This window comes from Schistocerca nitens, chromosome 6, assembly GCF_023898315.1.
Source record: "Schistocerca nitens isolate TAMUIC-IGC-003100 chromosome 6, iqSchNite1.1, whole genome shotgun sequence".
Lineage (NCBI taxonomy): Eukaryota > Metazoa > Arthropoda > Insecta > Orthoptera > Acrididae > Schistocerca > Schistocerca nitens.
The window spans coordinates 127,299,387-127,443,565 of NC_064619.1; the positions used below are offsets into that span (position 1 = coordinate 127,299,387).

At 44.5% G+C, this 144,179-nt stretch overlaps 1 protein-coding gene and 1 pseudogene across 1 annotated transcript; one reads left to right on the forward strand and one right to left on the reverse strand.

The window, feature by feature from the left end:
- Positions 1-4,883: 4,883 nt before the first annotated feature.
- On the reverse strand, positions 4,884-87,548 carry LOC126263017 (probable nuclear hormone receptor HR38). The gene is made up of 9 exons (XM_049959983.1): positions 86,938-87,548; positions 47,869-48,020; positions 29,206-29,514; positions 25,131-25,411; positions 21,816-21,913; positions 21,292-21,692; positions 16,141-16,343; positions 13,776-13,954; positions 4,884-8,880 (listed from the first exon to the last, which is right to left on the reverse strand). The coding sequence occupies exons 1-9, from the start codon at positions 87,032-87,034 to the stop codon at positions 8,624-8,626; spliced, it is 1,977 nt and encodes a 658-aa protein (XP_049815940.1). The 5' UTR covers positions 87,035-87,548; the 3' UTR covers positions 4,884-8,623.
- On the forward strand, positions 70,112-70,229 carry LOC126263815 (5S ribosomal RNA; annotated as a pseudogene).
- Positions 87,549-144,179: the final 56,631 nt, after the last annotated feature.

Genomic DNA, 144,179 nt, shown 5'->3' on the forward strand with positions numbered 1-144,179 from the left:
TTGTGCAGTCATGGATGCTTATCTATTGTGAAATGAACTTACACTTTTTTCAGTTAATAAAAAAATGTGTAGTACGCTGCAAGGAGAATTATTCTAGGAAACAGAAAAAGAATACAGTTCTGGAGAAAAGTATCAAAGTTAGAGTAACATAACCATGGAATAAATAGTGTCTACATTGAAAGTTAAATGGGGTCTGTGATTATACTTAATAAAACAAAATATTTTTGTTGTCGTTGATTTTGTGATGATTTCATAACAGATTACGGCAGCAACACTAAATGCCAAGTCGTGAAGAGCTGTCACAGCCATAAGATTCCTCTGGTTTGCACATCTTTTACTAGAATCGAATCAGACTACAGGCAATCATAGCTTTTGCTTCATATGTAGACAATGCACATGAAGCACCGGATAGTGCCTGCACTATCAATAGCAAGATGGTTGTGCTCATGTGAGCATGATGAAAGCTAAAGAAAATGTATGGTGTTTTTGTGATCCTCTAAAGGGCAGAAGTCCATATTCAACATCTTAAAATACACACACCAAAAAAAGTATTGCATCACCCCGGATCCCAGAACTCCTGAAGACAGATGTTGACTGTGGATATTGTATCACAGACACAGTCCCTTTGCCTGTTCAGAGATGTCACTAAACCCATCCAAAGATGTAAACAACCATGCGTGAGCAGCACCTATTAGATGGAGGGGGTCTGACAGCTGATCAGTTCCAGTCATTTCACCAAGGAAGGAGGTACATGCAGCGCAGTACACATGGGCCCAACAACATGCTGAATGGACAGCACAGGTTTGGCATCAAGTTCTCTTCACCGATGTCGCATATGCCTTCAACCAGACAATTGTCGGAGACGTGTTTGGAGGCAACCTGGTCAGGCTGAATGCCTTAGACACATTGTCCAGTGAGTGCAGCAAGGTGGAGGTTTCCTTATGTTTTGGAGTGGTATTATGTGGGGCTGACATATACCACTGATAGTCATTGAAGGTACTGTAACAGCTGTACGATACGTGAATGCCATCCTCTGATCGATAGTACAACCATATTGGTGAGGCATTCATCTTCATGGACGACAATTTGCACTCCCACCGTGCACATCTTGTGAATGACTTCCTTTGGGATAATGACATCGCTTGACTAAAGTGGCCAGCATGTCCCCAGACATGAACCCTATCGAACAAGCCTAGGATAGATTGAAAAGGGCTGTTTACGGACGATGTGATGCACCAACCATTCTGAGGGATCTATACTGAATCGCTGTTGAGGAGTGGAGGTACCAGTGTGTACAACAATCTGGACCACCACCTCTGAAGGTCTTGCTATATGGTGGTACAACATGCAATGTGTGGTTTTCATGAGCAATAAAAAGGGAAGGGCAGAAATGATGTTTATGTTGATTTTTATTCCAGTTTTCTGTGCAGGTTATGGAACTCTCAGAACCAACGTGATGCAAAACTTTTTTTGATGTGTGTACATTGTGTTAACATTATGAACACAGGTGTCAGTTTAGTGTAGACAGTTCAATAGCAGCAGGATAAAAATAAATGATGAGCAGTAATGTTTGTTGGTGCAAATAACCTAGTTAACATGGACCAGAAAAGGTCAGATGGAGGGAAAAATTGTGTAGTCACCAATTTTTGTACAGTGGTAGAAATGAGTGTCATGAACAACATACTAAAAATCCTCACTAGTGGGGAATGAGCATGGAGGCTTTAGTGAAAATGTTTCCTAGTGCAGATTTAAACTACATTCAATTTCCTACCAAAAAACATTCTGTTCACTTTTTCTCCAGAACTAGGAGACATTCCAGGTGAAGGGAAAATCACAATTATTATAAATAGTGTTTTAATGGTATAAAATTACTGTTAATCAAAGTGGATTAAGAACAAATACTCAATGTGTGCACCATGTCTAAGTGCAGCAGGAACAAAAAAACTCCACTATATAAACATGAGCTCAATAAGAGAGCTGGACAAGAAATATTGGGGAGGTATAGCCTGTCAGCAAATTGCAAAGCAAGCAGTACTCGTGGTGGTGGGGGGGGGGGGGGGGGGAGATAGCTTATCCCAGAAGAATGCTAAAGTTGCCATACAGGATGAGGAAGGATCAGTTTCCTCTTTTGCAGAGATTTACATAGATTCTATCCATATGAGTTACAATTATTAGTAACTTAAATCTGTATTCCTTATAGTGTTAATGGACTTTGTAGAAAACAAACATCCACTGGGCATATCTGTGCACTACATCACCAATAACTCAGGAGACATACTGTGGACAGTTGGTATCACTTCGTCAAACACACTGTAGGTTGCCCCTTGTGACACAGGGCAGATCAAGTGGGAAACTACCAGCTCACTGTTCAGTTTGCAGACTAATGAAGGAGAGAAGTGCATGACCACAATTTGGTCATCTACCTTCTCTCATAGTTTAAGTCTCTGTCCCACTCCTCACATCCTGTTACAAACCAAGAACACAATCTATCCCTTAATAAAGATCTACTGCACTTAGATGTGGCACTCATATTTACTATTTATTCATCGCCACTTTATTTAACAGTAATTTTATACCATTAAACCATTATTTTTAATAATTTACAGTTTTTCCAACATTTGTCCTAGAGAAAAACTGAATATAACCTTTTTTGTATGAAATTTAATGAAGTTTAAATTCACACTGGGAAATATTTTCACCAGAGGCCATAGTTTTCAAGATACTCAAGACAAACAAAAGTCACTTTTAAATGTCCCTCTCACCCATGTTCGTGTCACACAGATGGTTATTTTTAGTATGTTGTTCATGACACTCCCTCCTACCACTGTATACAAATTTGTGACTACATGGTTTTTTCCCTAGTTTTCCTTCTTTGACTGGGCTAAAATGTGCTGTATATAAGTGTGAATTTCATATGGACACATCACTTGCCCTAAAAATATCTCTTTGGTGCCAAGTTCGTCTGAGCAGTGTGCAGATACCATCTTGGCTGCTGGAAGTCATGTTCATGCTGCTTACCATGGCAACTCACAAAACATCAGAGGCTCAAGCTTTGATTAGATATCAAGCACTTGATGCAGTTTCACGAGAAATGAGCAATGTTACTGAAATGCATCATTACATGCATTTAAATGTAGCCTGACCATGTATCACCACCGACAAATCCTAATAAACATAGCTATCCATCCCCAAACCCTCCTCCTCTTTCCAGTCTCTGCCCACTCCACCTGACACAACCATCCCATTCCACCAACCAAACTGCAATTTCAGCATGAAGTGTCCAGCTGGCACAATGTAGGTTTACAGGTGTGTGTGTATTTCTGCTGTTGTTCATGAAAGGGTTTCTTCCAAAAGCTACCCCAGTCTTCATTGTTTTTTGTCTGCCTGTTTATGAAACAACTCTTCTGCTATTCGGCTAGTGGTCTGCTTTACTTGTAAATCATTACAAAGACAAATCTTATGTATGTGATTTGGAAACGAATTTTCTCCCCAAAGGAATATAGCAACAAAGAAATGCTTCTGCTCTATTTCTTCACAACAAGTGAAAATGGACCGTATATTATTGGGACAGACTGACCCAGTTATGGGAGGTAATCCGCAGAGGTTTGTCTGCATTTCTCTCAACAGGTGTCGCATTACTGAATATATCAAACATAGGAGTCATCTGGACCTTTGAATGGGAGGTTCTAGACCATCCTGTCTCAAACTCCAACGTGCCACACAATGAAACTTCCTGGTAGATTTAAACTTTGTACCAGAATGGGACTCAAACTGGAGGTCCTTCCTTCCAGGAGTGTTAGTCCTGAAAGTTATGCTGAAGAACTTCTGTGAAGTTCGGAAATTAGGAGATGAGCTACTGGCACAAATCCAGCCATGAGAACGGTTCACGAGTTGTACTTTACTATCTCATTTGGTACAGCACTTACCTGCACACAGTTTTAATCTTCCAAGAAGTTTCATAGCAGTGCACACTCCTCTGCAGAGTGAAAAATCAGTTTGGATGTTACTCAGTATTTAGTTGTCTTCACACCTGCAAAGTGTGTGATGGGAGGTAATTTACAACTTGAGTTTTCTGACTATGTGCATTTGGATAGCTATTTTTCTCTCATTACATTTATGTAGTTGACAGGGAATGGCAAAAAAATTGTGACAAGCCAAGCCATAACTGTGCTCAGACATTGTACTTTCATCGGAAAGTAGGGAGCCAGGTCTGAGGCTTGAAAAGTCACTCAACTTTTAACTTGTTATGTATAAATAAATGATTACAACCTGAGCAGATATTCTGAATATTGTGGCTTAATGTTGATATCTTTTAGGTACATGTGGATACTTTGTACACTGATGGTACAAATTTTATGAATATGTTGCAACTTCATGATTACCAGAATTATACTACAATTCTTCAGTACAAGTGGCTTCCCCATGGAAGCTTATTTATCAAATAACCGTTCTACATATATTACCGAAAGTGCTGAACATAGCATTAATATGCAGAAACTTAAGTACACTGTAATATTACCCACTCAAAGAGCTCATATAAATTTTGTAGTGTGTTGAATAAAATGTTTCATTGTGTTGTACTAACTTCACAGTAACTGATAAGTAGTATGTGAATTTTGTCCCAACATTACATGACTGCTTGCATGTACTAACTATGGGGGCAGTCAATCTTCTTTGTAGTTTTCACACTGACGTTTCCTGTTGTGCTGTTCACTAAAATAGTTTTAAATGTTTCACCCACCATTTCAAAAAGTACTGTCAGAAATTGGTTACTCATTTAATTGTTGGGAAGGGTACTAAGTTAGTTTTGCTGGAGAATGGTTCCAGATTAACGTAGCATAAAGCTCTTTATTATTTTTAACAATAATTAAAACATTCAAGGAGTAATCTGTGTCTGGAAGAACACTTTCCATTAATTAAAGTGTTGGCTCTCACATGTAATATCATATATTTTAACATTAAGTATTAGAATTAAAATTGTTTGATAAAAGAGATTTTCAAATCACGTCATTAACACATTGTTATGGCAAGTGGATGTTGGTGGATTCCTTTGGAGCAAATGGCATCACAGCACCCACAAATAAGACATATTTTAACTAAAAATACTTTTGCTTCAATGTTTAACTAAAAATAAACAGCGATAATCGCTGTTACATTGAATCAATAAAAATAATCTGTTACATATTCATATGTATATATCTTTGGTATCATATTCACTTGCATCAGACACACAATGCACTGTGTAGAGATATCACAAAAGCACACAGCTACCATTTAACTATGCAACAGGGACTAAGAGTAGTGTGTAGTTCCTTACTGCTGCTGATAAAGCTTGGGCTTCTCTCCAGATGTGTAGAAAATGCAAGATATAAAACAATTTGTTTAATGCAGTATGAAATTTCTGTAAACAAACATTATGACAATGTTTCTGTCTCATCAAGATTTATATATAAGGTTCAAGAAGTCACAAAAATATAATATTTACACATGCTTAAAGTGAATGATATGTGTCATATTTAGATCAGTAACACTCATTACACATCTGAAATGTATTGCTTTACGGAAGCTTTGTATACAATCAAATAACAGCAAAAATGTAATTGAAGTTTGTATAATAAAGTGCACTTGGAAAGAAAACATCCATTTCATTCAGAGATATATTTATAACATAAACACTGCAAATAATAATAATGATAATAATAATTACAATGTATTGCTGTTAATTTAAATTATGGTAACTTGTTTTACTGACTATCTCATTCGATGCAGCACTATGGAGAAAGACATCTTATCAAAACGTTTCTCTGCTTTTATGGATCATATTCTTTGACTAACAGCACATTCACATATACATTTATTACAGCTACTATAAATAATTGTATCAGCCCTTATAATTAAGGTTAGATCATACAGAAATGCAATGTGATTTAAATATTACAGGTCTGGGAAAATGCCTACTTTAAAACCAAGTACTTCATTGTTTTGGCAAGAACTATAACAGAAGAAAGGATCCTCTACAAAAGTGATAAAAAGAAAACAGCTTCAAAAGACATCAAATCTTCTGCAGAAGCATATAGTTACTGTACCATACACTACGTCTAGATATAACAGTGAACTCTTGAAAGGCAGTATTTCTCCAAGGCAGTACAAAAGATCCAATAACCTCTGAAGCTTCACTTTCATTTTAACAGTTTTCGGTATATATTGTGTGATGAAAATATGGAAAATCTGTTAATACTTTGAAACTCTCACTCTCACGAGCGTAGCACTCAACAACACTACGGCACAGCATAATCACACTTGTTATAGTTCCACCTCAACTAGTCTGCAGTTTCATGACAAACTGAAATTCCAAAGAAAAAATTTAAATTTTGAAAAAAGTGCATTTCTTGAACTAAATGATATCAGTCAAGTGCCATATAATTGTTTCAGCCAACGAAAAAACAATGGACTTACTGAAACTTCCTTTCTTATGAATCCAACATGTAAACAATAATTCTGATATAAATGCACTAGGATTGCAACGGGCAATTCTGATTACATAGTGGTGCTGTCATGAAATAACAGACTGTCTGCTCTGATACCGTGATTTGTTTCTGAAAATACATTCATTTAATGCTTTGTACCTCAAAATATATCATATATGAGAATAGAGTGTGTATTTATCCTATATGGCCATGTAAAATAATTTAAGACATCTATTAGTAAGTCCACAGAATATACATGTTATTAAACATCTTGTTATGAATGACAGATAACAATTACAGTAATATGTCTTAAATACACTTATAGCATCCAGTGAATTTATGATAATGTGAAGTAATATTAATGATATGTAACATTCAAGAAACATCATAAAAAAGTGTTTGAAAGAGATTAAACTTTATAATTGAAGGTAATATGGATCATCTGGGATCAGTATTGTACACAAAAATATGAAAGTAAGACATTAACATTCATATTCAGTAATGCAATGCCATGAATGTTATTTTATGCCCCTCTTTCATGGGCTGTTTGATGAAAAAACGTGAAAATGAAATGCACTATTAATCTTAGGGTATGGTTGAAGATATTGTCTATTCCACACTCACTGGGCAGTTCATTAAACTTTGAAAGAAAACATTATGTTGAAAATGATATTATTTTCTGTCCCTTTCGAGCATTTCTGAAATGTAATAGTCAACGGGAAACAACTCGTCATGTGACTTCAGTCTGAGATGAGGATGATGATGACAATAATAATAATGATAATAACATTAATACAAAAATAATGGTGATACTAATAATAACAGTAATAATAATAATGGTAATAATAATAATGGTGGTAGTGGTAGTAATAGTAATTTCTGGCATAACTAGGTAACTTCCATTTTCAATAAATGTAAATTCAATCACAAACAAAAATATTGCATTTTCACAAAACATTTACATTGTGCGTGAAGTCCAACTCGTCGATAGTATGTGCACAAATATTATACTCTTACTCGTTTAAATATATTTAGAATGTTAAAATTTGTGTTGTTGACATACTAAAAGGTTTAACATCATATCATTTCAGATCATATCACAATGCAGTACTGTCTCATCAAAGGTACTCAGGACGTCACATTCACAAGATGAATGAAACAGTTTTCATCACAGTCCACTAACAAAAGAGTTTTTTACTGTCCACAAAGTTAGCGCAGTAGCTGCACATGGCATCATGTATATGAGGCAGAACAATGTTCTCTTAATCACAATTCTTCAAACACTGTAAGAAAGATGCACACATATCTTATGATGTGTGGCAGAAGGCATAAACATCTTCCATTACACAAAATGCTAAAAATCTGCACACATATATTTACAAACACAGATACTTTGATTCTTCTGACAGAACCAAAACCGTCATTTCTTTCCCTCTCATATCATATATCAGCTCCTGTTCATGCTAATCTACTCTTCTTTCAGTCTCATCAGCAGCATCTATTCATAATTTCCTGTACACTGATCATGTATGCACGCACGCACGCACACACACACACACACACACACACACACACACACACACACACACACACACACACACACACAGGTTGCTCATACATGTGCACTCGCACACAGTCAACACAAATTGGCAAACATGTTCTTGTATTAACACATGACCTATGCATACATGATTATATCCTTTTATGCGTGAGTGCAAACACATGTACATGTGAATGCAATAAGACACACACACACACACACACGTGTGTGTTTGTATGTGTGTATGTACAGATAATTGTTGCTGCAGATTGTTTCACTTTGTAAGAATCTTAGCTGGAGGCAAAAATGAAATCCATATGCACCAGACCAGCTGGATTGCCACAGAATCTATAATGTAACTGGAGATTCCTTTGTTATCTATGTATCACACAAAATATTCACATCCAGAACAAGAAAAGAACATGAATGTGCCACTCTGAACTCATGAGCAACATGAAGGCAGGTGCTCAAATTGTACAGCATTTCTCTTGCATGGAATCTCCAAGCAAATTCTTTCACATAATACACTTGCTTTAGACAACACAATAGGTTTGTTGCTAGAAGCAGTGCTGAGTTCTGACAACATTTGAGATGCAATAAAATGTCACTATTCAGTTCAAAATGGCAGGCTTGCCACAAACATATTTTCAATCAGTGGTGGAGCAGGAACAAGATCTTCCAGCTTCAGATAGAAAATCCTCTGGAGCCCCTGTACACTCAGTGATCGAAGCTCAGGAAGTTTCCCAAGCAAGCGGGAGAAGTAATGTGGCTTGCGTTGAGCTTCAGCATTGTATGTGACATGGTCCCTGAGTGAGCTTATAATCTTCATTTGCAGTTGCTCTACTTTATGTGGTTCTTTCAGACCATGCCGTTCTGTAAACAAAAAGAACGAAATGTTTACATTTCATCTTTTTTTACAACAAGACTATTAATACATATGGGAAAACAAACTAGAAAAAAATTTCTGCAGTTAGAGTAGATGTGCTTCTTCCCATAGCTGTTTGTCCTACAGCAAAATAGAGCAATCAGTCTTACTAAAATACCTGTACTTACATAAATTTTGCAGTATATAAAGATTTTCAGCTTTCATTCACTTGCCTCAAATGATTTGGTAATTTAGATAAACTACTCTGCTGAAGTCCATGCACATATATAAATGAACAAACAGCCCTCACCAGTGCAATTTGACCTGGCATGCAATGTGTTTAATATCACGGCCTGTGGTGTCCCTTGTGCATGTATTCCAATGACTTGAGTTTGGAGGTTAGGGACCGAGATGGGATTGGTAGCAGGACATTTCTCCTGTTCAGAGCACTGGAGCAATGTTCCACCTGATATCCAACAGAAGTCTCTACTCTTCCTCCTGCTGCTGAACTTTACCAACAAGGCAATTGTTCTTTGCTGACTTATGTCATACCTAATTGTACCTTTCACAAAAAATGTTCCGAAAGAACTCATAAAGTAACGTACAACATTTTAAAATCTTCTATCAGTTATTGCTCCAACGTGACTCACAGATTTCTAAACAGATGTATACAAATACGATCATGTAACTGTCTTCGTGAACCTAAAAGAAAACAAGAGGCAGGTAACCATCAATGATAGACAAAAGTTTGTCATTTCATATTCATTGCAAATATTGTATGAATACTTAGACCAGCTTTCTTTTTTTTTATATGTGGATGCCGCATCACAAGAGCTTCTTTAAATTACATGATATTCTTTATTACCTTGATTTGGTGCAGTAATTAGTTGTACAATTTTTCCTGTTAGTAATGGCATGACTGCCTGTGGTTGCTTGTGTATACTCACTATGCAGCTCGCTGTTTTCCTCGTATTATATGTAGGCCTATGTATGTAAACATTGGCTGGTTTTGCATATAAGTAAAATTCTTTGTGAAAGATGTAACCCTAAGTATACAAACACATGTTATTGGGAAACAATGTCTTGTACACATTTGAATCATCCTTTAATTCATTTCTTGACTATTATACCCCCAGGCAGGCTAGATTCCTCAATTAATAACATGACAACTTAACAGTGATTCTATTTGTGTATATGAGACCTGTGCTTCCCCTAACGTAACTGCTGTGTTGCGGTCCTGGTAGGTATTTTGACACAAATTGATTGAGGAAGCTTGTAACTTATCCCATTTTACAGGTGATGTGAAATTTAGTGATATTGCAACTTCGGATCTTTACCAGATAATGTTATGACAGGACTTAAAGAATGTGTTCACTTCCAACATATTTAGATACACAGTGATTGCATTTTCTGTGTTTATGGCGAGACTGTTGGAGAACCTTTATGCAGTATATGATTCACATTCTCATTATCGAAGTCCTCAACAATTTCTCCTGATCACTATGTTGGTGTCATCTGCAATTTGAAAGCATTTTTGGAATGATGTGGAGGATTCAGAGTCATTTGTAAAAAGTTGCAAGAACAGATCATAAATTCAACCTTATTGAATACCATTTTGTTTAGTGGTACAGGTGTGCATTCCTTCCCTAAAAGTGACTTCCACTATTTGTTGTCTGATCTATAGTTAACAATGTTCATTTTCATACTTGGAAATGGAATTAAGTCCCATGCTTCTTGACAGAGCATAGGGGAACGATGCAGGAGACCCACACCGCTGTACTAGGCAAGATCCTAATAGAGGTGGTTTGCCGTTGCCTTCCTCCAACTGTAATGGGGATGAATCATAATAATGATGATGATCATGATGATGATGACACAACAACACCCAGTCATGTCGGGGCAGTCCGACCCCGGTAGCTGAATGGTCAGCGTGACAGAATGTCAATCCTGAGGGCCAGGGTTCAATTCCCGGCTGGGACAGAGATTTTCTCTGCTCAGGGACTGGGTGTTGTGTTGTCCTAATCATCATCATTTCATCCCCATCGACGCGCAATACTGTGTACCACTCTTGTCGTCCAACAGAAAAACACTGGGCCACAACAAGTTTCCGTACCTCCATTGCACTGCACCCATACAGATGACTTTTCCGACTTTTCAAGTCGCCGAAGTGGCGTCAAATCGAAAGACTTGCACCAGACGAACAGTCTACCCGATGGGAGGCCCTAGTCACACGACATTATTATTATGTCAGGGCAGGTGAAAATCCCTCATCCCGCTGGGAATCAAACCCGGGACCCCGTGCTCGGACTGCAAGAATGCTACTGCAAGACCACGAGCTGCGGATATTTTCATACTTACTCATTCTTATTCTGAAAGTGACAGATTATGGTTTATAGCATAAAAAAGCCTGTGTGACATCCAAAAATATAACCCTAACTGCGATTTTCGGTCAAAATCCACTTTTTTGTGTCAGTTCAGTCATTTCTCTTCATAGCCTTTTAGTATCCTTATTACTCAACACTTACATTTTAAATTGTTTTTGAAACACTATAGAATTCTTTCTTCTTTTATATTGTCATGAAAAGCAATGAATTTATGCAGCTCCACAAACCAAATACAGATAATATTCTTCTGGTTGTTGATAATTTCCGTACAGTCTACGCATCTCCTAAGGATTCAAAATGGAGTTTGATATTCTGGGACAAAAGTCTAAAACAGGTTAGCAGTGGACATCAGGCAGGAAATTGGAAACCTACATCTTCTTCCAATCTTGGAGTATGCGGCAAAAAATATATCTCCTTTTACCAGTTTTCCAGTTCCATTCACAAACAGAGTTTGGGAAGAAGGACTGCTTAAACACCTCAATGTGTGCTATAATTAGACTAATATTGTATTCGAAATACCTATGGGAGTGATACATAGGGGACTGTTGGATATTCCTAGATTCATGACTTGAAGTTTGTTTTAGAAACTTTCAAAGTTGGCCTTCATGGGATATTGTCTATCTTCATGTGTCTGCCAATCCAGCTCTTTCAGCATTTTCGTGACACTCTCCCACGGATCAATAAATCCCGTGAACATTTTCGCTGCCTTTCTTTGTATCTGTTCGATATCCTCCATTAGTTCTATTTGATATGGGCCCTGTATCAATATTCTGCCACCTGGTTTATCTGTGACTGAGAACGTTCCATTTCATATCTCTATGAAACATTATACCCATGTATTTCTATCTGAACAGTCAAAGCGAGTTGCTAGTCTTTGCATTGCTTTAAAATAAATCTTATTAAAATATGACCATATTTGTGAAGCTTTTTTCAGACAATACTTCACTATTGATAACTGCATCATCAGTGACTAGTCTGGCTACTCCTTCTGCAATACATCTCTGTACTTGGACTCAGGAATTACCTGTTTTTCTCTTAGTGAGCATATACAAAGTACCCTAGAAACATTTACCATAATTATCAGTTTCAGTAGATCAGCGAGTCATAATTTGTTATTAGTAGTGTATATTTTGCAGCAGTGGCCAGCAGAGGTTACTTAAAAGTGTAATCACCACACTGCCAGTTATTTTTAGGCAATATGAAATATCACAAATCTATACATCAACAGTAACACTTTCAAGCAGGTAGATGTCATTGGCAAATAACGAAATACTCATTTGTCAGTATTATCACTGTACATAGAGTAGGATAGTTTTCTTCACTGACAGCCGGAGCAAGCCAGCACTGACACTAATGGATATATACCGATGCAGTAGGTACAACTATTTTGCTGATGAATTCTTGTCGGGTTATCAGCCGAGTGGTGGTGTTGTCTTGTTTGCAATGTTTCAATGAGTTTTGTACCCATCATCTTCTGACCAGAAGATGACGGGTACGAAACTTATTGAAGCATTGCAACAAGGTGACGCCACCTCTCTGCTGATAACCCGAGAATTCATCAGTGGAATACGCCGAGAAAGACTGAAATCGCATGTACAACTATTTAATCTAATAGTTTCTTTCATATTCTAGTAGTACACGATGACAGATATCTGCAGTGTCGATGAAAACAACTGAGTAAAATGAAACTTGACATATGCTCATAAGAGATGCAATGTGGGAAAGTGGCTCATCTACTTCAGATAGCCTATGAACTTAATGAAAGGACTCAAGCTTGGTGTTTTTTGTGCTGTTCCTATCCTCTGACATTGGGTACTCTTCAAAACTTTAAAAAAATATGATAATATGAGGAAATGCAGATACATGTGTATTATGATCTGCTGACAAAGACAATGGAAGGATTCGGAATGAAAGTTCTCTATATACAGTGCAACCAGTCCTTAGATTATTGTTATGCCATACGCCAAACTTATTCTTTCTGAGCACCAGTCTTACAAGCTCGATGTTGTGTCTCTACTGTGTGTGTGCAAAGGGCGAAAATGAACATACGTTTCTGGCTGAGACACGCTGCTTGTCAACCTGTGGCATGTTCCCAAATAAATCGGTTTTTACAGTACTACCCATGAGAGGTAAAACAAAATGATAAATGTGAAGCGTAGCCCTACTATTAGAAATGGAAGCGTGTGAATTTTACGATTGGAATCATGATTTTTTGAGAAGTGGTAAATGAAAAAACTGTGTTAAGTCAGTTGTAATGATCGAGACGTGGCAAGTTTAAACAAAAAACCATCTACCATTTCGTGCCAGACTTGACTGTTAAGTTTCAGAACGAGAATTCGAAAATACTAAATCCTTTTTCACTCAAAGTTAATCAATTCAAAGTACAAATTTTTAAGGATATCTGTGCTTATTTGCCAGCACGAGCTCTGTGGAGTCGAATGACGTACGCGGTGATGATGATAATAATAATAATAATAATAATAATAATAATAATAACAATTAATAGCACATCAACTCACCTGTGACCAAAGTGAGTGCACAAAGGCAAGCAAAAGCAGAGATGTCAATATCCATAGCATGTAAGGACTGACAGAACTCCATAATTGCATGCAGCCAGTCGCCGAAACTTCGCTGGCATTGTTGCTTGTCAAGCACAACTCCATTGCAAAAAGTCAGCTTCGTGTCATCTGGCCGTGTTCTACAAAACATACGAATTAATTAGTATCATTCGATAATTTCCACACAACAGTCGCATTCAATAGTTTTAAGAGGCATCTCATCACTTGTGATATCTTACAATACACGGCGGAGTTTTTAAAACATAGTCCAGAGAATATACAAGACTGCGAGAGGTATGTCAGTTTTTCCTGATATAAAAATTGATGTAAGTGATACAAATTTATTATATTAAAACCATATTCGCAAAGCGTACTTCGGTGTAACTGCTTTGTGAACAGGCTTCACTGTGGAAACCGCAGAACAGATATGGTAAAATAAAATAAGTTTTTGATGCATCGAATGAACCGCACTCTTAAAAATTTATGTTTTGTGATTACTTGTCTTATTTCTGTAGTTAGGACACTAAGAAGTTTGTATTTTATTGCAGCTGTATATGAAGACTGGTGGAAGTCTTCCGTGTTGCGGAAATTATTAATTCGGTCTCACGGATTCATTTACTCGCGCATTAAGTTTGAACAAGCGAGGGAATATTGCAACATAGCGTGTGTCATAAAATACTCAAGGTATGTACATAAAATAATTGGAAAAAGGAAGAGAGATTAATGTACCATCGACAATGAGGCCATTAGAGACACTCAGATTGGGGAACGTCGGGGAAATCTCCAGTGCCTGTTTTGAAAGGCACCATCCCGGCATTTGCCTTAAGCTATTCAGGAAAGTTGCAGAAAACCCACATCCTTATGGCCGTAAGGAGATTTGAGCCGTTGATCTCCCGAACGCGAGTAAAATAACTGGACGAACATCCGAATGAGTATCATGTTTTGCATTGTAAATAATGAGTTTTCCTGCACGTGGCGTTCGACAGTATTGATTATAAAATGATTGATATCAGTTTTGTGAATAGCTGAACCTTAAAAAATCTTTGAGTATCTCTTACTGATGCAATAAGAATGTTATTAATCCCATTGTTGAGAGTATTTTTATTGTATTTGCTGGCTTAGAGTTGATTGAAGAATAACGTACCAGTTCTACAGCTGACGTATCAATACAATACTGTAGAAGGACGGTGGGTAAGCTTGTGCCATCCCCCCACACTACTACTGAACAGCAGTAGCCCGCGTGCTCGGTGGCTTTTGAATGCGGCTCACAGCATGCCCAAAAAAAGTGCTAAAGTATGCGTGTTGGATAGACTTAAGTGGAGAGCTGCGTTAAACCATCTTTGGACTGAAGACTCTTCAACAACAGCATGATGTTGTCAAGTCATATTAGTTTTAATGCAGAAAATTAGCACATCTATTTGAACTTGGTGCTCAGGTTTGTGAAGATCGCGGTTTGATATATTCGGCAATAAATCTAACGCATTTAGACCCCATTGCTATTGCATATTTCACTGTGTGTTCTTTTCTTCTGCCGTACAAATTGTTAGGATTGTCTTTCGATCCTCAACAACTATTACGCAGTCTGATTGGCAAAAAAAAGAAGTGAAGTGCCATGCAGCCACAAAGATCTTTGACTGTTTCTGCAATGAACATACAATAAAATAATTGCCAAAATTACGGCTGTCTGTATTTATTTTCTTCAAGTCGCCATATATTTTAGCGCTTGTTCAATTCAAGCACACTGTATAACTATATTACCACAGGGACAAATAGAAACCATAGGAAAACTGAAACTTAGCACATGTATTTTAAGTAAATATTCACCGGAGAAAGTAGAAACCACCTTAATTTTTCACACGCAATTGTTTATTTGGAAGCGATGGAAAAGGCTGGTCTCCAATGGTGTAGTTCTACGAATGAACAATACGGACAAAAGTAACTAATATTGGAATATATTGTCGACCAATATTTGCACAGATGATATGAGAAAATCCGATGCTTGTTAGACCGTAACACGGCTAGCGGCAGGTATGCCAAAACGCACTAAATTCAAATAGTTTAATTGGCTCTGAGCACTATGGGACTTAACATCTGAGGTCATCAGACCCCTACAACTTCGAACTACTTAAACCTAACTAACCTAAGGACATCACACACATCCATGCCCGAGGCAGGATTCAAACCTACGACCGTAGCAGTCGCGCCAAGAACCGCTCGGCTACCGCGGCCGGCCGCGCACGAAATCAGTGATTTTGCTTTTACAGCGGGTTAGGAACGAAGGAATGCCACGAAGCGGTAGTCCCACAGAACATTTGCTAATGTTTACCTGTGTGCTAGCCGTAGAACGAAGAGCTCTAAGGAAGCGGACTGGAAGAGCAGTTCCTGGTCCTCGCGGCACAGGTCCGTGAAGCCGGGGATTTTATCTGCGAAGGCGCGTATCACGTCGACGGACGTCGTCAATAGGTTGTAGAACTGCTGCACCTTCTCTGCCTCGCTGATCACTGGTTCCGTCGGCGACGGTTCACGGTACTGTAAAACAAACGGCGGACGTTGTTACGGTACTCTTTGAGGAAAGCAGCGAGCATCTGACAAATACATAGGACACTGTTTTAATTCTGGAATCTTCCACAAGGATTGTCTCATAATTTTAGAAGGCATCAATGTGTAATTAAAACACTAAGTTACTTGCAGAAGTGTTGTTGCTATACTGGAGTCATGATCGCACGAGTAGGTGCAAATTTCCGCCCACCACCCTGCTTTACACTTTCTGTGACTTCCTGGAGTCACATCCTTTAATGTGGCCGCTAACTATTGCCTTACCCGTTTCGTTCTTGTCAGTAAATGTCTTGAAGAAGGTAAAAAAATAATTAGTTGCAATTATGTTCGTTAGTAATAATGAAAGGATTGTCACTAGATGTCTGAGGCCTCCTTCGTGTACAAAGTTTACCCACTTGCGGCCATAACGCCACCGACAATCAGACGAAGCGTAGTCAGTGAAACAGATAGGAAAAAAGAGCAGACTGACCCACGGCAGTTAATATACAACAACAAACAGTTCCAACTTGTCTTAAGTCAAGGGAGAGAGTACAGTACCACTATAAGGCCGGCCTGAGACCCATCGGGTATCTTCATGATTAAATTCTTTGCAAAATACGAATCTGCAGCGCAAAGAGCAAATTGCACAAGAGCATCAACTACAATGTAGCACGTGGGGAGCAGTGAATAAATTAAGAACAGGAGTCATAAAATGCAAAGTAAACATGGTTAAGTGGGGCTACTCTGAAGATGACCACAGACGATCGGACATTTGCTCTTGTGCCCAAGGATGGAGTTTCTTTTCAAAGCGGAAGATCTTTATTTTTTTCCAACGAGAAGGCCGTTAAAGCTGTTGAGTTTTGTATGAAGAACTTCGACCTGTATCTACCGTTGCCTTCAGTATTGTTGACAAGCCAACGGAAAACCGCTTGCAGCAATAGTCGATCATTGTCTAGTCGAAACTGGTGACGGCATTGAAAAACGCTCTTAAGTGTTTCGAAAAATATAAAAATAAAAGAACGTAAGTCTATCAGTTCATTTCCAAACATGTCCCTTTTTACAAACGTCGGTAATAAAACGTTGGTATTTCATACTGAAGACAGAGGTAACTCATAACCACCGATTCGCAGTTATTACGCAAACGGCTCTTTTACGGACCTATGTTTACTGGAACGTTTTTCCTTTTGTTACCGTATATTTTCGCCCTCATTAATCAAGATAGATTCTATGCTGGGGAAAGGCCGTAGATGAACCATAGAGTATATACAGAGTGAATCGCCTAAAACTTGCACCACACATATTGCGGAAATGGAAAGTGCTATTGATGTGCGGTTTTCAAGGAACGAATTGGTAGTCAGGGACGCGTGTTGTTAGCCAGTCAACAGATTCTAATAATACTTAGAAAGTGTATTTTTGTGCAAACATACACTCTTGGAGCCGGCCGAAGTGGCCGTGCGGTTAAAGGCGCTGCAGTCTGGAACCGCAAGACCGCTACGGTCGCAGGTTCGAATCCTGCCTCGGGCATGGATGTTTGTGATGTCCTTAGGTTAGTTAGGTTTAACTAGTTCTAAGTTCTAGGGGACTAATAACCTCAGCAGTTGAGTCCCATAGTGCTCAGAGCCATTTGAACCATTTTTACACTCTTGGATGGTATAATACCTATTGACAGTAACAAACTAAAAGTGGGGTAAATTTGGATGTCATTGTTATTTGCTGCAGGATTCTAGTGGGAGTGCTTTGCAAGATATCGTATTTTGGAAAGTTCCCACACTGGCACATAATATCTGTGGTAGCACATACTAAAGAACAACACAGACTCATACACTAGTTATGTGCCTTGACAAGTAACGAGACAATTGACCATCAGAGGTTGTGTTCAAAATGACCAGCAGCTGCAGTACGCGCTTCCAATCTGGCGTTGAACGACTGCTGTACACGTGCTACCATTTCAGCGGAGATCACCGTGTAGGCTGCCGTAATACGTCGCTGCGTATCATCGGGTGTTGTTGGTATGCCCTTCTAGGCAGCATCATTTAGCTTTACCCACAGAGAAAAGGTTACAGGCGTCAAATCCGGGGAACAGGCAGGCCATGGTACAGGTTCTCTGCGTCCAGTCCAACAATTTGGAAACAATTCGTGAAGACATGCTGTAGTACTTCGTGCTCCACGGGCTGCACAGCCGTCGTGATACCACACGTTTCTCCGTCTGCAGAGTCTTTTAGCATCCGTGGAAGATGATCTCTTAGGAGGCAGCAATACTTGTGCACGTTCAGTGTTCGTCTACGAAATACGGGCCTATGAGCTGATGTTTCACTATCCCACACCACACGTCTGCACACCACGAACGCTGATGTTCCACCCCACAAAGCCAACGGGGATTGTCAACAGAATAGTAGTGCATGTTTGGGCGGTTTACCTGGTCATGATTGGTAAATGTGGCTTGCCCACTGAACAAGATACATGATACACTTGGAGTAGCCTGTCTAATGCCAATGTGGAGTTAACACGATTCTCATAATCGTTTCCGTGCAGCTCTCAATGAAGAGAGATGTGACACGGATGGAACCTGTATCGATGGAGTATGTGTGGGACACTTGGCCTCACTCATGCCACTTCCTCGTGCAATTGCGCGGGTGCTAACGTGCGGGTCAACCGTAACAGCAGAAAGAAGATTAATTTCCACTACCATTTTCACGTAAATTGTTGAGGTGGTTGGTAAATAACTTCCGAGACGGTCGACGTCTGTTGGGATATATTGCCACTTGCACCGTCAGAGAACAAACTGCATTCTTCCTACACCCTCCACCCGTACACCATGACCATGTAGGCTTTTTCTGCATTGGTAAATGTCATCGTCCACTCACAACCTATTGCTTGCGTTGTCGAACACTAACTGACTGGCAAGTCGCAGTGCACTCAAGGAACATACAAGCACTCTGTAAGCAATCACAACAACATCGTACCTAGTAACTAAGCAGGCTGAATGACAGAATAAAGTGTCGGGGTGGAAACTTTGCACAATTCGATATCTCGTAAACGACTCGCACTTGAGTCCTGCAAAAAACACCACTGATATTGTGACTTACCCTAGTTATAGTCTGTTAATCTCAAGAGGCATTATTCTATTTTAAAAACTATATGTAAAAATATAGTTTCTAAGTATTATTAAAATCTGTTTATTGGCTGACAAAAATGGCTCTGAGCACTATGCGACTTAACTTCTGAGGTCAGCAGTCGCCTAGAACTTAGAACTAATTAAACCTAACTAACCTAAGGACATCACACACATCCATGCCCGAGGCAGGATTCGAACCTGCGACCGTTATTGACTGACAATACGAGCCCCTGACCACTAATTCGTTCTGTGAAAACCGCACATCAATAGCTCTTTCCATTTCCGTAATATTTGCGGTGCGAGTTATAGGTGATTCACCCAGCATATTTATGGAGTGAGCATAGCCTACTGCGCATGTCCTGAACACCAAACCCGCCTAGTCACGTGATTCTGTGGCGACGCTGCTTGACTACAATCTGCGGTAATAGGGAAACTTGAATATTACGCGTATTCTCCATCTTTTACATACGTTTCTGCACGTTTGAGTTTTAGTGACAGCTACGGTGCAGTATCGCCGTTGCTTTCAGTAAAGAGAAGTACGTGAAAGGAGGACTAGTTACTTTTCATAGGTATGTTCAACAAATGTACAACTGTAAATGTCATATTAATATGAGGCACTTGATACGTATCAAAATATCGAGACATGGGTTTATAAAGTCTTCTGTTGTAGAGATAATGGTTCAAATGGCTCTGAGCACTATTGGACTTAACATCTGAGGTCATCAGTGTCCTACAACTTAGAACAACTTCAACCTACCTAACCTAAGGACATCACACACACCCATGCCCGACGCAGGATTCGAACCTGCGACCGTAGCGGTAGCACAGTTCCAGACTGAAGCGCCTGGAACCGACCGGTCACACCGGCCGGCTGTTGTAGAGATAACTTCTGCGATTTGAAGGCCAGGTGTTTATGAGCCAAGACTAGATAAATTCGCATGTCTGTTTGAGTAAACTGCCAGTCAGTGTTTATATATCGATGCTACGTTGATACATAGACAGCCTGATTAATTTCCTCCTGTTTATGCAGGTTCTCAAGCACTTGTGTGTATCGAAGTTATTCCGCATGAAATAGTTTCCTATACTGTGCCAATATAACATAGTTAAACAGAACAGATTCGGCAATAGAAAACGTAAAAAAAAGGAAAAAAAATGGCTGTCACTTCTTTTATTACTCCAGAATCTGAGGAATGATCTTGTATTTTTTATTTATTTTGTATTTAGTGTAGGGTTTTCCTTTTCTGATGACATAGCCAAAATTCATAGATATTTTAATTGACCATAAAAAGAGAAAGGTAAATAAATAATGGACAAGCAGGTGGTGCAAATCGCTTACCGTATGTACTGTAACATTTTCACAGCACCAAGTACGTTTTTTTTCATAATCAGTTATAACAGAGATTCGACAATATGAATAAAATGGTTCAAATGACTGTGAGCACTATGGGACTTAACTTCCGAGGTCGCGCGGTTGCAAACTGAAGCGCCTAGAACCTCTCGGCCACGCCGGCCGGCAATATGAATAAGTGGAATAGAAAACATCGCAAAAAAACGTAAATAACGTGGAATCTTATACCGTGACGAAAAGCGCTATTCAGTTCCCGGTAGTAAGTTATCAGCATGTCTGTAAAACGGTTATAGAAAGTTTCACTGCAGTACTGAAGGTGATCTATCAGTAGCAGCGAAGTAATAACACCAAAACTTCACTAAGCGCTATACGGGTTACGATGCCGTCCCAAACCACGTGACAGGTGCAACAGATGACAGAATTCTCGCGCGGTCATCCAATTGTTCACTTCGTAGCCAGTCATACGTTGCGAGACGAACCTGCGAGTAGTCGAGGCTGGCGAGGTCGGGCGACGTGTCGACGTGCGCGCGCACCAGCGCCGTGATGAGCGAGACGGGCGGCGACGGCGGCGACTCCTGCGGCGACTTGGGCTTGGACGGCAGGCGGCCGCGCCGGCCCTTGAGCGAGTCGGTGCGCACCACCTCCTTCACCATGCCGACGGCGAGGCACTTCTGGAAGCGGCAGAACTGGCAGCGGTTGCGCCGCCGCTTGTCCACGGGGCACGCCTTGTCGGCGAGGCAGACGTACTTGGAGCCCTTCTGCACGGTGCGCTTGAAGAAGCCCTTGCAGCCCTCGCAGGTGCGCACGCCGTAATGCTGGCAGGCGGCCGTGTCGCCGCAGACGGCGCACAGCTGGGACGGGCTGGGCGGCGCGGCCGAGCCTGCGGGCCCCGCACGGCTGCCGGACGGCCCGGGGGCGGCGGGCGGCGGCGGCGGCTGCGCGCTGGCGGCGGCGACGGCGGCGGCGGCCACGCTCGCCGGGGGCGGCACCAGCGCCTCCGGGCCCGGCCCGGCGCCGGGCGAGCTGGAGGCGGACGACGAAGCGGAGGGCGGCGGGCCCGCGGCAGTGAGCACGCGCAGCTTCGGCGACTCGCTGCTGCTGCTGTGGGCAGTCCGTCACAAATGTCGCAATAAGCATCGAAAACGCACATGCGTTAGCGCTCTCGGCCACTACACTGAGGAGACAAAAGTTGTGGGGCAGCTATATGCGCATAGGAAGGTGGCGGTAGTATCGCGTACACCAGGTATGAGAGGGCAGTGCATTGGCGGAGGTAGCTCTCATTCGTGTGAGAGGTGTCCGACGTCTTGGAACCCGGAATGGCAATTGAAGCTAGACGCATGGGACATTCCATTTCGGAAATCGTTAGGGAATCCAATATTACACGATCCACAGTGTCAAGAGTGTGCCGAGAATACCACATTTCAACAACGGGCAACACAGTGGCCGACTGTCTGCACACAATAACTGAGAGCAGCAGCGTTTGCACAGAATTGTCAGTGTTAACAGACATGCAACACTGCGTGAAATAACGGCAGAATTCAATGTGAGACGTATGACACTGTGGCGAAATTGGCGTTAGACAGTATTATGGGTGGTATTCGTGGATAATAAGAGTTTATTGTTTTCCGAGGTTCAAATTGGAGACGGAAATGTGTAAAAACGTACGATGAGGTAGAATGGAAGAATACGTATAAAGTTCCAGTATGAAAGTTCTGACAATAATCTTTAGCACATGGTGGGGTGTTGCATGCGATGAGTTTGGCGTACTCAGTTTTGGAGGAATCAATAATCAGTTTTTTACGTTTATTGTGGTTGAACATTACCGAGCAGAATATTTTTTAAGTAAATTCCTATTAAGCCATTCATAAGGAAAGAAAGAGTGTGGCTGACGAAAAGAAAACAATGGTTAATCAGTAGAACAAATTCGTAGCAATAATCGAAATCAGTCATGTGAGGCGTGACTAGGAAATATGATAACAGACCAGTCAACATACAGGAGAGGTTACGACACCATATAATCTGACGTTGGCGGTACAAAGTCGCGCGGCTCCCTGCGGCGATTTAGATCTCTACAGTGTCTATAAGGATGTTGGGAAACATGTTATTAATTTTCATTACCCTCTGGAGCCATGTAAAATTTTTTGAGCCCACTAAAATTTTCTAGTCTGAGAAAGAGCTTCTAACTTGTCATACCTCGAAAAATATTGAACTCGCTGAAGTCCTTTTTTTTGGCTCTGAGCACTATGGGACTTAACTTCTGAGGTCATCAGTCCCCTAGAACTTAGAACTACTTGAATCTAACTAACCTAAGGACATCACATACATCCATGCCCGAGGCAGGATTCGAACCTGCGACCGTAACCTAGCGAGGTGGCGCAGTGGTTAGACACTGGACTCGCATTCGGGAGGACGACGGTTCAATCCCGCGTCCGGCCATCCTGATTTAGGTTTTCCGTGATTTCCCTAAATCGCTCCAGGCAAATGCCGGGATGGTTCCTTTGAACGGGCACGGCCGACTTCCTTCCCCATCCTTCCCTAATCCGATGAGACCGATGACCTCGCTGTCTGGTCTCCTTCCCCAAACAACCCAACCCTGCGACCGCAGCGGTCGCGCGGCTCCAGACTGTAGCGCCTGGAACCGCTCGGCCACTCCGGCCGGCTGTTTTCTTTTTTTTTTTTTTTACTTCTAAAATACCTCTCTCTCCAACAGATCTTTCCAAAATTCCATGTCGCACTACTTTTGCCATACATAAGGTCCGGAAAACGGCGTTTTTTTGTCCCTCAAAATTTAACTCGTAACAAATACGATGTATTAAAGTGTCTATCTCCCAATTCTGAAATTCACCTATGGTAGATATCTCCACAGTGTCTATGAAGATATCGAGTATTTGCTGTTAATATTAATTGGAGTAGATGTTTCATTATCTTTTTAAAAAAAGAATACGCGATATTTACGCGTCCGGGAACGTTTTCACTTGAGAATCGTTTGACTGGTTTCTGGGACAGGAGCGACAAGGAGGCAATCGAGATAAGAGTGTCGACGAATCTTGTTAATCGAGATACGGGTTTTGCCCTCAGTGGAGCTCGGCGGCCAGCGTTTGGAGCAGTAAGACGGGAGAGCAGCAGTCTGCATCGCGTGGGGCAAAGGTGGACGACGGACGGGCTGTGTGGGTTGCGAGCAGCGTAAACAAACACTCGGGCCGCTGTTACACTATTGTGGAGCCTTTATAAGGAGATGGTCTGTGACACCAAAAGATGGAAAGAGAGAGTAAGCTTTCCGAAACGGGTGACTGGCACTGAGGCAAGAAACGCGTGAAGGTTTTATTGCGGTGAGACGCCGCAAAAACGCTCGTAGACGGAAAAATCAAACCAACAAGGGAACCTCCCCATCGCACCCCCCTCAGATTTAGTTATAAGTTGGCACAGTGGATAGGCCTTGAAAAACTGAACACAGATCAATCGAGAAAACAGGAAGGAGTTGTGTGGAACTATGAAAAAAATAAGCAAAATATACAAACTGAATAGTCCATGCGCAAGGTAAGCAACATGAAGGATGGTGTGTGGTCCCGTGGTTAGCGTGAGCAGCTGCGGAATGAGAGGTCCTTGGTTCAAGTCTTCCTTCGACTGAAAAGTTTAACTTTTTATTTTCAGACAATTATTATCTGTCCATCCGTCCATCCGATGCGAGGTAACTGCGCTGTAGTATGGGGACGCTACACCTAAACAAACATCGAAACACATGACGTCAGTCGACTACAGCGCACGGAAGAGAGAGTATTTCTGCTAACGAGGCTCCCTGGCTGGCAGTTGACTGTTCGCTACTTTGTACGAGAGTGCATTAAATACGTGAGATGTATTCCGTGGGCAATATGAATCCAGCAAATATAGCTCGCGGTCGCAAAACACAGACACTAAACTTATTACAGTGAACAGAGACATTAATGAACGAACGGACAGATCATAACTTTGCGAAAATAAAGAAAGTAAACTTTTCACTCGAGGGAAGACTTGAACCAAGGACCTCTCGTTCCGCAGCTGCTCACGCTAACCACGGGACCACGGCGCTTCTGAGCTCAAATTATCCTTGATGTTGCCTATCTTGCGCATGGACTGCTTCGTTTGTATATTTTGCTTATTTTTTAATAGTTCCATACAACTTCTTCCTGTTTTCTCGATTGATCTGTGTTCAGTTTTTCAAGGCCTATCCACTGTGCCAACTTATAACTAAATCTGAGAGGGGTGCGATGGGGAGGTTCCCTTGTAAGTAAGCGTAATAAATGCAGAGAAGTCGGAGTTGTCGGAAGGGAGGCTGGCTCACCTGGTGGTGGACTCTGAGCGCTGCAGGGGCAGCGAGGCCCTCCGCTGGCGCGGGCTGAGCGCGGTGGCGGCGACGTGCAGCTCGCTGGGGAAGTGCGGCAGGGAGTAGGACTCGTGGCAGACGAGGGGGTCGAAGCCGGCGGCGGCGGCGGCGGCCCCGGGGCTGGGCTGCGGCGGCTGCTGCGGCGGCGGCGGCGCGCCCGCCGGCGGGAAGTAGGGCGCGAAGGGCGCGTGCTGCGGGTGCGGCGACGGCGCGAACTCGTACGGCGACGCGCCCGCCACCTGCCGCAACATGGCCGTCACCAGCGGCTGCCGGCAGACCAGACAGTCCCCTCCCAGCACGTTCTCTTTTGCATTCGGTACTCTTCCCGTACCACAGGTCATCTTAATACCTATAACTATTCCCCACCTATCCCACTCCACATCTGGGCTCCCCTTTCCCTCTTCCTTTTCTATCTTTCCCCATCCCTCCAACTCTTGAAATTATGGCCGTGCCCACACTCCTCCTCACTCTCTGTCTTCCCACTGTCTTCATCACCATATTCACAGATACTACCAAACGGGGCCCCCTACATTGACGCCTCTCAATCCTTCATGACATTTTCCTCTTCCCGTTTCCCTTTTTCCCTAGTGTAGGTCCCACCGCCTTTTAAGCAATGTTTTGCTATTTTACTTCATTGTTTCTGATAGTGTTCCAAATATATATTTTTCCTTTATCTTCACCCGTTAATCCTTATTTTTCCTTTATCTTCATCTTTTAATCCTTCGATTTTAATGTAAACAACAAATAAAATCAATAGTTTAGTGTCATGTAAACTCCAACAAAATTATATACTACGATGGCATCTGTTCTGTCGGACATGTCCGACAGGGTGGTCAGAAAATGTGTGAAATGCTTGTAGGGATGTTACAAGGCAGGTTGTACTGAGACATAAATGTTAAGAAAGGAATTCGATACGTTGCTCCGTTTCCGAGTTATTTAGCATAGAATTTAGCCAATCGGGGCGTCGCGCGCTCGCATTCAAGCGGCCTGCCCGGGGCGGTGTTGCCCAACGCGTGCTTTGTCTCGTTAGCTGAAACTTGAATTTACCCGCGCGACGATCTGATTGGCTAACTTCAATGCTAAATTAATCGGAAACGGCACAACGTATCGAATTTTGTTTTGTAACATTCATATCTCAGTACAACCTGCCCTGCAACATCCCTACAAGCGTTTCAGACATTTTCTGACCACCCTGTACATAGTTAAGGCTCACCGGCCACTTGACCATCTTCTTCTTCTGTGCGAATGCACAAACAGTGCCCGAACTCTTACGGGAATCGGCAACGCGCCGCGAGTAATGAGTATAATGGGCGGGGGCACTACGAATGTAGTGAGGGACAATACGTTGAGAATCTGGGGTTCGCGGGAGGCGTGCCAGAGATAAATCCCTGCAGTCGCCCTCTCCTCTGTGTCCTCGGAGATCCCGGGTTCGAGTCCCGATCGGGGCACACATTTTCATCTGTCCCCGTTGACGTATGTTAACGCCTGTAAGCAGCTAAGGGTGTTCGTTTCTTTGAAATTCCAACAAAATTCATCATTTACCAGATTTTAAAAACATGTGTAAAATTTGTAACCTTTTAATCATATTCGTTTCCTCTCTTTGTGCATTTTAAATTTTTTTGGCTGAAGAACAGAATGTTTTATCGCTGGCAACCTATCCTCTGCCCATATGGGCAGAGAGGGTGAAATAACAACAAAGGAAAAAACCAATGCATTCATCGTGCGACAGTATAAACTACTTGGCATCTGACTTTGGACGTGTGAACTTGTGAAGCGCGTGGCGATGCGTAGGCAGCCGCCACAGAGCTCCGCTCTCCGCAACGAAAGAAGTTCGCTTTAAAGGCTGTAATCCCTACAAAAATCTCGTAAGAAACCTCAGATTCAACTACGGCGTAGCTCTCTACATGCCTCTACGAACGTTAAAAGTCTGTTTTCAATTTAAATGGTACCCGGAATTACATTTTTTTTTCTTGAAATAGGCGAAATTTTCTGTGCCTTCAAACTTATCAAGTCGTATCTCGAAAACTATTCAACTCACTAGATTAGGATGCTATTTTTCCCTTGATTGCCAAAATACTTTACTCGTGAACGTATATTTCCGAAGTAGCGCATCACGATGCGTTTGCTTTGTATAAGGTTCGGAATTTTCATTTTCTATTCTTTTTTTTTTAACATTGCCCATATTCATCTCGTAACAAGTACGATTTTTTTTAAAAAAAAGTCTTTATCTACTACAAAAATAAGGTAAAAATTATGAAATTCACTTATGGTGTTAATTTTTAAGCACGTCAAAAATACGTTCTTATTTCTTTTAAGGCCGGAAATATGTTTTTTACTGAAACAGGCGATATTTTCTCGTTTGGAAAAAATTTCTATTTTAGAACTAGAAGGTTCAGTACTTTGCAAAATGAAAGTAGCAACACAGCAGTATAGGACAGTGCCGGCGGACTAGGGACCAATACAACCCGCTATCTGTTACTGCCAACTACAGTAATTTAACTGGTACCATAGACGCAGTCAGTATCTTCTATGTATTGCTGGTAACTTCTTCCGTTATTTTTTTCGTACGTAACATCTTCCCAATAGTCAAAAAGGTATGTTTTCAGTAGTACGCGGACTTAATGTCCTCATCGCTACCACACAAAAGCAAAGTCTTTGAGCAGACTTTATGCGTTAAGTAAGTACGTCGCGGTTTATCACAGTTGGAGTCTTAGGTGCACTTTGTACACCACTGCCCCATAAGCACTTAGCAGAAGTCACGGCCATGTATAAGTTGAAGACTTTTTTTTATTACCACCTCACGTTAATTAATTATCATCCCCCTTGCTGGATAGTACTTGGATATATATATATATATATATATATATATATATATATATATATATATATATATATATATAGTGTGTGTTTCATCTTACAGTCCATTACTGCATTGGACTGCGGTACAATTATGCTAAGGAGTCGATTCGCGTGTGTCTATTGTCTGTGTTCGTTTTTTTAAATAGAGGTGAAGTGCACCCATATCAAGTGTACCAATCAAAAAGTACAGAATAGTGGCACGGCATCTGACATCTACAATCACATAAATACTCTGCAAATTGCTGAGCAGTGCATGACACGGAGAGCAAAGAAAACACTTGGAATCTGCTCCTGTCAGACTTCTCTGTGCATTTTATTTATTTATTTATTTATTTATTTTGGTGTTGTCGACTTGTAGGCGGGGTTGAAATATGCAACGCTCCACCCATACGTGAGTATTGCTCTTCATTCTCGGACAGTTATCAGTTGCGACTGACAGATGATATCAAAAAAAGATCAGCGCATTTCGCCACGGGTTCGTTTAGTAATTGCGAAAGAGTCATGTGGATGCTCATCTGAGTCCACTGGCAGACGGTACAATAGAGACGACATGCATCACGGCGTAGTTTATTGTTAAAATTTCGAGAGCGTATATTCTTAGGAAACTTACAATGAAATGAACACCCTTAGCTGGTTACAGGCGTTGACATACGTCAACGGGGACAGATGCAAATGTGTGCCCCGACTGGGGCTCGAACCCGGGATCTCCTGCTTACATGGCAGACGCTCTATCCATCTGAGCCACCGAGGACACAGGGGATAGCGCGACTGCAGGGATTTATCTCTGATACGCCTCCTGCGAAACCCACATTCTCAACGTATTGTCCGGCACTACATTCGTAGTGCCCCCGCCCATTATACCCATTACCCGCGGCGCGTTGCCGATTCCCGTAAGAGTTCGGGCACTGTTTGTGCATTCGCACAGAAGAAGAAGATGGTCAAGTGGCCGGTAAGCCTGAACATGTCCGAAATATCTTAGGAAACTTGCCCAATATTTTGCTTCCTCCTAGGTATATCTCTGAAAAAGACAATGAAGGCAAGATTAGAAGGACTCGGGCATACCAACAATCGCTGCTCTCGCAGAGTATTGATGCAGATGCCGAAGATTTGAAGGGTGAAAACTGGTGTTGGCATTGCGCAGTCGGGTGACTGGTGAGGAGGAAAGTGTACTGACCTGGTGGTGGTGGTGGTGCGGCTGGTGCTGGTGGTGGTTGTAGGGCGGCGCCACGTTGTAGCAGTCGTCGTCCATCTTGTAGGGCCCGGCGGCGGCGGCGGCCTGGTGCGGGTAGCGCGGAGAGTACGTCTCCTGGAAGCTGGGCAGCGGCGCCGGCGCGGGGGCGGGCGCGGGGGCGGGCGCTGGCGGCTCGGGGGCGGTCTGGAAGACCACGTCCGGGAACGGGTCGATGTCCTCGGAAAGCGCGCCGGTCTCCTCCGAGTAGGGCGCGGACAGCAGGTCCGCGAAGCTGCTCGATCCGAACGGGGCCTGTGGGCAGCGTGGACGCCGTCCCGCATGGCATCGCTCTCTGGCGTCGCGGCGCGGCGCGGTGCGCATGCCCGCCGGCAGCCAATCGGCGCTCCCATCACCCGCTACCGGCCAATGGCGAGCTGCCTGCTGCGCAGCCAGCGACCCGCGTTCTCCCTCACGTGGACATCCTACTCCCGCTGGTCCCATCTCTTTGGTGGCGGACTGCATTCACCGCGAGGGGATTACGGTGTCCGAATAGCCAATAGTCAGCCAATATTCGTCTTTACTCATGTGTTACAATAACGACAGACGCGTCACCAATGAAGCGGGGTTGCTTCTTTTTGGACACGGCTCTGCCTGAAGGAGCTCGACTTGCGTTGGCCGTGCCGTACAATGTGTCCCATTTATCTTACCACCCCACATAACTTTTTGTTCGGAAGCATAATAAAAGGTACCAAACGGATGTTGTTTTACTACCAGGAGTACATTAAACAGCACTGCATTGTGAGGATATGGACTACAGTACGTCTTTTTTTTCTTTTAATGTCCATATCAACATGACGTTATTAAAACGTACCACGAAACTGTCTTCGACTCTCCTGTACTAACACACTTGTTGGGCATGACAGTAAACAAATGGAAACACAAGGAAAATGCACACTGACGATTCAGTCAACTTTCTTCAGGTGAAGGTTTCTGAGAGTACAATAGCAATAACGAAAAGAATCTGGAATGCTTTTCATCTATGGACGACGTAAGTTAATAGAACAGTAACTGCAAATATGTTTCCTTATTTACTATATGTGTACAAGTAGTGTAATACTAGTCACCCATAATATTATTCCACCGGGAAGTAAGGCCACTTCCGTCAGCTTATCGTGAGGTTCTTTTTTGTGATATTTCACGAGGACACTCTGAACCACTTGATAGTATATGCACAACTGGCTTGAAATCATTCACAGTGCAAGGCGCTTTCCTTAGTCACCACTGTGTTTGTTTTCTGTAACGTCACTCCTTATTTCTGACAAGGCCACGGGGGGCCAGGTGTAGTAATATCCTGATCGGATAGTACTGTAGTACTTTTAAATGATGTGTTGTGTACAGTAAACAGAAAGATCGCAGTGCATTTTCCTTGTATTTCCCTTTGCTTACTCTCAGTGCCAGCAAGTGGACTAGCTACGTTATGCCGTGTCCTGCACTAGGCACAGAAGGTCAAAGTCAGTTTTGTGTTACGTTTCTAATAGCGTTATGCTTTCCTAAATGATACACTGTCATTCATTCTTGAACAGGAAGTGGGTTACAAAAGGCAATAATGCTGGTTGATGTCCTCCTGGTAGTTAAACATGTACGTGAAACATTTTTTTTATTCTGCTTCACACAAAAAGTTACTTTGGGTGGTCAAAACAAATGGGGCACCACATATGTGACGTGTATTGTATGCCTGCAGTAGATCGTAAAATGCCTAAGATGTTGAAACAAGAAATGATAATGCGCAAATAGGCAAGTATTTTAATACCTTTTCTCGTCTGCCCATATACTGAAGTGTATGGAGTGGGTCGATGTATCTTTCCTTAACACCATTCGAGAGATCCTAAGAAGAGAAAGAAGGTAATGAAACGCCTGTTACGTGACGACAAAAGAAAATGTGGGCTGCAGGAGCGGCGCAGTTTCCGCCCTATTGTCCCGACGTCTCTATGGCTATGGCAGTGAAACTGTGCTATGATCACTTCCTTGCTCTGCATATTTATCATATTTTCCGCTATTTTTCTGAATACTTTCACTCCAAATATTAAGAAGCAATATACTTTTCAGGGACTTTCGAATGTCGTTGTAATATGTTCCAATAAAGTAAGTTTATAATTGCTTCACTCTGTTGGGGGATAAAACAAATCGATTATTAAACACAGAGAAAAGTGCTCCACTTGTTTCGATGCCTTCATCCGTTTCCCAGATATCACGGGTGCTCACTTCACCCGACCCTTCTTGTGAAGCAACGAGGAGTGCCAACTCAGCACAACTTCGGTAGGCCTTTCAGTACGCTACTACATATTAATATTGCCCACCTTCGGTTTAATGAAAATGTTTGTGTATGTGAGTGACTTTTTAAAATAACCTTACACATATTAAGCTGACAATACAACAATGGCGTGGAATGTATTGGGTGACAAGAGAAGTAGGCGAGTGTTTGCTTAAGGCAAAGCATCAGAACAGTTTGTGGAAGAGAGACATAGAAATGTCCCAAGAGCTCATCGCCATTTGACAGTGTATATTTCTCTTCTGAACATCGCATATAGAAAATAACTGGCAACCCTTACTAGTCTATTAATTCAGGGAAACAATTAAGATAGGATGACAGGAGCTGATTACCTTTTATCCAGGGAAGAAAAACATTACTTAATGGCTTAGTTTTCGAAATAGCATTAAATTTTAAGCTAACATTGACTTTCTGCAGAGTAAAGAGTCATGGCAAAAGATGCCAGGCGTGTGGGTTTCAAATATGTAACTGTACAAAATAAGTTTCAGCAACAGTAAGATGTATACAAGGTTTGCATTCATTTGTCACTGAGTGTATTCCAAGAAATTATCTTGCGTCGACATGAGAGGGCGTGCGTGCCCTCTTGATATGACTGTAGCCAAATCAAAAGCTGATGCAAATATATAAGTGTACGAATACATTTTTTCTATTATAAAAATTTGAGGCCAAGTACAGAACTCTGAAGGAGATGATGATGATGATTGGTTTGTAGGGCGCTCAAATGCGCGGTCATCAGCGCCCGTACAAAGTCCCAAATTTTACACAGTCCAATTGAGCCACTGTCACGAATGATGATGATGATGAAATGATGAAGACAACACAAACACCCAGTCCCCGGGCAGATTCTGAAGGAGAGGAGCGAGTTGCTGGCACACAATAATATGTCATAAAAATTATATGAAAACTACATATCATAATTTATATGGATAATTTAATGTTATTACCTTATGAAATAAATGAATACCTGAGTGCCATGCATTTTAGGAACCGTTTAACAGCTGTGAGGGCAGCACAGGCTGCTACAACAGTTAACAATAACAAAATAAAACTGCTATGCACATGTCATGCCATGCATAAAAGAAAACTATTTCGAAAGTCCGGAGGCAGCGCAGAAGTTTGATTGGTTGAAGCTGTGCTTGCTTAGTGCTGTAACATCGCAGCTACTACATTTAACTGGATCCATACAGGCTCAACTTTCACCATGTCTTAACATGCATTTTACATTTCAATTCGCCATGCATCAGCGTGACCACATGCAGATGATAGCCAGGAAATTGCCATCTAGAAAGTTGCTATCCATGCTGGTCGTGATTTCATAACAGTTACGCAATGTGCAGCCCAAATAGAGAGAGAGAGAGAGAGAGGAAAAAAAATCTAGGAACATAGCAACGAGGATCTGCCTCGCACAACATGCTAAAAACATCAGCTTATCAGTTTATTACTTGCCACTGACTAAAAGACTAGCTAACTAGCTTTTTCTTTGAAAAATATTCATTAATTACTAAGATAACATAAATCGCTCTAATTGTTCCAACACGTTTTTCTATGATCAGCATTTGCCGATTTTCATTGTTGTGATAAATACGGCGTATTGTAACTAATATGATTTTATAGTTGGGATAACCTCAGATGTCCGATTCCGTCAGAAGCATTCCGTCTGATGCAGAGCGTAGGCTTGCTGCAGCATAGACATATATAAAAATACATAGAGGTAATGTCTACAAATTGGCTGGCTTGTGTTACGGGGTTCGACGTTTGGAAGCGGGTATGCCCACATCGAAGAAAGTGGCACATAAGACGGTCGACAGCGGTTGTAGACCAGACTTCAAAACATGCTAATCGTGTATGGCATGCTCCAGAAAAAGAATTGAAAAAATCTGACAAGGAATAATTGTCTCATGGGTGTGCGAGCATCGGTAACTCGTAGGCTTCAGTAAGAATTTCGTTAATAGCTTGCATAGCTGTTGCCCGTGATTTGACCGTACGAAACGTAGAATGGTTGTTCGGTGCAGATTTAGAGAGGTGTTTCTTCTCGTTCTGTTGGAAGACAAAACAGAGTAAATATATATTTTCCTGATTTATATTTTCTGCATTGATAAATAGTCTTCTGTCCGGAAGGCTAAATCGTTGTCGGGGTGAGTCGTTTCTCGCATGGTACGATCGCTTCATGTTTCCTTTACAAAGGTGCAGAAACGTTATTTCCACAACTACCAGAAGCTTTGAAAAGATTAGATGACACGCATTTGCACCAAATGCCGATAACAGTTTTCGGACAATACAGGCTCGGATGGCTGCCGAGGTGAAGCCACACATTGTGTATCGTGAACAGTGACGGTTCTGTAACACTTCGTGCAATTATGCCCTATTCCACTCTCTCCCCGTCACTTCAGTCATATGTCTGTTGTGGCATTCCATAAGACAGTATTTTATTTATAGGGCGTCCATGCGAATGATGCCTACATCTTTCCGGAAGTCGTGGAACAGGGTTCCGCAAAGTACAGCCATCTGGGTCTCGTGGTCAAACAGATCGAGCTACTTTTCACAACGAATCATTCAGAGGAATTGTTTGATTTAAGGGCGAAAACGCTTTGTCCCATTTTTGTTATCCAAAACTAGCGTCAGTGATGAAGCGTCACACCCTGATGGTTATAGAAGTTTCTTATGAGATCTGTTGGGGGTCTTGTCTGTGATGTTGTTGTTGTTGTGGTCTTCAGTCCTGAGACTGGTTTGATGCAGCTCTCCATGCTACTCTATCCTGTGCAAGCTTCTTCATCTCCCAGTACGTACAGCAGCCTACATCCTTCTGAATCTGTTTAGTGTATTCATCTCTTGGTCTCCCTCTACGATTTTTACCCTCCACGCCGCCCTCCAATACTAAATTGGTGATCCCTCGATGTCTCAGAACATGTCCTACCAACCGGTCCCTTCTTCTCGTCAAGTTGTGGCACAAGCTCCTCTTCTCCCCAATTATATTCAATACCTCCACATTAATTATGTGATCTACCCATCTAATCTTCAGCATTCTTCTGTAGCACCACATTTCGAAAGCTTCTATTCTCTTCTTGTCTAAACTATTTATCGTCCACGTTTCACTTCCATACATGGCGACACTCCATACAAATACTTTCAAAAACGACTTCCTGACATTTAAATCTATACTCGAAGTTAACAAATTTTTCTTCTTCAGAAACGCTTTCCTTGCCATTGCCAGTCTACATTTTATATCCTCTCTACTTCGACCATCATCAGTTATTTTGCTCCCCAAATAGCAAAACTCCTTTACTACTTTAAGTGTTTCATTTCCTAATCTAATTCCCTCAGCATCAACCGATTTAATTCGACTACATTCCATTATCCTCGTTTTGCTTTTGTTGATGTTCATCTTATATCCTCCTTTCAAGACACTGTCCATTCCGTTCAACTGCTCTACCAGGTCCTATGCTGTCTCTGACAGAATTACAATGTCATCGGCGAACCTCAAAGATTTTATTTCTTCTCCATGGATTTTAATTCCTACTCCAAATTTTTCTTTTGTTTGTCTGTGATAGTGCCCCCAATTTGAGTCCATTCTCGCTCGTTGTCCGTGGGCGCCATTGGCGTACAACGTGCAATTCGGTACGACTTCATCGAGAACAATATTTATTTATTTTTGCGATGCTCGCACACCTTGACGGATGCAGGGCTAGGGGTGCGGGTGCGAATACCGGCGGGGGCGAGCCGGCGACGGCCTGCGGCGAGGGCGGGGTGGGCCCCGGCGGAGACTGCGACGCGGAGGCGGAAGGCTCGAGCTCCGGCCGGCCCATGGCTGCTGGCGGCGGAGACGGGGCCGCTGGCGGCGCGCTCGCCTCGCTATCCGAGCCGCTGTGTGCACTCAGGGTGGCCGCACCTGCGCATGCGCAGCGCGCGCCTCTACTCTACCCTGCCTTCCTCTTGCTGCGCAGCTCGCATGTCTACCTCATCGGGCAGTCACGAAGTCTTAATTATAGCCTCAAAAAAATAATGTTACGTAATTAATTTTTCTTTGTTTGCAGTAACACGTTTGCATTCCCGGTACGCTTTGAAATCCAGGCGCGATAGTACCATAGCACGCCACTGGAGGAGCCAAAGGAAGATGTCTCAGCCGATTATTAAAGTGGAGTGTCGTGTGGTAATTCAGCAGAAATGTGGCAGCTGGTCAGACATAGTTGCCACATTTTTGCTGCTGCCAAAAACGAATTATCGCACGATACTCCACTTTAACAACGGACTGCGCCATCTTCATTTCGCTCTTGCCGTGACGCGGTGATTTTGTCGTCTACCAGTATAACACACGTGTACTGCAGACAAACAAAAATTAATGATGTAACTGTACGACTACCTATCGTACTGGAGGACACACTTGTACAGACATAATATTCTGAAACTGAAGCCTATTTTGCCCCATCAGTGGCATCTCGAAACAGCTAAAGCACAGGGCGATCACAGATTATTGGACGACTCCATAAGGCTAGATTTTTCTCTACACGTAATTATGTTACGTGACCTTGCCATCGTCTCATGCAGAAACTGGCATTTGCCCGCGCATTGCCTCCACACTGAAGCAGTGAGGCTGCCGTAGTGTATCATTGCACCACCGTTTCCCGAGCTCGAGCTGTGTCGCTACGCTGTGACATGCTGTTATTGCTTTCCGCTGTGAAACGTCGTTTTCGAAGTCGGTCTTAATGGAACCGAGAACGATGTTGAAAATTCGCGTACATTCCAAATACGCGGAATTAGTGGTATCTCTTTCAAAGGAGGATCTACGTAAGTACACACAAATCTGCAGTCGTCTCTTACACCGCGCAAAACGTTTTCGCGAGGCTTCGCAGGAGCTCCGGTGTCTTGACACAGCACAGCAGCGGAACGTGGTAAGACGTCTGTAGTCCACTGCCACTGAGTCGATCGATTTCGACGAGAACCGCCACAGCGTAGGTGTTGTTCAGCTCGAGGCCGAGAAACCGTCTCGCACTGATAGGCCTCAAAAAACTGTTTCTTACTACTGCGGGCAGTTTTTGGGCGCGGTAGTACTCTACACAATAGAAGATGTGCATTTTTTATTGTTACTTTTGGAAAACGTATCTGCGTTTGCGACTGATCGTAGTTGTGGAGGCCCTAAGATCACGAGAAGACACAGACAGTCTCGTTGCTGTTCGACCTCCATTTAGAGGACAATTTCGGGCCGTGTTTCTCTGGCGTCATCGTCTCGAACAATTTCGCGACAAGAAAACCGTGTCCTGTCGAAGAAAAGGATACGGTAGACTCAAACAGTCGAAAAATGGGGTCGAAAAGATACCTTAGGAGCTTGTAGAAATCATTACTAAGAGCCAGTCAGCGGTTACTGGCCGCAACACCAAGTCAGGAAATGCCACGGAAGGAATAGATCTTGCCAAAGCTGCAGCCTGTACACAAACTGAATATTTATATTCCGCAGATGGTGTTACGGTGCTTCGCAGAGGGTGGCGGACACCACGTACTCCCCTGCCGCCGCCCTTCTTGCTTCCGCGAGTGAGAGGGAGAAAGTAATCTGTTACCTGACCCTTTTTGGAACGTGTGTTCTAGGAATTTTAATTGTCAGCCTCTACGCTTCTCTTGTAAAACGTGCTACGGAGGTTGGAAGAGCATCGCTATGATACTGGCTAAACGAACCTGTGACGAAACGCACAGCTGCGCTTTGACCTCCCTTTATTAATCCGACTTGAACAGTGACACCATAGAGTAGAATGAATTTCGTGTGAATCTGTGACACGTGTACGTTACAAAACAGCATGCAGTACAAAGCTTTATCGGAACGAATTCTCAAGGATAATGGAGTGACGTTTCTTTTATGTGGAAAAACCAGTACTCACAATTTTACGAATATGAGTTTGGTGACAGAGCAAAAGCAAAAGTGAGACGTGATTTGTAGTGTTTCTAAGCCAAGCCCGCTGTGCATTTGAACGTTTTCAAACAATGGATAAGGTCACAATTGGAAGCCGAATAGGACGGAGAAGAAGGCTTCATTTTTGTGAGATACTAACTTACAGTAGCAACGAAATCAATTTCTAAGAAGATCGAGCGGTCGCCGGCAACAGTTTCTACGCATGGGAATCACACGCAATGGCTCTACGGCTATATAACTACCGAGCAAGGTGGCACAGTGCTAAGAACTGGGGCCGCATCAGAGAGGATGGCAGTACGAATCCGAGTCCGGCATCCAGATTTACGTTTTTCATTGTTTCCCAAAATCGCTAAAGGAAAATGCCTGGATGTTCCCATCGAGAAGGATACGGTCATTTTCCCCCTCCCCCCCCTACATGCTTCCTCAGGCTGATTCTGTGCAATTTCATCCTCTAAGGTTTCGTCTTGGACGTTATCAGAATCGAGATGTGCCATTGCTTGAAGGATTTGGCGCTATTCGAACTATGAACTGTGATGTTACTGGGGAAACCCACATGGACAGCATCTAAGGTCAGCACACAACATTGCTTGAAATGGTGACAATGCCTTTTATTTACTTTCGGTGTTGGAGAGATATAGCCTTATAACATTGTCCATTAATTTGTAATCACCTTGAACAATAACTAGTCATTATAAGATAATGAACTCATTGTTATTACCATCTTATTTTGAGTTGTTGGTGTTTCGGCTGCACCAACGTGAGCTAATTACTTTATTCTTGATGGACGGAAGGCGTGTTTATTAGAATGTTATCTCATGTACCATTTTTATTTATTTATTGCCAAATTATAGACCTGTTACCTGATGTTTAAAACAGGTGGTACATGTTACCATTTCCATTCTGCGCAGAATTCTAGCCCCACTGCAATCTAATTTAGAGTGAATACAGCAGGTGTAATAGCAAACACTCTAGCGGAGCCGGCGGTGAAATTAATATCCGTTATTGCTACATAATTATCAGGCGCTAGACCAAAACTGCTTTGATGCCAAACGTTCAGGTAATAGCGGTAGAACGGCAAGTTAATAATATTGTGGCGGCAGACTAAGCAATTCAGTGTAGTAGAGTAAGGTTTGTTTCTAGGCTATTAATGAACGAAGTTCAAGAAATAATAATGAATGTGCAAAGCATATTATTTATGTGTGCTTGTATCTGTGTATCATTGTCGCTGTTGGTTCCTTGTATTTGGCTTAGTGCTTTACAAAATGCTTGCTTGGAGTTACTTCTGAAATATCTTTCATGTACATTTGTCCCGGAGACAAAAAGATGTTCGCGTGTTGTTATGAATAACGCCATCAAGAAGTTGACTCTTTTGCCCGTCTCTTTACCTTTACGGTGTGGCAGTCTGTGAAATGAATCAATGAAGATAACTAATACTGAGCACTGAACGTGTTCAAAAAAGAGTCTCTGCCCAGTATTGTAACGTATTAGTCTACAATCACTGAGCTGCTTTCTTGTAGCTTCTGTGCTTTTTTTCTCTTATGCTGCAGCTGTAGATGCTTGTGAAGTTGATGGAGAGCAGTGGCGGTCGTTTGAAATGATACCGATCAGAACGGTTTCGTTGTAACACAAGATTTACGTTGCTATCGTGATTGTCCATCGCGGGAATCTGATAAAAGTGCTCATTTATATCTAAGAAGAGCTGGTCCACAAAATGCACTCAGAACCACGGTGCGTCTTATCTGCAGTATGTTAAGTGTTTTCATCCGGTGGTCACGGCTGGACAGCGGCTCGTAACTTGCTACTCACGTGGCAACGAAGTGCCCGCCATTGACCACGGCCAACACGATATCAGTGCAGAAAATGCCAGACCTGATTACGAAACGACAAATAGCATGGTGGTGGCGGATCTCTACTCGTAGAGCGCCTTTGTGATCATTGGCGAGTACCCTCCTCCAGCTAAATGGAGGGCTTGAAGAATAGTGCCCAGTCCACAAGGGTGGAGCTGAGAGGGTACCACGTCATTGCGGCCTCATGCGTCCGAACACTGCATCCCTTATTCTGTTGCAGACGACTGTTGGCGTCAGCAAACGTGCAGATAGGCGAAATTATTCGTAAACCAGGATCGTGGAGAATCACTGTTTGTGGTTTATTTTTAATAGTCTTAAATTTTCAATATTATCCATGTGATGATCTATGGTAGACATTCAAGTATCGTGTTCGACAACAGCATGGTTGGAACTTCAGAGTTTAGGACAATTTTCCAGACTGTAGAATTATGGAGGAAAGTTGGGACGAAACTTAAGCTTAGATATCTCTAGTGTGTACAGTAACAATGACAGTTTTCACCATTCATCCGGATTCATAATATTGAGTTACCGATAAATACTATGTACAGCTTTAAAGAATTTGTTTCGAATGTAGAAATTCTTCAGACGCCGATTGAATCGATATTAAATAACACTCTGGCAAGTTAATACCCCTTGTAAACGGAATTTATAATGTTCTACGCGTTTGATATATATTGATGAGAAATACGTATCTCTATTCTGAATAAATCACGATTGTAACTTCCGAAGTTTTGAATTCCGAGTCAGGAGTAATGTAAGATCATCGCTGTAGGCTGTGAACCTGTACCAAGAGATATCGCTGTTTCATTACTCAACACATCATGTGACTAAGAGACAGATCGCGCCCTTTGTTTCAAATATTTCCAAATTCTCAATTTTCTTTTCATGTGTCTATAGTGTCGGTAGAATTATTAATTTAGAGTGGTGCCAAAAAAAAAAAAATGCTCGTTTTGTAAGGGATGGAACAGTCTGAGCAGAGGTAAATAAGTAAATTGTAACTGGATATGTTGTAATCTACGATATTTATTGATCTTTGTTGTTGTCGACTAGGGTAAGGGCAAACGCCAGCGCTCCGTGTTTGTAATATATCCAATTTAGCGACAAAAGCTGCCCCGTTCCCAGCATCCAGTGATCACAGCAGCGCCGCATGGCTATGACGTTGGCAGATGTGTCAACCTCTTACGAGCTCCACCGAGAACTGGGCGTCACCTTGGGAGAAGTATCTGAATAGTAATGAACCACTATTAACGAACGAAATTTGGCGTGTGAGTGACCTGGTTTGTTGCAAGCGACACGAGTTAATATCGAATATTGAAGAACCTCTTACTTAATCAGAGGCAAGTTTGCTCTGCGTAGAATTTCCATTGCTAGGACCCTCGGATTAATCGGACACGATCGAGGGGGTGCAATCGAGGGTGTGAAACGCCTTCCGAGCTCGTGTTACTTGTTTTTGATTTGGTAGAGAACAAAAGCGCGTCACGCCGCGCTAAATCACGGCATGCCGGCCGTCGCTCCAGGAGCGTGCGAAATTAATAATAGAGGCTGTGGAGAGGGGGCGATGAGTGTGGGCGGGTGGTAGGAGCGGGGGTTGGGAGCAGGAGGAGGTAGGGGGAGGGGGAGTGGTCGCGCTCCAGGGCTCGCAGCAATCCCGCCGCCACTGGGGACACATTCCGCCAAATGTCAGCCCGCCCTGTCGTGTCCCGTGCTGCAGGCAGTGCCGCGGCATTCTTCTGTCGGCGCATCTTCCAGGAAATTTGTAAAAAGAAAGGGGTGGAGCAGTGCTTCCTAAACTACACGTGCGCTCCTTTGGTAGGCAGCTTCGGCCCCTGACTACTAATTTGCAAGGTCTAAGATCTCGATCCGGCACATGTATAGAGTTGATATCAACGTTTTTTTTATGTTCGTACAGCAACGTGCGTCAAGTGTCAACTTTTTTTGAGGGCTATGAACAGTTTTATGTATGAGATCCATGAAAATAGCGATGTCGCATGTGTTTCGTTCAAATTGATAAACTGGGGAACCGTGCCATCATGTAATGTTTGATTTGGGCTGATTTATTGCCTAGGCAAGATCATCAAAAGGTGCTGAATTTTTATGAGTGTGCTGTTCGTTCCATTTCAACAGTTAACAGATGGTCGGCCGTACTTCTCTTGATGATAACATACGAGAAAGACGTCCTAAACCTACAAATACAGATAAAAACATCCAGAAAGTGTACGAAAAGTTGTCGGACTATCGGTGGAGAAAGGTGAATGAAATAGCTATAGGCGTATTAAAATATTCAGATCTAATTTTTCTGTATGTCCAGGTTCTTTTTTGGTTTAAGTTTCATGCTTGCATCCTCTGTTGTCAGCAGAGACAGTGAATACTTTCTGTTCACCAGATAATGCAGTCTAAAATGTGGTACATACTGTGAAAAGGGACAGTCTAGATATCTCGCGCTTCTAACATAATATTTAAGCTTTAAAGATGTGCAATGTTTAATACCTTGCACTCTTATTAACAAGTGGCATATAAAAAAAAACAATTTAATTTGTTAAGGTGGTCGATATGAGCATAATGTAATTCAGGGCACACATACAATCGATATATTTCGTTTTTGGAAGCAAACTCTCCGCGAGTATAGAAAAGAGCCGTGTAGTGACCGAAATTGAAGGTCTGTCAGACAGTCTTCACTATCATTGCCGTCATAATCTTTGTACACAGGAAGCAACACTTCGAGGAAAAAATCTTAACAGACACTGTTAAAATAGAACGACAGATTAATCTATGCAGTTATGGTTCAAATGGCTCTGAGCACTATGGGACTCAACATCTTAGGTCATAAGTCCCCTAGAACTTAGAACTACTTAAACCTAACTAACCTAAGGACAACACACACACCCATGCCCGAGGCGGGATTCGAACCCGCGACCGAAGCAGTCCCGCGGCTCCGAACTGCAGCGCCAGAACCGCTAGACCACCGCGGCCGGCTATGCAGTTATGGTACTGTTGTGCATTGCCCTTAGTGGATGTATCTGCATGCATTACCCTTGAAGGATGCAGAACAGTATTCTCAATCGAGATTTGAATCCACGCGAATCAGAGTCGTAAATCATAGAGTGAACTCCTTGAGATAAAATTGCAACATCTCCTGACGCCATCTACCAAGTCAGATGACATTTTATAGATTTATTTCGTTCACTGAATGATTCATTAATCTGTGGCCCGTCTCCTATCTGAATCGGCCGTTCCCAGAAATCTCCTAATCCACACGTATTATAAAAATGGATGTACGTATACAGGATGGTCAGAAACAGTCTTAAAAGCTTCTTAGGGTGTTCCAGTGTAGGTTGCGCTGAGAACTAATTATTAACAAAACTTCGATGCGCTGTTTGCGAGTTAATTAGCACTACGGTTATAAAGCCAGGCCGCGGTGCGCGCAAATTCAAGCGACCAGCCGGAGACAGTGTCGTCAAACGTGTCGTTCGTTTGGTTTCCTGAAATCGAACAAGAGAGCGATACAAAAATTGAACGTGGGACAGTAGTACGGATTGATTGGCTAACTTCAATGTTAATTAACTCGGAAACGGCTCAACGTATCGATTTTTTTCCCTTAACAGAGATTTCTCAGCATAACCTGTCCTGCCACGGCCTTACGAATTTTTCAGACTGTTTCTGACAACCCTGTATATGTTCGTATGTATGTTTGTACGTATGTGTGTATGTATGTCCCGCATTTCTTTCTGAACTACTGGACAGAAAAATATATCATTGTACGACACAGTTCAGGAGACATGTTGCGTGAAAAACTGGCTCATCGTGCATGACGTTTTAATTTATTACTTCTTTACTAGTAACTCTATTCACAACACATTTCGTAAACGGTAACCACATATAACATTGGATGTTGCTACAAAATTCTATCATTGTACAGCACATAGTTGAGGATATACGACGTCATTAACATTGAGCTTCGTTGAAATGAAACTGCAGGGCTAAATTAGCTCGAGATGTAGCTGAAATGTGTGTGCAGATACGTGTGAATTATGTTAAATATGTGTCAAATATATCAAAGGCACGGGTAGAAAGCTCTTCCTAACCCCCTGGAACGATTTCAACCAAGTTTGGTACACACATTAGTTACAATCTGGAAAGAAGTACTGTGGAGGTAAGAACCACCAGCCTCCTATTGGGGTGAGCGTGATAACGTGGAGAGAGAAGGGAGAAGAAGAGAAGGCGGATAGAGAGAGGGGCAGGAAGAGATGGAACGAGAGACGGGTGGAGGAGATGGACAGAGAGGGGGTGAAGGAAGGGATGGGCAGAGAGAGGGGGAAGGAGGAGACAGACTGACAGAAGATTGGTATAAATACATACCCGGGTAACGCCAGGTGCTCAGCTCGTTACTTATCTAAATGAGTCGTTCGTAGAAATCGAAAGTTCCTTATCTTAAAGTCGTAAAAATGGGTTGCGTAACACTTCCTGTTGTTGAGAAGTCTCAATGAAATAGTGACATTTCGAAATAACAGCGTTTTATGAATGGGACACATATCATTTTTCAATGGACTCAAGGGCTTTGGTTCACTAATCTTTAAGCGTTATCTCAAGAGCCCGAACGCTCAAGAGCGCAAACGCTTGGAACTACGGCCTTTCGGTCAGATTACACAGGTCGAGCAGCACTTTTGAGTTCACTTTATCATTGTAAATATGAGTTCCACGAAATATACGTCAATAAGATAGCATTTGGAAAGGTGTTATTTTTCGCTAATAATAAAACGCTGTGACAGTCTGAACTGAAATTGCGGAGATAGTTTCAAAAAGAAATAGTAGCAAAGCAACAACTGAAACATATTGTTGAACTAGAAATATTTCAAGTGTCTTATATACAGTAAGTTAATTACAGACGGAATGCTGTTATTAGCAGACACTGGGCGAAGGAGACTTCCGTGACCTCCACCACATGATTCAGATTCTCTAAGGGTACATAAAGTTTAACAGCACTGAAACTCCAGCAGGTAATAACAAACAGGGAAACATTGCGTGACACTGTCTAATAGAAATACTTTGGTTCAAGGTATTTTATGACAGTAAACTGAGAAGGCAAACATATTAATATGTAACAGAACAACAAGAGATTTTAGTTCCCACCAATACTTACATAAAACCCTCGCAAAATTGTACCAGTAAGAGTTTACTTAACTGTAAAACGAGTTACTAAGGCCTGTCTCTATGAGAGACTTGTCCACTTTTCGACGGTCTGCGTCGCCAATCCTTTCCCAATTCTGCTGCAATCAACCTTGCAGGCAGTAATTAGCAATATTTTGCAGATGGCTGAAAGAGAGGGAGACACGGTGATGGAGATTATCGAAAACCGATTATGGCAAAAAATACACCACACACCAAAACAATATAATTTCCAGGTCAATCGGACATCTCTAAAGGTTGGCAAAGCATTTGACCCAACAGTTTCTGCTTGGTGCACATTGTTCTGTTACGTTGTTCCATTACTAGCCTAGACAAATTTATTGCTTAATTTGCCCTCTAGTAATAACAGAAGCGCTTTTCTCCATTTTGTTACACAGAAGTTAGAACATTAACAGTTAAAATACTGCACAATGAAATAAGTGTCGTATTCCTTCTAACTTGTCATCATCGAAAAATAAAATTTGCACACTGAGAACTACCAATAAGTTTTACAAGAAGCGAGTCATCCACGTGGATTTGGTGGTCTCCGCCCCAACGCCACTTTCACCGACAGCCATCCCGAAAATTTACAACCGGTAGTCTTTTTCTCTTGGGGCCGTCAACTGACAGTCTGAGTGCCTCGACTAGGGGCTGTCTCCGTGGCGTGGGACCGGACCATCTGTACAGCAGAAAGGCTAACGCATGCAGCAGTTGCAGGGGAAGTGCACGCGCCATGCAAAGCCGTGCCATTCTGTGCTTCCTGGTGATGGATGCTAACCGGAGCTTGAACGGAAACGCAGGGCTTCATCAAGCCAGTCGCCAGTTTTATTTTGCGTTAATCTCCCAGTTTCCCATTTATATCGAAATATGTAGAGCTGGAGCATCTGAAAAAAAAAAGGGCAGGGGCACTGCGTGCTGTTTTAGTCGTATGTTGTATTAAGTGATCACTGAGCAAAGTGTGGCGTACCAATTTTGAGCGCTGATTGAACCTTTCGGAAGTCGTGAAACACATGTAACGCGGAAGAATAGTAGGGCAAAAGTATTCGAGAGCCACTGAAATATTCGGGGAAAATTCTGAAAGACAGAAAAGAGGACTGACAAACTGAGGTTTTGAATCTTTATCAAGTGTCCACTCTCTTGCTTTGTGTAACATTTGAAGTTGCAGTCAGTACACTTTCACAGGCAGAGTACCTCTTACTTTAGGCAGGTCGCCAGCGAGTTCGCAGAGCTAGCGAATATCTTTGTGGATACGAAAGACGCAGAGATTTTGATGCCTGATTCCCGAAAATCGAGCGGTGGGAAGTTCTGAGTTGTGTGACACATGACGAAAAGGAGTTACTTTCCATCACAGAAACTATGATGGTCTCCTTGGTATGCAGTACGATTTGTTTTGAATGCTTGCCCTGTCCAAAACTTGTTTTAAGACTCTTGTCATACTCGATATTTTATGAAATTTTTAACAAGCAGCTTTCTTCGTCCACAGTAAATTGTTAAAAGAAAAGATACTGCGACAAGTAATGAACGTCTAAGGTATATGTTAAATATTCATTTATTTGCGGCATTTTTTTTTTTGAATGGAGTTTTGTACTGTTACCGCAACTGTCACGCGAAGACAGGTATTCTTTGTAGCGCTATCGTCTGATATTCAGTGAGAGTTCTCGGATGCTTATTGAACGTGTTATCATGAGTCGCGTCTCAGGCAAAACTGAAGCGGTTCTGAGAGAGCACAGGGCGGCGTGTGAAGTGTCTAGGGGGAAGCTTTAAACAAATTCGGCCTGCCTAATTCTGTTGCGCCTCCGATTATTGAAATAACAATCTTCCCCCCTGTCTGATTTTAACTCTTAGCGATCGGCGTAGAAAGATTTGCTCTATACAGTGCAGAAATACTGCTCTCTCTGTATTAGGCTTCAACAGGTAGGGAGCTTCGTCAATGGGAATGGACCACTTCGATAGTAAGAGAAGAATGCCGCTGAGAAGATGGGCCGTAGATCCAAGAAGGTTGGTTGGTTGGTTGTTTGGGGAAGGAGACCAGACAGCGTGGTCATCGGTCTCATCGGATTAGGGAAGGAAGTCGGCCGTGCCCTTTCAGAGGAACCATCCCGGCATTTGCCTGGAGTGATTTAGGGAAATCACGGAAAACCTAAATCGGGATGGCCGGACGCGGGATTGAACCGTCGTCCTCCCGAATGCGAGTCCAGTGTCTAACCACTGCGCCACCTCGCGCGGTTTGATCCAAGAAGGGTCGTCGTGACTCCGTTGCAATAAGACGTCAGGAAGCTCGCATGGCATTCCAGTGAAGCTGTTCCAGCCATCCTATCATTTATTAGATTGGTAGCCATACGAGTGACGAATCGAAACCGAGGGTCTACATCTACATCTACATCCATACTCCGCAAGCCACCTGACGGTGTGTGGCGGAGGGTACCCTGAGTACCTCTATCGTTTCTCCCTTCCATTCCAGTCTCGTATTGTTCGTGGAAAGAAGGATTGTCGGTATGCTTCTGTGTGGGCTCTAATCTCTCTGATTTTATCCTCATGGTCTCTTCGCGAGATATACGTAGGAGGGAGCAATATACTGCTGGACTCTTTGGTGAAGGTATGTTCTCGAAACTTTAACAAAAACCCGTACCGAGCTACTGAGCGTCTCTCCTGCAGTCTTCCACTGGAGTTTATCTATCATCTCCGTAACGCTTTCGTGATTACTAAATGATCCTGTAACGAAGCGCGCTGCTCTCCGTTGGATCCTCTCTATCTCTTCTATCAACCCTATCTGGTACGGATCCCACACCGCTGAGCAGTATTCAAGCAGTGGGCGAACAAGCGTACTGTAACCCACTTCCTTTGTTTTCGGATTGCATTTCCTTAGGATTCTTCCAATGAATCTCAGTCTGGCATCTGCTTTACCGACAATCCACTTTATGTGATCATTCCATTTTAAATCACTCCTAATGCGTAGTCCCAGATAATTTATGGAATTAACTGCGTCCAGTTGCTGACCTGCTATTTTGTAGCTAAATGATAAGGGATCTATTTTTCTATGTATTCGCAGCACATTACACTTGTCTACATTGCCTAGCATTGTAGTGTACGGCTTATGTTGCAATGTTAGTTGTGTAGTGGAACCACCGTCTGTTGCCAAATGTTCAACCGTTCTGGCGTGTTGTCGGTCGGGGTGTTACACACTTGTAACTGGTCGTACGAGGGCTTCGGAACAACCGCGACAATAGCGAAGTGGTACGTGTTGTTATCACCGCAAGGGCGGCAACAATTGCGACTAGCGAGCAAAAGCTGTGCTTCCGTGTCGTGGGGACTGGCCGGGGGTGGGGGGCGCCCCGGGTGCAGCTGGGGGACAGAGCTGTGCGCTACTGCATGCTGCGTGAAGCGGGCGGCATGCCGAGGGCGGCGGCGGGGGCGGCGGCGCGCGGACTCACCTGCGTCTGCAGAAGCAGCATACTTGAGGCGACGGAGAGAGGCGTGGAGCCCAGCGGCACGCGACTCAGAGCGAGGTCCGCGGAGGAGGCGGCGGCGGCGGCGGCGGCGGCGGCGGCTGCGCTCGGCTCCTTGCTGCTGCCGAGCTCGGGACCTGCGCAAGCACCCGGCTCTCTCACTGCGCTGCCGCACACCCTCCAACGACGCTCTCGCAACTGCTCGCTTCCTTCACACACTGTTCCTTTATTATCGCTATGGCGACCATAAGCACACCGGACAAAAGTCATAGGACGCTTTACGCTAATACCAAGTAACACCGCCTCTAGTTTCGACAATGGACTCAGCTCGACGAACAGAGTGCACGACTTTCTTCAGATATGCCACATCTAGCTGAAGTAAATCGTCATTGATTAGATGCTGTTGAGCTACCTAAATGTTGACTGTTCCAAATAGTCCTAGACATACCTAGATGAAAATTTTCACTCTACAGCGGAGTGTGCGCTGATATGAAACTTCCTGGCAGATTAAAACTGTGTGCCGGGCCGAGACTCGAACTTTCGCGGGCAAGTGCTCTACCAACTGAGCTACCCAAGCACGACTCACGCCCCGTCCTCACAGCTTTACTTCTGCCAGTACCTCGTCTCCTACCTTCCAAACTTTACAGAAGCTCTCCTGCGAACCTTGCAGAACTAGCACTCTTGAAAGAAAGGATATTGCAGAGAAATGGCTCAGCCACAGCCTGGGGGATGTTTCCAGAATGAGATTTTCGCTCTGCAGCGGAGTGTGCACTGATATGCGCTGACGGGTCGTGAGTCGTGCTTGGGTAGCTCAGTTGGTAGAGCACTTGCCCGCGAAAGGCAAAGGTCTCGAGTTCGAGTCTCGGTCCGGCACACAGTTTTAATCAGCCAGGAAGTTTCATATCAGCGCACACTCCGCTGCAGAGTGAAAATCTCATTCTGGAGTCCTAGACATTTTCTATGCGATTGTGGTCGGCTGATGTTGCGGATCAGTCAGACCAGGAACGTAAGTGTGCAGCCTTATGACTCGGTTGCTATATTGGGAGACGGGAGTCTCCACTGCGTACACATCATGAAGGTGTAGAAACACAGAGCAACAACTGGACAGCGTGAATACTGAAATAAGCGCCATGGTCCATTTTCGTGCTAACCTGGATGAATGGGTCGAAGGGTACGAAAAGGACCCCAGAATCATCGTCCGTAACTACAGCCTCCACACGCGCTGAGCTGAAGGGATGATTGGGTCGTTGGTGCAGCCGACACCTCGCATCACTTGAAAAGAGGCAAAATGGTGGTCGTGGGATTCCGGTACACGCCTGCAGTAAACTTCTGTCCGGTTTCTGTGTTATTCGGCCCACCGAAGACGTCCAGCTTTGTGCGCATCAGTGAGCAACGGGCTTCTGAGATGTACACAACTTCGGATGTCGATTACATGCAGTTCGCTTTGCAATGTTCTCTCGGGACATGGTCGAGATGGACCTGTATTCGCTTACAATAACAATTGCTGTCGGTTTGGAAACCGATTGCCGTGACAGCCGTCTCGGGACGCTGTTACTGAGGATCTTTTTCGGAGCGGTGTCCTTACGTCATGTTACACGCCCGGTAGCGTACACATTTTTAATTGGTATGTTGGACAGGCTGCATTGGTACACCAGCAAATCCAACAACTTCATTCACGGTGTCGTCATGGGCAGGTCCACACACGACAGCTTCTTTCTGACGTTCTCATTGCCGTGACTTACGTCGGCGGTGCGGGGTCATATGACGGCGTTGTTCTGCACCAAGTACAGCGCTCGAAAGCGACCAGGGCGTGCTCTTTAAAGGAGGTGACCAATGTTTTGTCCGGTGAGGTTATGAGACAAGTTACACTCGGCGATACTGTATCAGACTGAAGCCACTAGGACGCACCCCGCGGGCATTCTGAGCGTCGAATTCCCACTAAAATCTCTTCACCCCTTCCGAATCCCGCAAAAACTCTCCACACTCTAGGAGACTACCGTCTTCCGAAGACTGCCTGTACCAGAGTATGTTGCATATTGATTTAGAATTTCCGTGCTTCCCCTAAATCACTTTAGGCGAAAGCTGAGTTTGTCCTCGGTCGCCATCTTGTCCCTTTCTCCTCCTTGAGAGTTGCTACTCAATCCGCAACGATCTCGACGTCCACGAACGTTAAACAGCTGATGCGGTGGTAGATAAATACTGGGTTCGTGTCGAGATCCGAAAAAATGTTTATACGTGTGTGAATTCCTAAGGGACCAAACTGCTGAGGTCATCGGTCCCTATACTTACACACTACTTAAACTAACTTATGCTAAGAACAACACACACACCCATGCCCGAGCGAGGACTCGAACCTCCGGCGGGAGGGGCCGCGCAATCCGTGACATGGCGCCCTAACCCGCGCGGCCGAGATCCGAAATCTCTCTTTCAGAACACGAAGTATCCGGTGATATTAAACGCTTAAAACCCCTACATTGTTCCTTGACAAAGCGGTGTGCATGGGGGTACGAAACAGCTACAGAAAGTTGACCGCTCTATTCAGAGGTCGCATAATGTGTCGCAACCTGAGGTGCTTCGTCGGCGCGTTACACATGAACACAATTATACGACTTTCAAAAACCTTTGTTTGTTTGTGTGTGTGTGTTTGTGTGTGTGTGTATGTGTGTGTGTGTGTTGTGTATATGTATAACAGTTCACAGAGGAGTCTTGTGGCTCGCTTCGAATAGGATAGTTTAGACGGACGTGTATTGTTTGACCAGGCAGTGCATTTAGACGCGTCTGTATCCTTTGAAGCTATGTTTGCTACACGAATTTTGCCCCCACGAATTTTTACTGCACTTGACATCTGGTATATCACGTTGCACAGTAAACGAACGATCGCGGTTTGCTTTGACGTCTGGCACTGCGCAGCCAAGAGTGGATTTTGCTTGTAACGACCAATAATTCCGCGTTGTGTTTTTTTTATGAAGCAACACAAGAATAAAGAGAGAGAGAGAGAGAGAGAGAGAGAGAGAGAGAGAATGAGAGAGAGAGAAGAAATGAAAGGAAAATATTTTGTTCGATTCAGAGACGGCGGAGATTGCTTCGTCAGTTATCTGTAAATTGATTTCCGCAGCTTCTCCTTTTTAATCTTTTTTTCCGGAAGAAGAACAAACAGTGAGATGTTTCTTACTCTGTGCTAATAGCTGTCACGTCAGGAGACAGTAGCCCGTTATGGAGAGGAACGAGCTGGATGCTGCAGCGTCAGGTGTAGAGTGTGCGTCTCTCTTCCACTATACTGCGCACCGTTTAGCGGTGCTAAATGCCTAGTTGCACTAGTCTGCAAGTGATGCGCGTGCGGCACTTGGTTTCTGCGATTCGGTCTGCTCCCAAGAAAGTTGCACCAGAGGCAGTCACGCGGTGAGCAGTTTACGTAGCTGGCATCTCAGATGCACGATACGTTCATCACTGAGTGGCATTAGAATATTGAACTTGTGTAAGATATTGGAGAACATTGTTTTTCCGAATAGCTATTTGGACGTCAGAGCTGTTCCTCTCCTTTCTTTAAATGGAAAGAAGGGGAATGTGTGAGTTGCGTTCTGTGGGCGTAGAGATCTCGATAGACAGTAAGCTATCTCAGCTGCACAATAATGTGGTCGAAACTGCGCGTGGACCTGTTGAAGAGACTATCGTGGCACTAACCCCAACTTCTGCAGGGCAGCCATGGAAAATCTTAACAATCGCAGCTGGTCGGAATTTTCAGTTACAATCTTCCGACTACCGTTTTGGCAAAGTAGAGCCGAAGTGACATGAAATCGACAGCGCTCTAAGAAATTATTCTCACCGCCTTATTTCTTGAGATCAACAAAGGGATATTTGCAGATACGAAACAGGGGTAAAGCTGATAACGCCTAGCGGCTTAGTCTCTCAAAGCAAGGTTGTTGTATCACTGTAATAAGTTTACTAATAGTTGAAAAGGGAACTACAGAAGAGGAAGCGATGCACATTTATACAAATAGTGATTCACTATTCATTACAGATGACCTTTAAGGTGAACAGCAAAGTACTTGCAAAGCGATGCAGTCTGAAAAGTTGCAAAGTCATATACAACAAAAGAAATACTCGATTTCTATTAATGTTACATCTAGGCTGATACTACGTAACTTGATAGAAATTAATTAGTCAGAGTTGGAGTCATAAGTAAGTCGATATGGACATACCTGCCTGTATCTGAATAAGAAAGTGCTAAACATTAGTTTCTCCAGTGTTGCAAATAATACAAATATTCACATATACGTATTTGAAATACAAGATACTTGTATAAAAATACAAAAGCATTTGGCAAAAGGCGACAGCATATGTAAAATAATCTATTTGGTCCACTAAGTAGCTTTACAGAAGGCACGGCGGTTGGTGTTAAACCGGATTGATTTAAAGAAATTTAATTGTAGCACTAAGGCTATGAAAAGGGGACAGATATTTACATATTAACGATGTTAGTTGATTAAATCTTTTCGGACGTTTACCCGGTGGAGCACTATTGGACGCATGTAATGTTTACGAAGAAACTTCCATGTCTTACACTCAAGGAACTGCGGTTCATTGCAACGTGTTGTTAAACCCGCAGATGATTTACAACTATATGCAGAAACATGGTTATCGCATTCGTCGACAGACTTCAATATGTGCTGCGCAAGTCTTCTAATTTTATTCCCTTTACACACAAACACAGATATTGTACACAATGCACTCACATATTTTGACCTCCCAGTTGTCTCCAGTCAGAGTGATCGGCTGGTTGGCTTTGTACCGGAGTTTGTGACGATGTATTAATTTTCGTTTTTGCGATATACAGTGTGTTCGGAAATTCCCGTTACAAACTTCTAGGGCTTGTAGAGGGGAGCGAGTACATAATATTTTGAATAGGAACCTACGTCCTGCAGCGTCATACAGCGACGCTACGAAGCGTCAGGGTTACAGGCGCCGGCGGCTGTAAATATATATACAGGGTGATTCCGTGATGATGTTACAAACTTTCAAGGATGATGGAGAAGGATAAATGTATCAATTTAGGGTAAGGGTCCCTGGTTCGGAAACGAACGAATCGAAAGTTACAAGCGAAAATCATTCTGATACTTGTGACGGTGGAATACATGTAGCGAAACTGTTGTTGCTAAGATTGTTGGGTAGGCAAATTTCAGAGGTGGTAATATGGAATAAAATAAGAAAAAATATCCAGTAAACGTGGGCTCTGAAATGCATACCTTAACAGCTATTATCACTTGTTCAATAGCGAAGATGGAAGACTGCTCATAGATCCTGAGGTATGCATTTTAGAGCCGATGTTTAGTAGACATTTTTTTCTTGTTTTGGTCGATACTAACACCTCTGAATCTTTCTTACTCTACATTCTTAGCAACAACGGTACCGCTATATGTCTTCCACGGTCGGGGGTATGAGAATGATTTTCGCTTATAACTTTGAACTTGTTAGTTTCTGAACCAGGGGCCCTTACCTCAAATTGATACATGTATCCATCTCCATCATCCTTGAAAGCCTGCAACAATATAACGAAATCAACCTGTATTAAATACATTTACAGGCGCCGACGCCTATTACTTTGACGTCTGCAGCGTCGCTGAATGACGTATCCGGACATGGGTTCCTATTCAAAATCGTATGTACTTAGCCCCCTCTGTAAGTCTTAGACGTTTGTAACGGGAATTTCCGAACAATCTGTATATGTGGTGAGATTTCGCACTGTTTTGAACGAAGTCAATGTTTAGGTTTCCGAGAAATTCCGCCTACACATGACATAAACCCAAATAGAATATATCTTCATTAATTTTAGAAAAAACGCACTTTAGCACTTTAGCAGCGACAATCTTGTATACGTAATCAAGTTTGGTAAAATCTGTTTAATATATCAACTTTGATTTCAGTGCTACTGTTCAGGCTACATGGGCGAAGCTGCAATTAAGAATATAATTTAATAAAGAGGAAGCGTCGATTTTTAAAATTAAAAATATTAACTATTTTAGCACAATCAGCTGCATTCAGTGTCGGCATGTAGGCCTTCAGTCATGATAAAAAATATGGCGATGCATTCGGCTTCTGGAATCGGAAACTGCATTACCTGTCACGACAGGCCTCATACGGTACATTACATTCTCGGAAAGCGCTAAATTTTTTTGACAAGCTTGTGCTATAAATTACGGATACTGTATCTGATGTGTGCTAGGTGGGACTCGAGCGTACCGAAATAGGCTAAGATCACTAGAAAACTTCGCAACAGTTAGAAAACGCCCCGGCAATCGGGTTACGCAGATGAATCGCGTGCGTAGAGCGAGGCGAGACCCGGGTAGCAGTCAGCAGCAGTACGAGTGGTCGCCCTGCAGCTGAAGGCGCCAGCTCGCTGGCCACGGTCTCGTGGGCGGACGCGGCGTTGCTGCGCTGCGCGACCAAACCTGAAGGAGGCGCGAGCATGCTCTCGTCCGCGGCGGGCAGGCGGGCGTCTGGGGCGTCGCGGCGCCGCCGCCGGCGCTTATAAGCCGCCCTCAGGCCCCCGGGGACCGCGCTGGCATTTCGGCCGCACCGGCCGCCGATGCGATGACGATGATTATGATGATGAAAACTCGGTCGCGCTCCGCCCGTCGCTTTATTACTACTTTTTTGTGCCGCCTATTGTCGGAGCGCGGGGTGCGGGTTATGGGGCGTGACGGGCCCCACCCCCACCCCACCCCCTACCCCTGCCTCCTACCCCCAGGACTCGCCCTCCTCCGCGTCACCTTGCGCTCGCCTGCCGGAGGATCGGGTTGCCGCTGGGGAATGGGGCCGGTCTCCAGCTTTTGGTCTGTGCGTAGTCGAGCCAGGGATCTGGCGCATCGGCTGCCGCAGTCCATATTTAGCAGTCGTATATAACCGATCGCTCGTTGAAAGATCCGAACCTGTTGTTGTTGTTGTGGTCTTCAGTCCTGAGACTGGTTTGATGCAGCTCTCCATGCTACTCTATCCTGTGCAAGCTTCTTCATCTCCCAGTACCTACTGCAGCCTACATCCTTCTGAATCTGCTTAGTGTATTCATTTCTTGGTCTCCCTCTACAATTTTTACCCTCCACGCCGCCCTCCAATACTAAATTGGTGATCCCTTGATGCCTCAGAACATGTCCTACCAACCGGTCCCTTCTTCTTGTCAAGTTGTGCCACAAACTACTCTTCTCCCCAATTCTATTCAATACCTCCTCATTAGTTATGTGAAGTACCCATCTAATCTTCAGCATTTTTCTGTAGCACCACATTTCGAAAGCTTCTATTCTCTTCTTGTCTAAACTATTTATCGTCCACGTTTCACTTCCATACATGGCTACACTCCATGCAAATACTTTTAGAAACGACTTCCTGACACTTAAATCTATACTCGATGTTAACAAATTTCCCTTCTTCAGAAACGCGTACCTTGCCATTGCCAGTCTACAGTTTATATCCTCTCTACTTCGACCATCATCAGTTATTTTGCTCCCCAAATACCAAAACTCCTTTACTACTTTAAGTGTCTCATTTCCTAATCTAATTCCCTCAGCATCAACCGAGGACTGGAAAGTTGGACAAGTCACTACAATAACCGAGAAGGGAAATAGGAGTAATCTGCTGAATTATAGACCCATATCGCTAACACTGATTTGCAGTAAGATCTTCTCATGACATATGGAGCGCCAACTTTCTCCTCAGAGTGTGAAAATATTTTGTTGGCGCCCACCTACATAGGGAGAAGTGATCATCACAATAAAATACGAAGAATCATAGCTCGCGCGAAAAGGTTTAAGTGTTCTTTTCCGCGCGTGCTGTTCGAAAGTGAACGATAGAGAAATAGCTTGAAGGTGGTTCGATGAATCTCTGCCAGGCACTTAATTATGAATTGCAGAGTAATCATGTAGATGTAGATGTAATTCACAACTGTTCAAGATAGCGCAAGAAGGCTTTTGGCGAGTTGTAGTGCACGAAAGGGCGTGTAACGTTTGCACACACCAAAGTACTGAAGCTTTTTTGTAGCACTGTACCTTCTGTAATGGCATTCGATAGATCGTGAGAGGACTAGTTCAATTGCGTACGTCCATGTTTCAAGTGCATTTTATTGGTAGAACTGCAGGGAAATGTGCTAAAAGTAAGATCGGAGAGCCGTCCGGGGTGGCCGATCGGTTCTAGGCGCTACAGTCTGGAACCGCGCCATGCCTCGGGCATGGATGTGTGTGACGTCCTTAGGTTAGTTAGGTTTAAGTAGTTCTAAGTTCTAGGGGACTGATGACCTTAGAAGTCAAGTCCCATAGTGCTCAGAACCATTTTTAAAATTTTTTTTTTACTTTTTAAGATCGGAGATGGCGCATTGCAGGTCTGACATGGCATTTATTTTATTTCTTTATCTGGCAAAGAAAGTAATACAACACTGAACGAGGAGATACATTCGTCAGGACAAAGGAGTCCTATTCGGGGGCAAGCTGCGTTCAGAATCGTGCCGGCCATCCTGGCTTGAGGTTTTACTTTGGGTTGCCTAGAATCACTTCCTTTGACAAGACCACGGCTGGTTTCCTCTGCTGTCCTTATCCAACCGATCTAGCACTGGCGCTGCGGACATCACGTCGTTGCACTCCGATGTTGCATCTGTCCGCCTTCTTGTCTTGAGTGGTCAGCGCATCTCACTGCCACGCAGCGGGCTCGGGTTCGATTACAGGGCGGGTCCGCTCGGCGACCGGCTGTTGCGTTGTCCTCACCATCATTTCATTATCAACGACACGCAAATCGCCCAATGTGGCGTCATCTGAAAAGACTTGCAACTTGGAGGCAAACGGTTTTACTTTTCTCTCTTGTAGTAGCGACGCAATCACCAGTTTTCGCTGTTTAAGTTTTCTGTTGGCAGTCTTTAGTATTACCGCACATAACGTTAATGGTACTGATGTGTTGTCGCTGGGATTCATATTTTGATGTTACTAATAAAGATCGGGTCTGTGCGCAAAGCGTCTGCAATGTAGCTTCTGATCTCTAAGAGCATATATTACGAGCGTCACGAATATCAGATATAGGATTTTCCACTTATTTGCTCCCTGTTCGTGAGTAATCATGTTTTATACGCCAATTATTTCAGGATCTCCCGTATGCAACAAGTCTGGAACCAATACTTGGACAGGACTTAACAAAACTTTTGGTCTCTTTGACGCTATAGATTTAGATTCAAGCCATCGTTCCACCCGATGCGTGCTCAATAAATAGCATAATCATTTACAATCCGCCAATTACATTTTGTTCTAGCCGTAATTTGCACTTCTGTTTCTTTCTCATGTTGTCGCCTCCGTTCCACACCTTTCTAGACATCACTCACTTCACTTAATGCTTTGTTGCGACAATAGTCGCTCTGATTATCTCTAAAGGGTCTTCTTCTCGGGACCTAGATTCTGTACATATATTAACCTTCTTTACTGGTCACTTTTTCTTTGCATAACCCTTTTTTCACACTTTTCTCGCGACTGGTCGTTTTTCTTTCCTTCAGACTGTAGCACTATATTTGTTTGTGCAAAAGAATGTTCGATTCATGCTTGATATAGTAGCCGTAAGCAGCAAAATGTGATCAACTACTTCTAAAAAGAGAATTCGGTATTACATATTATTTATTATGGGAATGATAATATCCATTAGAGTCGTTGAACCGACTGAAAGAATTTAAACGCACTCTCCACACTCTCTTAAATCACATCACGTGAACTGAGCAACCAACGACCCGAAACGACAAATTGCCCTTCGCGATTATCAGTGTCACCCGTGTTAAACTGAATTTATTATTAAGTCAGGGAATAGATGTTGCCTTTTGTAAGGGCTTACTTACAGTAGAAAGACAAAGGGAGCGGGAAGATTCAAATATATTTTCGTACAGATTTAGTGGAACATGTTAGTTAATTATTGACAAACGCGACATCATTTTTATTTTACTGTTATGAAATGTGTAGAGTTATTGGAGTTAAGTTGCGTTGCAGGGCTACGGTTGTTGTAGAATTTTCTTTTATTCGTGAATTTTGGTGATGTTTTTAACGATCACGGAAGATGTTCCCGTGCATCACAAGTTTCACACTCACGTTATTGCGACTGCACGGCGTAAGGGCTTAGCGACGTCCGCTGTCAGAAGAAGCTACAGGGTAGCTGCTTTTAAAAACAGCTACCGAGTAGAAACGAAATTACGCCGGTAAGTGCGCCTGCCGGTTAGGCAGCCAACTGACGGATGCCTGGCGCTGCGAATCCGGTTCAACGTGTGGCGGTCCCTGGCGGAGGAGAGACTAACTCCGTGCTACTCCAAGTTTACTGGCTACTGGGGGGGGGGGGGGGGGGGGAAGCAGCTACTCGTAAGCCTTTATCAATCGGCCCCCATTTTATGAAGGGACTTAAATTATCAAGAAATAGCAGGAGAAAAGATAACAGACGGGGCCTCAAGAAACTCTGGGTGTCGCGCTGAGGCGACGGGAAAGCTGTTCCGTCGCCCAATTCATTACAAGCAATTCTTCTGGCGGCGGCTTTACGCTGTAGGAAGCCGCAGGGGGAGGACCAAATAAACGAGTGTAATGTGATAAGGTTCCGGCATCGTGCTGGGGAGAGGGGGAGAAAGACTCTTTCCATATGTTCCCTCTGAGGCGCGGCTGCTGCAGCGATCGGGGTCACGCGGGCACACTTTCACTGGTAGCGCCGCTTACATAAATCCCGTGCAGCGCCGGTCTTCCGGGTGGCACATCACACACCCGCCGCGAGATCGCCGTCTGGGTCCGCTCGTCACTCGCCAGCTGATGACAGCGACACAGACTTGCTGCCACGTCCACCGGGCTACTTGGGACAGCTTCGTGGCAATGTTTGAGTGATAGTAAACTCAGTCAAAACAACGCAAGTCGCAAATTATATGCTATTTAAGGAGTGCACTAGTCACAACACCAGCTCTAAAGGATCATTGGCAGCACGAAAGAAAAAGTTTATGTCGAAAATGTTGTAGGGGTAGAAGAAGACTGGCAGTGCCGCTTGGCGTCCGGGAAGGCAAAGGAAGGAGACAGGGTTTCGCGTCCCGAGAACAGCTATATCATTAGAGACGTCACATTGGTTTGTTGCGAATACGTGTCACGTTTGTCGCGAGATTTATAATGTCTTTTAATCTCCCGCAGTAAAATACCTGGAACATAAAAAAATTATCGCCAAATCGTTTCTTGGAGTAATAAATTTGTAAAATTTGTATCTCCTAGTCCTTCCACGATAAAAGAAATCTATTGTATAAACTTTGTGTGTTTGTTTTCTTTTTTCTTCTCGCATCTGGGGAAAGAAAATCACATGAAGTGTTGTTGCGAAAGTTTGAAACGTACTCTGGACCTAAATGAAGGAATGTTGAAAACGGGGATCTGGCTCTTGAAAGAGTCAACATACCCACCAAAAGAAAGATTGTTCTTAACACTACGGAAGCTCATCCTCTTGCCAGTCACTTCTGTTACCAATTTTGATGTAGAATATTGATATCCTGGGACGGAAGAGAAGCAACATTGCGACTGATTTGTGGGTGTGTTTCCAGCAGCATTGAATCCTGTTTGTGCCAGAAACGCACGGACTTTAGCTGATAATTATACACGGTGCCCCAAAATATTGGTGTGAAAATAGTAGGGTAGAAGATCGCAAAGCGAATTTTTTGAGAGAAGAAGGCAGTCGTCGTAAATGAGTATTGTTTTTGTTGACATAAAAACAGACCGTATAGGAACTGTAACTAATATGAACTGTTCGTAAGCGTGACCGCCAGTATAAATGCATGCGTTAGTGTCGAAAACAAATTTTCGTCACTCCCTCGCAAATCCCAGGTGTCTGTAATACGATGAAGCAGACGATTAGGACCTATCGTCCAATTCTGTTTCAGTTTCTACTGTAGTTTTACATAGACGACTTCACGCAGCCCCATAAGAAAAAAAAAAGACTTTTCACAGGCGATTAGGTATAGTCTTACAAAGCACAGTCACGAAGGTCCGTGCCGAAATGTAAACCATTTAGAAGTATGTGCCTTAGGCACGCTGGTCATTCGAGATTAGCAGCGCCTGAAATATTGATATGCGGCCTGTGCTTACCTCCAAATCCTCAGTTTAGAACTTCCCGTATTGTATTTTTCAAAATCGGCTCACACAAACAATATTGTTACCGGCTTCGACTTCTTAGTAAGTCACGATCAGTTTGGAGTACGCTACATAGTAGCTTCGTCACCTGAACGGCCAGGAGGATGTATAACCGGTAATTATACCATTTATGGGACCCGAGGCCGAAAAATACTGTTAAACAATTCTGTAACGAGACAGTCGTTGTCTTCCTCTTAGGCAGTAAGCCTGACTGCGTAAATCAGTTTAGAATCAGAATAATTTCGACCTGAAAGATTTGAGGCGAGCCGACTCTTCCTATTACTCCTTCTCCTCCGTGAGGTTGCAGCACCAACTAATCTTCTACCAGCATAGCGCTAAAGTGACACCATCACAAGTATGACAACGCGAGATTACGTCGGACGAGCATCTCGAGATTTCTCAGCGAGAACAGTCGCTTCTCCGACGCGCTCGACCCCTAGTCGGCCATTAATCTCGGAAGAAAGTAACAGTTAGACCGTACTGATAGTGCTACCGACAGCACAGCGAAGGAGCCATCACGTGCGTCAACTGCAGCTTTTCGAGCCGGGATCGCCGTCAGTCAGCCTGAAGGCGGACGACGTGCTAACGCCGCGCCGCCGGGACGCCTCGCCGACTCCGCGGCCGTCTAATACGAACATCACATTAGGCGCGCCGGGGCCGGAGCGCTCGCTATCTGATGACGGCTCTGCTCTGCTCTGTTGTCTCTCTCTTTCTGTGCGTCTCTTTCTTTCTCTCTCTCTCTCTCTCTCTCTCTCTCTGTTTCTGTCTCTTCCTGTCTCTGTCCTACACTCTCCCTCCCTCCCTCCCCACCTCCGTCTCTGTCTCTTTCTCTCTCTCTCTCTCTCTCTCTCTCTCTCCTTACGGGTGTACCAGTGTGAAAGTCTGTGTTTACCTAAAGCATCATGCTAGGCGACCATTCGGCTTAACTTTCGCTTCACGTCACGTATCGATAGAAGGGATTTTAAAGCGGAGGAGAGCAGATGTAATGTTTTGATATTGTGTTGATCCTGCTTTGGTGCTGCGACGGGTCAAAAGTGTGGAACACAGCTTACACTATTCGTACACGACTCTTTACAAACACTGAACTGGTACATTTCGACTTTCTAGATTTCCGATAGCCGTAGGACACTAACACTACGTCTACTGCCAACCTAGGTACTACTGTATAGAGCATCTTCGCATATGTGCGATTGGCTAACTGAATTTTTGAGTAATAGACCCCAGTACGTTAAACTGGACGGCGAGTGTTCAACAGAAGCGAAAGTATCATCGGGTTTGCACCAAGGAAGCGTAAGAGGTCTAAAAATATTGTCAACAAACAAAAAGTGCCGGCCGCGGTGGTCTAGCGGTTCTAGGCGCTCAGTCCGGAACCGCGCGACCGCTACGGTCGCAGATTCGAATCCTGCCTCGGGCATGGATGTGTGTGATGTCCTTAGGTTAGTTAGGTTTTAGTAGTTCTAAGTTCTAGGGGACTTATGACTACAGATGTTGAGTCCCATAGTGCTCAGAGCCATTTGAACCAAACATTAAGTATTGTGAAATAGGGTAGTCAGCTTTAATGGATTCTTCGCTGACGATGATGTGTGCTGGAAAGTATCATCGTCGGACGATGTCAAGGAAATCCATAAAGACTTCAACAAACGTTCCACATGTACATCAGCATCACACTCCGGAAGCCAGCTAACGGAGGGTGGGGTTATAAACGGTAGCTCTCTTTAAGTACGGAGAAATGCATGACAACGCCCGTAGACAACAGAAAGAAGGCCGTAGTAAGTCGTTACAAGATCAGAGATGAACTTGTGAACGCGAATAGGCGAAAATACTTCTCTGGTTGTCGATCGCATCATCGATGGTCAGTCACTGGAAATAGCCGCAATAGTTAAATACACAGGGATGTCCGCCCGGAGCGATTTAAAGTGCAACAGTCGCTTACATATAATTGTGCAGAAGGCAGGTAGCAGACTTAGATTAATGGAAGAATTCAAGGCATTTGTAATTCAATCGCGGAAGCCTCCTTGTACGAGTACCCTCGTCCGGAATCTTTATCGTGGTGTATTAATCAAGTAAATAGGGAAGATTCAAATTTAAGGTTCGTCAATGGCTCGTTTAATCAGGTTGTCTTGCAAGACAGTGAGGTTACCTAGATCAGGATCGAATCCGCGCAGAGCGGTAACAAGCGCTGGTGTGATACACTAGGCAGCCTCTGAGGGCTTTTTAGACGGTTTTCACCGCTCGTTTAGGCAAATGCTGGGTTGGTTCCCAACCTCATCCTCATAAATGCAGCAATACACAAATAGATAGAATACTACGCAAGGCGAAACAGACAATTCCGCACATCAGTCTGTCACTTAGGTTAAAGCAAAAAAATGTATCAGATTATGAAAATGTGGGATTTGGTAGGACGGCATAGACGCTAGGTAAGGGAGAGTGAGTGATGTACCTATAAAACTCTAGTAAGAATTATTTTTCACAAGAAACATGCATCCTTGCACGGCCCACCACAATATTAACCTGATTATTGTAGACCCATCTCCTTGGAAATGTCTTACAATTTAAAACCTGGTTCCTAAATCTCTGTCTTACCGTTATATAATCTATCTGAAACCTGTCAGTATCTCCAGGCTTCTTCCATGTATACAACCTTCTTTTATGATTCTTGAACCAAGTGTTGTCTATGATTAAGGTGTGCTCTATGCAAAATTCTAACAGGCGGCTTCCTCTTTCATTTCTTAGCCCCAATCCATATTCACCTACTACGTTTCCTTCTCTTCCTTTTCCTACTACCGAATTCCAGTCACCCATGACTATTAAATTTTCGCCTACCTTCACTATCTGAATAATTTCTTTTATTTCATCATACATTTCTTCAATTTCTGTAAGTGTCAGGAAGTCGTTTCTGAAAGTATTTGTATGGAGTGTAGCCATGTATGTAAGTATAGAGCATAGAACATGGACGATAAATAGTTTGGACAAGAAGAGAATAGAAGCTTTCGAAATGTGGTGCTACAGAAGAATGCTGAGGCCGGCCGCGGTGGTCTAGCGGTTCTAGGCGCTCAGTCCGGAACCGCGCGACTGCTACGGTCGCAGGTTCGAATCCTGCCTCGGGCATGGATATGTGTGATGTCCTTAGGTTAGTTAGGTTTAAGTAGTTCTAAGTTCTAGGGGACTGATGACCACAGATGTTAAGTCCCATAGTGCTCAGAGCCATTTTAGAAGAATGCTGAAGATAAGATGGGTAGATCATATAACAAATGAGGAGTTATTGAATAGGATTGGGGAGAAGAGAAGTTTGTGGCACAACTTGACTAGAAGAAGGGATCGGTTGGTAGGACATGTTCTGAGGCATCGAGGGATCACCAATTTAGTATTGTAGGGCATCGTGGAGGGTAAAAATCGTAGAGGGAGACCAAGAGATGAATACACTAAACAGATTCAGAAGGATGTAGGTTGCAGTAGGTACTGGGAGATGAAGAAACTTGCACAGGATAGAGTAGCATGGAGAGCTGCATCAAACCAGTATCAGGAGTGAAGACCACAACAACAACAACAACAACATATTGTAGACTAGAACAATCTGTTTCAAATGGCGGAGAAAGAGAGGGAAGCATGGATCGACGTCAGGGAGACGGCTAAAGGCGCGCCTAGCGCCCATCTAGCGAGGGCGCTGGATGCAGTGGAGAACCGAAACTGGAAAACCTGCGTCGAGTGGCGGCGGACAAGGCGTCTCCAGCGGTCAGCTGACGCGAGCTGCCTCTGCTTTACGGTATCGCCAGCCAGTCACCGCCGGCAGTGTTTCGCAAGCTGACACGCAACTGCGCCGACTGCAGAGCGGCGGGTGGGCGTGGCCACTCCACTTGGAGCAGCGCTCTGCCACGTCTCGCCTTCCCCCCTGCTGCACTCCGCGGCCTGCCTTGTTGCGGACACCACAAAGCAGAGGGGCCCCTGCGTGTCGGGCCTGTCTCGGGATGTGTTGTGCGATTAACGGCGCGTACGACTGTGATTGTGTCGTTCTCTTGCGGGCGTCCTTTGATTTCCCGAATAGAGGTCTGTCTTCAGCAGACGTTCCTTATGACAAAGGATGTTTCCTCACTGTGCTTATTCCGAAAAGAAGGGTTCGAAATTAAGGTTCCACATCGAGTCGACGAGGAGCAGACGCTCGGATTTTGGAAGGAGAGGAAATAAATCGGCCGGACAATCCGCGCATTTACTTTAATCGTTTCAGGGAGACCGCAGAAAACCGAAATATAGATAGCCGGACGGTGCCCGAACCTAAGCATTCCGAAATGCGAGTCCAGTATCTTTTCACTGCGCCACTTTGCTCGGTTCTTATTCCGTGTGATTCCTTCAACATCTTAGGTTTGGGGCGCTAATCAGACTCGGAAACGTTGTGATCTCCTGGTGATTAGAGACGAGAGCAGTGTCCCAAAGTTGGCGAGGTTATTTCGTAGTAATTAACGTCACGGGAAGTCTGAGTGATTTTACCTTTGGAGTTCAAGCCATCACTCCTTTAAGTGAGCAAAGGACTCCCCAGATATCTCTCTTCACGTCAGCCATCATTTGGTTCGGAATGTTCGACACAGTAATCGAAAACTGCGCAACGCAGCGCAGAGTTTAGGAGCGATCATTTTGCACACGTTTCACGGTCGTAATTTTTGGTCGGCCGAGATGGGTATAAGCTGTGTCTGTCTAGTTCTTCGATGTACTTTTGTAAAGACATTCGGTAGCTCATAAAAAGGAGAGTACCTTAACAACAAAGCATTTCAATTCTCACAGTGGATGTTCTAAACACGGCGTCTATGTCTGCAGGCACACTGCTGCTTCAGTTCTATTAAGCAACGCTTACGTGAGGGTGAACGTTAAGGATACACTGTTTGGTCTATCTTCGCCCATTCACCGACTCCTTTTGTGAAAAGTTTTACTGGAGCGTTGGCATATCTTACTCTCTGGTACTACATATTTTCGCGAATTTTTATTCAATATCGCTGAGACGTGAATACTGCTGCATTTAAAAAAAGAAAGAAAAAACTATGTTGCTTCAAAATCATGTAGATAATAAAATTACAGATATTAAACCTGCAAAGTAATCGCTCCTTTGCATACTATGATTTGTTCGAATCCTTTTTTCGCTATATTGAGAGTTTGTACATATTGTGAGTGTCTACTTTACGAGGACGCGTTCAAAGATGATCCACATTTTTCAACAAAATCATTACAGGTGATGAGTCATGGTGCTGTGGGTACGATCCAGAAAGTAAACAACAGTCATCACAATGGAAGTCACCTGGCTCACCTCGACCAAAAAAAGCTCGACAAGTGAAATCGAATGTGAAAACGATGTTGATCTGTTTTTTTTTGACATCAAAGGTATCATACACTCTGAATTTGTCCCTGAAAACCAGGCAGTAAACCAACAATTCTATTTGGAGGTTATGAAACGGCTTCGCAGAAGTTTGTCGCGAAAACGTCCGGCTTTCTGGGATTCTGGCGTGTGGTTCCTGCATCACGACAACGCTCCCTCGCACACGGCTCTCAGCGTTCGCCAGTTTTTGGCCTGAACGAAGACGACTACCTCGACCCACGCGCCATATTCGCCGGATTTAGCACCCTCGGACTTCTTCCTATTCCCGAGGATGAAAAGAGACTTGAGAGGGAAGCGATTTGCGGATGTGGAAGACGTAAAGCGCAATGTCATGAAAGTTCTAGCAGGTATCAAAGAGGACGAAACAAAAGGTGCTCCGAACACTGGTATGAACGTTTGGACAAGTGTATTAATGCTAATGGAGAGTACTTCGAAGGAGATTAAGGTTGTATTTGAAAACAATATAGTATATGCTTTCTAGAAAGAAATTCCGGTTATTTTTGGGTCCCCCCTCGTACATGGGACGCTCTTCGTATTAGCGGCCAGAAACCGCATGTTGGTTAACACTGGATTGAAATTTTCAGATCCTTCGATGACTTATTTTTCCAAAAGTAGGTAATAGTGGTAAAGTGGGTGGAAATCTCAATGTTCAAGACTCCATCCCAAAGTAGGTTCTGCAGTATTCTTCTAGTGAGCAGTGTTATTTCGCGTCTATAAGGTACACTGTCTGAAATCTTTGGTAAAGCAGGGTGGGGTGGTTTACAAGGCAGAGGAACTGGCGTACCACTGGGTTGCGTTGGTGATCAAAAAACACTCTTTTTTACTACATTCGAGAGAGAAAAATGAAATTCCTGTCTGGTGGAAGAAGTACTCCCAGAGTGTCCACATTGGACGGCCGGGGAAATGACTTCGGCTGCGCAATAGACGTACTGAGACTCGAGTCGCGCCGGTAACTGCAGATTGCACCCTGTCCCCGCACCGCACTGCAGTTCGCCTTCAGTCGACGTCTTATAAGCTGCGGCTGTAGCGGCGAGATTCCAGCCGCCGTATGAATATTCAGCGGCACTGCGGTATCCTCTGCGTGCAGTGGACACCTGTGCCCGCCGGAGAGTAATCCCGTACCTGAGAGTCTACACTACACGCGTGCGTGCGCGTGCGCGCCGGAGAGAGGAGAGGCTGTGCGTCACGCGTCCTTCGCGCTGGCTGGCGCAAGCCCGCAGCACCAGGCGCTCGGCGGTCGCTCTGTCCGTTTCTCAACGCTAGCGGAACACGATAAATACCCTCGCCCAGGTGCCGTTGCGCAACCTCTGTCCAGGCGCGACTCTTCTCCCAGCAGCTTCTGCTTCTGAAGCCTCGCCGTAGCTCGCGGCTTTCAGACTCGTGGTTTAGCGAATTACGCCGTCCGCATTCGTCCCGCTGCCTCGGTCACCGCCAGGCTGTCACTCAGCTCGACAGCGGGTGCGCGGTCGACCAGCGCATCAAATCTTTAGCCGGGAGGGCGGTGCCTCACCCCTTGATTCGCAGTCTGATTCGAGGATCTTTTCAGATTTTTCTTCATTACTTTCTTATCTTCGGAAAGAGATGTAAAAGTAGCTAATATCCCATCTATATCGACATCATTAGAGACGACGACCTAACTCCCTTTGTCAGACATTATGGAGAAAATCAATCGAGGCCTTGTTTAAAGAAGTATCGTGAGTGTTTAAACCCCGATCTTCCTGGCTTCCTTCTTTCAGATACGGTTTGCCTCCACCTTTGGTGGTGTTAGGCTCTTGCTCCGTCCAAATATGCTACACTTCGTATTGCCCCCTTTTGTACAGATTTAAAGAACAATGTCTTTATTTGCACTTTATTTTTTATCTGTAAGTTATCATCTCCATGAAGCTGACCTTCCTCTTACCTTTGACGAACTATAAGGGAGAAAAGTACCTATAACGCTTCGTTGTTTGTAGGTAGTCCTTAGATACTTGCTTTCGAGAGCCGGATCTGATTAGGCATTCAGCCTGTCAGCTGCCAGAGGACCATTGATACGGAATAAAACTGAACGACCTCCCCCCCTGTCGGTAACGCAGCTCTCAATGTTCCGGGCTCAGCTAACTGATCCCGTTGGTGCTGATGGGTTCCACACAATTTATCTAGAGCAGCAAAGCGACCCCGTACTGCACTCATATTATCTCCATCTGCGCCGCGAGGGAAGGGCAGAGATGACTTGATGAGTTATGTGTAGCCGATCGGTATACATTAATGCAAAGAAAGGCTGTTACGCTGAATTGTCCGTAGTATACAATAGACGGTACACTGTAATTATTCACAATTTTATGCAGCAACTACCTGCAGCTCGTTTAGTAGGTTAATAGCTGAACGTCAGGTAAATGCCTTCCATACTTTCTGGTTCAAATGGCTCTGAGCACTATGCGACTTAACTTCTGAGGTCATCAGTCGCCTAGAACTTAGAACTAATTAAACCTAACTAACCTAAGGATATCACACACATCCATGCCCGAGGCAGGATTCGAACCTGCGACCGTAGCGGTCACTCGGTTCCAGACTGCAGCGCCTAGACCGCACGGCCACTCCGGCCGGCATACTTTCTGGACGAGTGTTAGTGTGAAAGATGTTTTTGCGATGTATTCGTGATATGTACTGTTCTTCAGGTCTTTTTATCCTCGTGTTTCCGAAAAAAGACAACAAAATCGCGTAGGAAAACTCCACACGAGAAGATGTGGCAAGCATATATAGGATGAGATATTGGTTATAGTTACCTCTCGTTACGTCTACCATCTGTTTGTTGACTTTCGTCTCGTATAGTGACATTCGATCTAATCTCACAATGTCTGCTCTCAGATGACTTGTTGCTTGTGTAATTAGACTGTGTCTCCATTGCAGAACCAAAGGCAATCAGGCATAGCTACGGATTACGCAACATTACCAAGCAGCGGGCCCCAGAGGCTGCAGTAGTAGCGTCTCTCAGAAAGTATTTGTGCTGTTTGCGGGAGACACAGGCGAGATGCAACTAGCTGAATAAATTTCGCGATTTGTACAATTACAGCGGCAGTCGTGTGGCTTGTTCGCGGTTATGGAGCCCCGTGTTATGACACAGTGCACATTACGCTGGAAGGGAATACATTATAACGATCACCTTGTCCGTTGCCATTAGCTCTGTAAACAAGTCGGCTCGAAGTTAGCCAGGCAGCCAGCCGTTAATGCTCCTATTAAGTACACTGTCCCGCTTCCTTTCCGCTTATTTTCCATTCAGTGGGAGGCGATAACGTCCCGAGTTTATTTTCAATTAGAAGGTCACACGGGGCGCATCCGCACAAGTTTACTGCTGGAGGTGGGAGCGGCGGCTGCGAGGGTCCGCGGCAGCGCTGGGGCCGCCTAGGCTAGCGCTGCCCGCCCCTCCCCCCGCCGTGTTTTCCTCTTAAAATCGCCGTTACCGGTTCCAGCGGCGCGCTCCAAGGCGAGCGAGGCCGCTCCGCGCGCAGCTGAAGCCTCCGCGACTGTCCTCTTCGGGGGGGGGGGGGGGGGGGGGGGAGATTCAGCCGCAGCTGTTGGCGTCGAGCGGCGGTAAGTAAACTGCCGGGTGGGTGTCGCCCCCCGTGGCAGGCAGCCGCATAAGCAGAGGGTGGACCTCCAAACCGCCACTCTCTCGCAGCATATTTTCTTCTTTTTTTTCTGTCGCGGCCAACTTTGAGAAAGAGAGCGAGGGCTAGAGATGCGATTCTCCGCAGGCTTATGCACGGGACTGTCACTTTATTATTTGGAGAGTTGTGGAGTATCAGGCGAAAGGTACTCTGGTGAGAGATAGCGTCTGAGGAGGCGTCGCATTGTCGTCAACGGCATGTGGTCTAACGCAAGAGGATTCCTTTTCGACAAACCGTGTTTTCAAGGTCCTCAATTACACTGCAGTCCCGTCAGCAGTGTCTTTTCGAGAGAAGTGCGCTTCGTCCTAGTACTCAGCTGCACACCTAGCTCCATTTCGGTTCGTATTCACCATCATTCGATATAGGCAGTCGTCGGAAACGTGGAAAGAAACAGCTCGGGAATACGCGAGAGAAGGACGGCTCCACTGAGAGAGCTGTATCTCTGTAAGAGTCGCAATGTCGCCGAGGCGTACAGACGGGCACCGATTAACGGAGAAGTTCATGTTACTACGAACAGCACCTGCACTGGGCGTTTCGCACAGCAGATCTGGACATAACAACAAAGTGCGTCTCTGAAATTCCATTCTCTTTGAATTTCACGTTCCCGAAGCTTTGACCGACAAAGAAGAGGACACGTCCGATTAGGGCATAGTAAAACATTAAACACTGTCTGGCTGCCCACTGCTAGCGACATCTGCTCTTTCGTTGCTGCGTCACTGACATCTGAGTGGAACAGAGTTAGTTGGCGGATACGCGGGAAACTATGTCAAGAGGCGTATTTTCATCACAACTGTACTTCAGACTTGTTTCATTTGTCAAATTTTTGTACGACGCACTCTCTCGCTCTCCGTCACTCTAACGAACTCTCTCCCCATCCCAACCCTGACCCCCCCATTCTCTCTCTACCACACACACATACCACACACACACACACACACACGCACACACACACGCACGCACACACACACACACACACACACACACACACACACACACAAAGCGCGCATTCAAAAACAAGTAACAGAAACAATTGCCTCTGTTAGACCAGTTAGAAAAATCATGTTTGGTTTTTATATGTCGGCAACGGCCTTGCCGCAGTCGATACACCGGTTCCCGTCAGATCACCGAAGTCAAGCGCTGTCGGGCGTGGTCGGCACTTGGATGGGTGACCATCCGGGCCGCCATGTGCTGTTGCCATTTTTCGGGGTGCACTCAGCCTCGTGATGCCAACTGAGGAGCTACTCGACCGAATAGTAGCGGCTCCGGTCAAAGAAAACCATCATAACGACCGGGAGAGCGGTGTGCTGACCCCACGCCCCTTCTATCCGCATCCTCCATTGAGGATGACACGGCGGTCGGATGGTCCCGATGGGCCACTTGTGTCCTCAAGACGGAGTGCTTTTATATGTCGACATGGTGATTACATCTGTGAACGGTCAACATATAGGGCGAGGACATTTAATCATCGATATCGCCAGTGAGTTTCCCTTGGTGGAAGGACTGTAACAGGATCCACGCAGTCCCGTGAGGTCATACGATAAGCTACTTGAAGGAGGAATAACAGCTCAGCTTCGGAAATCCGTCATTAATGGCCGGGACAACTGTGTGCTGGGCGCGTGAGCTTCTAATACTGTCGTTCGACGGCGTTCCAGGGGACAATGAAGCATTGATCATTTGACGCCCGCAGATCTAATCACGGACAGTTAACTACTCTAGCTGAAACTCCTACTTCAAATAAAAGGAAGGAGCTAATGAGTTAACAGGTTTCTGGAAATCGTGGTTTTCTTGAAAAGTAAGTCGTTTTATCAGCTTTGAATACAATCTACGAGTTATCCGCTTTGATAAGTGTGGCGAATAGGACAAATAGACCTTCATCGTGGCGCGAATTCGAAACGGATAGAACCATCTGCGCCCAAAGGGAAGTCTCGAGTTGACGTCAGCGGGCCAGTTTACTGGTATCGGGCAGAAGGCATCGTGACACAAAGAGTGTGTGGAGCGCGACGTGACACTGGACGCGGCTTTCATCAGGCCTGGACAGCGGGACTGGAGCGGCTGGAGACGGCGTCGCGTCGCGTCGCCTGAATCACACGGCCGCCGCATTAGCATGCCTCCAAGGCCGCCGGCCGGCGGCCGCTCCCCGCAGCTGCACACGGCCACGCGCGCGCAGACAGCCACACTCTGGCGCCTCCCGCCGTCTTCTGCTGCAGGTCTGCGCTCGCTCGCTCCTGTGCTGACTGCTGCTTCCTCCAGGTACGGCCCCACCCCCACTCTGCATCAACTCTTCGACACCGAGCACTGCCTGAGCACTGACGAGCTTGGAAGGAAGAGCCAATCGCGAAGTCGATGGACTTCTTCCGGCTCTCATTTGGGCTTACTTCTGAACAGACGTGAAAACCTAACTGGATATCAGGAAATTCCGTGTGAGTACGACGGCTTAAAGCTATATCAGCTATTCAGTACTCTGGAACTGACCCACGAATGTTTAGCGTGACATTAGGATCACACGATCTGTTACTTTCTCGGCTGATTGACTGAGCTTTTGTTGCAGTCTCGAATAGCCACTTTGTAAGTTAGCTGTGTGTAGAGAAGCCAGTGGAAGGCGGTGTTTGTGACGCAGAAGAGGCGAGCGCGCTTCCTTCAAATCAACGACAGGCCCGAACCGCATCCGCCTTTGCAGAATGTTAGAACCTACGAGGCGCAGTGTGCAGAAACAGGAAAACAACAGATAAATCTGCAAAACTTCCTGACAACTCGGCTGCGTGCAGAATCACCGCAGTTATTTTACACGGAAAGAGCGAAAGAGACGCATGTATCTAGCAAAGAGAAGCCGCTGATGGAAATGATCACGAACTAACAAAATTACTCTGATTAGGGGTAGTGGCACTAACACACACTGAAAAACAGACACCGCGCAATAGTTATTTACGACAGGAGCAAGGCAAATCGACACTGAAGATGTATCTCCAACGGCGTGCGACATGCTTGTCGCTATTTCACCTACATTTATTGACAGTAGAGCGCCACTTTTTGACCTGGAGAAAACAGACGTCTTGTTTTATAATTTTCACAAGAAATTACAGTCTAAATCCCGTATTTTTGGTGTTATGAACGGTTTCGGCCGAATTAAGACATTTTCTGGTGGGAGTGATTAGAAATACCGCCCAAGTCAACACGCACCAGCTGTTTACACCAGCAGGTGTCTCAGTCCGGCCGAAAACAGTCCTAACAATAAAAAGACGTGATCTAGACTGTGTTTCCTTCTCAAATGGTTCAAATGGCTCTGAGCACTATGGGGCTTAACTGCTGTGGTCATCAGTCCCCTAGAACTTAGAACTACTTAAACCTAACTAACCTAAGGACAATCACACACATCCATGCCCGAGGCAGGATTCGAACCTGCGACCGTAGTGGTCACGCGGTTCCAGACTGTAGCGCCTAGAACCGCTCGGCCACTTCGGCCGGCCTTTCCTTCTCAAAATCTCTGCTTATGTGTTGCTCGGAAGAAGGCTACTGTACAGCTAATACTATAGCGTTACCAGCACCGAACAAAGTGACAGGGCAAATATAGCAGAAAAACTGCAGGCAAATTAAATTCTAAAGCGAGTTTTCGGCGTGTTGTTTCTGTGGATGAGTAACAATTTCGTGAGTCACCACTTAGCCACAAGGACCAAGCCGACATCGGGTTTTTTCGGGTTGATGAATGTCTTGTTGCGTTCAGACTAGAGTAGCAAATCTGGACAAAAGTACTCCCTCGTACGTATTTGCACTTTCAGACACGGAATCATTAAATACGAAAAGTAACCGAAAGGACGAGCATCGTCGTCGTAGAATGTCGACAGTTAAATATTATTTTGACAATATTGTAGATTTTTACATTCGTCTTAACGGAAGATACCAATATGTGACAGTTACTAACGTGTGTATCTCCGGATGTGAGAAACTGACGAGAAAGGGAATGAAGATGGCAATATTAATGGAGACTAGGACGGTAACCAAAGCTGCACTTGCCGACGATTTCAGACTAGAATAACTCAATGTTGTGTCGCTTCATCAGAAGAGGGCTGGGTTCGTAAATTTCGGGTAACGGTGATCGCTGACTGAGCACCGTGGCGGGTTTACTATCCGTTCGTACACGACGAACGAACAGCCAAACGATCGATTACTATGCTGCTGGACTTTGCAAAGACAAGGAAGAAACTTTCGGTGTTGTATAGACAGTGAACTGATGCCAATAAAAATTTGTTTTTGTTTTGTCCGTAAGAAAAGCACAGTAACGTAAATCAAGTAACGACTTTACTTCCAGAACAGTTTTGTTTGTACGACTGGCTGAAACAGTCGTGTTGGGTGTGTTTCGTTCCAATGCATAAACAGGACTACCGTGACTTAATCAGAATTCTGTTTTGAAAGGTTTATCGCCAACAGAGATACGTGTAAAGTTGGTGAAGATGTATCCGAGGACTGCGCCTTCATTTACAACAGTAAAGGTGATTCGTGTGAACGGCGTACAAATACTGGAATTTACTCTCTTAGATGCTCGGCGATAGAAGAATTAATGAATTATCTGAAGCGATACCCACATTAGAAGAAAAGTTATGGTGTTTCCCACTTGAAGAATGATTTATAAGAACTTTCTGATGTAAAATGGCTGATATATGGAAGTGAAACACTGACAATAAGCAGTTTAGACAAGAAGAGAATAGAAGCTTTTGAAGTGTGATGTTAGAGACGAATGCTGAGGATTAAATGGGTCGATCACGCAACAAATGAGGACGTACTGAATAAAACTGGGGAGAAAGAATTTGTGGCATAACTTGACCAGAAGATGAGATCGGTTGATAGGACATATTCTGAGACATCAAGACATGGCCAAGTTAGTATTGGAGGGATGTGTGGGGGAAGAGGAAGAGCAAGAGATGAATGAATACAGTAAGCAGTTTCAGAAGGGTGTAGGTTGCAGTAGTTAATGGGAGATGAAGAGGATAGAGTAGCATGGACCTGTATCAAACGAGTCTTTGGATTGGAGCCTTACAACAACAACATTTGTTGAATGTTGACAGAAAGCAAATACGAAAACGGTGTTTTTTTTTAGCAATGTGTAGACCATTTTCAAGAGATTCCATCCGATTTTGTGCGCTGTTTTCTTGGTTTTGATGAGGCGTAAGTCCAGCATCTGGTGCTGTTAACGCAACAGCAAACAAAGCTCTTGGTGGGAAGAGGTGCTCCTGAAGCAAAAAATGGAAATCTAATTGTCTGGAATGCAATATGGCTTCTTCCGCTAGATTATTTTGTAAAGTGAATAGTATGTGAAAATTACTAGACCGGCCAAATGAAAGAATACTCGACCAATGAACTGGATTGCATAAAGGGAGAACCACAGTGTTCAGCCGACTGGCATCCTCTGACTTTCACCTGTTATCAGATCAGAAGAAATTTACCTGGTGAATGTGCAGAGTCCAATGAAAATCTTTTGGAAGTCGCAGGTAAGTCTTCCGAAGGCCTTACAGAATCGCACTTCGATGATTGAAATTGCACTCTGAGAAATGTTGGACATACTGATCCACAAGAGGATCACGTGCAAAATTAAGTGTATTTTTGTGCTGAACAGCACAATATTTTACTAGCACGCCCAGGAATTTTCACCTTGCCGTCTTAAAATTCTTGATAATGTGAGGGACGGCCGAGCGAACGCTTTAATAGCCCACACTCGGAGTGTGTAACCAAGATGCAAAGTGCGAATGTTTCTTTTTTTGCTTTAGGATGCAAAACAGCTGAGGTCATAAGCGCACTTGTCATGCCTTAAAATGGTCAATTACCGAATGAATTTGAAGTCGATAATACTCAGAGAATACACTAAGCCGATTCAGAAGGATGTAGGTTGCAGTAGATACTGGGAGATGAAGAAGCTTGTACAGGATAGAGAAGCAAGGAGAGCTGCATCAAACCAGTCTCAGGACTGAAGACCACAACAACAACAACAACAATACTCAGAGCCTAATGGACTGGAGTAAAGGGTTAGCTAAAAATGATAGCTTCTCCTGTGAGGAGGTTTCTCAAACGACTGAAAAGTAAATTTCTGTCGTCATGTTACTGCGACGAATAAAAAGTAAAACACGACCTACAGCTCATACTGTATCTGCTAAAATATCTGATAACGCGCATGGTAAACACACATTAAAAAGTAAACGGTTGTAAAATCGGCATTGGGTCAGAAAAAGGCGCACTGTCAGTGGTGTGGGATCTCCACTTAACAAATGACGGTGACTGAAACGACAGCGCCCAATAAGCTAAAAGTATCTCCACTCGACGAGAAGTGCGAGAGGAAGTCGTCCAAGCCTTTGGAAGGTGTTTAATTTCTCAGAGTTTGTTCCCATGTATAGAAGACCAATGTTCATGCCATAATGACACGATGTTCCTACGTGCGGCAACACAGAAGGGGCAGAATAGCTAAAAGGCCTATATAGTCGGACTGCAGCCTTAGCAGCAGCATCGGTAGCTTCATTCCCCGACATTCCGACGTGACTAGGGACCCTCCTGAACATCACATTGGCTCCATCATTAGCGGGCGAGTGGAGGCATTCTCGGAGTCGTTGTACTAAGGAGTACAGCGCACAGAAGCTCTGGAGGGCACTAAATGAATCGGAACATAATACACGATTGAGAAGTCTATGTCTCGTATGTGCTTGGATGGCCTAATAGAGGGCGGAAAGCTCTGCAGTAACAATTGAGCCGGTATCTAAAGTGCGAATGTGTTGGGTAACTGTGCGTGCTCTGTAGATTCGGCACCCCGTCACTGACCCGGGGCTCTCGGGGGCGCCGCATTCTTGCAGCACGTCGATATGTGTCGGCGCCTTGTGAGGAGGCAGGCGCCCCGCGAAGAAACAGCGCAATAGCGGAGGAGGCGACGTCGGCTGCTGCGGCGCCCAAGGTGATCGGGGTTGACGCTCGCCAGCCCTGCCATGAATAATGGACCGCCCCGTGCCGTGGCTCATCTGCATATTCATTCAGCCCGGCCCAGCCGCGGACACGCCGTCTGCCACTTTCGGGGACGCCGGCGCCGCACGAAAAGAGGAGGGGGGGGGGGGGGAAGAAACTGCAACAGTGGTGAGACTCTAGGGTCCAGTGTCCTAGCCGGACGGTAGTTTCTTTCGCTTTGCACAGTGCTCTTCATTTTTGTTTCTACCGTCATAATGCTAGCTGATCACTGCAGTTACAACTGGAAAAAAAAGCGTAGCCACCCATCATCTTTTTTACTTCATTTCGTCGAACTGTATTTCGAGCTTTCGCCCAACTTCTTAATGAAGTTCCACAGAGTTTTTTTTTTTACTTGCTGCTTTTTTAAAGCTGTAGCTTTTCATTCGTGAAAATTCGTGAAATAAAACACACAGCGAATGCTGCTCCGCAACTCAAATGCAAGTTATGGTAAGGTGAGGTAATTTCGCACTATAGATAATTTTGCAGTATTTTGTTATAACTGCGATGATCCCATTCAATGTAGTGTTGCTTGGCTTTGCCAACAGATGGCATGAAAATGTATTCTCGACTAGCACTACAGCTTCACTCTGCCATATGCGCTGATTAAACAAGTTACTGTCGTGTGTTTCAACGAGCAAGATATATGTTTCTTTAAATTATATACAGTAGGTCACTATGAGACTTATAGTGAAACGTAAGTAATTTGGTTTATTTATTTTGTGAAGTATGTGACGACAGGGACTTTAGGAATTCAACAGTTCGCTTTATGACAATCGGACTCCATTTTGGGTTACTCACTTGGTTGACTGTCAACGTTACTCCCGTCTCAGTTCTACAGTTTTCTGCAAGACGTTTGTAGCAAATATTATTGGAGACAAGTATTTCACACACGTAACTGATGTGAAGATAGAAACACGTGCATCATGGACACAATGCTCTTTTTGCTTCATACCCTGCTACTAAAGCTGCCAAAAACGACCGACTAAGGGAGCTGTCTAGATCTGTACAACTGTTGTGAACATTCAAGTTCTGAAAATGGGGATTGGTGCAGTAGGGTTGTTGCGAAGTTGTGTTACCACTACTACAGAATGACTTTACCTATTGCAAAATTACCTTCCTGTGTATGCTTCAAAGTTATGTACAGTTACCATCAGTGCCAATAATAAGAATAGATTAATATGTTTGTAAAATGTGGCTCACATACGTAATTACGTAATAAAATTAATTGCTACATTTTTCGTTATTTTGCTCTAATAAAACAATACATTTCTTTGAAAATACTACCAAATTACCCTCCTTACCTTACCCTATTCCCTGATGTCTTAACACATATCCTATCATCCTGTCTCTTCTACTTGTCAGTGTTTTCCATATATTCCTTTCCTCACCGATTCTGCGCAGAACCTCTTCATTCCTTACCTTATCAGTCCACCTAGTTTTCAACATTCTTCTGTAGCGAATAACTGGTATCATGGGAAGTACCTGTGCCATGCGCACAGTATGGATGTGGATGTAGAATTACGTATTATATACTTCAGTGTAGAAGTTGGCGTTATGTGCAAATACTACCACAAAGGCTTTCACGGATGGCGTTAACTTCAGTCTAACCTTGCGGACTGAGAGCCCGTGGTCGATGTATAAAGCTATTTGCTACAGTTTCGTCTCAGTTATCTGTCCTTTCTCTGAAGACGTCTGCCGCAGCCGGGGACGAAACTATAGTAAATAGTTTTATACATCGATCGTGACCTCTCTACCCACAATTTTTAACTGCAGCATTATGTACAGAACTATGCTAATTACAGCTTACATGTAATATCGAATTAGACGTGAATGAAGTGACAACAGTAATGAAAGGCTGGAGTGGTAAAAGAACAATTACGGTGAACCTGCCTTGTGTCGTCTAAAGTGCGAGGGACCGAAGCACTTCATGGCCGGTGAATTAACTTCTTCAAATATTACTTTCATTTTCTTTTTAGAGTGCTGTCACTCGTCATTACTCCATTAACAGAATTAGTCGAATCCCGTTATTCACAGCGTAGTCATGAAATTTCTTCTGGATTTCAATAATATTTCTAAATTTCACTGAATACCGTTAAATATCTTAGCGGCACTAGGCGCTTTCGCTACTGGCCTAATACAAAATACACCAAAGAAGTACATTTTCAGGTTTTCATTTTTTATTTATGTTTTTATTTATTTATTCCTTTTTTGAATTCCGTACTTACGACAGCAAGGGAGCCTTTTCTCAGCCAAATAGCCAAGCAATCTGGGAGTGAGGCAAATGAATTACCAGCTGGGAATATTTTGGAATTACTAATCATAGATTTTTACGCATTTGAAAAATTAAGTGTGAGAGATTTTTAAGAAAAAAAGTGCTGTAAGTAAAGTCACCTATTCAGCTATGGACGAAACTCTTTGTAAATACTGTGTTACACGTGTTGTCTTCTGTTACTCTGTTGTGAGCATAAGGATGCAAAATTTATAGGCCTTACTCAAAATCACGCATAACGTTTTCTGCCCAGTAATAGTGTAGTGTTCTGAAACGTCTCAGCGTTGTGGGAACAACTTGATAAACAATTGCTGTTTTTTCTCAGCAGACCAGCACAGCTTAGTATGTGCTTGCAATACTATTCTTTGCTTTAGCCCCCCACTTTCATTAAAACGTATCAGGTGACATATCTATTATCTAAAACTACTGTCACCATTTTAATGGTTTTTAAATTTTTAAAATACTTCTGGTCATTTCTTTGACATTTGTGTCCTTTTTTTTAGCAGATCGGCGTACATTAGATGACAAAATCAGTCGTTCGGATCAAACAGTGGTATGAAAATTCATCTGACCATTTATATTGGCGTACAGGTGCCGTGTGGGGGTCGGTTCCGTACTCAGGGCAGCTCACAGAGCTCCCACACAGTGCGGGCCTCCTTCGCAACAGTTAACCGCGCCGCGGCCCGGAGTCTGAGGTTTGAGGCCGCAAGCCTGTGGTAGTTCGCTTTCGGCGCCGTAAACGCAACGCTAGTTACGAAACTCTGTACGCGCGCGAGCGAAAGAAATCAGCTTTCGCGAAACAGGTGTTCCAGAATATTACTTAGTGGCGGCAGCCGGTCGATAAATATCGATACCCGAGGAGAAGCGAGTTTCTCTTCCGTGACGTTGTTTCTCCCGAAGACAAGTAACCACACAACCGGAGAGATGTTGCGTTAATTCGTCACGCTCAGCTGGTGACCGAAGCAGTAACATATAGAACGATTGTGTACCAGAATGGTGCAGTATCACTCGTCATCTGACCTTTATTTTTTTAGCGATATCTCGAACAAGGTAAGAAGCAGCTACTAAAAAGATTATGGAGTTCGATAAAGCTATTCGGTGAACGTAATTTCGTTAACTGTATAACTAATGTAGCCCGCATACATCATTTCTCCCTGGTTATCGCCTTGTTCGTACCTTTGAATATTCTCATTGATACTGCGGCTGTTCCTTTGCAGAGATTTCAGTTAGAGTTACTTCAGTCAATTAACGCGTTTGCTAATCCGAAAGTCGAGCTAATTCCTCGTAACTACACGGCAATTTGAGCTGAGTTTCTTCAACGATCGCCATATTCCTTGGCAATATCGAGAAATAATCGCACCTTTCCTGTTCTCCACTCCAGCAAACTTGACAAGTTTATTTACGAAGAAGAATTGGCTTTTCCGTATTTCACAGGAATTATGAGCCGAAATGTGTTGATCTTTCTGTACTTTTGCGCCTAGTGAGTATACTGGTCGAACGATTTTAATTTTTTTGGATGTAATACTGATATCAGTTTAAGGCGCCCATTCAGGTAATTCTGCGTAGCTGGCCAGGGTCGGTATAGAGTACACGGTAATCAGAAAACGAAGAAATACGCACTACACAGGTTACACGAGAAGTTGACACTTAAGTAGGCTAAACCATGGTGTTAGTTTTATCAAGAGGGAACTACGACAAATTTTGAAAGCCGGCAGGGAACCAACCAACTCCCAAAACGTCCGAGATCGAGTAAGCCTAATGAAAAATAGTCTAGAAAGATGTGAAACATGCGACTGCGGCACGTTTGATTTCTGTTCCAGCTTTTGTTCACCGTGCTTGTATTTATTTCGACGGAACTTATATTTAACAATTTTATTTTACGAATAAAAATAACGAGTCGTCAGCAGCACAAATTTTGTTATTAAACTGACGCAGCTGACGAATGATTATTTCTGTTCTTTAAACGAGCTTCACAGTTGCTGACCGACAGCCATGAGTAAAATTTTAACCATTTTTTTCTGAAGTACCGAAAAAGTTTTATTTACTGGCTGTTGCGGAGAATTCTTGTGATGCAGCCAGCCGAGCGATACACTGAGCACGACGTGACAGGCGCACCACCCAAAGATGAGCCCTGGCTAAATTCTAGCAACGATCCGTGTAATCAACTTCTTTAAGCGATCGAGGACAGACTGTCATACATTTCCGCTGCTGAGGCGAGTCAGGAAGCGACCGCTATTCAGACCATGAGTAAACCATCCTGAAGACTGCAGAAGGGAGGACCCCGTTCGTACAGGGGCAGCCAGAGTTTCCGTTCTGCTTACTGTCGAATTTATAGCCTTTGCGTGTCGGTTATTGCTTGCCGAGGCTCGCGAGATTCTACATCCACATCTGCAATGTGGAGACCAGTCTGAAGTTCACGGCAGAGGGCACTTCCCACTGTATCAGTTATTACAGCTTCTTTCCGTCCCATTCACGTATGGAGCATGGTAAAAAATAACTGCTTAAACGCCTTCGTGCTCGTTGTTATTAATTGAAACTTTTTAAGTTTTGTCGGGATAGTTTGCGTGTTCTTCAACCGTTTGCCTAGTCAGGTCCTTCAATACATCCGTGACACTCTTTCATGCGTGAAACCAGCTTGAGACCTTTCCTTTATATAATATTATCCCATGTTAGCCCTATTTGGTACACGTTCACTACAGTACAACAGTATTATGTGACTGTTCATTTAATATCGCTACACATGTTATAACCAGGTATTTGTATGAGATGACCGACTCCAGACAGTAATGGCCGCTATCGACAGGGGATCTCAAGTTGATTCCGTATTTCTAGATTTGCGGAAAGCTTTTGACACCGTTCCTCACAAGCGACTTCTAATCAAGCTGCGGGCCTATGCGATATCGCCTCAGTTGTGCGACTGGATTCGTGATTTCCTGTCAGGAAGGTCGCAGTTCGTAGTAATAGAGGGCAAATCATCGAGTAAAACTGAAGTGATATCAGGTGTTCCTCAGGGAAGCGTCCTGGAACCTCTGCTGTTCCTGATCTATATAAATGACCTGGGTGAGCAGTTCTCTTAGGTTGTTCGCAGATGATGCTGTAATTTACCGTCTAGTAAGGTCATCCGAAGACCAGTATCAGTTGCAAAGCGATTTAGAAAAGATTGCTGTATGGTGTGGCAGGTGGCAGTTGACGCTAAATAACGAAAAGTGTGAGGTGATCCACACGAGTTCCAAAAGAAATCCGTTGGAATTCGATTACTCGATAAATAGTACAATTCTCAAGGCCGTCAATTCAACTAAGTACCTGGGTGTTAAAATTATGAACAACTTCAGTTGGAAAGACCACATAGATAATATTGTGGGGAAGGCGAGCCAAAGGTTGCGTTTCATTGGCGGGTCACTTAGAAGATGCAACAAGTCCACTAAAGAGACAGCTTACACTACATTCGTTCGTCCTCTGTTAGAATATTGCTGCGCGGTGTGGGTTCCTTTCCAGGTGGGATTGACAGAGGACATCGAAAGGGTGCAAAAAAGGGCAGCTCGTTTTGTATTATCACGTAATAGGGGAGAGAGTGTGGCAAATATGATACGCGAGTTGGGATGGAAGTCATTAAAGCAAAGACGTTTTTCGTCGCGGTGAGATCTATTTACGAAATTTCAGTCACCAACATTCTCTCCCGAATGCGAAAATATTTTGTTGAGCCCAACCTACGTAGGTAGGAATGATCATCAAAATAAAATAAGAGAAATCAGAGCTCGAACAAAAAGGTTTAGGTGTTCGTTTTTCCCGCGCGCTGTTCGGGAGTGGAATGGTAGAGATAGTATGATTGTGGTTCAGTGAACCCTCTGCCAAGCACTTAAATGTGAATTGCAGAGTAATCATGTAGATGTAGATGTAGACTTGTGATTCAGTGACTTTGTAGTCAAAGTACACTATGTGTTTTTGTTTTGAGAGCGACACGATTTCACGTTTCTGAACATTTAAAGGATATTGTCAAATCTCTGATTTGAGAAAAAATCAGCATTGAGGCTTCCCGACATTTGTGGGTGGACTGAAGGAAATCCAGAGAAAAGCGAAAGCTGGTTTCAGCGACTCTGGTGTGTGTCCGCAGAGCCGTGGAACGGACCCACTTGTGCAGACACACTTTACGGGCCTCGAAATAAGCGCGCGCCTTTTATTCGCAGCGCGGAACAGTGGCTGCGGCTCGCGTAAAAGCGGAGTAATGCCCGCACGTGGCTTTTTAATGTGTGTCGCCACGCGGCCGCCGTCGTATCGGAGCCCCAGTAAAAACGCTCTGCGCGGCAGCCTCCGTGCTGGGGCAGCGGGGCGTCTCACACTGCAGCGCGCGGCGTAATTAATGCGCAGAAAGAGTACGGGAAAACGAGTCGCCAGAAAGCTATTCCACGGTGATTAATGTCGGAGGGGGACGCAAGAACAGGACCTGCCGTCTCCAGGCGTATCTGCAGCGGTGTCTGGACAGCCGTCAGCCGAGCCCAATTAATTTCCACGTCGGAAATCTGCCCGTTGCCTCCCTGTCACAGCCGTGGACGTCGTTTCCGTGCGACAAACACTACTGCCTCACAGTCACGTTCCATTTTTGTACACCATTCTGTCAGACTTGTTGGCAACACGCTAGTTCAGAAGAAAGGAAGATTAGGTCAGTACAGAGGGAGTACATGAGCGTGTCGGAGAGGAGTCGGTGCGAAAAGTGGCCGCGTACTTTTCGAGGGGTCATTCCGACATCTACCTTATGCGTAAACAAACTGGAAAAAAAACTGCTAACAGTCATTCAGCAAATGGACAAAACGTAAGTGAAATAGTATGCGACGCACTGAGCTGCGAGGTACGACCCGCAGACGTCGCGCAGGACTGGCAGTTATCCCTGAACGTAAATAAACATAACGTATTGTGCGTCAACAGGCGCAGTGATACGTTACTGTTCCACTGGAAACAGTGAAGACAGTAAAACTGTTGCCGGCGGGAGTGGCCGTGCGGTTCTAGGCGCTACAGTCTGGAACCGAGCGACCGCTCCGGTCGCAGGTTCGAGTCCTGCCTCGGGCATGGATGTGTGTGCTGTCCTTAGGTTAGTTAGGTTTAAGTAGTCCTAAGTTCTAGGCGACTGATGACCACAGAAGTAAAGTTTCATAGTGCTCAGAGCCATTTGAACCAAGTAAAACTCTTAGGAGCAACCGCTCAGGGTGACCTAAAGTGGAATGATCACATACCAGTTGTAGGAAAAGCAGATGCCAAGCTCAGTATCATGAGAAGAATCTCAAGGAAATGAAATTCGTCCGCGAAAGAAGTGGCGTACAAGAATCTTGCTCGACCGGTTCTTGAGTATTTTTCATTAGTCTGAGCCCTTGCCAAATAGGTTTAACAGAAAAGTAGAGAAGATCGTAAGAGGAGCGTTACGTTTCGTCGTGGAATCATTTAAAAGCGCAAGACAGTTGCGGAGATGCACAACAGACTCCAGTGCGAGTCACTGCAAGAGAAGCTTTATGTATAACGGATAAAGTTACGCCGAAGTTTCGAGAGCGAACGTTCGAAAAAGAGTCGACAATGTGTGCTTCCTCCCACACATGTCTGGCGAAATGACCACAACGAAAACGTCGGAGAAATTAGAACTCATACGGAAGTGTATCGACAGTTTTTATTTCCACACTCCATTCGTGAGTGGGACGGGAATGGGGGCAGTGATGGTACAAGAGTTGCCTTCCGCCACACACCGTAAAATGGTCTGCGAAGTATAGACGTAGCTATGTTGATACCAACTGTGCAGACTTGGGGTCTACAAGGGCGAAACGCAGCAGCGAAACACAGGCAAGCAGCGAACACCTATCCACTGCATTTGACGGTGGATTAGACGAGAAGCTAAATACAAACGTGTCTCTCAATTGAAAATGGAACCGAGGGCCAAATCATCGCTACGTCGATAGACAGGAATGAGGCATAGTAGCTATAGCGAATGGAAATGGGCGGATTGTGCCAAACAAGATGATTCTGCCTCGAGGGCAAACAGGACTATATGCAGAACACGGAGGAGGTGAAATCGCTGGTAGAAATGCGACGAACCCAAAGTCTCGTCACGTACGACAAAATTACGCGAACTAAACAGAGGCTGCAATAAAGACTAATTTTTTCTGCTTCCACTTTCAGAAATTCGCACCAGATGTACGCTTTCAGTCATACGTAAAAGAACGTTCAACTCGACAAGTTGCAGAGATTACATCAACCCAGAGAGGTAAATGTAAATGTCGTTAAAGCGGAGCATAAAAAATTCGCAAAGATGTCTGGAATTAAAAGTCACAATTAAACGGAAGACCTATAAAACGATATTTTTGTATCGTTCAGTGTCATTCATTTCGTACGCAGAATAATAAAAAAAAGCCTGATCTATTCAACGCTCGCGTATTACCGCAAATCTGTGATTTATTCAGTTCTTCAGTTCTGAGTGGCTTGAATAATGTAAGCAAAACGAAGACAAGAAGCAACATATTCGTTCAAACAGAAGGAGCCGTACACTCGACAACTTCCTAAAAGCCAAAGTTTTCTTAAGTACTGTGTTGAAATATAAATGCATTTTAGAAATCGTAATGCTAACACACCGGGAGCTAGAATGTTAACTTGCTGCATGTTGCATTAGTTGCCATCCGATGTCGCTTTACTCAGATGATTTCTGAGTCATTAAATAACAATTAACTGACGTGACCTGCACTCTTTTTCGGCGTGACGAAAATCGAATGGTCTTTCCATAACAGCAGACATAACTGTTGTTAGCGGTGTTGTTTACTCCAAAGGATTCACCACCAGCATACGAGAGCTGAGGCCACAACAGTCAGTTTGCAGTCACTTTTTTGCTCTTGCGAATCTCTTCGGGGTGACCATAATCCCGAAGTGAGGTTTCTTGATCCAATAACGGGGTGTTATCTCCACGGCGTCCGCTGCTGCCACCTAGCGGGACCGACTGCAACCGGGTGGTGACGTCACTCGATTTGAGCGTCACTGAACTCGCATCGAAGGTGGGGGCAGGGGGCGTTGCCTGAGTTTCACTGGGAGGCAACAAGCCACGGGAGAAAAACTTATTCTCCTGACAGCACCTGCCGTTCAGACTGATATTCTTCGTTACCAAGTGCGAGGGATTTCTGTGCTGGTGCTGTCTACAGACATCCCTTTTACCGTTTCTTCACTTAACTTTTTCCCTCTGTCGCAACACTGTGTAGAGACAACTGGCCCAAGCAAGCCGGTTATACATCTCTTGCTGACAATACTAGAACAGATAGACGGGAAGCATTGTGAGGGGTTACTTTTGACGTATTTGTTAAAATTATGATGTATTACGGAACAGACATGGATTAGATTGATGCGATCGCTAATTGTCTGCCTGAAAGAAACACGGATTAGTTTACATGGAAGGTTGCTCACAGGTTTGCGCGTATCGGCGGTGGCGAAGGCTGAGCTTTCGGCAGCTGCCGCTGGGAAGCGCTGCGGTCGCGTTACCGAGCGAGATAAAGACAGAACGCGGTTGTGCGAGAGAGACGCGGACGGGAAGACTGAGATAGCCCGCAATGACGTCACCCCGCCGGATCAATTCCCTGATGCGCCCGCATGACGTCACGTGGCGCATGGGCGTGGATTGACGTCACGAGTGACGCAAGCAATTACGGGATCTCCCGTAAAGTGTTCGCGGCGCCTGCGGCGAAAAAAAAGAGGAGGAGGCAGGGGAAGATGGAGCGTCGGGGTTACGTCAGCGGCAGCGCGTCACAGCCGGGCCACGTGAGGACACGCTGCGTTCGGCCAGCGTCGCGCGGAAAATAACGCACGGGAAACGAAAATGCGCCGGCGTATTTATAAACACGAGGCGGCCGTCGGCGTGCCGGAGCGAGCGGACAGGAAGCCCACGGGTCGAAAAAAAGTTTCGGTAACACCGGCAGCGGACGATTGAGATCGCCAAGCGGTTTTTGTTGGCCGGCGAAACAATTCGTTTGGTGGGTCCCCTTCAGTCAAGACGGTCGTCAGTCATCCGGAGGGCGGGCGGCGCGACAGCTTTTCTTGGCGCCGGCCGGGCGTGTGGTACCGGTTCTGTCGCTCCTCCTCCACCATCACCAGACCGGCACTGCCACCACCACCGACACCAGCACGGTCCACTACACTTTCTCTCCGCGCGGCGTCGCCACTGTACCGTTAAGGCTGGCGGCGGGCGGCGTCTGCCCAGCTGCAGTACACTTCTGGCCTCCGAGGCGAGAACAGGCACTTTCTAATCGCTCAGAAAACAGCTCCGAACGAATCCACTCGGTGACACTGTCGGCACACTCGACGAATGATCAATAAACGGTAGTCCCAAAAAAAAAAAAAACCTCCTGTATCCTCTACACCTCTTAATAAAGTAATATTTACAGCCCAATCTGAGAGGCATACGTGCGGTTAAAGCGGATTTACTGACATTTTAGCAGCAGTGAGTTCGTGTTGTGATACACCGGATTCTCGGCCCTGTTCATGCTGGGTGTGTTTGTTAGTTAGCACAAGGTGCTCTGGACGTGAAACGGGAGTGGTCAGTGCACAGGTGTATGTTAGTGTTTCCTTTTCTCACTCAGCAAGCAAAGACAGAGAGAGAGACAGAGAGAGAGAGCAAAACAAAAACCATTTCTGTACATGGGCCAGACTTACTAAAGAACGCTGCAGCGTTGATGTCGTGGACACCTTGCTGACTGTTGTTGTTGCTGTCGTAGCATTTGCTGTGGTGGGAGCACGTTGTCGTTCGCATGTCTTCCGAGCATCATCCTGACCGAGATATCCCCCCACACCCCGGGCACTGTCGCACGGAACAGTACGTGGTAGCGTTATCCGACATAGGACAGAACCGGCATAGGCCGCAACGGCTACGTTTGTGTGTTTCTGGCTGGGCTGGGAGGTCTGAGGGGTGGTGTTTCTGTCACAGCACTTTCACTGTCGGGGCAGGTCGCGCCGCCGCGAACCGGCGGCAAGGCGGCTCACCACCCACCTGGCGGCGACGGCGAAGTCGGCTCCGGGGGCGGCGGCGGCGGCGTAGGCGCCGGGGGCGGAGACGCTCGTGGGGGCGGAGACGGCGGCTGTGGAGACTGCTGCTGTTGCGACTGCTCCAGCACGCTGCACTCTGCCTGTCGCGTCGCGTTCGCCTCTCACTCACTGCCGGTGCGATCCGCCGTGGCTGACTGTCCAGTTGCGGCGCGGCTGGCTAGTAACTGTGTCCCTCTGTGGGTGCACCGCTGTACGGCAGCGCGCGTCCGCACCGTGACAAGTATCGCACGAGACTGGCTCTCGCACCGGCCCTCTAACCCTATTATAAAACACCGCCTTCAGAGACCGGCCCGTGACGTCAGACGCTGTGTGACGTAACGGCCGGCGGGGAAGTGAGCCGTAGCAGCTGAGGGATCGAAGCGGCGCCGCTATTGGCCGGCCGCGCCGTCATCACGGCAGCGTCACTGCAGTGACGTCAGACCAGACAGAGAGCGCGCGCTCGGTAGAGGGGCGGTCCCCACCCCGGGAGCCCGCGCCGCCCACCTGCCCCCTCCACCGGCCGGCCCCCACCATCTGGCCGGGCGGAGGACAGACGGATGCGGTCGATAGCGGGAGCTGGCCGCGGCTTGCGTTAGCGCGCGGGAAAAGGGGCACTCCCTGCCGTACTATCCCAATGGGTGCTAAACGACGCTCAAATTGCTTAGTAGCGGCTGTGATTTTTCTCAATTTATGCCTCGCCGTGCCGCCGTCATTTCCGTCCGGGAACGAGAGGCGCCAAGTCAGCGTCGTGACGCTGTCCTGCGCTGCGGATTAGAAACGAGAGAGTGCACGGCGGATATTGCCGTGAAAATGTAAAAAAACAGTTGTCAGTCGTGTGGTTCCTCAAGTGTTGTCTTGTGTATTTGCTTAGGCAAACAGTGTGATTGTGACATTTGTCCGCGTATGGATGTTTGCATGATTGTCAGTGTGTCTGTTAGTTCGCAAAAAATATGTGCGAAAACTGCATTCCTGGATGTATGGATGTAACTGTGTCGTGTAAGTGTTGCTGTATGCGACGGGAGTGCCTGCGGAATGTCTGTTGAGAGTTGCATAGTTTGGTCTTAAGGAGACAGTAAATAGACAGATTAAACTGCCACATCTCCACTACGCGGTTATTTCCGCTTATTTTTTTCTATTTTTTTTTCACATATAGATATTCTTAGCGTATGAAAATGAGATGTAGTCTGAGGCAGCGATTTGCTATTTTGGTGCAGGTTGCTGTTCAAGCTTCTAGATGCACAGAACCTTTGCAAGTATACGACGTCACGGAATTTTAGGGCAATGCCGTGGGCCAATTTAAAAGTGACTACATCATATGCTAACTGAAACGTGCGGACTCTTCTATAGGTTCAAATTTTGATAAGCCTCGCACACAAGAGAAAAAAGTAGAGAAACGATGCGCTATATTTATAGATTTTCAAATCAAACTAGTTGATCTTTGCCGTACACTTCTGTTATTCATCATAGAAGAATAGCGTTGCCCTTTCCGTTAGAATATTGCGCACAAACGCCCTTACTGCTATTACAGCAAACCTCTCGATCCCTATGTTAGATTAAAAAAATTGTACCGATATCTGTGAACTGTATGTGCAGTGAGTCATCAGTGACCACTCGGTTTTTTGCAGGTGGTCCCTGGCAGAGAGAAAAGATAAATAAATAGTTGTATTTCGTATTCCAGGAGATTACAATTCGGAATCCGAACTTTTTCTCGGAGACTGTGTCCCATAGATATATGAAAATATCCATTGCAAAATGACTGTAAAGGAAAAACAATTCCTGCCTTGTAACAATCCTAGGACAGTAGTTACCGATACCTGATGAGAAATTAAGCCTATGAAGCAGCTTCATAGCGCTTGGAGTCTCCTTTCATCCGTTACATTTCGTACGAACACTACACCTGAAACATTTAGAACAATGCAATATGTATTCTGTACTAGCTGCCATGATTTTTTTTTATGTTTGCATGAAATACGTCACTGCAGTATATTCCTGTCTTTGGGTTTCGTTTGCAGTCCCAATTCAGTATCTGTGCGGTATGTCGCAATTGGACAGTGAACACTTCGCAGAGACGAGCAGTTGAAGGGTACTTTCCAAGGGGACTGGAAACGTCTACAGGAAGTCAGAATAAAAGCTGGACAACTCATCAGCGCACATTCGAAATGTAGTACAGGCGTAGCAGTTAACAGTCAACGGACATTTGTGAAATGTGCAAGTTGCTTTTATGTTTCGCCACCTATCGCTCACTTGGTGAAAGGCCAAGTTTGCCCATCGCGGCACTTGTGAGTGGAACATTTAGCTGCGTAGATGTAAAGCTGTGTAAGCTTGTCGGAGGTATCTGTCAGTACCGTTAGTATGGCAAAAACATGTCGGATGCAGTGATGCGATACGTGCGCTATTAGTTAAAAAAAGTCCTACTGATTTTAATTGAACGCCCTGACTCTTATTACATTAAATTTGATCAGCAAGAAGTCCTAAAGAAGAGGGTCTGTTTTCTCGCGTACCCAACTTTTCAGTCTGCTGCATTGACTTTGAGCAGTGGATGTTTCACGCGGAAGTTTAGTATTTTGCGTGTTCTGTACATCACATCACGACAACTCGCTATGTTTTGGAGCGTGTCAGTAGGTTTATTAATGACGTACATTTTCACTGTGAAAACATCGCTACATGCAGGCCATTCGTATAACTGTTTTTTTTAATCTGCAATAAAATTAGATGAACGAAACCCAACCGCCTACAAATACAATTTTTGAACAATCTGACGTGTTGTGCCGCTGTGAGACTCAATACTTATAACGTTGTGCAAATTCAGATCTAAATCGGTTAAAAGACTAATGCATATTCTATAAATGTAGAATGATTGTTTTGGAGCACGGTAAGTGAATAGATTATGCAGACGTACATCAATTACAGTGTCACTGAAGACATTCACAAGGCCTGTGCCACAAAAGTAAATGTAGCCTCGGGAGATGGGCATAGCTGTTCGAAACGGTAGGGCAATAAAATAAAATCTTTTCAAAAGTATTTGTGGCTTATTGTTGTGGTCTCCTTCGACAATCTTCACTTACTGGTATTCCTCATGAATCTACGTGTGCGGATGCGTGTGTGTTTGTGTGTGTGTGTGTGTGTGTGCGCGCGCAAACGTCTAAAATGACGTAATCTGGTTAAGAGGAAGCATCTTACAGCCACCACTTTCCATCTGTTCGCTTGGGTAGTAGTGGCATGGTGGTACACACACAGGAGAAGATTTAGAGAGAAGCTTCCCCATGCAGCTGCATTCTAGCCGCGCAGCTGGAAAAGATCAATACCGAAGCAGGTCTGTGCATGCGTCGGGGCTCCGTCACAGTAACAGCTGCAATATCAGCTGACCACGGTCCAGTATAATAGTCGAACAACATATTTGAAACTATATACTTCCAAAGATATGAATCTTTTTAATGTCGAATTATAAGTGTGTCACTGTTCAGCGTATATTGAAAGAGCGTGATTTTAGTTTTGCTTTGCAAAGTGTCTCGTCATTTAGATCATTTAGTTTGACTGAAAAGTGCGTAGTAGTGCTTAGGTGAGATCATATATGTTACAATACTCACACTTCCCATTTCACCTTCTCTACGTAGAAACATATATGAAGTAATAGAATTAATATCCCTATCAGGATAAACGGTGACAGTTTGTTTTGCTAATACGCTGTTGCTGTCATCAGAGGTGACGCTGTAATTTATGTGCGTAAACAACGCATCGGCGTAATTGTGCTGGGTCGGGAATCCGTACTGGGGATTGTAAAGAAACACCAAGATGCGTTAGAAAAAAGTCTTCATTTGACAGAATTTAAAATTGCAGTTTCAAATTTTTTATGTAAAGGTTTCGTCTGTTGTTCAGCATACAATACAATGATGTACTCTGATGATGTGGCACATGTCAGATTTAGAAAATCTTCTAATACATGACTGGAATAGTAGCTTGTCTGGAAGTTGGCATTTTTACGCAGAATGCAAAATGATACAAAAGTGGCCTACAGTTCGGTGGTAGGTATCAGCAAATCTCTGCCTTTACTCTACTGATTGCTTATTTTTAGTCGAAAATTTATGTTTGGAGCTGTAGAAATTGTCTCTACGTACTGATCGCTTCGGTTACTTAATACCTATTTTTTTGCTCTGGCTAGCAGATGAAATAACTTTTTTTTATCGGCGCAATAAATTTCTTTCAGAGAAAAAGACAGAGTGAAGGAAAAGTAGCGTAAGTTCCTGTGCGCAATAAATTTCTTTCAGAGAAAAAGACAGAGTGAAGGAAAAGTAGCGTAAGTTCCTGTGCGCAATAAATTTCTTTCAGAGAAAAAGACAGAGTGAAGGAACAGTAGCGTAAGTTCCTGTGCGCCCCTTAGCCCCCCCTCACGACCTCTCCCTCCCCCCCCCCCCTTTTAACGTGGCGTTGAAGAACATTGTTAAACTTTGGGAGTTGTCACGTTAGTTAACTTTTTTTACGGAATCTGGCTTGCTATTGTGTCATAACATTTACTGGTGTTGAAACCATTGCCTGTCGAAAGACTTTCGTTGGAGACGACACATTTTCTTTAGCGTGGCCAGCCGATAATCTCGTACAAGGCGTGAATTTTTATGGTGCACCTTACCTCAAATCATTGGAAAGTCGTGCAAAGTACAGTGTGTCTCGCGTACGGCGGGGTAACTAGCACCGCGGCGGGGGTCTCATCATTCCACACGGCCCGGCCCGTTACACGGACTTTGACGGGCGGCATATCAGAACGAGACGACTGTGGAGTGGCGTCGGAAAGAAGTCAGAGCTAATGCTTGCACCGTTGAGCACTCCACACTGGTTGTGTCAGCAGTGTCTGTCATAGGGCTGTGCAAAATGAAACCACACAAAGTAACGGTAATTCGGGGTCTGACCAACTCAGAAATCGCTCGACAGCAGCACTGCAACTAGCTATTTCAGTCTGTGCACGATGGAGAGATTGATCTTGAAATACTGTCTTTTCTGATGAAGTATGGTTGCGTTTACTAGGGTAAATGAAGTCGCTGGACAATTGAGGTTATGAAAACACTCATCTATTACACCAGGAGCGTGTGCATTATGTGAACACGTGGATGTGGTTTGCGAAAACGAATCATTGGTCCGATTTGCTTCACCTAACCCAAACTTCTGATAGGTACATACGAGGTGCGTCAGAGAAGTAATGAGACTGTTTTTTGTCTAACAAAGTTTCGTCTTTTTCAAACAATATTGTTCCCTTCAAAGTAGATTTCTTCGGCAGCTACACAGAGGCAGAGTCGTTGTTCGCAATCTTGGTAGCAGCTGCTGAAAAGTGTCAACTGGTAGCGCCTTCACATGTCGGTCACATTCTTCTGAATGTTTTCCAGAGTCCCATTGTAAAAGATTTTTCAATTCCGGGAGAAGAAAAATGTCACAACAAGTCAATAAGAAAGCCTTTTGAGATCAAAAATTCCGTGATGGAAGAGGCCGTGCGTCATGAGGCGTTGTCGTGATGCAGCATCCTCTTTGCCTGCAGTGTTCGGTTTCACTCGATTACCTTTTTCCTGAGCCTTTCAAGAACATCTTTGCAAAACTCTTGGTCTGATCTCATAAGAGCACGCACACTTTCGACGTTTTCGTCGGTTTTTGAATTTGAATGTCTCGCTGAGCGAGGTTCATCTTCAACGTGTTCTCGGCCGTCCGAAAATGATTCGTGCCAGCGAAAAACTTGTACTCTCCATAAGGAATTTTGCCCATGGGACTGTTTCAACTCTTCACTCGCAGATTCCCCAAGTTTAACACAAAACTTGATAGCATAACGTTGCACTATATTCCACTGCACCCAAAAACACAACTTCACTGACTGCGCTCTCAGAAATCACGTGACGGATGTACGGAGATAAAACTCGGATTGAACCTCTGAAAGGGACGAACACATCGGTCTACAACAGTAGTCCCAGTAGTCCCAGACCTCCCCCACCCGTCCTGCCGTGTGTTGCCCCCCTCCCCCACATTATCACCAACTGTAGCACCAAACTAAACTGTGTGTGTGTTAGAATAAATGACGAAGGAATTCATGGTGCATTGCAAGTGCTACCAACAACTACTTCTGAGATAAGAAAGCTAACAATCCACAGTGAGGGTAGACACTTACACAAAACATACTTCCCTTGCATTACTCCTTTCTCCATTGCATCACTTCCTTGACCTGCACAAGCAACCACAATTAAAATGTGTGTCCTACACTGCCGTCTGTCGCCCCTCCCTCCCCCCGCCACCCACATTATCCATTATCACCAACTTTAGCACCTAACTAAACTCTAGAATGAAAGACTTTTCTTGGAACACTGGCGATGAAAGTTACGAGTTCCTCACATAGTCCACCCACTACACACACATGTTGTGCTTTGTCCGTACATCGCTGATGATAAAAGTGCGACATATAAGTAACAAACGCTAAATATCTCAAGAAAGTTTCTTCTCTAAGTTGTAGGTAGTACCTGCAGTAGTCCAGAAATTGCTTCGTTAGTCGTTTCGAAACAGATACATGAATTACTTAACAGTGCGAGACAGCAGTAGCTACGGTAATATTGTTATTGGTGTGGTCAGAAATGGCTCTGAGCACTATGGGACTTAACTTCTAAGGTCATCAGTCCCCTAGAACTTAGAACTACTTAAACTTAACTAACCTAAGGACATCACACACATCCATGCCCGAGGCAGGATTCGAACCTGCGACCGTAGCGGTCGCGCGGTTCCAGACTGTAGCGCCTTTAACCGCTTGGCCACCCCGGCCGGCGGTGTAGTCAGACACACCGTGTTAACAGCCCGAAGTCTTCCAATTTCCGCCAGTTCAGAAGAAAGGAGTGCAACGATGAAGTGATTTACATACAGTAAGTACAGTAAATAAGTCACTTCATCGCTGCACTCCTTTCTTCTGAACTGGCGGAAATTGGAAGACTTCGGGCTGTTAATATGGTGTGTCTGACCACGCCAATAATAATAATACAGTGTACAACACTATAGTAGCCCTTATGTAGCTACTGCTGTGTCGCGCTGTTAAGTAATTCATGTATCTGTTTCGAAACGAGTAACGAAGCCATTGCTGGACTATTGTAGGTACTACCTACAACTTAGAGAAGAAATGTGCTTGAGATATTTAGGTTTTGTTACGTATATGTCGCACTTTCATCATCAGCGACGTGCGGACAGAGCACAACAAATGTGTATAGTGCTTGGACTATGTGAGGAACTCGTAACCTCCACCGCATTAATACTACTAATTGAGGAAACGTAATTATTGATAATTTATATAATCAATATTAGAGTCTTACAAAATTGTGATGATAGTAATGATCATTAGAAAATAATTTACTTCCGTGACTGAAACAGACCTAATCGTTTAGTTTGTATTCATCAGAAGATTTCATTTGACCCCTCAGGAGGTAATTATCCCGAGGTTTGGAACCAACAGTCTACTATATATACACTCCTGGAAATTGAAATAAGAACACCGTGAGTTCATTGTCCCAGGAACGGGAAACTTTATTGACACATTCCTGGGGTCAGATACATCACATGATCACACTGACAGACCCACAGGCACATAGACACAGGCAACAGAGCATGCACAATGTCGGCACTAGTACAGTGTATATCCACCTTTCGCAGCAATGCAGGCTGCTATTCTCCCATGGAGACGATCGTAGAGATGCTGGATGTAGTCCTGTGGAACGGCTTGCCATGCCATTTCCACCTGGCGCCTCAGTTGGACCAGCGTTCGTGCTGGACGTGCAGACCGCGTGAGACGACGCTTCATCCAGTCCCAAACATGCTCAATGGGGGACAGATCCGGAGATCTTGCTGGCCAGGGTAGTTGACTTACACCTTCTAGAGCACGTTGGGTGGCACGGGATACATGCGGACGTGCATTGTCCTGTTGGAACAGCAAGTTCCCTTGCCGGTCTAGGAATGGTAGAACGATGGGTTCGATGACGGTTTGGATGTACCGTGCACTATTCAGTGTCCCCTCGACGATCACCAGTGGTGTACGGCCAGTGTAGGAGATCGCTCCCCACACCATGATGCCGGGTGTTGGCCCTGTGTGCCTCGGTCGTATGCAGTCCTGATTGTGGCGCTCACCTGCACGGCGCCAAACACGCATACGACCATCATTGGCACCAAGGCAGAAGCGACTCTCATCGCTGAAGACGACACGTCTCCATTCGTCCCTCCATTCACGCCTGTCGCGACACCACTGGAGGCGGGCTGCACGATGTTGGGGCGTGAGCGGAAGACGGCCTAACGGTGTGCGGGACCGTAGCCCAGCTTCATGGAGACGGTTGCGAATGGTCCTCGCCGATACCCCAGGAGCAACAGTGTCCCTAATTTGCTGGGAAGTGGCGGTGCGGTCCCCTACGGCACTGCGTAGGATCCTACGGTCTTGGCGTGCATCCGTGCGTCGCTGCGGTCCGGTCCCAGGTCGACGGGCACGTGCACCTTCCGCCGACCAGTGGCGACAACATCGATGTACTGTGGAGACCTCACGCCCCACGTGTTGAGCAATTCGGCGGTACGTCCACCCGGCCTCCCGCATGCCCACTATACGCCCTCGCTCACAGTCCGTCAACTGCACATACGGTTCATGTCCACGCTGTCGCGGCATGCTACCAGTGTTAAAGACTGCGATGGAGCTCCGTATGTCACGGCAAACTGGCTGACACTGACGGCGGCGGTGCACAAATGCTGCGCAGCTAGCGCCATTCGACGGCCAACACCGCGGTTCCTGGTGTGTCCGCTGTGCCGTGCGTGTGATCATTGCTTGTACAGCCCTCTCGCAGTGTCCGGAGCAAGTATGGTGGGTCTGACACACCGGTGTCAATGTGTTCTTTTTTCCATTTCCAGGAGTGTAGTTGCCAGGTCGCTCGCAGTGTTGTCGGTCTCACAACTTTTCTCACCCACCTTTGTTCTGAGAACTAACAACTAACGAAAAGACTTAGGGTTATTTCAAGTCGGATAATCCAAGAGCACAGCCACGGAGTTAGTTACTGTCAACAAAGACGACTCGTTAACACTGTCATAGACGCATTTTCGGAGTGTGAACATAGGAACACGACGTAAATGGATGGCATCCCAAACAGTACGGTATAGTGTATGCAGCACAGCGATGGGATATCACGCGGCGATCGCCGAACCTTTCACGGGCGGCGGCAGAGAACTTGCTAGTCCGTGTGTGTTACAGCCCGTACTCGCAAAGCTGTGGAAACAAGATGTAACCAGAGTCGAAGCGTCGGAAGACCGTTGCAACCAGTTTTGAGATCTGCCACGTTTGTTTTTGCCTCGAATCACTTCCGGTAGCGTCCACAAGTGTCCCTTGTCGTCGCGTTTCTGGGGGTGCTGGGCGGTTATCTGTCGCTGGTACGCCGAGAGGGACGCAACGTTTGGAGAGTTACATCGGGGAGTCTCGAAACTTATCGTTCCCTTACGCAAGTCCCTAACACTTCTCTGAAGCGTTCTCAGAATCACATAGGTAGCGTGCGCAGCGGCTGATAAGCCGAGCTGTCGTTCATTCATCTCCTCGCAGCCGGCCGTGGGCGGCTGATCCCTAATCAAGTGCGTTAACGGGCTCTTGCGAAAGTTACACAACACTTGTCTTGTTACCAGGTCGAGCAGAGGTATTTGATTGATATCGACCGACACTGGCCTTCGCGAGCACTCACACGGATAGTGCATGTCAGCAAGTTCCACGCCAAAGCTCGTTAATGCAACTACGATCGCATGGAGTACTAAAAGAAATTTGTGATTGGATTGAGAATGTTCTTGTAGGGACGGCACAGCACTTTATCTCGGATGGAGAGTCATCGACAGATGTGTAAATAACTTCAGGAGTTCCTCAAGGGAGTGCACTGGAACCTTTGCTGACCATTAATGACGTGGTAGACAATATTAATAGTAACGTTTTCCTGTTATCTGTAATGAAGTACTATCAGAAAAAAGTTGCACAAATATTCAGTCAGATCTTGGCAGGATTTCAAAGTAGAGCAAGGCTTGAAAAATGGCATGTTGCGTTCAGAAATGTTAAATCATGCACTTCAGAAAAGACAATATCAATTAAGCACAACTGATCAGTCTACGCATACAAATACATGGGCGAAACTATTTCTTTGGATATGAAGTGGAATGATCATATAAATTCGATTGTAGTTAAAGCAGCCCGCAAAGTTCGATAATTTGTAGCATACTGGGGAAATGCAGTACGTCTACAAAGGAGATTGTTTACGAAACACCAGTGCGACCCATCGTAAGATGCTGCTCAAGTGTGTTGGACCCACACCACGAACAGGTTTGTTTCAGTCGAGCGAGAGCGTCGTGGAAATGCCGAAAACCTGAATTGGACGGAACTTGTTGATAGACACCAGGTATCCGGCCAAAGCCTACTTACGAAGTCTCTCAGCAATCAATATTTATTGAGCAATCTAGGAAAATACTGCAACCGCCTACGTAACGCAAAGGCAAGATTCGACTAAATACAGCGTGCGCAGATTCATTTAAGCAGACTCTCGATCTGCTGACCATACGCGAACAGAACGGGAAGGAAGCTCAATATATGATAACAGTGCTAGGCACCCTCTGCCTTGCAGTCGACAATGCTTTTCAGGGTGTGGATGCAGGTGTACTTCCGAGAGTCACAAGTCTTACAATCTTCGCTTCTCACATTCGGATAGCCCAGTGGTTGTCAGCCAATATTGACGTTGTTAAGGCGACAACTCGTCGGGCCGCTTAGGGAATGGGAAGGACGGGGGGGGGGGGGGAATAATATATTGGAACTATGTGCATTTTTCTGAAGGCTTACGTACTCAAACTTTCGCTACCTAATGGGTATTGTGGCCAGTGGCATCACAACAGGATACTATGTTTTTTTATCTCCGGGCACATTTTCTAGGCCTCTTCAGCTCTAGTTTTTGAAAGAATACCTAACGGTCACTACAGCAGACCGCTTACGATTGTTTTAAGGAAAAATATAACACAACACAGACGGTTTTCAGTAATATAACTTAATTAATTCAAAATTGTCACAAAGGAATAGAAAGGCGAATGATAGCTTTGTGTATGAAAGGTTTAGAAGTCAGTTATTGCTGTTGTATTATGTGTGTTTTATTTTAGAAGTATCGAGTAGTGCGGACACTTCTCCCGACCATGTTGGCATTCGTGATCCACAGAACTATCAAACTAAAGTAAATAACGAAGAAGATATTATTCAGACATTGATATGGTGAAAAAATTTATCCTAAATATTATTGCTCTCCGTACAAGTGAGATAACAAGAATATAAATAAACGACTCAAAAACAAAAACGCTTTTACTAAAAACAGAACAGAACAAGCTTTCTCCGTCATTCTCACTGAGAACAACGCCGATGTAAGTTAGAATTAAACCGACCACTTCTCGGCAGGTAGCAGCGCTGTTCAGGGCAAAAAATATGTAACGGCCACTTTTACCGCAATATGAGACACGATCACTAATGTTTACTAAATGTTTTGAATGGCATTTTTCTTTTGCTGGTTGCATGTGGTACAACAGCCTTAATTTGATTTCATTTTAACATATACTACATTTGAAGATGACCGTCTTTATAATCCTCAGTCACGAATTCGTATTGTTTTGGTTTGACGTTTGCACCGTAGCAGCTGAGCGGCGCTAGTTGCGCGCGCTCGTCAGCTGTCAGCATTCGAAGACAGACAATGAAATGCTCCGCCTCTCACTACGATTAACCCTCCAGTGGCCGCGCTACATACCACTCTGTCCCTGACGGAAGCAGCAAATTTTAATTAGCTCAGGGCCGAATTCACCGACGTCAACGAAAATTAAGCAGATCTTAAAATATTGCTGTCTCTGACTATTCTTATTTGTTACTGAGCAAGAAAAATGCGCTCTTAAGAAGCTCTTAACCTTAGTTCACGTTTCCGGATATGCCTGTTAATTGCTTGATGCATATTATTATAAAATACGGCTGAGAGCGCGAGCTGCGGGAAAACTTGATTCGGGCCACATATGGCCGCGGGCCTCTTTCTGGCGACCACTGGGGTAGACATTAGCAACGAAGATAAATTGCTTGTCAGATACACGTACTTGTGTTATGGTGTAGAAAAGGAGACTATTATTTCTTCCATACTGTGTTTGTTTGGGACTAAACACTATCTCATTTGAACAGGAATGGGCAAGGAACGATTCCGACATATGTGTGGTGAGATTTAGGAGTTTTATACTTGTATTGAAGGAACTATAGTGCAAAAAATGGTGGGTAAAAAGTGTTGATAAACCTTGTCTTTAATAGATACGAATTTAATTCTTCTGGAAGTTGGTGCTTGCAATGCTTTCACGAGTGGAACTCGTTCAGCATGGGACTGATACCACTGGGCGTTACCTCGAAACCATGGTCACCTCTGCCTGAAATGTTGTCTGATGATGGTTTGCTGACCGACATCATGAACAACATTAACCTATACTAATATATAAAGCGGAAACGTTGTTTCCAAAAATATCGAAAAGTTCTTGACTGATTTTCTTCAAATTTTAACACAATACTCAAATAAACGTTCTGACAGATACTGGGGAAAGCTGGTAGCAAAAGTCTTGAAAATTTCTTGATTGATTTACTTATACTGTATTTTTACACGGGACTCTAATAAACAACACTGTACAGCTTTTCTGTTAAAACCGACTTCGAGAAAGAAAACGCTGTGCTGTGAAAATGTGCGGTTTCGTTTTATTCCTCGTAGTCGGTTTTAAGTGCGATAGCAGGGAATTTAAATATTTAGACAAATTGTTTCTCCTATGTATATTGTTTCTCCGTATGTATAATTTTACACAAAAATTGTATTCACAACAATGTGATGGTTTGTTTTCTTTCTCGCAGTCGGTCTTAACAGAAACCTATCAAGTATGCCGAAGACCCCAGTCGAGCTACCCACTCATTTTAAGCGACTTAAGTTCCCAATTCAATTGAAGCTATTATCCTCACGGATCTAGCAGCTAGAAAGGCCTCCCTCATATCAAGTATGCCGAAGACCCCAGTCGAGCTACCCACTCATTTTAAGCGACTTTCAATTGAAGCTATTATCCTCACGGATCCAGCAGCTAGAAAGGCCTCCCTCATATCAAGTATGCCGAAGACCCCAGTCGAGCTACCCACTCATTTTAAGCGACTTAAGTTCCCAATGAAGGCTTTCTTTGCAGTAACAATAAACGGAGTCAAGGTCAGACATTATCCTCACGGATTCAGCAGCTAGAAAGGCCTCCCTCATATCAAGTATGCCGAAGACCCCAGTCGAGCTACCCACTCATTTTAAGCGACTTTCAATTGAAGCTATTATCCTCACGGATCCAGCAGCTAGAAAGGCCTCCCTCATATCAAGTATGCCGAAGACCCCAGTCGAGCTACCCACTCATTTTAAGCGACTTAAGTTCCCAATGAAGGCTTTCTTTGCAGTAACAATAAACGGACTCAAGGTCAGACATTCAGATATGTTGTTATGTATGTTAGGAAAGTTCTATCTAATCAGGCTAGCGAGACAATTCAATTGAAGCTATTATCCTCACGGATCCAGCAGCTAGAAAGGCCTCCCTCATATCAAGTATGCCAAAGACCCCAGTCGAGCTACCCACTCATTTTAAGTGACTTAAGTTCCCAATGATGGCTTTCTTTGCAGTAACAATAAACAGACTCAAGGTCAGACATTATCCTCACGGATCCAGCAGCTAGAAAGGCCTCCCTCATATCAAGTATGCCGAAGACCGCAGTCGAGCTACCCACTCATTTTAAGCGACTTAAGTTCCCAATGAAGGCTTTCTTTGCAGTAACAATAAACGGACTCAAGGTCAGACATTCAGATATGTTGGAATTGGTTTAGAATTAGACCGCTTCTCGCATACTCAGTTGTATGTTGCATGTTGTTGTTGTGGTCTTCAGTTCTGAGACTGGTTTGATGCAGCTCTCCATGCTACTCTGTCCTGTGCAAGCTTCTTCATCTCCCAGTACCTTCTGAATTTGCTTAATATATTCATCTCTTGGTCTCCCTCTATGATTTTTACCCTCCACACTGCCCTCCAATACTAAATTGGTGATCCCTTGATGCCTTAACACATGTCCTACCAACCGATCCCTTCTTGTAGTCAAGTTGTGCCACAAACTTCTCTTCTCCCCAATCCTATTCAATACCTCCTCATTAGTTACGTGATCTACCCACCTAATCTTCAGCATTCTTCTGTATCACCACATTTCAAAAGCTTCTATTCTCTTCTTGTCCAAACTATTTATTGTCCATGTTTCACTTCCATACATGGCTACACTCCATACAAATACTTTCAGAAACGACTTCCTGACACTTAAATCTATACTCGATGTTAACAAATTTCTCTTCTTCAGAAACACTTTCCTTGCCATTGCCAGTCTACATTTTATATCCTCTCTACTTCGACCATCATCAGTTATTTTGCTCCCCAAGTAGCAAAACTCCTTTACTACTTTAAGTGTCTCATTTCCTAATCAAATACCCTCAGCATCACCCGACTTAATTCGACTACATTCCATTATCCTCGTTTTGCTTTTGTTGATGTTCATCTTATACCCGCCTTTCAAGACACTGTCCATTCCATTCAACTGCTCTTCCAAGTCCTTTGCTGTGTCTGACAGAATTACAATGTCATCGGCGAACTTCAAAGTTTTTATTTCTTCTCCATGGATTTTAATACCTACACCGAATTTTTCTTTTGTTTCCTTCACTGCTCGCTCAATATAAAGATTGAATAACATCGGGGAGAGACTACAACCCTGTCTCACTCCCTTCCCAACCACTGCTTCCCTTTCATGTCCCTCGACTCTTATAACTGCCATCTGGTTTCTGTACAAATTGTAAATAGCCTTTCGCTCCCTGTATTTTACCCCTGCCACCTTCAGAATTTGAAAGAGCGTATTCCAGTCAACATTGTCAAAAGCCTTCTCTAAGTCTACAAGTGCTAGAAACGTAGGTTTGCCTTTTCTTAATCTAGCTTCTAAGATAAGTCGTAGGGTCAGTATTGCCTCACGTGTTCCAACATTTCTACGGAATCCAAACTGATCTTCCCCGAGCTCGGCTTCTATTAGTTTTTCCACTCATCTGTAAAGAATCCGCTTTAGTATTTTGCAGCCGTGACTTATTAAACTGATAGTTCGGTAATTTTCACATTTGTCAACACCTGCTTTCTTTGGGATTGGAATTATTATATTATTCTTGAAGTCTGAGGGTATTTCGCCTGTTTCATACATCTTGCTCACCAGATGGTAGAGTTCCGTCAGGACTAGCTCTCCCAAGGTTGTCAGTAGTTCTAATGGAGTGTTGGCTACTCCGGGGGCCTTGTTTCGACTCAGGTCTTTCAGTGCTCTGTCAAACTCTTCACGCAATATCGTATCTCCCATTTCATCTTCATCTACATCCTCTTCCATTTCCACAATATTGTCCTGAAGTACATCGCCCTTGTGTAGGCCCTCTATATACTCCGTCCACCTTTCTGTTTTCCCTTCTTTGCTTAGAACTGGGTTTCCATCATAGCTCTTGATACTCATGCAAGTGGTTCTCCTTTCTCCATAGGTCTCTTTAATTTTCCTGTAGGCAGTATCTATCTTACCCCTAGTGAGACAAGCCTCTACATTCTTACATTTGTCCTCTAGCCATCCCTGCTTAGCCATTTTGCACTTCCTATCGATCTCATTTTTGAGACGTTTGTATTCCTTTTTGCCTGCTTCATTTACTGCATTTTTATATTTTCTCCTTTCATCAATTAAATTCAATATTTCTTCCGTTACCCAAGGGTTTCTACTAGCCCTCGTCTTTTTACCTATTTGATCCTCTGCTGCCTTCACTATTTAATCCCTCAAAGCTATCCATTCTTCTTCTACTGTATTTCTTTCCCCCATTCGTGTCAATTGTTCCCTTATGCTCTCCCTGAAACTCTGTACAACCTCTGGTTTAGTCAGTTCATCCAGGTCCCATCTCCTTAAATTCCCACCTTTTTGCAGTTTCTTCAGTTTTACTCTACACTTCACAACCAATAGATTGTGGTCAGAGTCCACATCTGCCCCTGGAAATGTCTTACAATTTAAAACCTGGTTCCTGAATCTGTGTCTTACCATTATATAATCTATCTGATACCTTTTAGTATCTCCAGGGTGCTTCCATGTATACAACGTATGTTGCATAGTCAGTTGTATTTTGTCTCCCTAGCTGCTGGATCCGTTCAGAAAACCAGTTCATACTGTTACAACACAGTAACGGAAAGACGGAAACAGTTGTATATTCTGAAATTTTGTAATTATGTTGTATACAAAAGCTTAAAATTCTTAACAGGTATAAAAGCCAAACACGAAAACAAAGGAGTCCTTTTTAATTCATATTCTACACGAATTATTGCATTTCAAGTTCCATTTCATCGATGTGGGTGCTAAACACAGCAATGCCTTTTTTAATACCAGAATTAAAAGCTTCCTTGCACTGGCAAACATCCAAAGCCTCTGCACTATCGAAGTCGTTTACTCCCTCTTTAATAGCCTCGAAATGTTCATTGTAAAACAACACAGTTTCGACCCACGTACCCCCACGAGTTACCACTGATTCCGGAGGGAAAGGCACATTTGGTAGTTTTTCTTTGTGGGTCTTGATGCGAGTAGGGGCCTTTAGAAACATTTTCTTTGTGGATGAAATCAGTTCAATTACATTCAAAAACATGCGACTTACTTCTTCAGCAAGGCGATGTACTCCATGAGCAAAGCACGTCATATGAATCAAATTGGAATAAAATACTCGGAGGGCTTTGATTACATAGGGAGCAGCATCTGAAATATGCACGAACACCCTTTCATCTTCAGAAGATTCTGGAAATATTTTTCTAATACCCTCATTCACAAATCTGGCGATCGTAGAATGATTTACTTTTTCAAGTTCTTTGCTAGCTGCTAAATAGGAAGAAGAAGGCTCTTCTTTTAAAGTACCAACAATTAAATTTGAAATGTAACGGTGACAAGCGTCTGTAGTTTAGTGAACTGAAGTGCAGGTGAATGGCGCGGTGTGCTACATGGTGGGGCATAGGAAATGTTGCGCCGTACATCCGCCTTCGCTGAGACCACGTGCGCGTACACCTACAGCAGAATGGGGGACCATTGTTATCAAGTGGCGTTGCTTTCGGTGCGAGAAAGCACGTGCTCTTTTAGCGTCACAGAGGAAGTTGACTGATCGGGTAGGCCGCAACGTGCTACCGTATCAGTTCTTTCCATTTGAGTGTGTGCGAAAAGCGAAGTCTGTAGATGTAAGATGAACACAATAAAAGAAATAATTAAATGAATGGATTAACATTATGGGAAAGTTGTCGTTGGCGCAACAAGTGCGTAGTTAAGATATCCAAAAGGGTTGCCAAAGTTACTCGAGCTGTTACGCAGCCGTTATTAGAGCTGCCAACACAAGTGCAGCCTCGGGCATCGATGCTAGTCGGAGGTCAGGCCAGTCCGGACAGCTGCTATGTTCTTCGTTAAAATCAGAGTACAGTTCAAGACTTAGATGGCTATCTCCACACCAATAAATGGTTAGATATGTTCATGTTTTTGGTAAATCTTCAAGAACACCACCTCTGCTGTTTCCTTTATTAACGGCTTCATACAGTCAGCCTTAGAATGACTTAACATTTAATGGGTAACCACCTAAAACCGGTGAAGGGAAGCATGTGATACAACTACCATTATAATAACAATTAAAAATTACATTAATTTTTCTGAAACTGGATCCACTCTCTAGGAAGATTAAAAAATTCATTAATATGCAAGGAGTTTTGTTAACAGGAAGCATACTACATTTTTAGTTCTTCTGTCTCTAAAAGAGTTTGACTGTTCGTTGGTAATGCATTGCCAGAGGACATTACACTCTGCTCTAGTACCATACATTCTTGATATCCTCTGTCGCAGCCGAAGAAATGGTGGTTAACATCTTCCTCACTGCCGAATTCACATGGGGAAGGTGGGATCATGTTGGGTGGTATAGATGTTGACATATTCTTCCCTGATGAAATAGAGGGCACGCCTTTGTCGCTGTGAAGTGTCACTATAAAGTAATTTTGGTGCCAAGGAAGTGATGGGAGATTGGGTACCACCGCCGAATAGTGGTTCCCTTTAATTTCGTAAGACAGATTCAGGTTTCCGTTCCATCAGGTCCCGATTCTAGTCCTTTATAGTATGGTGTTGTTGACGCCGTAATATTTTAACAACATCAATGATGAGCGTGAATCTGATAAAATGATTATTGTTTTTTCTTGAACTTCTTTTGCCTATTGAAGCCTCCCTAGAATCGTTGGAATTTCTGCAGTTTGTATGGACGCAACTTCGGGGAGCCTGAATTATAACACCATGTTCTCTGACCTGGATGCCGGCATGAAGAGTAAGGTCGAGTCTGTCTGCCCTCTTCGAATGCTGACTGCCTGAAACTAAATAACATTTTTTTTTAAAAAAAGAAAAATGTTTGGGCCGGAAGCAGATATCAGTCGAATGCGCCAGTGATTGTTTGCGGCGCTTCGCACTGCGGCCGTCGCTCACGTGTGGACACTTCTACGGATGGCACGGTCCTTGTTGTAACGTGTGTAAGTAGGCTGTTTATGTTTTCTTATTGGCAACGTTACGTAGCGCTCTGTATGAAAATCACTGGCTGTGCTGTGTGTCAGTTTAAGCACAGTCATGTATAAATAGTTCAAAGGGGACGTTTCACGTGATCATACAGTATCGGGAAGCACTCGCAAATACGCTATACTGTCTATAGACTGTTATTACTGCACTTGCTGTTTAGAACAGTAAATGCAGAAAATGAGTTCACTGTGGTCATTTCGTACGTTACCACTAGTCGGATACTTCCCACGCGTCTAGGACTGCGTGATGCAGCATCTCGGCGGATAATTCCCGCAGATCCTAATAACGTGGCATTTTGCATTTGGCATCGGAGCCGAGCGGAGTGCCCGCTCGGTTTGAGGCGCCATGTCACGGATTGCACTGCTCCTCCTGCCGGAGGTTCGAGTACTCCCTCGGGCATGGGTGTGTGTGTTATTCTTAACATAAGTTAGTTTAAGTAGTGTATAAGTTTAAGGACCGATGACCTCAGCAGTTTGGTCCCTCAGGAATTCACACACATGTGAACCGCCGGGACAACTTTGGTATATGCCAAAGTCGCTGCAGATCGATTTACAAGTGACGTATCTGGCAAGTTATTAAGTTGTTTAGTCAATTCTGTTATCACCTGAAATGGCACTGTCAATTATCCACACCCTTTTTCCTTCAAAATTATGATGTCTCGTCTGTTGTGTTCCAGCATCCGTTATGTCTGAAGTCGGAAGTCCCACAGTAATTTGGCTGGTCGTTTTCGACAGATTACTTTTGCCACTGGCAGATGGTAACTGTGGACTGAGTTCCAGTTAAATCATTGTGGCTCTGCTTGTGACCAGTCTGGGCAATCTTTTTGCAACAGTTGTTTCGTCAGCTTCTTTGCAGAGTCTGCGCCGCGGGTCTTTTGCTGATTTCTCGATTCTGGCTTCAGTGGCGTTAGTTCCAATGACTTGTTCCTGTCCAGCAAAAATCAATCTTTAGTTTCCTTCTTAAGGGTTCCGTTCGTCAGTGAAGACTGGGTGTTTTTTTTATCTATTTTGCCTTCGAGGATGCAAACTACAGTACTTGTGAAAGGTGATCAGTGCTTGCTGTTGGATAACAGGAGAATCATTCGCTAAGAAAAGTTACGGGTAATGTGTCATACATTTCAGTTGAAATGCTAGTTCGCGGTTATTGGTAAACTGAGACAGCAGAGTTAGTGTGGACGGTATTACCGTAATACATCCATTTAGCTTTCGGAAACGTAGGTGTTGTTTCAATTCTATAATCATTTTCCTTGCGCTGAGTTTCACAATCGCTAGGAATCTTTGGAAGTTTATTACTGAAAATCATAATTCCATTGGCGCTCTGTTTTTTAAAAACTTGAGTTAAAAGCCGAAACAGGCCTGCAGTAAATTTCAATAACATTTTAATTTTGACAAAATATTTATAGACATGATGGAATCAGTTTCAGGCTTCAACAGATCATTTCCGGTACGTTCAGTAGACGGTTGTTGATGCTTCGATCACAGATACATTTGATTATTGCGCTGCTTAACAATAAAGATCTTAGTGGATGGAATCCAGTAGATCATCCAGCACTTTGAGTAACCGTAAGAAACAGATGTAATGCCACATGTGCTCCAGGAAGCTTTATGGGATCAAATACGTAAAGGCTGTTCCACTCCACAACTAATATTTCATAAACGCTTCAAGCCATGGAAAACGAAGATTTCAGGAAGAGATAGTACGCAAAGGGCGAGTCTTTCCCGTGTCTAACGATTTCGTCATCGACGGGACGTTAACATTTATCCCTTTTGTGTTGGTGACGTGCTATGTAATTAATATCGACATATATATTTTATTTACCCGGATATTCAAAAACAGTTTTTCTTTTTAAAAACAGAATCTTGTGCTGTTTTTAATTGAATTGAATAACTTATAAAATGATTTTAATGGTGCATCAGTTGTCAGTGCCTACATTTAGACTTTTCACGGAAAGATGTGGACGAGGTGGTAAAAGGGAAAGCCAAATTCAGCCGGCAGAGGTCAGCTTCACCTCCATTGCCACGTGTACGTATAACGGCGGGAGTGATATGGGTGCTGCCAACGTCATCGGAGTCACGCGGAACACGGTTTTTGGCGGTTATTGAGAAGCATTTAACACGAACAAGAAGTGTATGTCTTTACTCTTATCTTCAAAAGTTATCGAGTATGTAAAGAAAGAACAACTTTCCATGTGCAAAATAAGAAAATGGGCACAACAGTTGCCTTAATATCGCGGCAGATAACAAGTTGCAGATACTGACCTTCGGAAACTGTGTTTTGAGGTATTCCTACCTGTGGAACTACGTATAACACGATCAGATTGTTCGCTGAATTTGCAATTCTCTGGAGGATAGCGTCAGCCACAGAGTTACTGCTAAGGAAAGTGACTCCATTGTCCGAGTAAAAACTTCCGCCTTGTATCGTAGGAAGCACGTGACTTTAGCTGTGTAGAACAGTAAAAGTGATGTAAGCAGGTAGGGGAAGTAGTGAATGGTCATTGATTATGACGTAAATGAAGTGTCGCTGAAGTGAACGCACAGATGTATTGTCAAGGGGTAATGTTCAAAGCACGGTGAAGCGGAATGCTGAAAATCTGTTATGGGCAGCGTGATTGGAGACGTGTTATCTACGCGCGGGTCGTTTCTTTCTTTGAGGTCGCATGACAGATGCGCATAATTGTAGGTTTATTTCACTGATGTAGAATTGTTACAAGATCATGGAACACATTTGGTGTCTTTGTAAATGATTGTTTTGGGCACCGAAAGCCTCTACTGTAAGAGTCAACATGGATCGATCGATGTTAATCAATTTCCTCATTGTTTTCTTGTCGAGTGTGAGTAATGACATCTAACAGAGATGTATGGCCGCAGTAGAGGAGGAATTAAATTGAGAAAAGTTGACAGGTCAAAGGAAGAGCTAGAAACAGTAAGGCAAGGCTGTTAGATAAGATGGAAAGAAGAAAGTGGAAATATAATGGGATGAGAAAAGCATGGATAGTGCTGACATAGTGAAGGAGATAACACTTCACTATTGGGCGGAAGGAAAACTGCTGGGATATGTCGAGAGGGAGACACGCCGACGATAACGGACAAAGCTTTAGTCGTCTCTTCAGTGCAGAGTGGTTTTGGATAGGACAGTGGTTGCTGGGTACTTTGTTCCAGTGTCATATGGCTAAATGGAAAAGGAGGCACAGAAAATTTAGTGTCTTGCATAGGAACACTAAAGAAGCTGGACTATCAGGTGTTGTGTTACAGTTATTGAATAGTGGTAGGTATTTGGTATGTGAAGAGAGGGGCTCGGACCCAGATAAATTCTCTGCACTGCTACACACGTAAAATCAGTCTAAATAATCGTCGCAACCTGCGAGGCAGCGCTAAACTTCTCGCTACTCCGAAGTTAATAATTAATGCCGTGTGGTGATTTAACTTCCATACATTGGGGCATTGACTGTACCTGACGGTGTCTATAAAGTTCGATGTAATGTTACTTTGGACACACAAGCGTGTCGGAAGGAACAGACACTATCAACGATTTATAGCCGAAGCTGCTAAGGCAACCGCTCGAGTAAAGCGGTAAATCGGTGTTCGATTCCCGGTCCGGTACAAATTTTCATTTGTTTCCAGTACATTGTGTAGCTGTGGTGGTACCGTATTCGCAGTTTGCGAATACATTTCATGACTCAACTGCTATCAGAAAGATTCCGAGATCCAGCCATTGGACTGGAACAGAGCATGTGTATTCTGACCGCTGGAACACCGGCTCCAGTTGCCTGTTAGCAACTCCGGCGATAATATCCACGACAAAATAAGTAGAAACACAGTTTTAAGTCAAAAGGAAAGAAGCCACACGAAAGTGTCACACTCAGATTCCACGGAATCAAATATGATTTACTGGCTTCGTTGAAAACCTCGCGAAGTACGCCTCGGTCACGAATACCCCATCGTCGAGGTAGCTGCTTTGCTCCACTGCCCTTGTTCAGGTCACTGCCTGCTGAACGTCTGCACGCTCACTAAACGGCAACATTCGCCTAGAATATCTCTTGTGAAGCCGTCGTGCAACTGTCTCATGAATTGGTTGGGTTGGGTTGTTTGTGGGAAGAGACCAAACTGCGAGGTCATCGGTCTCGTCGGATCAGGGACGGACGGGGAAGGAAGTCGGCAGTGCCCTTTCAGAGGAACCATCCCGGAATTTGCCCGGAGCAATTTAGGGAAATCACGGAAAAGCTAAATCAGGATGGCCGGACACGGGATTGAACCGTCGTCCTCCCGAATGCGAGTCCAGTGTGCTAACCACTGCGCCGCCTCGCTCGGACATGAATTGGTACTGAGAATGTTTCGCAATAGTTGTCAAACGTATGATATTTTTATCACAACGTAATTCGGGACTACGTTGTCCCCCTGATGGCACAGAATCTTTAAGCACTTGATAATGGGAGGTGCTTATCATTCTTACTACCAATTCGCCTGGAAAACCGGAATGACTCAACCCGAAGTCTACGCCCCCTTACGGGAGCGCTTTTTCGGATTCTCACTATAATCCGTACTGCGGTTGATCCCGAAAGGATGACCTTCTATCGACTTCTGAAGTATACTACGAAAACACCACCTTCGCCCCAAAGGGCGCTCGATTTCTAAATCCCACGAGGGCTGTCGTCTGGCTACTGGAATTCATGAATTCCAAACTTCTACACAAAGTTGTTTATCAGATAGGCCTTCGAGCCAATCAGAATCAGAAGCAGAATGTAGGCATCATCATTGCCCATTTGAAGCTCACATTTATTAGCACTTCGGTAAGGTGGTGATTCCTGGTACGACTTTCAGTTCTCTGCCACGGATGTTGGTAAACACCAGTCGTCATGGGAAAATTACTCGCCCTTAAAATCAGCCTAGTCGGCTCACTCATTTAGGAGGACTAGCGGGAAACCAGTCCATCATCTCATGGAGGAACAAAAACTCACTTCCCTCTGAAACCGGAAAATGGCCGAAACGACCACGACAGCAGACAGGGGTAACGCACACTGACAGCCTGGAAATGATACATTACCAAAATCGATGAAGTAAACAGAACGTGTGAAAATCAGCGTGTGCATAGCCGTGGAAATTCGACGACACTCCGGCTGTTGGCTGGTTCTTTACGCGTTAGCTGACCTCTCCTTGGTGCAGCGCGAAATGTCCTTCACCGTGAACTCCACGAACTGGCGGCATGAATGAACGAGGTGACGCTCCACTACAGGAGTTCCCGTAACGATATTCGCGGTTGCCTTCGCACAGAGGGAGGTGATTGACGTACTTCCCCAAGGTCGGCGGTGTTCCTGCATCCGGACGAACAATCAGCACCGTATCCCTCAGACTAAGAATAGCTGCGGATGTCATAACTCGTGTTTATACAGCTGGAAGTTTCAACAACGTAAAAGTCGGAGAAATGTTTCCTTTTTTTCTGCAGCTCTCTGCGGTAATCGCACGCTCTAAGCAGAAGCGGTAATCAGTACTGAGAATCGGATGTAGAGGAGGAGGGGAGAGCGTTGGGAGCTCGGAGGGGCCCGGCAGCCTGGGGGAGGGGCGGGGGAGGGGAAGGGAGGGTCCGCGAAAGATTTGGGCGAGGGGGGGGGGGGCGCAGCGGTTAGCATCCTGGAGGGGCCGTCTCAGTCATCCTGCAGTCTCAAGCGGACGATCCCTCAGCGCATCTACAATCTAGACGCGTCCAAGCCGACTCGCAAACACTGTTCCCGTTGTCAGCGTGCTTTGCGATGTTGTTCGCAACAAGCTGGCGACTGTGTTTGTTGTTCGCGTCTCTGTCCACAGTGGCGGCAGACGTCTGTCACAGCGTGTTCGCATCATCTGCGACACATTGCCCACAGAAGAGGATGATTTGGTGAAGTGAGCTACTGATGAAATTATTGTCGACATTGTAAAAAGACAAACAGAAAAGTGTACTCATCGTTATTCAACGAAAACATGTTATAGAATACGTGGCGCGAATGACTTGCTGAGTGAACTGAATATGCAATCGCAATTCTTTAAATTTTGAAAACAGATGTTTCATTTCGTTTCTTTTGCTTATTTATTCAACCTTTCAACCAAGCTATATCTCGATAAGTACTAAATGGAATAGTGGTAGGTGTCAAAGTGATACACTTACGTGTCAAAACGATACATTTACGTAAATTATATCGATCTATATACTTTATTGTAATTTTATCCTATGACAAGGAGCCTTCCTCACTCTACAAAACTGCCAGATATCCTCCTGTGTCATCGTGACGTACCTGCAACTTCTTTGTGAAGCCCACAAGTAACTGTACTGTTGCAAAATAACTAGAGCTGAAGTTGTTGTACAATACAAGAATACAAATAAAGACGAATTAACATAAACATGTTTGTCATATTGTCCACGGTTCGTGTAACTCCTCGCAAGCTTGAAACAAGAACTGCATCTGCTTGCGACTGATTCTGCGCGACTGCGTAACCTCTTGCTGTCTCCTTTTTCTAGCCGGTATTGTGGCAGCAGTAATGTAACCTTCCTTTCAGTGTTGCGGTTGTTGATATTGTGCGGAGAACAGCAGCAATTTTCCAGAAGAAAACCTGTCTGACTTTGAGATTTTTATAGAGGCGAGAAAACGAACGGTGATATCTCGATAGTCCACACTGCTCCTGGCGTTTAAATTGGCCAATAATCACGATTATGCACAAAAGTGTAATTGGTTATTGTCCATTTTACACATCATGTTCACTATGCAGTAAAGAGGTTGCCTTGCGCGTTTACTCGAGTGCGTCCCCGCTAAGATAATTTTTCCACACCTACTTCATTCGTAGAGTGTCGTATCATGTAATAAATTGGTATCCACGTTTCGCTGTCGTGGCCACTTCTCACTTATTCGGCAACATGAAAAGCTCACACGAAATTCCTCTATTAAGAAACTCCTTGTTCGTAGCTCTCTTTTCTTCCACTGATTGGGCTTAACGAGTAGTCGCTTTTAACTACTTTTTCGTATTAGTGCTCTGACATTGGTGCTTATGAACATAGTTGTTTTTGCACCCTAAAACAAAACAAAACAAACAAAACACCAAATTTCTCTCTCCGAAAAGAATAAAAACAAGTGGCATACAGTCTCATTGTGAATTAGTTCGCCGTTCACACTGTTTCCTCTTATCTGTACCGATGCAGCCACCCATAGCATTTTCTGTATCTGCACCGTTCCAGTCCGGCAGTAGCTGCAAACAATGTCTAGTGTTCGAGGATCCGAGCGGATGCGGTTTAATGCAAATCATGAATGAGTGCAACATCTTGTAAACAGGGTCAAGCATCAGTCTTTTCGATCCATGGAATGCGTAGATCGAGAAAAAGCGCCGGAGCTCCAAAACCACGACGAACGAATGAGTGAATGGGCAGCGTAACCACGTTACTGCGTTTCGGGATTGGCGTACACACAGAATCGTGTGCGGCTGCTTGCGAATTAGGCTGGTTACAAGCCAGATACGGTACGCAGAAGAGAGTTCTCTCGTTCTTTCTTCATGATCTTCGGTGTTTATACGCCTGCTTGTATCCTGTAAATAATTTAGATAAACACACGCAATTTCATCATTTCCAGGCCAGTAGGAATCTCTCAACGTGTGACAAATAATTCAAACCGGATTTTAATCCCGATAGCAGTTTTATGAACCTTAATTACGGTGATAGTGACTACTGCATACAATTGGCACCAGCACGAGCATCAGCAGGTTTCGTAAGATATTCAGAATTGCTCACGATATGGAATATTCCCCTTGCCGGTAGCCCTCGGTCCTCGGGGGGGGGGGGGGGGGGGAAGAGTTTTCCCTAAATCCAGATATAATGAAGCACAGGCCTACTCGAAAGCTTTCAGTATGATTGTCGGAGTTTCGGGACTAATCTCTGATCTCATCAATATTCGAACAGTTTCCATGACGCCACAAAAACATTTTTGCTCCTTAATTTGCAAATTTAAATTCAAGTTGGTATAGCCATGCGCTAGCGACGGAAAGAAGGTGGACTTTAACTAGAGATGAGACTGATTCAGGGACAATACCTGTGAGCGAGAAACAAGCCAATCATTTTGCACCTGCAGTAGTGACTGGCGAAAGACCTTAAACATTCCACAAATTTCGAGAGTTGCTCTGATTGCGCGAAGTTGTGGAGTCGATCGTGGAAGGAGGGCGGTGAGTCAGCCGGAATCATATAGTGGCGTGTACTTCCGAGCCAAGTGAAGACCAACTTCGTCATTTCGGCGCTAGAGCGCATGATTTCACAACGGCGACTTTATTATAATGAGAGCTGATCGACAGTTGTGAACTCGATTGTACGATGGTTTAGCTCAAGCGGGTATTAATTGTGTACAACAGTAGCTTTGTATAATGTCAGGTAGCGAATAGTTAGATGGGTGAGTAAACGAACGAAAAAACCGTTTTGCAAAGAATTACTGAGGTGGGAATAAACCATATTCTTTCCGTGCAAATTGAAGTATTTGATTTTGATGTGATTTTTCTGACCTTCATATCAATGAAATATTGTCCTGAGATGTTTTTTTTCCGAAACTGCGAATGGCTTAAGTAGTAGACAGCAGAAGTTTACACTACAGCAGTTAGCGTTGTCTACGTCCAGTCCATTGGTCAGATCCTGGAACTCGGTTGGGTGCAGATGAATTGTTTCAGTGTAGTTACCAATAGTGTCAAGAGTTGTTGTAACACCTCTTTCGTCGGCAGTAGCGCAGTTGTGTGTGTCGCAAAAGCCTGGGGAGTGCAACTGCGACACGTTTTCGCTAGGACAGAAGAGACTGGCATTGTTACACGGCGCAGAAACCGTTGCACTTTACACCATTTTCATCCGCTCTTTTTCTTGCGGCGATTAACACAAAAAATAAGTATCTACACGTATCTGTACGTAACCTAATCACTTCCGTCCTTGGGCGTAATATGCAATTGTGTTAATAGAATTTTTTACCAGATGCTGGTCCTTTAAATTTAATCAGTCCATCTCCGTAGCTGAGCGGTTAGCGAGTCTTACTGCCATACGGAGTGCCCGGGATCAATTCCAGGTTCTGCCAGGCATTTTTCCTTGTTGGGAGGAGTGGAACAGGAGACACTCAGCCACATGAAATCGTTTGAGGAACTACGTGCGCATGCTCAAGAAGACTGAATGATCGTAAATAATAAATTACAAACGGCAGCTATATCCACGAGCTGGCGCCTTCTTCTGCTGCACCCACATCCACCTCCGGCAGATAGGCTAATCACTCACCCACCCAGCCATCCCGAGACTCATATTTTAATTCGTCGACCACGAATAGCACTGTCTTCTCTAGCACAGTATTCACAAACATAGGCAGGTAAACCACACGATAATATCTTTGTCAGTCGATCTCATCTGATTGCGCAGTCTGCCGTTTCAGAGAAAACCTCGGCACAGAACCTTCAACTAGACCACGGACCAATTACCAATTACCTTGACCCTCCCGCCCTCTGCATTTCTTGTGCAACTGATCTGATGATCTGGACGTCGATAGGACGTTGTATTCCCTTTCTTATTTCTCGACACCGAAACATGCCAGTTCACATAACAGGCGTCTTACGGCCTTACTCTTTCATATCGTTATGAAGAGATTTTGATTTAAACAATTTAACATCCGCCTGTACTAAATCTTGGCAAAGCTTATGCTTCGTAACGAGTATCAAACATGAACAGGAACAGAAAACAGAAACGACGAGAGCCTACGTGAACTTCGACTGCGACCTAAATTGGAGTACATTCAGCAGTACCGAAAACCGATTTATGGAAGCCGATGCCTCACAGAAGAATTTCAAAAGCAGTCCTAAAGTACAAACACCAAAAGAGCTATGGGACCTACATGAATAGAATTTTAGACCACGACAGTTCTCCTAGGATTAAGACATGCCTGGGTGATGATTATTATTGTTTAGTTAAATACCTCGACTTTGGTGATTGATCAGGAGCTAAGCTTGCATGTTTCTAACCTATTTCATCTAAATTTGTACTTCGAATATTTCTTCAGATACTAGGATTACGACGGTACTCCACAAGCCACGATACGATGTGTGTCAGGAGGTACCTTTTGTGCCGGAATCGTCTCTCTCTCCTCGGCCTGTCTTCGATTCGCGATGGTACGCGACAAGCAAGGTTGTCGGCAGCCCTCGCCATTTTTTATCTAATTTTGCCCTCATGCTCACTGCACGATATAATTTGAAAGAAGTATGTGTTTCTCGACTCGTACCAGAACATGTGATCTCACTTTTAGAGTGGGCATCTCCAGTATTCACAACACCCACGTTGTAGGGTCTTCCACTGGAGTCACTTGAATATTTTTATAGCTCTCTGGATGTTGCTAAACAAATCCGTAACGAATCTCGCAGGTCTGCTCTCAGTATTCGATTTATGTAATCAAACTGGGTAACTATCCAGTGCTGAGGAAAAGTATCTACTTAATGGTAGGAATAACTTAGCAATATCGTCTGCCGAGATAAGTCTCCGTAGAATTTTGTTTTTTTTTTCTTTATTGTTATTTCGTGCCCCGCCACCAAATGGGCGTGGGGTGTCTGTTAGCGGTACGATACTACACTATTCAGCCAAGAGTATTCGTGAGAAGACAACAAAGATTACAAAAAAATAAAAATGTGAGGACTGCTTACGTTTTAAGTTTAAAAGTTTAATGACGGGCAGATAAGAGGACGAAAAAATATATACAGTTAAAAAACACTGTTGCCAAGAGGTGGTGATCATTTCTCCCTATGTAGGTGGGTGCCAACAGAATGTTTTCGCAATCGGAGGAGAAAACTGGGGATTGAAATATAATGAGAAGATCCCGTCGCAACGGAAAACACCTTTTTCCACTACAATTCACGTGTCATGTTTGTGACACTATCTCCCCTATTTCGCGATAATACAAAACGGACCATCCTTCTTTGTACTTTTTCGATGTCATCCGTCAGTCGCACCTGATGCGGATCTCACACCGCACAGCAATACTCCAGAATAGGGCGGACAAGCGTGGTGTAAGCAGTCTCTTTAGTAGACCTGTTGCACCTTCTAAGTGGTCTGTCAGTGAATCGCCGTCTTTGGTTGGCTCAACCCACGACATTATTTATGTGATCGTTCCAGTTTAGGATATTTGTAATTGTAATCCCTAAGTATTTAGTTGAATTTACAGCCTTCAGATTTGTGTGACTTTTCGCGTAATCGAAATTTAGCGGATTTCTTTTAGTACTCATGTCAATAATTTCACACTTTTCTTTATTCAGGGTCAGTTGCCACTTTTCGCACCATACTGATATCTTATCTAAATAATTTTGCAATTCGTTTTGGTCATCTGATGACTTTGCAAGACGGTAAATGACAGCATCTTCTGCAATGTAAGACGGCTAATCAGATTGTATCCTATGTCGTTAATATAGATCAGGAAGAATAGAGGGACTATAACACTTCTTTGGAGAACGCCGGACATTACTTCTGTTTTACTTGATGACTTTCCGTGTGTTACTACGGACTGTGGTCTTTCAGACAGGAAATCACGAATCCAGTCGCACAACTGAGGCGATATTCCATAGGCACGCAGTTTGGTTAGAAGACGCTTGTGAGGAACGGTGTCGAAAGCCTTCTGGAAATCTAAAAATATGGAATCAATTTGACATCCCCTGTCAGCTGTACTCATTACTTCATGAGTATAAAGATCTAGTTGTGTTTCACAAGAACGATGTTTTCTGAATCCGTGCTATTGTTGTTGTGATGGTCTTCAGTCCAGAGACTGGTTTGATGCAGCTCTCCATCCTACTCTATTCTGTGCAAGCTTCTTCATCTCCCAGTACCTACTGCAACCTACATCCTTCTGAATCTGTTTAGTGTATTCATCCTTTTGTCTCCCTCTACGATTTTTACACTCCACGCTGCCCTCCAATACTTAATTGGTGATCCCTTGATGCCTCAGAATATGTCCTACCAAGCGATCCGTTCTTCTAGTCAAGTTGTGCCACAAATTTCTCTTCTCCCCAATTCTATTCAATACCTCCTCATTAGTTGTGTGATCTACCTATCTAATCTTCAGCATTCTTCTGTAGCACCACACTTCGAAAGCTTCTATTCTCTTCTTGTCTAAATTATTTATCGCCCACGTTTCACTTTCATACATGGCTACATTCCATACAAATACTTTCAGAAACGACTTCCTGACACTTAAATCTATACTCGATGTTAACAAATTTCTCTTCTTCAGACACGCTTTCCTGCCACTGCCAGTCTACATTTTATATCCTCTCTACTTCGACCATCATCAGTTATTTTGCTCCCCAAATAGCAAAACTCCTTTACTACTTTAAGCGTCTCATTTCCTAATCCAATTCCCTCAGCATCACCCGATTAATTCGACTACATTTCATTATCCTCGTTTTGCTTTTGTTGATGTTCATCTTATATCCTACTTTCAAGACACTGTCCATTCCGTTCAGCTGCTCTTCCAAGTCCTTTGCTGTCTCTGACAGAATTACAATGTCATCGGCGAACGAATCCGTGCTATGTGCCAATAAATCGTTTTCTTCGAGGTACTTCATAATGTTCGAACACAGTATATGTTCCAAAACCCTACCACAAATCGACGTTAGTGATATGGGCCTTTAATTCAGCGGATTACTCCTACTTCCCTTTTTGGGTATTGGTGTGACATCCCATATTGTACAGGGTTTGGACAAAAATATGGAAACACCGCGAACACTGCATGCTTGAACATAAACTGAGGTGCTAGCCGGGTCTGCTGGCAGTGCTGTTGCATTTGGCCACGAACGGCGCCTTTGCAGCATGCTGCAAGTGTCAGTCGTGGTCAGAACAGAGTTTGCGCAGTTGTGGATGTCGGAGCTGTGTGAATTCTGACGTGAGCCCATTGTTCATGCTTGTATCCTGGGTGCTTCCGTAATCGAGGGAGCAAATGGCTCTGAGCACTATGGGACTTAACTTCTGAGGTCATCAGTCCCCTAGAACTTAGAACTACTTAAACTTAACTAACCTAAGGACATCACACACATCCATGCCCGAGGCAGGATTCGAACCTACGACCGTAGCGGTCGCGCGGTTCCAGACTGTAGCGCCTAGAACCGCTCGGCCACAACATATTTTTTCTAATAATAACTCGATTTCAGTTAATACAGCGAAGCCGGATACCAGTGTGGGAAAGAATGACAATTTATTTATTTAATTGATCTCATGTGCACTCCCACAAAATAAATCCCTACATCCAATTTGGTGAGATCTGCGAAATGAATGGATGTATGGTCGTCTGCTAACTGCAGATAGTGAATGTGAATATATGATCATCTTTGAGGCGATCTTTTGGTCACCTTTGGTGGAACCAAAGAGATGAAATTTACCTGAGCTTTGAGCGCCTGAAATGTGGCTGACCAATGGGTAGCATGGTCTTCCCCCACCTCGACGGAGGTGCGAGATGACCTGAAGAACGGCCATGTTTCAGCACTCTGCCGCTGGTTCTAGTGTTGGTAAGACCTGTCTTAGGTGTGCTCCGTAAAGACAAAAGAGTGGAGACATGGTATGCATGTGAAATACTTAAGAGTAGTTTGGAATAATAATTTCTCTATTTCAGGAACTTTTGTGGGGAGAATTAAATGTCAGGCAGGTAATATTAAGGGGATCGTAGTTATCTTCGGAAGTTACCAACGGTCACAATGAAACCACGTGTAGCAATAAGTTGAAATACTTCCGAGTGCTTAAGTTAAGCTGAATTACTAGCGTGTGTACTATAAGTTGGAAATATTTAACAAATGGCGTGTGCAGGACTTGAAATTAGAGACGAGTACTTCCACGTGGTAAGTACTGTGTGAGTCTCAATCTGTGTATGAGACAAAGGGTAAAGAGAAGTACTCATCCATGGTATCAGTTGAGGACTCGCGTGTGTGATGAATATGTTCTTAATATTACTTTGCGTGTTATGTTTCTGTGTGACGCTTGATTCAAACTATAATACTCTGAGAGAGAAGCGAGGTGAGTCAGCCGTCTATCCAGCAACGCCACTTGGCTTGCATTGCACAGGAAGACGTGCATATATCCTTCAGAGTTCATAGTAGGAAAGAAAAATTACGAAGTGGGGCAGTGTCGTGTGAAACTGGGATAAATACAAATTGAAGTGGGAAAGCTGAAAGTGATGTGATTATAGCGTTGCGACTATTCTTTGTATTGTATGTTGCCAGTGTGATGTATTTCGTGAAATTTAAGTATGTGTGATTGGCATGGGAGAGTAACAAGATACACTCCTGGAAATTGAAATAAGAACACCGTGAATTCATTGTCCCAGGAAGGGGAAACTTTATTGACATATTCCTGGGGTCAGATACATCACATGATCACACTGACAGAACCACAGGCACATAGACACAGGCAACAGAGCATGCACAATGTCGGCACTAGTACAGTGTATATCCACCTTTCGCAGCAATGCAGGCTGCTATTCTCCCATGGAGACGATCGTAGAGATGCTGGATGTAGTCCTGTGGAACGGCTTGCCATGCCATTTCCACCTGGCGCCTCAGTTGGACCAGGGTTCGTGCTGGACGTGCAGACCGCGTGAGACGACGCTTCATCCAGTCCCAAACATGCTCAATGGGGGACAGATCCGGAGATCTTGCTGGCCAGGGTAGTTGACTTACACCTTCTAGAGCACGTTGGGTGGCACGGGATACATGCGGACGTGCATTGTCCTGTTGGAACAGCAAGTTCCCTTGCCGGTCTAGGAATGGTAGAACGATGGGTTCGATGACGGTTTGGATGTACCGTGCACTATTCAGTGTCCCCTCGACGATCACCAGTGGTGTACGGCCAGTGTAGGAGATCGCTCCCCACACCATGATGCCGGGTGTTGGCCCTGTGTGCCTCGGTCGTATGCAGTCCTGATTGTGGCGCTCACCTGCACGGCGCCAAACACGCATACGACCATCATTGGCACCAAGGCAGAAGCGACTCTCATCGCTGAAGACGACACGTCTCCATTCGTCCCTCCATTCACGCCTGTCGCGACACCACTCGAGGCGGGCTGCACGATGTTGGGGCGTGAGCGGAAGACGGCCTAACGGTGTGCGGGACCGTAGCCCAGCTTCATGGAGACGGTTGCGAATGGTCCTCGCCGATACCCCAGGAGCAACAGTGCCCCTAATTTGCTGGGAAGTGGCGGTGCGGTCCCCTACGGCACTGCGTAGGATCCTACGGTCTTGGCGTGCATCCGTGCGTCGCTGCGGTCCGGTCCCAGGTCGACGGGCACGTGCACCTTCCGCCGACCACTGGTGACAACATCGATGTACTGTGGAGACCTCACGCCCCACGTGTTGAGCAATTCGGCGGTACGTCCACCCGGCCTCCCGCATGCCCACTATACGCCCTCGCTCAAAGTCCATCAACTGCACATACGGTTCACGTCCACGCTGTCGCGGCATGCTACCAGTGTTAAAGACTGCGATGGAGCTCCGTATGCCACGGCAAACTGGCTGACACTGACGGCGGCGGTGCACAAATGCTGCGCAGCTAGCGCCATTCGACGGCCAACACCGCGGTTCCTGGTGTGTCCGCTGTGCCGTGCGTGTGATCATTGCTTGTACAGCCCTCTCGCAGTGTCCGGAGCAAGTATGGTGGGTCTGACACACCGGTGTCAATGTGTTCTTTTTTCCATTTCCAGGAGTGTAGTTTCAGAGGCAGTGGGTTATGCATGTACCGCTCGGTCTGGAGGAAATTTTCGTAATTATGGGTGTGATAGTCGAAGTGTGAGATATAGAAAAAAGATCCACCATCCTATCCAGAAAGTGCACTGTAGCGTTAAATAATTACGAGACCATAAGATAGAGAATCACCAATGTAAAGCCATGCCCACTGGGCGGAATTTCTCATGTGTTATTGTTGTACGTTATAGAATTTGTGTGTTTAGGTTATAGAATTTATCGGAATAAATGAGATAGTGAAGAGAAAAAGATTGGTGGCCTTTTCCTTCGAATAGTTTGTTCTCACGATACCCAGAATTTATAGTGTGTGCGCCATTCATATTTAGTGCGATGGCCACGTGTTGATCAAAGCCGTTAAATAAGAAAGAAAATGTGATATTGCCAGTGCGTAGTGAACAGTCAGAGTTGTGTAAATTACTAATAGTCAGATGTGCGTTTCCGTACCCGTTGCGTAATATTCAAACAGGAGAATAACTTGTAACTTAATTGTGAGTACTAGAGTTCATGTTACTCGATAAATAAGAATGAGTCCACTCGCTTGGCAGACCACTCATCTTGCAGGCCTGACTGCTTGATGCCACAGTATGAGCAAGGCATGTGGGTGCCTCTCACCACATAGGGGAAAGCGGAAAAACATTCTCCGCTAAGTCACAATGCGGACGCAATTGTGTGATGAGTGATTGTAACAGAGTATTGCTATGAAAAATAAGAGGACGACAGCTGCAAAAGTCACTGCAGAACTGAATGTTTCACTCACGAACTCTGTCAGCGCCAAAACAATACGAGCGCAGCTCCATGAGCAGGGAAGCGCAGAGCGACCTGGAAATCCAAAACCACTCAACACTGATGCAAATACCCACAACACGAGAACGTGGCGCCGAAGCCATGAAACCTGGACTATGGTGCAATGCAAATACGTCTTCTGGTTGGATGGGTCTTGTTGCACACTGTTTACAATTTCTGGCCGAGCTTAAGTTCCAAGAGGGAAACAAGGCGGTGGTCCGGTGATCTGGGCAGTCATATCGTGGTATTTAATGGGCCATATAGGTACTCTGCAAGTTCAGATTATTTCCAAGAATTATGTGACCATTTTGGCTGATCAGGTTCATCCCATGGTACAATGCTTGTTCCCCAATGATGATTCCGTGGGTCCCTGTTCAAACAGCTCGCATCGTCCAGGACTGGTTTTGTGATCGTGATGATGAATTGTCGCGTCTCCCTTGCCCACCACAGTCATCAGATCTCAACATTACTGAGCCTTTGTTGTCTGCTTTGGAGAGAAGTGTGCGTGATCGCCGTCCACCTCCAACATCGTTACCGGAACGTGCCACTATTTTGCAGAAAGAATGGTATAAGATTCCAGTGAAAACTATTCCAGAATTCGAATCGAGAACAGCTGGCATCATAAGTAACGTAGAACTAAATATCCTCGGAGTAGTGAAGCAACATAAATCACTTAATAAAAGCAAGTCTTCTGGTCGAGACTGTATACCAGTTAGTTTCCTTTCGGAGTATGCTGATGCATTAGCTCCATACTTAACAATCATATACAACCGTTCGCTGGACGAAAGACCCGTACCAAAAGACTGGAATGTAGCACAGGTCACACCAATATTCAAGAAAGGTAGTGGCAGTAATCCACTGAATTACAGGCCCATATCGTTAGCGACGATATGCAGCAGGATTTTAGAACATATATTGTGTTCGAACATTATGAATTACCTCGAAGGAAACGGTCTATTGACACACAGTCAACATGGGTCTAGAAAACATCGTTCCTGTGAAACACAACTGGCTCTTTATTCATATGAAGTGTTGAGTGCTATTGACAAGGGATTTCAGATCGATTCCGTATTTCTGGATTTCCGGACGGCTTTTGACACTGTACCACACAAGTGGCTCGTAGTGAAATTTCGTGCTTATGGAATATCGTCTCAGTTATGTGACTGGATTTGTGATTTCCTGTCAGAGAGGTCACAGTTCGTAGTAATTGACGGAAAGTCATGGAGTAAATAGAAGTGATTTCAGGCGTTCCCCAAGGTAGTGTTATAGGCCCTTTGCTGTTCTTTATCTATATAAACGATATTACAGACAATCTGAGCAGCCGTCTTCGGTTGTTTGCAGATGACGCTGTCGTTTATCGACTCACAAAGTCATCAGAAGATCAAAACAAACTGCAAAACGATTTAGAAAAGATATCTGAATGGTGCGAAAAGTGGCAGTTGACCCTAAATAACGAAAAGTGTGAGGTCATCCACATGAGTGCTAAAAGGAAGTCGTTAAACTTCGGTTACACGATAAATCAGTCTAATCTAAAAGCCGTAAATTCAACTAAATACCTAGGTATTACAATTACGAACAACTTAAATTGGAAGGAACACATAGAAAATGTTGTGGGGAAGGGTAACCAAAGACTGCATTTTATTGGCAGGACACTTAGAAAATGTAACGGACCTACTAAGGAGACTGCCTACACTACGCTTTTCCGTCCTCTTTTAGAATACTGCTGCGGCGTGTGGGGTCCTTACTAGATAGGACTGACGGAGCACATCGAAAAAGTTCAAAGAAAGGCAGCACATTTTATATTATCGCGAACTATAGGAGAGAGTCTCACAGAAATGATACAGGATTCGGGATGGAAATCATTAAAAGAAAGGCGTTTTTTGTTGCGACGGAATCTTCTGACGAAATTCCAATCATCAGCTTTCCCCTCCGAATGCGAAAATATTTTGTTGACACCGACCTACATACGGAGAAACGATCACCACGATAAAATTAGGGAAATCAGAGCTCGTACAGAAAGATACAGGTGTTCATTCTTTCCGCGCGCTATACGTTCCAGGCACTTGAATGTGATTTGCGCAGTATCCATGTAGATGTAGATGTAGATGTAGACCTGTATTTATCATTGCGAGATGACTGGAAACGATTTTGAATGCCACCGGTTTTCTTTCACCGTATTAGTCACGGTAACGTCTTGTGTCTTTGGTGTTCCATCTTTTTGTCCACCCCCTGTGTACGCCGAATACAATATCTTGTATTTTACGAATACAAGACCGTACAGACCAGCCAGACAGGCAATTATTCGAGATGAACCTGACTCATGGGAAGTATCCGACATAGAACGGAGCGAAAGTAGAGACACTGACAGTGGAAATTAATAATTAACGACCTTTGCAGTCGAAAAAATGGTTCAAATGGCTCTGAGCACTATGGGACTTAACATCTGAGGTCATCAGTCCCCTAGAACTTAGAACTACTTAAACCTAACTAACCTAAGGACATCACACACATCCATGCCCGAGGCAGGATTCGAACCTGCGACCGTAGTGGTCGCGCGGTTCCAGGCTGAAGCACTTACAACCGCTCGGCCACACTGGCCGGCTTGCAGTCGAACAAACACGAGACACGACACTGATAGATTGACGGCTAACAGCTCGCAAATCGAGAGACATCAAGAAATAACATCTGTAGATTATGACCAAGTATGACAGTGACACGGATTGCCCTAAATAGGCACGATAAACGTGTAACACAGGTTGTGGACAAAAATATGGAAACACTAAAAACACAACACATTACCGTTCTTCTAATCTGTCAGTCTTATAATTTTTTCAAAGTGTTTGCTTAATTGCAAATCATAAATGTATACAACGACATAAAAAAATGTCTTTTGTACAACTTGTGAGAAATGTAATGCAAAAACAGTCCATATAGTTAGCTAGATGATGGAAGATCAATAAAGATAAATGTAAATGTAAACTTCGCGTTTGTCATAACTAACAGGCGGGAAAGGATAGCTTCTCCAACGAAAACAAGTGACCTTTGATAAACTTTTATTCGGGCACCAGGCTCCTTTTTATGCGACGTCTTCGGCGAAAGCTGCGTGTCGTATGATGGCGATCTTTTCTGGAGGATGCTATGAAGTTCGAGCTGATGGATCATAAAAATGAAGCTTAAAGAGCTGTGAAATTCCCGGACATCAGAAGCAAGGAACGACTGCATTAAGCTCCCACTTTTTTAGCGGCCTCCCTGTGTAAATAATGGCTCATCCAGATGATCAAAAACGGCCACGAGAGTTCAACACCTGTGCTTTACACCTGTTAGGGAACGTGGCGCTCGCCGAACCTGTCTAAAGGCGGCTGTTTGCTTCGCAGTTGAGCAATAACTCACTGGCCACGTTGCGGGAGAGCTACACGATGTAAACAACGGCAGCTGTCATGAATTACGCGCTCGTCTCGCGAGGCGCCTTTCGTGCGCGATGAATATGTGACAGGACCGAAGTGCTACTGAAACGCACGCGCGGACTTATAGAGGGATACAACTTTATGGTCAAAATCTGGACGGTCGCTGAGTTATGTTTATTAGACGCTTAGGCTGCTCGCTTCCGTGGTGCAACAAGTGGTTCCGCATATCATCGTCACCGTCTGGGATTAGGCAACTGCAAGGTCCGTCTCCGCAAAGTTTATGTTCATCGTTTCCTAGGTCGGCCTATGTCTCTCCTTCCTTTCGGGTTGTAGTTCAGGATTTTCTGGGGTAGTTTTCATCTCTAATTCTGTTGACAGGAGCCGGCCGTTGTCGCCGAGCGGTTCTAAATGGTTCAAATGGCTCTGAGCACTATGGGACTTAAAATCTTAGGTCATCAGTCCCCCAGAACTTAGAACTACTTAAACCTAACTAACCTAAGGACATCACACATATCCATGCCCGAGGCAGGATTTGAACCTGCGACCGTAGCAGTCCCGCGGTTCCGGACTGTAGCGCCTCCGAGCGGTTCTAGGCGCCTAAGTTCGTAACCGCGCTGCTGGTACGGTCGCAGGTTTGAATCCTGCCTCAGGCATGGATGTGTGTGATGTCCTTAGGTTAGTTAGGTTTAAGTAGTTCTAAGTTTAGGGGAGTGATGACCTCAGATGTTAAGTCCCATAGTGCTTAGAGCCATTTGAACCGTTTTTTCTGTTGACAGGTTGTTTCCACCTATCTCTGTATTCAGTTATTTTCACATTCGTAGTGTGTACAGCCAATTCATTTCGAACGTTTTAGTTTTTTTAATTGAATCCATTCTTTTGCAGAATTTCAGTCTCCTAAACAATTTCATCACTGCTGCTGGTATTTTACTGCGATTTCGCATATGTCTTCAAATTTGATCTGCGAATCAGCATCAGGAGACAGCCGAGCATAGCTTTGATGCTTAATATGTCGTTGATATTGGGACGTTTAGGTACGGTACATCCTTGGTCGCACTTGAATATGTCGTTGATGTTGAGACATTTAAGTACAATAGAAAACCCAAAGGAGAATGACAGTAGTCCTGAGTCATGGCTACCAAACCATATACTAAATTTTATTTCTTTTAGTAAATTTAGACAACAGTAACAATCAATTTTTCATCTCAAGGTGTACCTGCAGAAAACAGCTAGAGTCTTCCAAGTCTTCAATTTAGACTTGAATGTGTTGCGCGTTCTTCTTGAGGATGGTGGGATATTCAGAACTGAAACAGATGCCAAAACTTTTCTCAGCAGTGCTAGAGGAATTTTTCAGATCCCTAAACTGGGAAAACGTACAAAAAAATATACGTTTTAATGGTATTATCTAAAATATTTTGGCTGAATTTTCAGAACTAAGCTCCTGATGTTCCTGGAAAGCGAAGTTGGTTCAAATGGCTCTGAGCACTATGGGACTTAACATCGCGACGTTTATAATCAAAGTTTATTACAAATTCTGACATACGGCAATGATATAAGAACCTTTAATGAGAAAACTAATAAAAAGTAGTGTGTTGCTCGGCTGGAAATGGATTCATCTTGAGAATTACGTGTAGGGGAGAAAGGGAACCCCGTAAGTGATCTGGGAAACAGGCTGGAATGGAAGATGTAAGCCGGCCGCGGTGGCCGTGCGGTTCTAGGCGCTCCAGTCCGGAGCCGCGCTGCTGCTACGGTCGCAGGTTCGAATCCTGCCTCGGGCATGGGTGTGTGTGATGTCCTTAGGTGAGTTAGGTTTAAGTAGTTCTAAGTTCTAGGGGACTGATGACCACAGCAGTTGAGTCCCGTAGTGCTCAGAGCCATTTGAACCATTTTGGAAGATGTAATTATGACTGTAGTGAAAATGAACAGAGATGGGATGAACCAATTTTTTTGTAGTCGTCTGCCTTCTGACTGGTTTGAAGCGGCTCGTCACGTGCTCCTCTCTTCGTTTCAATTTGCACTTACACCAAACTTCCTCAAAAAAAAAAAATGGTTCAAATGGCTCTGAGCACTATGGGACTTAACTTCTGAGGTCATCAGTCCCCTAGAACTTAGAACTACTTAAACCTAACTAACCTACGGACATCACACACATCCATGCCCGAGGGAGGATTCAAACCTGTGACCGTAGCGGTCGCGCGGTTCCACACTGAAGCGCCTAGAACCGCTCGGCCACACGGGCCGGCCAAACCACACTCACACTCTGTCAGAAGAAATTTGACTGCTGCAAACGACTACAGAGTACAAAATTTCCCGCAATCCATACTAACGGGTTTAAAATACAGCACTGAAATAATTACTGTGTAAAAACGCCCCAAAGGATTGTACACAAAACAGTGTAGCTTTACAAAGATATTTAAATTTAAAAGAAAATTACATTAAGATCGTTAAACTTTTTTTGGCTGGCGCATAACGCCCGCAGTGTTAAAGAATGCCATCTACACGGATTAAAATACCATACTGAAATAATTAATACATAAAACATACCAAGACAATATACACAGGAAGTCAGTAAGGGTTACCTAGCTTTACAAACGTGTTTTTACTACAGGGAAAACTTAAATAACTTATACGGAGCTTTTAAAAATATGTCTTCTGTTATTTCCATTGGACTATCTTAGAGGGAGTTGGGTAAGCACCAGGCCGAAGTCAGCGCCACGCTGACGCCTCCTCCCGCCCTGTCAAATTCGCTGCTGCCAGTGTGCTGCGGGCCGCCGCTGCGAAGCTTGGTGCAGCGTCCTGTCCCGTGGCCTGCTGAGGAGTAATGCCTCCAAATTTTTTATGTGAAACCTCCTAAAGGTTTTTAAGTAAAACAAACTTTAGTAACATTCTACAGCATTATTCATCGTGTTTACATATTCATTTCTCACCATACTCAATCTGGCGACGAACACACTTCTGTCAACGAGAGACCAGTTTGCTGACAGCGCCACTGTAGAATGTTTGACATTGTCAACGGAGCCACGACCTCACCTCTGGTTGCACCGCTTCATCGCTATCAAAGTAAAGTCTTTGAAGGTGCTCTTTAAGTTTTGGAATCAGATCGATGACAGTGAACCCAAGGCGTCGGATTGTTGTACATGTCGCAGCGCTCGTAAGTGGTCTGGCATTGTCAATCTGAAGGAGAGGGTGCCCCATTGTGGACGAACTCTTCGAATTCGAAACTCGATTACAAAACACTGTTTGTCACGTGCCGACAGAGTTAATTAAAACACCACCATGTTACACGCTACAATTCGGAGCCCTCTAGCGGCAGAGAGCTGCAAATATAAAAACTTTTTGGATCTCTGTGTAATATCTCTATTTGGTCACCTACTAAGCTAAGTTCATGTTTCCTATTCTTCACGTGCGCTCCAAATCTTGTCCGATTACTACACTACTGGCCGTTAAAATTGCTACACCAAGAAGAAATGCAGATGATAAACGGGTATTCATTGGACAAATATATTATACTAGAACTGACATGTGATTACGTCTGGCCGTAATAACGGCCTTGATACGCCTGGGCATTGAGTCAAACAGAGCTTGGATGGCGTGTACAGGTACAGCTGCCCATGCAGCTTCAACACGATACCACAGTTCATCAAGAGTAGTGACTGGCGTATTGTGACGAGCCAGTTGCTCGGCCACCATTGACCAGACGTTTTCAATTGGTGAGAGATCTGAAGAATGTACTGGCCAGGGCAGTAGTAGAACATTTTCTGTATCCAGAAAGGCCCATACAGGACCTGCAACATGCGGTCGTGCATTATCGTGCTGAAATGTAGGGGTTCGCAGGGATCGAATGAAGCGTAGAGCCACGGGTCGTAACACATCCGAAATGTAACGTCCGCTGTTGAAAGTATCGTCAATACGAACAAGAGGTGACCGAGACGTGTAACCAATGGTACCCCATACCATCACGCCGGGTGATACGCCAGTATGGCGATGACGAATACACGCTTCCAATGTGCGTTCACCGCGATGTCGCCAAACACGGATGCGACCATCATGCTGCTGTAAACAGAACCCGGATTCATCCGAAAAAATGACGTTTTGCCATTCGTGCACCCAGGTTCGTCGTTGAGTACACCATCGCAGGCGCTCCTGTCTGTGATGCAGCGTCAAGGGTAACCGCAGCCATGGTCTCCGAGCTGCTGGTGCATGCTGCTGCAAACGTCGCCGAACTGTCCCTGCAGATGGTGGTTGTCTTGCAAACGTCTCCATCTGTTGACTCAGGGATCGAGACGTGGCTGCACGATCCGCTACAGCCATGCGGATAAGATGCCTGTCATCTCGACTGCTAGTGATACGAGGCCGTTAGGATCCAGCACGGCGTTCCGTATTACCCTCCCGAACCCACCGATTCCATATTATGTTAACAGTCATTGGATCTCGACCAACGCGAGCAGCAATGTCGCGATACGAAAAACGGCAATCGCGATAGGCTAAACCCGACCTTAATCAAAAGTCAGAAACGGGATGGTACGCATTTCTCCTCCTTACACGAGGCATCACAACAACGTTTCACCAGGCAACGCCGGTCAAATCAAATGTCTCTGAGCACTATGGGACTCAACATCTTAGGTCATAAGTCCCCTAGAACTTAGAACTACTTAAACCTAACTAACCTAAGGACATCACACACACCCATGCCCGAGGCAGGATTCGAACCTGCGACCGTAGCAGTCCCGCGGTTCCGGACTGCAGCGCCAGAACCGCTAGACCACCGCGGCCGGCAACGCCGGTCAACTGCTGTTTGTGTATGAGAAATCGGTTGGAAACTTTCCTCATGTCAGCATGTTGTAAGTTTCGCGACCGGCGCCAACCTTGTGTGAATCCTCTGAAAAGCTAACTATTTGCATATCGGAGCATCTTCTTCCTGTTGGTTTAATTGTAGCACGTCATCTTCGTGGTGTAGCAATTTTAATGGCCAGTAGTGTACGCCCACAATGTTCCTTACACCCGATTTCAAAGTTTCGCCCAGTCTGGCCTATATAATATTTATCACATTCTGCATATTTAGTCGTGTACATCCCGTAATTATTATATTTGTCCTTTTTTTGTCACGCTGTTTTTATGCCTTAACTAGTGCGCCATTTGCCTTTCATCCTGATATGCAACGGCAACATTTTTTAAAAAGAATTTGTCAATTCTATTCAACAAACGCCCTTTGGATATTAAAGTTACATATTTTTTCTTAACTTTAATCTTTCTATGTTCGTCACCTGTATTGGTAAATTTGTTTTTGGATTTGTTAAACATGTTCGACACTATATGTCAAGTGGATGTCTCAGTTACTAGCCTCATTTCCTAACCTAATTCCCTCAACATCACATGATTTAATTCAACTGCATCTTATAACCCTTGTGTTATTTCTTTTCTACATCCAATCTACCTACATATTCCGCAAGCCACCGTATGGTGCATGACAGAGGCTACTTGTACCGTTACCAGTCGTTTCATTACCTGTTCCACTCGCAAAAAGAGAGCGAGAGAGAAACGGTTACCTGTACGAGTTCTAATTTCCCTTGTGTTATCTTCGTGGTATTTACGCAAAAAGTTTAAATATAGATAACAGCGCTTTAGACTGTGTAACAAATGCAAAGTTTCTAGGAATAAATATTCAGTCTCGCTGGAAGTGGTGCGAACACACAAAGATACTTGCAAACAGAATGTAATCAACATGTTATGCTGTAAGAATCTTGTCATCAGTGTGTAACATATAGTGTCTTTTAGTTACATCATATACGTATGTGCACTCAATTCGTAGCTACGGCATTCTTTACAGGGGAACAAATGCACGAAATATGAACACAATTTTCAACATTCAGAAAAGTGCCGCATAAATAACAACCAGAAACAGTAGTGGAGCCCATTTTAAGAGTTTGTTCGAAATCCTGGATATTCTGACTGCACGGTGTGAATAAATTTACCAATCAGTTGTACACATCAAAAATAACATTGATTTCTCACTGCACAGACATCTCTGTCCAATATCTAGACTGAACTTACGTTTACCCAAAGAAGTATTTTCTACGAAGAAATGAAACTGTACAGTAAATCATCAAATGAGATAAAGAAATTGTTAAAACCAACTTATTTGAAAAGGCAGTTAAAAAGTACTTGTTAACCCAAACATTCCATAAATTGAAAGAGTACTTAGATAAAACAGAGTAGGAGTATGGTAAAAAAATGTACACAAATAATAATAACGACAGCAAAACATTTAACATTCCACCCAGACCTTCACATTACGTTTTTTTCCTTTCTCTCGTCTATTTTCCTTTTCTGCAAAACGCACTCCTAAAGCTATCCAGTGTCTGATACTAACACGATAACCTCATTCTGGGCTCAACATCTCACTCGTTATAGATGGATACCGACTCATTTTTTCAGGCTAGCAAATGGGAAGTTGTGGCGCACGAAATGGTACAGACATCAGCTGATAATGTGTGTAGTGTTTTTAGCGCTATGAAACAATGTGTGTGCAGTGTGTGTATTGTGTACAGTGTGTGTAATGACTGGGAGTAAAAAATGAACGAACAGCGTAGCGGCAGACTTTTTCATTATTAAATAACTTATTTGTAAAACAGTACTGTGAACTAGGTGTAAACCGAATGAGGTAGCACTGTTTTGAACACAGTGACCTTGTGTTCGGGAGGGTGAAGGCTCTAATCTTCATCCAGCCATCTGATTTAGATTTTCCGTGGTTTCCCTAAATAATTTCAGGCAAATGCTGGGGTGGTTCCTACTACTAGGCCACGGCCGACTACCTGTCCAATCCTTGTCGTGGTGGACCTATAAGTCTGCAAATGTCTGAATAAGTGAATTACTTTATTTTTATTGTTCTCAAATTGTAATACCAGCACATGTCGTCAAATATCCGTGTAAAAGGGATTTACGGATGAATGAAACTACTACTGCTGCTACTACTACTACCACTTCTAGTTTTCTACACAGTCCACTCACATTAATTTGATCACCGCCAATGTTCAGCGTCAAAGTGCAGTAACCACACATAGACGGCAGATGGCAGCACTACCAGGAGACGGTATATAGGGCGTGTCACGGGGACGCGAATAACAGTGCAGTCGTTTTTGTAATGTGGAAATGCGGCATGACAAAATGGCGCTATACAAAACCAAGGTCGAGGCAACTGTGGTGCATCAAGGTCAATAGGTGACAGGGGTGGACAACAGCTGTAGAGGCCCGTACGGGCGGATAGACTGTTGCGCAACTGACCGCCCAAATTAGTCAAAGGGCTATCAACAGTGTCTCATCAAAGACAGTGGCTTTTTCCAAAGCTGTTTCACAGAGGAAGACCGCACTGCAGTTCCTTCTCTAAATCGTCGCACGAACGAAAAAATGGCTGACGTCGAAATAAGTATCCAAGGAATAGAAAAGCAATTGAAATCACTCAACAGAGGAAAGTCCACTGGACCTGACGGGATACCAATTCGATTCTACACAGAGTACGCGAAAGAACTAGCCCCCCTTCTAACAGCCGTGTACCGCAAGTCTCTGGAGGAACGGAAGGTTCCAAATGATTGGAAAAGATCATAGGTAGTCCCAGTTTTCAAGAAGGGTCGTCGAGCAGATGAGCAAAACTATAGGCTTATTTCTCTGACATCGATCTGTTGTAGAATTTTAGAACATGTTTTTTGCTCGCGTATCATATCATTTCTGGAAAATCAGAATCTACTATGTAGGAATCAACATGGATTCCGGAAACAGCGATCGTGTGAGACCCAACTCGCGTTATTTGTTCATGAGACCCAGAAAATACTAGATACAGGCTCCCAGGTAGATGCCATTTTCCTTGACTTCCGGAAGGCGTTCGATACAGTTTCGCACTGTCGCCTGATAAACGAAGTAAGACCCTACGGAATATCAGACCAGCTGTGTGGCCGGATTGAAGAGTTTTTAGCAAACAGGACACAGCATGTTGTTCTCAATGGAGAGACGTCTACAGACGTTAAAGTAAGCTCTGGTGTTCCACAGGGGAGTGTTATGGGACCATTGCTTTTCACAATATATATAAATGACCTAGTAGACGGTGTCGGAAGTTCCATGCGGCTTTTCGCGGATGATGCTGTAGTATACAGAGAAGTTGCAGCATTAGAAAATTGCAGCGAAATGCAGGAAGATCTGCAGCGGATAGGCACTTGGTGATGGAGTGGCAACTGACCCTTAACATAGACAAATGTAATGTATTGCGAATACAAAGAAAGAAGGATCCCTTATTGTATGATTATATGATAGCGGAACAAACACTGGTAGCAGTTACTTCTGTAAAATATCTGGGAGTATGCGTGCGGAACGATCTGAAGTGGAATGATCATTTAAAATTAATTGTTGGTAAGGCGGGTGCCAGGTTGAGATTCATTGGGAGAGTCCTTAGAAAATGTAGTCCATCAACAAAGGAGGTGGCTTACAAAACACTCGTTCGACCTATACTTGAGTATTGCTCATCAGTATGGGATCCGTACCAGGTCGGGTTGATAGAGGAGATAGAGAAGATCCAAAGAAGAGCGGCTCGTTTCGTCACAGGGTTATTTGGTAAGCGTGATACCGTTACGGAGATGTTTAGCAAACCGAAGTGGCAGACTCTGCAAGAGAGGCGCTGTGCATCGCAGTGTAGCTTTCTAACGAGGTTTCGAGAGGGTGCGTTTTTGGATGAGGTATCGAATATATTGCTTCCCCCTACTTATACCTCCCGAGGAGATCACGAATGTAAAATTAGAGAGATTCGAGCGCGCACGGAGTCTTTCTGGCCACACGCCGTTGGGTGGCTTGCGGAGTATAAATGTAGGTGTAGATGTAGATGTTCAGGGAACGTTGCTGCGTATGCGTCTCCAAAGTAGGCGCCTGGTTCATGCGCCCAAGCTGACGGTTGTTCACTGGCAACGAAGGCTAGAATTTGCACGCCAATAGCGCAGCTGGACGTCCACTGAGTGGCGACGAGTGACCTTTCCAGATGTATCACATTTTATGCTCCGGCGGACAGATGGTCGTTGGTGTGACGGCGTGAAAGCAAAGAGCCCAGGCCGGAGAAAGAAGCTTTACGTTCCAGGGAATGTTTCCGTCACCTTCTCTGTGTGATCCCGTCATTCAGGAAGGCACAATGGATCAACACACGTATGCATCTATCCTTGGGGAGTATGTCCACCCAGCACGATGGCATCTACCGGCAGGACAATGCAACGTATCACACAGCTCGCAGTGCAGGTGTGCGATCTGCAGAGCAACAGGACGAGTTTACCATACTCCTCTGGCCACCAAACTCCCCGGATTTGAACCCAGTCGAGAATCCGTGGGACCACCTCGATCGGGCTGTTCGCGCCTTGGAGCATCAGTGTAGAAACCTATGGCAGCTGGATACGGTACTGGAGTCGACGTGGCTCCACATCATTGGAGGTGTCTTTGAGAACCTCGCTGTCCCTTTTCCTGCACGTCTCGCAGCGATGCGCGTTGCGTAAGGTGGTTATTGAGGCTTTTGACAGGTGGTCACGTTAACGTCACTGTACAACATACGTGTTGCATCTGCCCTTCCAACGTCCACATCTTTTTTGGTTTCTTCAAACTACTCCTGCAAACATTTTGCTTTAGCTTCCCTGTTTGTTTCCTTCCTAAACGAGTCATACTGCTGTATTCCTGTCTTATTCTGAACATTTTTGTACTCCTTTCTTTCGTCAATCAAAAGTATTTCTATTGTTGTACACGGTTTCTTACCAGTTATCTTCTTTATGCATATAGGGTGGTCCCAAATGCAGTTTTTGTATCGCTCTCTGCTCGGTTTTAGGAAATCAAACGAAGAACACATTTGGCGACACTGCATCCGCATGCAACAGCCTGATTGACTAACTCCAATGCTAAATAACTCGGAAACGGTACAACGTATCGACTATTTTTAATTACTTCTCCGCCGGTCGTCGTGGCCGAGCGGTTCTAGGCGCTTCAGTTGGGAACCGCCCTACTGCTACGGTCGCAGGTTCAAATCCTGCCTCGGGCATGGATATGTATGATGTCCTTAGGTTAGTTAGGTTTAAGTACTAAATTCTAGGGGACTGATGACCTCAGATGTTAAGTCCCATAGTGCTTAGAGCCATTTTTAATTACTTCTCAGCACAACCTCCCCTGCAACACCCTTACAAACTTTTCAAACTGTTTCTGACCATGCTGTAGATTTGTCTGTCCAACCTCTGTAATTGTCCTTTTTAGAGATGTCTGTTTCTCTTCAACTGAACCACCTGTTGCGGTATTTGCTATCGCAGTATCAACAGCCATAGAGAATTTCAAAAGCACATCATCAGTCTTTACTAGTACATCATCCCACCTCTTTCCGTCAGCCTACTGTTCATCATTACCTAATTGTGATCTGAATCTGTGTCTGCCTCCTGTGTACGTCTTACAATCGACTATCTTATTTCAGAAAGTCTGTCTCCCCATGTTTTAATCCATCTGTTTCCTTTGTCTCCACTCCTTTCGAAGTATACCTCCTCCTCTTGTGCAACACATAGCGTAGTGGAAGGTGGGCAGATGACGTAAGAAAAATATTCTGTTACCTCAAGACGATACCGGACGGGTCGTTATCCTATTGTAGTAGGATGTGAAACAACGGTAAAAATTTTTAATCACTGTTCAGCCGCAGTAAACTTCACGGCAACCCACCTGACCTTGCAGTGTTTACCGACTGTAACCAGGCCGAATTTGCACAAATGTAAACCAGGCAGAAAGGTCGGAGTTTTCTGCGAATGCAGGCGTGGGACGACGAACACTCCCATATGTTAGACGGAGTCCGGAAAAGTGGTTTGATTAGTGGGTTAACGGGGAAGAGATAGCTTTGAATATGGTGGAAATTATCCTTAGAAAAAGGTAATAATAATAGAGCGTGAAATGTAAATTTATCATGAGGCCCTTCGCGAAGGAGACAAAGTGCAAGTACTGTATTTCCAAACAATGCGTCACACATCTGTGTACCTCGATAATTATACACTCCCTGTTTTTTTTTTTGTTAGCAGTATGAATTACGATCTCGAGTTGCAAGAGCGCCAAACCGCACCCATTTTTTGTGCTGTGTTTTTGTCTGTTTTGTTCGGATTCGGGGGCAACCCGCGAGGTGCGACCGCGGGCGCCGCGGGTGTCGCGTGACAGGGTTATTGTTTTCCGGCCGATGTGCAGATTGTCGACCCCGGCTCGCAGTTTCGCAACTGGGGCGGTGCGCCGTGTAAATTTTCCGCCGCGCCCGGAGAAAGGTTGGGCCTTGCATTGTTCCCCGTGGCGCGGTACGGTCTCGCCGCGCGCTGATCCTTCTCTCTCTCCTGTCGAGGCAAGTGTTCGCAACAGTCGAAGATAACCGCACGCGGCCATACGTGTAAAGACAATCATTTCACCACTTGCGCGAAATAAACAGCTGTGAGATCAAACGAATACTGAGCTGCGGCACAAAAAATCCTAAGAAATTTTGAACCTTAGAGTACAAGGAGACCTGGCACATTTTTGACGTAGACACCACTGAGTTTTCCTTTTTCTTAAGCTTCTACGTGTTGTGCAATAACGCGAGTCAACTTGATATGCGGAATAGTTTTGTTTGGCTATTTACAACAGGCACGCTGGGTATGTTTAACTCTGTTGCATAAACGAGAATTCCGTGACGTTGTAAAATTCTTATTTTTTTGTAATTTAACATCTGGATAGCTCAGTCGGTAAGATCACTAACTACGAAAACAAAGTTCTTGGATCGAGCCGGTGTCTAGCACACACTATTAATCTGCCAGGTAGTTTCAAAAGAGCATACATTCAATTGTAGAGCGAAATACCGTATTTTACGGACTATACGACGCAATTACTTCCTTGAAATATTGCCTCCAAAATTCCACGTGCGTCTTATACGCGAAATTAGTATAAAAATGTACAGTGTATGATTTAAAATTCCCGCCAGTTTTAAAAATGGCCATGTGTTCGATGCCGGGGGAAACTTATCTCTATCTGGCAACATTGGCTTCAAGCGGCAGCAGCAGTGCGCTGATGCGACGAACTTGAGTTGCGGGGATTTGTAAGTTTGCTAGCACTGTCTCTCTCCCGTACCGCCATCACAAACCCGGAACACTGTCTAGCCTAAGATATGTCACAGGAAGCAAACTGTCGACGATAGCTAACGCTGCAAGAGTCTCTCACCTTGATCGCACAAAATATATGGTACAGACGTTACAGAGTTATAGCTGACGGTATATTTGGAGAAAGAGGGCACAAAACACTTGAGCATATTCATGTAACGGCACTAACATAATTTCGAGTACTTAGCTCCCAATTAATTTTCCTGTTGTCCCTAATTATCAAACGTTTAACTAAAACTAAAGCTTCTAATCAGCCCAAAGTTGGCCTGGATGACGTTCAGGACACGTTTAAAATCCACACTCTGGCTAGCATAATCGAATAGAATGATCTGGGTTCAGCTATCCGAGACGGCTTTCACCTATCCAGTCTGACGAACCGCCACGTTATGCCACGCCCTCGCCTCAACGCGAGTCCGTGGGCACGGTTCTCGATTTTCGAAGTATCACAACACATGCTATGCTAAATATCGATTTTACTTCTCGCAAAAGAAGCAGGTAACTAATGAGAGCTCCACTTGTTCGTTAGCGTTAACAGACAAAAATCTACTTTACACTCTACATCTACATCTACATTTATACTCCGCAAGCCACCCAACGGTGAGTGGCGGAGGGCACTTTACGTGCCACTGTCATTACCCCCCTTTCCCGTTCCAGTCGCCTATGGTTCGCAGGAAGAACGACTGCCGGAGAGCCTCCGTGCGCGCTCGAATCTCTCAAATTTTACATTCGTGATCTCCTCGGGAGGTTCATCCAGAAACGCACCCTCTTGAAACCTGGACAGCAAGCTACACCGCGATGCAGAGCGCCTCTCTTGCAGAGTCTACCACTTGAATTTGGTAAATATCTCCGTAACGCTATCACGCTTACCAAATAATCCTGTGACGAAACGCGCCGCTCTTCTTTGGATCTTCTCTATCTCCTCTGTCAACCCTACCTGGTACGGATCCCACACTGATGAGTCATACTCAAGTATAGGTCGAACGAGTGTTTTGTAAGCCACCTCCTTTGTTGATGGACTACATTTTCTAAGGACTCCCCCAATGAATCTCAACCTGGCACCCGCCTTACCAACAATTAATTTTATATGATCATTCCACTTCAAATCGTTCCGTACGCATACTCCCAGATATTTTACTGAAGTAACTGCTACCAGTGTCTGTTCCGCTATCATATAATCATACACTCTCTGTTACGAATCACTAGAGGGCACAGAGACATATAATATTCGGACCTGCCGTGTGAAAGTTTTTGTCCACTAGCGCTGCCAGACGCTGGGATGGCGACAACTGTTTTTCGTGGCGGGTTGTTACTCGAGCATGTTTCATGGGATTCATCACTGGAAGTAAATAAGGAATCGGGTCAATAACTTAAAACTGTACACAAATAACCAATTATAAAATGGCTTCTTCTGGTATCAGTTGCTGGAGTGCACCTGTGGAATCAGTCAGGTATTGCGGTCGCTATGGCTCTGTGTCTTCAGAGATCGGAATTCAGAAATGATTATGAGCTTCGTGGAAGTACTCATTTTTAAGATGTGGAGAGTTTTAATCGCCGGAAAAGATAAATGACACTTGAAACTTCCTGGCAGATTAAAACTGTGTGCCGGACCGAGACTGGAACTCGGGACCTTTGCCTTTCTCGGCAAGTGCTCTACCATCTGAGCTACCCAAGCACGACTCACGCCCCGTCCCCACAGCTTTAATTCTGTCAGCCCCTCGTCTCCTACCTTCCAAACTTTACAGAAGCTCTCCTGCGAACCTTGCAGAACTAGCACTCCTGAAAGAAAGGATATTGCGGAGACATGGCTTAGCCATAGCCTGGGGGATGTTTCCAGAATGAGATTTTCACTCTGCAGCGGAGTGTGTACTGATATGAAACTTCCTGGCAGATTAAAACTGTGCGCCGGACCGAGATACGAACTCAGGAGAGCACTTGTCCCGAAAGGCAAAGGTCCCGAGTTCGAGTCTCGGTCCGGCACACAGTTTTAATCTGCCAGGAAGTTTCATATCAGCGCACACTCCGCTGCAGAGTGAAAATCTCATTCTACATGACACTTGTAGGTAGCGGTGTTCCCAGTCTGACGATTTCGTAGTAGAGTTTGGCCTGCTGAACGGCGAAACGAGAACAGCCGATTAGTAGACGGTTTACGCCTGCTGTCCTATGGGGAATCTTCGCAATGTCGAGAGGTTCAAACTTTGATTGTGTAGAGAAGCGCAGGCTAACACCCGTTTTCATTTTTTTGCCCCCGCATTATCTGGGAGTTCCTAGAATCTCTACCATTCGTCAAAGGCCCCTTTCGTTACAGTGATTAGGAAGTCTGTATGAAGTACACATCCAAAGAGAAGTATTCCTTCATTGGTACTACCCTTTGCTAATTGGTACACTATTTCGTTCTCTGTGATTGCGGAATTCCTTTTGAAACAGAAATTTTGCACTCTTTTGTATTGCTCGATGGAGTGATAGATTAGTTCATGTGCATCGAAGAGCTGACAGTTTTCACGTTCCAGGATCAAATGGCTCTGAGCACTATGGGACTTAGGTCATCAGTCCCCTAGAACTTAGAACTACTTAAACCTAACTAACCTAAGGACATCACACATATCCATGCCCGAGGCAGGATTCGAACCTGCGACCATAGGGGCCGCGCGGTTCCAGACTGAAGCGCCTAGAACCGCTCGGCCACTACGGCCGGCCCACGTTCCAGAATCGAAAGTGAGTAGTTAACTAAGCAGTTTCCACTGACACTAATCGCATAAAAATACTGGATAATTGCAGTCCATCTGTTGTAGTGATTTAGCAGATGTATGGAAGTCGCAGAAATTTGAATCACAGAAAGCGTTTGAAAAATAGCGAACGTTTTATTTTGAGAAAACGACAATAGAGCGTTTGATTTTTGCTGTTAGCCCACAGTATGTAGGAGATGGAGGCTCTGAGTAGAAGCACAATGTAAAAATCTTGTGAGTCAAAATATCCGTCGTAACAGCACCATAGGAAGTGTTGCAATCTTACATGACATGAGTTGTAAAGGTGTAAACAGAAGATTAAAGCTGCATACCTGTATAACTTTTTTAACAAAAGCTCAATTTGTCCTTGGGCTACAAGAGGTTGCAGTAAGACACACTGAAGAAAAACTATATGAGATAGGTTCCGTATCAATGTCAGGAAAAAGTGTCAAAATTTATGGCCACAATACTACAAAAAATAAAGATACTGAGAAACATTTTTTTAGAGCTACAGCTTTTCGAGTAACACTGATAGGATTCCTGTTAGCAGTACTTATATGGGGAAAAAAAGAACAGGCAGTAACAGTAGGCAATGAGTAATGCCATCCTGTTGTCGAAATAAGCCGTGCTGAATTGTCTACCAGCAGAAAAAGTGCGAGGGAGGGGCTACTCTGATTTAGCGGCCAGTTTTTTTGGCACGAGCGGCAGAGTGTGGGGCCCGTCGCGTGGCATCGAACCCGGGCGCGCCGCGTTCCCAGCGCGGGCCGTGAGAGCTGCGCCCGCACTGTGTCAAGGCGTCGTCGGCGGCGGCGGCGGCGGCGGGCGCAAAAACCCCGGCGGATGCCCCGCTGATGTCAACCCGCGGCGCGCGCAAAAACGGCCCGCAGCGCGGCGGTGCACGGCCGGCCTTGAAATACTTGCAGCCGCGGGAGGCGCGACACACACAGCTTCGGCTAAGCTTGGGAGGCAGTCGGGGGCAGAGAAAGAACGGGCCAAACTTTCATCCTGAGTCAGAATAAGGGCGGCGCCAGAACGTTCGGACCACCGGCGACGGCCAAACCTTTGGTGCCGCATTGATAGAGTCAGAGCAGGAGACGATGGCCTATGGGCAGTGACCAGTTTTCGTCCCAAGCGCTGGGCGAATTCATTTGTCTGTTCCGAAGGAAAGGCCGACGTGTTTACCTCCTTTCGGCGGATCAGCGATGACAGGATAGAGACACATCCCCTGCAACCTTCCTCAAACTACACACATCAAGCCCGCATCTCGTGGTCGTGCGGTAGCGTTCTCGCTTCCCACGCCCGGGTTCCCGGGTTCGATTCCCGGCGGGGTCAGGGATTTTCTCTGCCTCGTGATGGCTGGGTGTTGTGTGATGTCCTTAGGTTAGTTAGGTTTAAGTAGTTCTAAGTTCTAGGGGACTTATGACCACAGCAGTTGAGTCCCATACTGCTCAGAGCCATTTGAACCATTTTGAACACACATCAAAAAACGTTTTGCGTCACCTCTGTTCTGAGAGTTCCAGAACCTGGACAGAAAGTTGGAATAGAGATCAGCATAAACATCATTTCCGCCCTGTTTATTGCTCATGAAAACCACACGTTACATGTGGTACAACCATACAGCGAGACCTTCAGAGATGGTGGTCCATACTGCTGTACACACCGGTACCTCTAATACTCAGTAGCACGTCCTCTTGCAATGATGCATGCCTGTATTCGTCGTGGCATAATATCCACAAGTTCATTAAGGCACTGTTGGTCCAGATTGTCCCACTCCTCAACGGCGATTCGGCGTAGATCTCTCAGAGTCGTTGGTGGGTCACGTCGTCCATAAACAGCCCTTTTCAATCTACCCCAGGCATGTTCAACAGGATTCATGTCTTCAGAACATTCTGGCCACTCTAGTCGAGCGATGTCGTTATCCTGAAGGAAGTCATTCACAAAATGTGCACGATGGGGGCGCGAATTTTCGTCCATGAAGACGAATGTCTCGTCAATATGCTGCCGATATGGTGACACTATCGGACGATAAATAGTTTGGACAAGAAGAGAATAGAAGCTTTCGAAATGTGGTGCTACAGAAGAATGCTGAAGATTAGATGGGTAGATCACATAACTAATGATGAACTATTGAATAGAATTGGGGAGAAGAGGAGTATGTGACACAACTTGACAAAAAGAAGGGACCGCACAATAACCTTGGGTTCGGTGTGGGGCGGCGGTGGGGTGAGTGGACTGCTGCAGCCTGCTGTGGGGTTGTGTACCACTGAGGGCTACGGGGGGCACGGAGCCTCTCCCTCGTTTCTAGGTTCCCAGTTCAATACATACATACATACAAATGTTGTTTAGATACCAGGGGGACATTAAGAGCATGACTTGTGAGTTGGTTCGTTTTGAAGATGTGGACAGCAGAAGGTCTTTTTTAATAGCACTCAGTATTTTTTTATTCGGTAATCAGCTTCCTGCCCGCATCTCGTGGTCGTGCGGTAGCGTTCTCGCTTCCCACGCCCGGGTTCCCGGGTTCGATTCCCGGCGGGGTCAGGGATTTTCTCTGCCTCGTGATGGCTGGGTGTTGTGTGATGACCTTAGGTTAGTTAGGTTTAAGTAGTTCTAAGTTCTAGGGGACTGATGACCATAGCTGTTAAGTCCCATAGTGCTCAGAGCCATTTGAACCATTTGAATCAGCTTCCTCTTCACAAGACCTGCACAAAAACGTATAACAGCGCACCATTCATCTAAACATGACGGTGTTAAAAAGGTAACGCAAAACTGGCTAGCTCTACTGTAATAGTACACAGTGCAGGTCCCTGGATAACGCTGGATAACGTAACTCGATCGATTGCTGGAGTTGACCTTAAACAAGTGTAAACAACAAGAAAAATGCACACCTGTCATTAGCACAACTGTCTCCAGTCGAAGGTTTGTGTGTGTACAGTCAAGTAGTGTCTTAACTGTACGCAAAGTCGTTTAAAATTAGTAATGTACTCCATGTATCCGTATTGTACATACGGAAACGTTATTGCAATTACTGTTATGCTAACTTACATCCTCCGTAGATGAATAGTTCTACCACTCTTCATTGGTGTACATTGCACTCACACAAGTCAATGGAATTTCTCTTTCTGGTAATGACGATTGTTGAATGAATTATGGAACTACTCATGATGGGAGATTAAGTTTGGTTCACTTGTTTTTGTGTGGGCAGTGCTTGTCAGTTACACTGCTGCCCATTAAAATTGTAACATTAAGAAGGATTGCATAACAGTAAACCGTGAGCAGATGTTTCCAATGGGCGAGAGACCTCGGGAAAGTGCTGGCTGGGGCAACATGCCTTACCTTCTCTTATTGGAAGACTGTAGATCGCTTAAGCAACGAAGGGTACCTAGCGACTGGAAGGAAGCTCAGGT

Excerpts from the sequence above, each read along its gene's own strand:
- LOC126263017 (XM_049959983.1), bottom strand. The coding sequence starts at position 87,034 with ATGCGAACGACAACGTGCTCCCACCACAGCAAATGCTACGACAGCAAC. Across the intron at positions 48,021-86,937 it reads CAACGCTGCAGCGTTCTTTA|GTCCCGAGCTCGGCAGCAGC; the intron begins GTAAGTCTGGCC and ends GTGCTTGCGCAG. Across the intron at positions 25,412-29,205 it reads CGCACCACCACCACCACCAG|GTGGCGGGCGCGTCGCCGTA; the intron begins GTCAGTACACTT and ends ATGTTGCGGCAG.